Source organism: Chiloscyllium plagiosum, unplaced genomic scaffold (assembly GCF_037043375.1).
Source record: "Chiloscyllium plagiosum isolate Xiang-an unplaced genomic scaffold, Cpla_swu_hap1 HiC_scaffold_33, whole genome shotgun sequence".
NCBI classification, from domain to species: Eukaryota; Metazoa; Chordata; class Chondrichthyes; order Orectolobiformes; family Hemiscylliidae; genus Chiloscyllium; species Chiloscyllium plagiosum.
The window spans coordinates 3,420,201-3,551,096 of record NW_028270171.1 but is presented as its reverse complement, the minus strand read 5'-3'; the positions used below and the strand labels follow the sequence as shown (position 1 = coordinate 3,551,096).

The 130,896-nt window shown below is 47.8% G+C and overlaps 3 protein-coding genes across 5 annotated transcripts in view; all 3 read right to left on the bottom strand.

Annotated features, from left to right (window-relative positions):
• The window catches only part of eif3d (eukaryotic translation initiation factor 3, subunit D), a 23,245-nt gene extending 16,795 nt beyond the window's left edge, over window positions 1–6,450 (bottom strand). The window contains exons 1-3 of one of the 2 annotated variants that reach the window (XM_043679468.2): window positions 6,345–6,450; window positions 2,709–2,844; window positions 2,197–2,242 (exon numbers count right to left, since the gene is read on the bottom strand). In XM_043679468.2, the coding sequence (XP_043535403.1) occupies window positions 2,197–2,242; window positions 2,709–2,831 (169 nt within the window). In that variant the 5' untranslated portion in view covers window positions 2,832–2,844; window positions 6,345–6,450. Of the gene's footprint in view, window positions 1–2,196; window positions 2,243–2,708; window positions 2,845–5,802; window positions 5,928–6,344 lie in introns of those variants that run through there. The other variant, XM_043679467.2, reaches the window with a different exon arrangement.
• An 8,009-nt stretch (window positions 6,451–14,459) lies between these two features.
• On the bottom strand, window positions 14,460–63,480 carry sack1fb (scaffolding CK1 anchoring protein Fb). Its single transcript, XM_087978074.1, has 5 exons — window positions 62,882–63,480; window positions 21,724–21,891; window positions 20,181–20,302; window positions 16,238–16,923; window positions 14,460–14,754 (listed from the first exon to the last, which is right to left on the bottom strand). Exons 1-5 carry the CDS (start codon window positions 63,329–63,331, stop codon window positions 14,675–14,677), a joined length of 1,506 nt encoding a protein of 501 aa, XP_087834200.1. The 5' UTR covers window positions 63,332–63,480; the 3' UTR covers window positions 14,460–14,674.
• Window positions 63,481–69,903: 6,423 nt separating this feature from the next.
• Window positions 69,904–126,200, bottom strand: LOC122542100 (growth factor receptor-bound protein 2). 2 transcript variants are annotated; one of them, XM_043679466.2, is made up of 7 exons: window positions 125,810–126,200; window positions 125,473–125,593; window positions 92,015–92,106; window positions 88,750–88,869; window positions 85,106–85,274; window positions 77,670–78,134; window positions 69,904–70,172 (listed from the first exon to the last, which is right to left on the bottom strand). In XM_043679466.2, the coding sequence occupies exons 2-7, from the start codon at window positions 125,548–125,550 to the stop codon at window positions 69,993–69,995; spliced, it is 1,104 nt and encodes a 367-aa protein (XP_043535401.1). In that variant the 5' UTR covers window positions 125,551–125,593; window positions 125,810–126,200; the 3' UTR covers window positions 69,904–69,992. The 2 variants fall into 2 exon arrangements, with proteins under 2 accessions (XP_043535401.1, XP_087834340.1); XM_087978214.1 differs by lacking the exon at window positions 125,810–126,200 and having other exon boundaries at window positions 125,473–125,679.
• Between the last annotated feature and the right edge of the window lie 4,696 nt (window positions 126,201–130,896).

The following is a 130,896-nucleotide window of genomic DNA, read 5'->3' as shown; positions in this document are numbered from 1 at the left end:
CGGCATGGACAGGTTGGACCAAAGGGTCTGTTTCCATGCTGTACATCTCTATGACTCTATGATGATAACTGACCATTAATTTTAGTGACGCTGATCAAGGGATCAAGATTGATCGGGAATCACAGTGTGTGATGGCTCACGCACACAGACAAAGTCTGGCACCTGAATACAGCATGCACACATTGCAACATTTATCCACTCCTTTCTGGTGAAAATTATGACAGGAAAACTGGCTCAACCACAGGTAACAATGAAACAAAAAATAGTATTCAAACAAACAGGAAGGCATATAAAGTTTATGAAAAAACTTACAAGCCCGAGCCCAGGTACAGTTTCGAATTCAACAAAACAGGCCCAAGAGATTGATTAAAAGAGGAAAGGATAAGTATGAACACGGATTGTTAAGACTCTCTATGATAATGTAAAACAACAAATGGCTAGTAAAAAGATTCCTTACAGTCTGAAACGGGAATTAATAATGGAAAACACAGAAGTGGGAGAGCAATTAAACAACAACTGTAGCTTTGTATTCAGAAAAGGAGAAACTAATAACTTCCCAGAAATGAAACAAAGAACCCTGTGGTGGCTGGAAATCTGCAACAGGAACAAACTGCTGGAAAAACTCAGCAAGTCTGACAATGTCTGTGGAGAGAGAAAAACAGATGCGAGGGAAGCCAAGTTCTATTGGGAAGAAGGAATTGAAAGAAATTGTTGGTACATAATTTTGAAAAGGTAAGAGAGTTATAATGAATGGGAACTGAGAGCTGATCCATCCCTGAGGCCTGAGAATCTAATGAACTGAAGTAGCCTTGGAGATAGTAGATATGACAAATGGATACGTGTGAAGTCAGACTCTCAGAGTCGGGGAGAAAGTGAGGTCTGCAGATGCTGGAGATCAAAGTTGAAACTTTATTGCTGGAACAGCACAGCAGGTCAGGCAGCATCCAGGGAACAGGAGATTCGACGTTTCGGGCACAGGCCCTTCTTCAGGAAGAAGGGCCTGTGCCCGAAACGTCGAATCTCCTGTTCCCTGGATGCTGCCTGACCTGCTGTGCTGTTCCAGCAATAAAGTTCCAGACTCTCAGAGTCATACAGCAAGGAAACAGACCCTTCAGTCCAAGCCGACCATAACCCCAAACAAAACTAGTCCCACAGGTTATCCATCTCGGTGGGAAAAACAAAACGGCAGAGTTATTTAAACAGAGAGACTGGGAAATGTTAAGGTACAAAGGGACTGGAGTGTCATATCACAACAATCACTGAAAGCAAGCATGCAGGTGCAGCAAGACATCAGTATTAATAATATTTAGCCTTCAGTGCAGGAGGTTTGAGTACAGGAGCATGGATGCTCCTATAACTGTAATAGGTATTTATTAGACCACATCTGACATATTATGTGCAGTTTTAGTCTCTTACCCAAGGAAAGATATACTGGCCCATAGAGAACATTCAGCAAAGGTTCACCAAACTCATTCCTGGGATGGCAGGTTGGTCTTACGGGTAGAGATTGGATTGACTGGGCCCGTATTCACTGAGGTTTAAAAGAATGAAAGGGGATCTCATTGAAACGTATAAAGTTTTGACAGGGCTGGGTAGACTGAATACTGTGACGGTGTGGCACCTGGCTTTGGATGCGGTGGTCTAGAACAAGTTGTTCAGGCTCTCAGGATACAGAGCAGATCAGTTACACAGTGATGAGGAGAAGGGGTGAACCTGTGAAATTTGATCCCACAGGCAACTCTACAGACCAAGTCTCCAAATATATTCAAAACACAATCGACAGATTTCTGACATTAAACATGTCACAGTGTACTGGGAGAGAGTAGCAGCAGGGTTTGGAGATAGGCGATCTGGCTTGATGGGCCAAATGGCCTACTCTTGATCCTATTTTCTATTTTTCTCTACAGACAGCCTCTCCCTCAGGCTGACCAAAACACACAAGCAGGGAACTCCCCAGTGCAAGCGTGCAAGCACACCCACCGACAGAACAAACGCACACTGGGCAGTGACACTACAGTGAGCAGGTCAATCAGGCAAACGGGGATGGGGGGACTGAAAACACAGCCAGGATTCCTGCTCCAGCAACAAACTCCTACACAAAAAGGATGCAGGGTAAAGTCAGAACACCAGTCAGGTTCTGCCGTGATGCTCTCCACAGCTCAAATAGCATCGCCCATCAAGCACATTGCTACTTACTGGTATACCGCTTATCCTGGTACGTTGCTCCCGTCCAATCAGCAACCTGAAAATATAAATTGTTGCACATGCTTAGAGGAAAGAGAGGAAGTTCCAAGTGTAAACTACAACCAGACACACACACGTTTTACACATTCACCGAGAAGTGAGACTGGCTGAAGCGTATTTAAACATTTGAACACCTTGATCAGGGAAACACACAAAGCCCTGGTGTTAATCCACGAGTGGGTCATCTAGCTGCTCTACACTCTTTACAAAACACACCCCATCACAGTTCACCTCACACTCAGCAGCTATGTCCACGCCCCCATGGCAATTCCACCATCCCTTCCAAGCCACAGGCTGCCCATAGGCAAGGACACACAGAATGTGCTAGTTGGTGCGGCCTTTGTCAACACTAGCAGCGTTTGTCTGTTTAAGGCTGTGAAGCTGAGAGCTGGGCAGGGAGTAAGACACTGATCTCCACCTTCGCTCTCTGTTCACTTGACCCAGATCTCAGGGAGGAGTCTCACCTTTCCCAGCCGGTCACCCTTACTGAATGGCTGGTATGGCATGTCCTTGAACTGTTCTGGGACTGCGCACGGTCCCCATCCGAACGGATTATCCTGGATCACAGGGGTCAGGAATCGGGCCATCTTCTACCAAAAGCTGCAAAGAGAACCCCAAACAATAAATAAAAACATTTGAGGAGGTAGAGAGCTGTGGGAGCTGTAGCAGCTCACCACCACATTATAGAGTTACACAGCATTTGGCCTGTGAGCTTGTATGTTGTGGCATTTCAAGTTCTTATCTAAACAAGACTTGACCGTTGCGATGGTTCCCGTCTCTGGCACTCTTTCAGGCAGTGAGCTCCAGATACCCATCATCCTCTTGGTGAAAACATTTTTCCTTAAATCGCTTCTCAACATCCTGCTCCTTCCTTGATAACTGTGCCCCTGATTATTGACCCCATCAATGCCCTTCATAGTTTTGTACATCTCAGTCAGAATCCCCCTCAGCCTTCTGTGGTTAAAGGAAAACAGCCCCAGTCCCTTTAGTATCTCTCCATTGCTGAGCCACTCCAGCCCAGGCAGAATCCGGGTGAATCTCCTCTACACACCTGCTCACACAACCATATCCTTCCTCTCCTGGTGACCAGAATTGCACACAGTGCTCCAGCTGTGGCCTAACTCATGTCTTACACAGATTCATCAAAACCTCCAATGGCTTGACTAACAAAAGCAAATATCCCAATATGCCCTGTTAGCAACACGTGAATAAAGTGGTTTTCAAGGATCTGTGGATACATACACTGAGGTACCTCTGATCCTCTCACCATTTTTCATGTACTCAGTTGGCTTGTTAGTCTTCCCAAAGGACATTACCTCACACTTTTAAGGATTAAAACTCATTTGCCATTGTTCAGCCTGTATGACCAGCCCATCTTCACCTATCTCTGTCTCTACAAAGATCGCTACTTTGGTCCCTAAAGGGCCCCACTGTTTTCCTGGTTATCTGAATATTTACACAATATATTTGGACAGTCCTTTATTTAATCATCTGGCGTCTTTTTCACACTCCCTCTTCACTTCCCTAATTTCTTTTTAAATAATCCTCTGCACTTTCTATTCTGCTCTAGGGTTTCTGATGTTTTGAGTCCTTTGTATCTACCATTATTCCTTTTTGCCCTCATCTACTCCTGCATACTCCTCGATATCCAGGATTCTCTGGTTTTCACCTTTTCAGGAACGTGTTGGTCCTGCACTCCTTTTGGAATGATTTCCATTGTTGCAGTGTATATTCTCCTACAAGTTGATGCTCCCATCCCACTTTGGCCAGATACTGTCTTTTCATGTTAAAATCAGCCTCCCTCCAAATCAATACCTTTATTTCTGGTTCACCTTTATCCTTTTCACCTTGTTCTTGTTTTACTGAGTTGAGCTCACTATCACTGAAATTGTCTCCCAGTGACACTTCGAGGAGAAAGTGAGGTCTGCAGATGCTGGAGATCAAAGTTGAAACTTTATTGCTGGAACAGCACAGCAGGTCAGGCAGCATCCAGGGAACAGGAGATTCGATGTTTCGGGCACAGGCCCTTCTTCAGGAATGAGCAGAGAGTGTTCAGCAGGAGAAGATAAAAGGTAGGGAGGAGGGACTTGGAGGAGGGGCGTTGGAAATGTGATAGGTGGAAAGAGGTCAAGGTGAGGGTGATAGGTCGGAGTAGGATGGAGGCGGAGAGGTCAAGAAGAAGACTGCAGGTCAGGAAGGCGGTGCCGGGCTGGAGGGATTCGGCTGAGACAAGGTGGGGGGAGGGGGGATGAAGAAACTGGTGAAGTCCAAGTTCATCCCCTGTGGTTGGAGGGTTCCCAGTCGGAAGATAAGACGCTCCTCCTCCGACCGTCGCGTTGTTGTGGTTTGGCGGTGGATGAGTCCAATGACCTGCATATCCTCGGTGGAGTGGGAGGGGGAGTTGAAATGCTGTGCTACAGGGTGATTGGGTTGGTTCGTCCGGGTGGCCCAGAGGTGCTCTCTGAATCGCTCCGCAAGTAGGCGGCCTGTCTCCCCCTACTCCATCCCTGCACTGTCCCCTCTCATTAGACAATGCACATATTGACTTCAAAAAAAGCTTTCCTGGATAGATATATTAAATATTGCGTCCTCTCCAAGACATTCATAATTCATCTATCCGAGTTAAAACTGAGAAAGTTGACCATCCCTATTGCAATTACTTGATTATTTTTTATGTTTCTCTGAAATCTCCGTACCTATTAGCTTTTCTCTCTCCCCCTGATGTTGCAGGTCGAGGACCTTCTGCAGTGTAGCTGGGAACGGGCAATAAGCCCAGAGCGACTCAGTGACACCCATGTCCTGCGAGTGACTAAAAGGTGGAGGTCCCTCTCTCAAACGCAGTGTGCCTATTCTGACCAGCGTCACCCCAACGTACGACATCGAGTTGGGGCTCACTGGGCAAGACTCTCACCTGAAGGACGTGGGTTCAGGCCCCGGTCCAGACCCAGCGGGCGTTTCGGGTTGGGGGAAGGGGGCGAGGGTGGCGGGACGGGGCTGCTGACCCTGCTCACCGCCCCCGGGGTCTCTCAGGTGGAGGGTCAGTGAGCCCCCACGGTCACCCCCTGTGAGTCCACCTGTGCCCGGATCAGCAGCCCCTGGGTAAAGGGGGTGGGGGGGGGGTGAGGGGGGGGGGGGGGCGGGGGGGTGAGGGGGTGAGGGGGGGGGGGGTGAGGGGATGAGGGGGCGGGGGGGTGAGGGGGCGGGGGGGTGAGGGGGCGGGTGAGGGGGTGAGGGGGCGGGGGGGTGAGGGGGTGAGGGGGGGGGGGGTGAGGCTCATGACCCTCAAACTTGACACCAACAAACACCAGGAGAATCTGCAAACCGCAATCTGAGCTGTTCCAGCACTGAGACCGCTCAGGGCGCTACACAAATGCACCTCGCCAATCCCAGGCGCGGCACCGAGATGTTGCCCGCCCCGGGGCGCTACACAAACGCAGGACGCGGTGCAGGCCCGAGGCCTCAGGCCCCCGCCGGTATTTTCCTGACCCCCCCGGGCGGTCCATTCCCGGTCTGTCCGACTCTCGGGTCCCCTCCCCGGGGCTGCGCCGCCGCCATTACCCGAATCTCCGGCTCCGCCGCCGCCGATGGAACCGGATTCGAGAAACTTCGGGAAACGCCACCGAGAGCGGCCGCCACACTGCCGCAAACTGTCGTAAACCGGGACCGCCACACTGCCGCAAACTGTCGTAAACCGGGACCGCCACACTGCCGCAAACTGTCGTAAACCGGGACCGCCACACTGCCGCAAACCGTCGTAAACCGGGACCGCCACACTGCCGTAAAGCACCCCAAACCGGGACAGACCCACTGCCGTCACACCGCCGTAAGCTGTAACGACGGTATCGTCGTAAACCGCCGTAAAACGGAGCCATCACGCAGCCGTAAAGTCAGTGGAAGTGGGTGCCACGTAAATGTCACCTTTCCCACTCAGACTCAGAAATATAACATTTCAACAGCTGCTGGGGATCCCAATAATCAGTGAAAAGGGAGAAATAAACTCAGTGGGGACCCGCTGCACACCACCGTAAAGGGGTTTCGGGGTCATGCCACGACAATGTCGTGAATGTTGCCGTTAGATTAAATCATTCTTTGAAACAAACCTGCAGATGGGCCTAGGGCCGGGCCGTGTCCCCCTCCGCGGCCTGTGGTTCAGGTTGATCCAAACGGGACACAGGTTTGATGTGAATCGGGTGCCGCGGGTTGAATCCGCTTTACGGCAGCGATCGCCGGAAACAAGGAGCCGACGGGTGGCGGCAAGATGGTCCACACTGCCACCGAGCTTCGGCCTCCCCCGATGGAGCCACCATGAGGAGATGATGGGAACAGCAGCGCAGTCCCCGCCCCAGGGTCAGAGCTGGAGCCAGTGGAGAGAATGTGGGCCACTGCCAGAGAGGAGAGGGACAGGGAGAGGGACAGGGACAGGGACAGAGACAGAGAGAGGGTTGACCTTGTAGAGGTTTACAAAATCATGAGGGGGCATGGGTAGGGTAAATATACAAGACTTCCTCCCTCCCCTCCGGGTAAGGGGAGTCCTGAACTAGTGGCATATTTTTTAGGAGAGAGGATAAAGACATAAAAAGGACATGAGGGGGGCAACTCTTTTCAAGAGAGAGACTGGTTCTCGTGTGGAGTGCACTGCCAGAGGTGGTGGTAGATGTGGGTACAGTTACAACATTTAAAAGACATTTAGGTAAATGCACAAATAGAAAATGTTTGGAGGGATATGGGCCAAGCACAGGAAGGTGGGACAAGTTTAGTTTGTGACCACGGTCAACATTGACTGGTTGGACATTATATAAATGACAAAAAGCAGTGGACCCAGCACTGATCCTTGTGTCCTCTTGTGCCAGTGTCCAGCACAGAAACAGGCCATTCAGCCCTAACACTCTGTGCTGGGGTTCATGATCTACAAAAGATTAGATTAGATACGCTACAGTATGGAAACAGGCCCTTCGGCCCAACAAGTCCACACCGACCCTCTGAAGAGCAACCCATTCAGACCCATTCCCCTACCTTATATTTACTCCTGAATAATGCACCTAACACTATGGGCAATTTAGCACGGCCAATTCACTTGGCTTGCACATCTTTGAACTGTGGGAGGAGCACCCAGAGGAAACCCACGCAGACACTGGGAAAATGTGCAAACTCCACACAGACAGTCGCCCGCAGCTGGAATCGAACCGGGGCCCTGGCCACTCTCTCAACCCTCTTGCCCCTATCTCGAGCAGGCATCTGGTGGGGAAAGCCCAGAGCGGTGTAGGTCAAGCCCAGCACGGCCAGGAGCTGATGGACTTTGGTGTTGAACTGTTAACTGGAAATCTTTGTTCTTTCACTATTCAGTAAGGACTGAAATGTTCAACATTTTAACTTTTATTTCTTTATTTTTCTGCTTTGTACCAAAATTGTGGACCTTGGTACCTTAGTACCCAAGATGGCATCTGCAGTTAATTGTAACAAGGTCAGTCAAGTGGACCTCATAGAATATGGGTTCCCTGATTGGGGCTGTTAATCTGGTCCAAATCAGGGAGCCCCGGCTGACAGATATAAACCAGAGAGTGTAACTGTTTGTTGTAAACTGTTTTTGTAATTTGTTTAATAAAATAAAAAAAAATAAACCGGAGAGTGGCAGTGGTGTGAGGGTAAGGAGAGAAAAGAAAAAAATAAAAACAGGAGTGTCAGAGGTTTGGGTCACTCTGAGAGCTGGCTCTGAGGGAGCTGGATCAGTGTGTGTGTGCAAGGACTCTCCTCCTTGAAGGTGTCAGAGAGGAAGGGGACTGTCCCTGGACCAGCTGCCCCACATTGAGAGAGCTCTAGGAAAGGAGAAGGAAGATGGAGGCGGCAGAGGCAGAAGGAGGTGAGAGCTTTGAGTCTGGGGACTACTTTTGGAGCTGCAGCCTGGGCATCACCCAGGTCAAGGGAGTGTTGCTGCTGACCTGGGGCCCACTCCCACTGCTGGTCTCTGGGACCCCGCCCGGACCTGCCTCAGCTGCTACTGCTTGGGGCCTGCCTCACTGCTGCTGCCTGGGACTTGCCTTGGGGACCCACCCCAACAGGTCTGCCCCCCCACCGCTGCGACCAAGGGCCTGCCTCGGACTCGCCCGAGGCCTGCCTCCACCGCTGCTGTTGCCTGAGGTCGGTCTCCACCGTTGCCTGGGACTCGCCTTGGGCACCTCCCAGGACATCTGCTGCTGCCAGAGGCCCACTTCCACCGCTGCTGCCTGGGGCCTACCAACATCCAGCAGCAGAGTATGGTGAGCTCGAAGGTCACGGGGCCCAGCCGCACCTAGGCCGGGGTAGCCGCTGCCTTGGGCTCGGCTGCTCCAACCCCGGCTGCAACCGCGACCCCCTTCAGGCACCTGACTAAACGCCTGGGGGTAAAGGCCTATCCCCACCCCAACATGTCAATCAAGGCCTGCACCAAGGCCATGGCTAGTGTGGTCGGCCCACTGGCCATCGTCGCTGCGGCCCGGATGTACGGGAAGGCCGTCTTCTTCCTGAAGACCGAGCAGGCGGTCCACCTGGCCGTGGAGAGGGGGCTCGCTGTGGGCGGGACACATTTGCCCGTCGACCCTCTGGAGGTTATGGCCCAGAGGGTCATGATCTCCAATGTCCCGCCCTTCATTCCCAGCGAGCTCCTTCTCCCCCACCTCACCACCCTGGGGGAAATCCGGTCGGGTGTCCAGCCGCTCCTGCTCGGTCTGAAGGACCCCGCCCTCCGACACATCTACTCCTTCCGACGCCAGGTATTTATTTGCCTGGCCCGGGAGGAGGTCACCGAGGGCTCATTCAGCCTCCTCCACGAGGGCGCGGCCTACCGTGCCTTCTGAACGGTGGACGGCGTGCGGTGCCACCTGTGCCACGAGGTGGGGCACATAAGGAAAAAAGTGCCCCACCCAGAAGGCTGCCCAGCCCACGCCGATGGCTGATGGTTTTGCCGCCGCACCCACTCCCCCTCGTTACGGGGGTTCAGCTGGAGCACCACCCATCTCCTCTACCTGGGGGTCTACCTCGGCCCGGCTGAGGAATCCTGGCCGGCCAACTGGCAGGAGCTGGAGGCCAAAGTCTCGGCTCGCCTAGGCCGCTGGACAGGACTGCTCCGAGTGCGTCTTACAGGAGTCGAGTGCTGGTCATAAACCAGCTGGTGGCCGCCATGCTGTGGTACCGGCTGGTCACTTTGGTCCCTCCTCCTGGCTTTGTCGCTGACATCCAGAGAACGTTGGTCGATTTCTTCTGGGACAAAAAGATGCACTGGGTCGCCGCGCAGGTTCTGAGTCTCCCTATTGAGGAGGGCGGTCAGTCGCTGGTGTGCATCCGCACCCAGGTCGCGACGTTCCGCCTTCAGACCTTGCGGCAATACCTTTACGTCGAGCCTCCTCCTAGGTGGTGCGCCCTGGCGACGTATTTTTTCCGCCAGGTGCGTAACCTCAACTACGACACGCAGCTCCTGTTCGTCGACCGTGACGGTTTGGAGGTCGCCCTCAAGACGCTGCCTGTCTTTTACCAGGACCTGAGCACTGTCTGGAACATGGTCGAATCGCGTCACGCCTACCCTCCGGCTGGAGTAGCGGCTGTCGTCAGGGAGCCGTTGCTCAGGAATCCGCACCTCCGTACTCGCGGGTTCGAGTGGCTGTCGGAGGGGAGGGCCGCGGCGGCGAGGGTGACCAGGGTCGGGGACGTGCTGGGTGCCGGGGGCCTGGGCTGGACGCTGCCGCAGGACATAGCAGGCAGGGCAGCGGTAGACATCCAGTACGTGGCCACCACCATCCGACGCCTTAAAACGGCGGTGCTCGGACCCGACGTAGTGCACCAGTTGGAGGACGCTCAGGTGTGCGGTGGGATCCCGTCCGCGCTCACCCCAGCCCGGACGGAATTTCACATTGGCCCCAAGGTCCCGTACTTCCCGCGGGAGCCTGTGCCCCACAACCTGAGCCGCCTCCGGAATTTAAATTTTGTTCCCTTCCAGGGGGTAAAAATTCGGGCCCTGGATCGACTGCTGCTGCACACCGTCCACCTCTCCTCCCTCATCCACCGCCCGGACACGCCTTGGCGTGCCCATTTGCCACCGGGCGGTGGGGATCCCCAGTGGAGGGCTCTCTACGCGGGAGTCCTCCCCCTTTCTCTCGGGGATCTGGGGTGGAGGGTGTTGCACGCAGCAGTCCCCTGCAACCGCAGATTGCGGTGGTTCACGGACTCCCAGCCCAACTGCTTGTTCTGTGGTGCTGTGGAGTCCGTGGAGCACGTCCATATTGGGTGTGGGCGTTTGCACTCCCTTTTTGATTTTCTTAAAAACCTTCTCCTCTGCTTTTGGTTGCACTTCAGTCCCACGCTCCTGATCTTCGGGCACCCGGTACAGAGGCAGGAGGGCAGGTCTGAAGACCTCCTCGTGGGTCTGCTCCTGGGCCTGGGCCTGGCCAAACTGGCCATAAACAGGTCCAGGCAGCGGGCCGTGGAGGGGGTCGTTAGGGCCGACTGCCTGCCCCTCTTCCGCGGTTACGTTAGGGCCTGGGTGTCCTTGGAGAAGGAGCACGCGGTATCGACCAACACCCTGGAGTTGTTCAGGGAGAGGTGGGCGCCGCAGGGAGTGGAGTGCATTATTTCTCCCTCCAACTCTATTTTGATTTAGTCCCTACCCTCCCCTTCACTGTTTTGATCACACAGCATTGCCCTTTGATGTGAAGGGCAGTGCTTGTCACTGGCCACCCGGGTGTTTTCCTATCTTCCTGGTGGTGGAAATTGAGTAAAGATTCGTGCACTTTGTGTCTCTCACTGTGTCTCACACCTGCACACACACACCATGGGTGCTGGGGAAAAAATAAGCACTACCGCACTTAGGTGGTAGTGTGGGGGTTAAAAAAAGGAAAAAAATAAATAAACAGGAGTGTCCGAGGTTCAGGTCACTCTGAGAGCTGGCTCTGAGGGAGCTGGATCACTGTTAAGGACTCTCTACACGTAAGTAAAGGGTGACTTGGTGATGGGATAGCAGCCTCTGTGGAGTTATTTCAGCAACATTAAGTGATGATTTGTAAACTTTTCACATGTGAGTACGTGACAATAAAACCGATTCAAATTATCCTTTGATTCCTTTCCCCTTATGTTTATCCAGCTTCCCATTAAATATATCAACACGACACTGCCCGCTGCTCCCAGTTGGAGGGCAGAGGACTGCCCACTGCTCCCACTTTCTCGCAGTTCTCTGGATAAGGAGGCTTTCTGCTGAATTCTCTGTTAGATTTGTTCGCCACTTTCTTATATTAATGGCCCTTCTCCCTCACCCCAACAAGTACATATAACGTAGAACAGTACAGCACAGGAATAGGTACTTCGACCCACAATGTGTTGAACATGACACCAAATTAAACTCATCCCTTTTGCCTGCCCTTGGTCCATATCCCTCCATTCCTTGTATATCCATGTGCTTATCTTAAACACTGCTATCATACCTGCCTCCACCACCCATCCCTGGCAGTGTCTTTCACATTCCTACCACACTCTGTGTTTTAAAAAGTGCCCCTTACATCTCCTTTGAATTTACCCCGTCTAACCTCGAACGTATGGCCCTTAGTATTAGACATCTCTATGTTTGACCCATTTTCATAACCATAAAGACCTCGACTGGGTCACTCCTTGTCTTTTTCTGAGTGAAAGGGTCATCCTCACTTTTCTTCAGTTTCCTGCAGCTGACAAGAATTTCTCAACTCCACCTTCATCCTTCTGCATCTTTTTCTATTTCTCTTCTCGGGTCAAAATCCGAAGCAGAGAGATTGCTGTACTTATTTCTGATTAATTCCGTGGCTGGGTTCAATGAGTGTCACAGGTAACTGGGAAAAACATTAGGTGAAATCTTTCTAAAAAGCGATGCTGTAAAATGGAGATCTGAAAATGTACAAAATATTTTTATTTAAATAATTTCTCTTTCAATAATTTTTGTGTAAAATAAAGAAGCATAATCTTCACAGTTTATTGTAAAACATAATAAAATATGACTTAGTAACAGTACAGGTTCAGGTCAGCACACTTTGGTAACATTCCTCCATCCATCCCTGTCATCTGTAAGTTAATTTGAGTCACTCACGTTTCTCTGTGACTGGCTCCAACTGCTGAAGATAACATAGATTATGATCAAAATGTAGGAAGGATTCAGCTTTATTAAACAATGATTCCCTGAACTGGGATCATTTCTGATTTTTAAAACCTGGAATTGAGCTCCGTTTTAAAATAATCACTGAGACCCTGGTCAGTGGGTGCTCGCTCTGTCTGAGACCCTGGTCAGTGGGTGCTCGCTCTGTCTGAGACCCCGGCCAGTGGGTGCTCTCTCTGTCTGAGACCCCGGTCAGTGGGTGCTCGCTCTGTCTGAGACCCCGGCCAGTGGGTGCTCTCTCTGTCTGAGACCCCGGTCAGTGGGTGCTCGCTCTGTCTGAGATCCCGGCCAGTGGGTGCTCTCTCTGTCTGAGACCCCGGTCAGTGGGTGCTCGCTCAGTCTGAGACCCCGGTCAGTGGGTGTTTGCTCTGTCTGAGACCCCGGCCAGTGTGTGCTCGCTCTGTCTGAGACCCCGGCCAGTGTGTGCTCGCTCTGTCTGAGACGCCGGTCAGTGGTGGGTGCTCTGTCTGAGACCCCGGCCAGTGGGTGGGTGCTCTGTCTGAGACCCCGGTCAGTGGGTGCTCTCTCTGTCTGAGACCCCGGTCAGTGGGTGCTCGCTCTGTCTGAGACGCCGGTCAGTGGGTGCTCGCTCTGTCTGAGACCCCGGTCAGTGGTGGGTGCTCTGTCTGAGACCCCGGCCAGTGGGTGGGTGCTCTGTCTGAGACCCCGGTCAGTGGGTGCTCTCTCTGTCTGAGACCCCGGTCAGTGGGTGCTCTCTCTGTCTGAGACCCCGGTCAGTGGGTGCTCCCTCAGTCTGAGACCCCGGTCAGTGGGTGTTTGCTCTGTCTGAGACCCCGGCCAGTGTGTGCTCGCTCTGTCTGAGACCCCGGTCAGTGGGTGTTTGCTCTGTCTGAGACCCCGGCCAGTGTGTGCTCGCTCTGTCTGAGACGCCGGTCAGTGGGTGCTCGCTCTGTCTGAGACCCCGGTCAGTGGTGGGTGCTCTGTCTGAGACCCCGGTCAGTGGTGGGTGCTCTGTCTGAGACCCCGGTCAGTGGGTGTTCGCTCTGTCTGAGACCCCGGTCAGTGGTGGGTGCTCTGTCTGAGACCCCGGTCAGTGGTGGGTGCTCTGTCTGAGACCCCGGTCAGTGGGTGTTCGCTCTGTCTGAGACCCCGGTCAGTGGTGGGTGCTCTGTCTGAGACCCCGGTCAGTGGATGCTCTGTCTGAGATCCCGGCCAGTGGGTGTTCGCTCTGTCTGAGACCCCGGTCAGTGGGTGCTCGCTCTGTCTGAGACCCCGGTCAGTGGGTGTTCGCTCTGTCTGAGACGCCGGTCAGTGGGTGCTCGCTCTGTCTGAGACGCCGGTCAGTGGGTGCTCGCTCTGTCTGAGACCCCGGTCAGTGGGTGCTCGCTCTGTCTGAGACCCCAGTCAGTGGGTGCTCGCTCTGTCTGAGACGCCGGTCAGTGGGTGCTCGCTCTGTCTGAGACCCCGGTCAGTGGGTGCTCGCTCTGTCTGAGACCCCGGTCAGTGGGTGCTCGCTCTGTCTGAGACCCCGGTCAGTGGGTGCTGATGTTTCTGTAAACTTTCCACGTGTTTTGAGTATGTGTGTGACTCCAGACAGTGAGCAAGAGAGTTGGGTAAAAACAATGACAGCAGATGCTAGAAACCAGATTCTGGATTAGAGTGGTGCTGGAAAAGCACAGCAGTTCAGGCAGCATCCGAGGGGCAGGAAAATTGACGTTTCGGACAAAAGCCCTTCATCAGCTGTATTTCTGATGATGGGCTTTTGCCAAAAACGTTGATTTTCCTGCTCCTCAGATGCTGCCTGAACTGCTGTGCTTTTCCAGCACCACTAATCCAGCACTAGAGTTATCAATGACACTGGCCACGCTGGGTTATTTGCCCTGAATGATTTAATACTCAGGTTTATGCTTCCAGAGGGCTGGCTTCTCAATATCGCCTCCACCTGGAGTCTCTGGGTAGTGATTTAGGAGGTAGGGGGAGGGATTTGATGGAAAGTGGCAACTTAGACCCCTCCACCACCATTCCCTGCCCCGAAACCAGGAGCCAGTCCTGGGATCTTTCCAAACTGTGGGGCTCAGGGATCCTCAGTAAGAAGCACCTGGGGCAGTGTTGAGGGAGGGAGGGGGGGCCCAGCAGGTGAGGGCAAGATTCCAAACACCCAGCCTCCCACACAAGCCACCAGCCCCTCACCACGCTGTGAGAACTCTCCTGATCCTCACAGCCACCAGAAACAAAGCACAACTCGAAGGTCGCTCCCCAGCTGTCCCCAAAAACCCATTGTGCCTCCCCCGCCCCTTCCCATGCTCCCAGCCCCCTCGGGCCCACTCCTCATGACAGCACACACTGCTCCTTGCTCTTTGGGGTGTCCTTGTTGCGACCTCTCTCTGACATAGAGGGACTGGCCTTTCCTGCGAAAACACAAAGGCAGAGGGTGAGTAAGGGCTGCCGGGAGAGACGGGTCGACCTGGTCATGAAGGGCTAGAAAGAGGAGAGCGTGGGGGCGTTGGTGTGGGTCCTGCAATCTCCCGAGGGCTCTGGGACATTGCCCACACTCTTCCACCTTTTACTCATCAGGAACGTCACTTCCCCATCTGGAGATGAGGCTAATGGTGGATTCAGGACTCTGGGGAATAGTTCTGCTGTTGCAACAAGTCTCAAAAGGATGGGAGTTTGAATCCGACCTGGAGGGAAAATTCCAGAACTTTGAGCCCCAGGTCACCAGCAGTGGAACAATGGGAATGGGGAAAAGCCAGGGATCTGGGATGGGGTTGGTGGAGGTGATCGGGTTTTGCTCTCAGGCTCACCTTTCTGTCCTGGATCTCCTCACTTTCCCCTTTGGCACTTTATAACCTTGAGGACTCTTAGTTTGGGATTATAGGCAGACAGCATGGCCTGGGTGGGCTGAAGGGTTTACTTCTATGCTGTATGACTCAAGATTGAGTTCAACATCTTCAGGATCTGAACAACCCCTTCCCATCTCGTGTCTCGTTTGCATGGGTTTGTCCCCAGGAGAAATGACTTATTTTCTGCCGTTGACAAATAGCATTAACATCTATTCTGCATCTCGATCGCTCCTCTACTCCCATTAGCACTCCCTTTGTCTTTTGCTCTGAGTCCCCTCACCAATTGTTCCACTCGCTCCTCCTCCTCCTCCACCAATAGCGTTATTTTCGAGACCCCTTCCATTCTAATGAAGAGTTTTACTGAATATAAAGCATTAACCTGTTTGTCTTCCCTCAGACGCTGCCCCCTGCTGACTGCCTTCAGCGCTGTCCCTGTCCCAATCTCCAACACCCACAGGGTCTGGGTTTGATTCATGGCCTATGGAAGGGGATGAGCCACAAGGAGGGAGTTCAAAATCAAGGCGTTAAACCTCAAATGAAAACGGTCCAATCAGGAGAGGGGAAACCTGATTGCTGACTCCCATTGGATAGGAGAGGGTAAAAGGGGGTTAAGAGAATTGTGGGGAGGTGGTGGTCAAATAGTAAGGTCACTGCTGTCAGGCTCATGTTCTGAGGATGTGAGTTTGAATCCTACTGTAGCTTAATACAGTAGATTGTTGTAAGAACTCATCTGGTTCACTCATGTCCCTTAGGGAAGGAAATAGCCGTCCTAACCTGGTCTGGATTATAGGTGACTCCAAACCCACAAGGCGTTTGGACAGGTACATAGATAGGAAAGGTTTACAGGGATATGGGCCAAACGCAGGTGAATGGGACTAGTTCAGCTGAGGAATCCTGGTCAGCCTGGAGGAGTTGGCTAAAGGCTCTGTTTCTGTGCTGTTTGACTCTGAGGTCGACTCTTAACTGCCCTCTGGTCAACTAGGGATGGGAAGTGAATGGATGAATGAAGGATTGATTTTAAAAAGCCCACAGAGTGGGTGATAGGTACCTGCGCCCAGGTCTGTTGGGTTTTCAGTCTCCGTGAGCACTTTTCCACTTTTGTCTGAGTCTTTCTTAAACTTCAGTCTGAGATTTCTCCTGGAGGCTCTGGGCTCGGAGACTGGTTGGGAGTCACTCTCCGCTCCCTTTAACCTCCTGGTGCTATTTCGGACCCAGTTTGAGAAGCCAAAGCGGGTAGAGGCTTGGTGGCTGGCGTTGGGCATCTTGCTGGGTGGCACCAGGTCTTCGAGAGGCTCTGGTTCCTCCAGTCCCCGGACATCATTCTTCAGCAGCCAGTCCTCGACTGCCTGAACTGATTTGCTGTGATCCTCTCTCTTACTGTCCCTCATGGTTCCTCTCCTCTCTCGGAATCTCACGCTCCTCTCCCTCACCGTCACCTCGTCCGCGGGAGGCTGTTGGTTTTCCGAGGGGACCCGGTGCACTCCCTCCGTCACCAGGAGGTATTTGGGGTTATGGAACTTCCTCTTGAGGTCGTCGGAGCGCAGAGGGACTGGGCTGGCACTGACGCTGGGAGTCACACTTGTGAAAGCAGCCTTGATATCCAGCAACTCGTGGAGATCCACCAAATCTGAGTTGGCATAGAGCTGCCGGAATTCCATGTCGAAGTTTTCCAGGATCTGACCGGTGTATATGGCGACGGTGCTGCGGTTTAACCGGGAACTGCTCCACGTGAAGCTGGTGACAAATCACAAACCTAGCTTTACATCCTCACACCAGGAGGGTTTGAAGACAGTGTGTTTACCGAGCGTCTGGAGGGAGGAGGGGGTAGAGGAGCTGTGTCTGTAGCCAAAGGGTCCCCCCCCAACTCCCGGCTCTCAATCTATGTTCACACACCATCGGCCTTGTTCCTCAGTCAGGGCTGGTCACGAGCCAATTGGGGCATTGCTGTCCCAGTGCACCCTCACAGACACACACTGACAGACAGACAGAGAGAAACAGACACACGAGCAGGCAGAGAAACAGACAGACTGACAGAGAGATAGACAGGCAGACACATGCACACACACTGACCGACTGACAGAGTGAAACAGACAGGGAGACAGAGAGAGAAACAGACACACAGACAGGCACACACAGAGACAGACAGACTGACACATACACAGAGACACACTGAGAGAAAGACCCACATAAATACACACAGAGGCAGGCAGAGAGACAGACAGACATATAGAGGGACAGACTCACATAGACACACATACACACACAGAGGCAGGCAGAGAGACAGACAGGCAAACACAGACTCACACAGATATACTGACAGGCAAACAGACAGACAGAAACACATGTTCAGAGAGAGAAGCATGCACATATAAACAAGAAGACAGACTTACACACAGATACATACACACACCAAGGAGAGATAGGTAGACATAACACACATACAGACATACACACACAAGTAAAATGTACATACTTTCACTTAGAAAAACACACAGACTCTGTCTGTTTGTCTGTCTGTCTCTCTCCAACATACTCACTAAGCACTAAGGGGAGTGAGAGTGGAAATGATGGGACTGTGGGACTGGCCAGACTCGTTCAGTTGGACACAGGGGTCTGGACAATTGCCTCTTGTTCATAAAAGCGCAGGTGATACAGACTGGTCACTTTCACCCAGTGATGGGGAGATCTCAGAAAGATGATTCTGAGAAAAATCATAATCATAAAAGCAGGTTCATTAAGGAAGGCCGGCATACAGGTGCTGAGGGAAAGTAATGTTTAACTTGGTGGTATTTTTATAATATGGTAACAGAGAGAGTTGATGAGGGGATGTGGTACACATGGATTTGCAAAGCACTTGAAAAACTCGGCAGACGTGACAAATTTCTAGCTCTGAGAATAAAAATGGGACGTTAGTCATTAGTCAGGAACAGGGCTGCATGACAGGAGACAATGGGGAAAGGATGTTTCTGGGGCTGGAGGACGTTCCGGAATGTTGTCAGCCTTATACTGAAAACAAAACCTGCTGGAGATCTCAGCGGGTCAGGCAGCATCCATGGAGAGAGAGCAAGCTCACGTTTCAAGTCTCAATGACTCTTCATCAAACCTTGCTGTCTCTGTGTGGAATGTTGTCAGACTCACAGAGATCTCCAGCACTCTGTGTTCAATACAGATTCCAGCACCTGCAGTAACTTGCTGGCACTTGTCCTGATATATGGTTAATGGCCTCGATTTGGGCTGCGGTGGGGGGAACAGTTTCAAAGTTTTGTAGATGATATTACACTTGGGAGAATTGTAAGTTGTGAGGAGGTGTGGGACAGTGTGGAACTCTGAAAGGACATTGACATGTTGTGGAATGTCCAGAGAAGATTCAACACAGAGAGGTGTGAGGTGATATTACTGAGACAAAGAACATAGAGAGACAGGATGAATTAAAAAGAGACTTCCTGTTTTTGATTCTGATTTCCAGCATCCACTATTCTTTCGATGTTTATGAAATAATAAGGGACTGCTTTAAGAAGCAAAGATGGATCAGTCATCAAGGCAGCAGAACAGGCTGGGAGAGCAGTTCATAAAGGAGCCAGTATCCTCGGCTTTATAAGCAGGGACACTGAATACAAGAGCAAGGAGGTGTTGTTGAACTTGTACAAGACCCTGGTTAGACCTCAGCTGGAGGATTGTGGGTGCCACATTCTCAGGAAGGCGGAGAGAGAGGGAGGGAGGGAGTTCAGAAAAGGGGGCATGAGAATCTTTCTAGCGAGGAGATGGTTCGTTTCTGAAGAAAGGTGGGAAGAGGCTGGGACCGTTCTCCCTGGAAAGGAGGAGGATGAAGGAGATTGGAGAGAGGTTTTCCACATCACAAGCGGTCTGTTTTGGTTCATAAAAGGTCAGAGAACCAGAGCAACAGATTTTCAAAGAAGCGAATGGGATGTGAGAAACAGGAATATCAGACAGTGAGTGGAGACGGGTGCGGAGTGTACAGTTTGAGAGTTGGGGGGGGGTGGTGCGAGGCAACTCCACCCGAGGCTTTAGGAAGTGATCTGAGAGGGAATGGTGTGCAGGCTGTGAGGGTGTGAGGGCAGGAGATAACAATGAGCCAAATTCCGAGTGGGAGGAGCTCTCACAGACTGCTATAACTGGACAGAGGGAGTTACAGAGGTTTACAGGGGGAGTAACGGGGGGGGGGGTTACAGGGGAGTAACAGAGGGGGGGGTTACAGGGGAGTAACAGAGGGGGTTACGGGGGAGTTACAGGGGGGTTACAGGGGGGTTACAGGGCGAGTAACGGGGGGGGGGTTACAGGGGGAGTAACAGAGGGGGGGGTTACAGGGGGAGTAACAGAGGGGGGGGTTACAGGGGGAGTAACAGAGGGGATTACAGGGGAGTTACAGGGGTGGGTTACAGGGGGGTTACAGGGCGAGTAACGGGGGGGGTTACAGAGGGGTTACAGGGGGAGTAACAGAGGGGGGGGGTTACAGGGGAGTTACAGGGGGAGTAACAGAGGGGATTACAGGGGAGTTACGGGGGGGGGTTACAGGGGGGTTACAGGGGGAGTAACAGAGGGGATTACAGGGGAGTTACAGGGGGGGTTACAGGGGGGTTACAGGGGGAGTAACGGGGGGAGTTACAGGGGGAGTAACAGAGGGGGGGGTTACAGGGGGAGTAACAGAGGGGGTTACGGGGAGTTACGGGGGTGGTTACAGGGGGAGTAACAAAGGCAATTACAGGGGGTTACAGGGGGAATTATGGGGGGTTACGGGGGGAGTTACAAAGGGAATTACGGGGGGGTTACGGGGGAGTTACAGGGGGAGTTACGGGGGGATTATGGGGGGGTTACAGGCGGAGTTACGGGGGAGTTACGGGGGGGGTTACAGGGGGAGTTACAGGGGGGTAGGCATTGGGAACAGAAAGCCCACCTCCCATTAATAGAACCTGCTAACAGCAGTACCCTGCTCCACTAAAGCCGCAGTGTTGGGGAGAGCTGGCTGCAGTTACCTGTATGATCCTGAGAGCACTTTGTCTCCATCCACAATCATAAACCTCTGGCTTAAGGAACCCGGGACATATCCCGATGCCAGGTAGAGGCCTGTGCCAGTAATGGAGCGGACCCGCAGGTACTGCAGAGACACAAGAGGCTTAGAGACAGAAATATAGACCTCCCTCTCACTGTCTCCCTCTCTCTCTGTTTCTCTCACTCTCTATCTCACTCTGTCACTATATCGCTGTCTGTGTCTGTCTGTCTCTCTCTATCACTGTCTTGCTATCACCTTCTCTCCCTCAGATGAAAACGTTCCTGTGAATTGCGCAGTATCCCCCAATTCCCCCGGACTCTGGGCTACTTTTATACCCAGTGACCCACCATTCAGCCTCCCCCCCGTCACCACCCGCCTCTCCCCACAGTCTGATCCCCCCTAACCCTGCACCCCGCACCCCGATCTCCATACCACCACACCCCAACACCGACCCCAACACCCCGACCCCCCCGACCCCCACACCCCCGACACCCCCCCAACCCCCACACCCCCAACCCCACAGCCTGACCCCCACACCCCCGAACCCCACACCCCGACCCCCACACCTCGACCCCACACCCTGACCCCCACACCCCCGACCCCCACACCCCCGACACCACACCCCGATCCCCTCACCCCGATCCCCTCACCCCGACACCACACCCCGATCCCCTCACCCCGACATCCTCACCCTGACCCCCTCACCCTGACATCCTCACCTCGACGTCCTCACCCCGACCCCCTCACCCCGACCCCCACACCCTGACCCCCACACTCTGATCCCGACCCCCACACCCCGACCCCCACACTGTGACCCCGACCCCCATACCCTGACCCCCTCACCCTGGCCCCCACACCCTGACCCCCACACCCTGACCCCCACACCCCGATAGCCACACTGTGACGCCGACCCCCTCACCCCGACCCCCACACTTTGATCCCCACACCCTGACCCCCACACCCCAACCCTCACACCCTGACCCCATCCTCTTTAAGACGACTTCCTGCTCCAGATCAGGACTGAGCCCACTGATTTACCCTGAATGCTTCTTGTGGTGCAGTGGCAGTGTCCCTGTCTCTGAGTCAGAGACCCTCAGCATCATCATCTGGTGCCTGCCTGGTGTGGTCAGGGGAGGAAGAGGGAGGGGGAGAGGGAGGGAGGGAGGGGTGGGGGAGAGGGATGGAGGAGGAAGGAGAGGGATGAGAGGGAGAGAGAGGGATGGAGGGGGAAGGAAGGAGCGGGAGGGGAGGGGGAGAGAGGGATGGAGGGGGAAGGAAGGAGAGGGAGAGGGATGGGGTAGCAGAGAGAGGATAGAGAGAGGGGGGAAGGAGAGGCAAGGGGGAAGAGGGAGAGGGATAGGAAAACGAGGGAAGGGAGAGTGGGAGGGAGGGGGGAAGTGGGGGAGTAGGTGGAGTTGGGGTCTAGGGTGAGAGCAGGGGGTGACAGCTGCTTCAGCATGAGGGGCAGGGGATAGTGCAAACCCTCACATAGAGTCAGTCCCCTCACCCCTCAGTGGGTCACTCACACGAATCATCAAGTTGTTCAATTCTATTTTCTTGCACATTTCCAGGAAATACTTCACATTGTCCTGGTCCAGGATGATGTAAACAGGGACTCGCCGGCAGCTGGAAGCTTCTATCAGATCCTTAAATATATTCCGGTCCGTGAACTCATCCATGGCTACAGCAATCACCTGAATAAATCCAACTTTAATGAGATGCTTCCAAAACATTCACCATCCTTTTCCCAGCTTTGTTTTTAATTCAGTCACGGGATGAGGGTGTCACTGCCGAGACCAGCATTTATTACCCATCCCTAATGGCCCAGAGGGCAGCTAAGAATCAACATGGGGTCACGTGTAGGCCCAGACCAGGGTAAGAACCCGAAGTGTTGGCTTCTCCACCTCCTGCTGCTGCCTGGCTTGCTGAGTTCTCCCAGCCTGCTGCCTCCTGCTAGTCTACCAGGTAAGGATGGCAGATTTCTGTTCCTAAAGGATGTTAGTGATGCAAATGTTTCTTTTCCCAGACAATTAAGCTTTTAATTCTCAATTTTTTAATTGGATTAAAATTCCACCATCTGCAGTGGCAGGATTCAAACCCAAGTACCCAGACCAATAGTAGCTGAGCGATAAAGCCACCAGGCCACTACCTCCTCTGCTGTGTATTCTTACAGCCAAGTGACTGATGACTGGAAATTGGTTTCTGAGGGACAGAGACACTCAGAGACTGCAGGGCTGGGTGGGAGAATGAGGCTGACTCAATTTATCTAGCAGCTGGACTTGAAAGGCTGAATGCCCTCTTTCTGTCCAGTACTGACCCTGTATCTCTTCAGTTCGAATGGCAATTAAGTCCTCAACCTGATGTAACCAGTCCATTTGTTATCGCTGCATTAAAGGTTTTAACTGACACAATATTCCTGCGAGAGAGAGAGGAACGAAGGTGGAGGCAGAGGGAGAGGTGGAAGGAGGGAGATCAATGGAGAGAGATGGAGGGAGGAAGAGCTGAGGTGAGGGAGAGGCTGAGGCAATGGAGATGGAGAGGATGAGGGGGAGAGAGGGCAGAGATGTGGAAGGAGGGAGTGAGGTGGAGTGATGGAGATGGAGAGATGGAGGGAGAGACTGAGACAGAAGGAAGGGTGAGGTGGAGGGAGGGAAGGAGCCTCTTGCTTGGAATTAAAATGTCTTTAGGAATGAAAAGGATTGAAGGGAAGAAGCTCAATCAGCAACAGTGATAGTCATGATCCCAATTTAATTCCGGGACTGAAATCCCTCAGGGATATCCTGGTCCATTAACAGGAAGTTAAAAATCACACAATACCAGGTTATAGTCCAACAGGTTTACTTGGAAGCAGTAGCTTTCGGAGCGACCCTCCTTCATCAGGTGGTTGGAGCAGGATCATAAGACCCAGAATCTATAGCATGAGATCAGAGTGAGCAGAGTGCAGGTTTTGTCATTCACGATGCAGTGACTCCTCTGAGCAGCTGTTGGAAGTATTTTCCAATTGAGGTGTCGACTGACATTATTCTGGGATTTTGTGCCCGTTGTATTTCCTGTGGCATGAGGTAGGAACAGGCTGATCCAGTTTAAGTAATCACTTGTAATCCTTTCATTTGAATTACAGGGAAATAATCGCTTTGCAAATTTCAGCCTCCACACCACACCAGCCCCAGGAGGGTTATTTGTACAAACTCTATCACCTTTCCCAAGATCACAGCTGAAAGATAATAGTCACCTCAGGCTCTCGCTCCCCCCACCTCACTCCTCTAGCTAACCCTCTCCCTCCATCTCAACCCCCCCTCCACTTCAGTCTTACCCTACCTCTGCCTCAACACTCTATTCCTCCATCTCACACCCCCTCCATCTCACCCCCCTCCATCCCCTATCTCACTCCCTCCATCTCACCCCCCTCCATCCCACCCCCCCATCCCACCCCCTCCATCTCACACCCCCTCCATCTCACACCCCCATCCCACCCCCTCCATCTCACACCCCCTCCATCTCACACACCCCCATCTCACCCCCCCATCCCACTCCCTCCTCCATCCCACTCCCTCCTCCATCCCACTCCCTCCTCCATCTCACCCCCCTCCATCTCACCCCCCCTCCATCTCACCCCCCCTCCATCTCACCCCCTCCATCTCACCCCCCCTCCATCTCACCCCTCTCCATCTCACCCCTCTCCATCTCACCCCCCTCCATCTCACCCCCTCCACCTCACCCCCCCCCATCTCACCCACCCTCCATCTCACTCCCTCCTCCATCCCACTCCCTCCTCCATCCCACTCCCTCCATCCCACTCCCATCACCTGACCCTCTGCAGTGCCACAACAGGAGGATCCAGGAAAAGGTCTGGAGCCCTGGGTTTGAGTCCTGCTCTGGTAAATAGTGGAATCTGAATTAGATTAGATTAGATCACTTACAGTGTGGAAACAGGCCCTTCAGCCCAACAAGTCCACACTGACCCTCCGAAGAGTAACCCACCCAGACCCATTTCCCTCTGACTAATCCACCTAACACTACGGGCAATTTCCCATGGCCAATTCACCTGAATTGCACATCTTTGGACTGTGGGAGGAAACTGGAGCACCCGGAGGAAACCCACCCAGACACGGGGAGAATGTGCAAACTCCACACAGACAGTCGCTGGAATTGAACCTGGGACCCTGATGCTGTGAGGCTGCAGTGCTAACCACTGAGCCAGGAAATCTGCCATCCTTACCTGGTCTGGCCTACATGTGACTCCAGACCCACAGCAATGGGGATGACTCTTAACTGTTCTCTGGGCAATTAGGGATGGGTGATAAATGCTGGCCTAGCCTATGACACCCACATCCCATGAGTGAGTAAATAAGGTGTCTACAGGAGCTTTATAAAACACTGTAGTGTCTTTCCCCTCAGGTGGGGCACTTTAAGTCTAGGAGGCATGACTTTAGGTGAGAGGAGAGATATTTAAAAAATACACGAGGGACAAATTTTTTTACACAGAGAATGCTTTGTGTGTGAAATGTACTTCCTGAGGAAGTGGTGGATGTGGGTACAGTTACAACATTTAAAAGACATAAGTTCACGAATAGGAAAGGTTTGGAGGGATATGGGCAGGGGCAGGTAGGTGGGACTAGTTTAGTTTGGAATTATGTTTGGCACGGACTGGTTGGGCTGAAGGTTCTGGCTCCACACTGTGTAACTCTCTGACCGTTAGGCTGAAGGGTCTGTCTCCACACTGTGTAACTCTCTGACTGTTGTGACAGTGAGCTCCATAAGGAGACGCGAGAGCAATGTTGATGACATGGAGATAAAGCTGTTTGGAAATGTTAAAGGATTGAATTCCTGAGATTAGATACAGCTTGGGCAATGAAATACTGGACCAAATGGATTTGTGAAGTTGGGGGGTGGGGGGGAGGAAGGTGGTGGTAACAGAGAGAGTTATCAAGCAGCGGGGAACAAGGTAGTTTTCAGGAAGGTGGCTGAACTCCTGCAGCTTACAGAGGGTTAATGTGTGGCTGTGTGTCGATCAGATCAGAGGGCTGCAAGTTGTTGGAGATTGAAATGATAACAACATCCTTCCTCTTCCCTTACCTGGGCTGGAGGCCAGGCTGCTGCTATTTGTTTGACATGATTCTGATCCACTACGAGATAAACAAAAGCCAAAGTCAGCATCACTCTGGTTTGACTCCCTTCCTGGGCCTGTACAGAGAGCTGACTCTCACGACCAAACCCTCACCATCGGCACCAACCCAGCCTTTACTCAGAAAGAAATATTCTTCTTTTTAACAGCGGTGGGCTTGGGCGGCTTTCTGTCTTTAGCGATACTGTGCAGGAACAGCAGCAGGCCATTCAGCCCCTCGGGCCTGTGCTGCCATTCAATCAGATCATGCTGACTTTCGGTTTTCACTTCACCTCACTGTGACCCTTCTCTCTCCGAAAGGACAAAAATATGAACATTGCAGCCCGCAGTCACCCCCCCAGCCCTCTGGGATAGAGAATTTGAACAATTCACACCCTTTACCTGAGCAAATTGATATCTCCTCATCTCAATCCTGAGCTCCTATCCCAGGGAGTGTGCCCCATGATCAAGATTGTCCAGCTCCAGGACTAAGGTTCTGACTGAGTGACAGTATTCCCCTTCACTATCCGCTCGCGCTCTTAGTGGGGGGGCCTCTGGTGGGTTCAACTACTCAACTAAGAGAAGATGGCACTAGTCAGTGATGCTTACTGTGGTTGAATAGCCACCTGAGCTGATGCACCAAAGGGCAGCTCATGGCAGTGGAACTGAAGCTCAGCAGCACAGGAGTTGGGTCTTGGGAGAGCAGGGAGGGCTTCAAAAATATTCTGACTGTGAATATCCAGCTCAACATCCCGGGAGTTACCATTGACCAGAAACTGAACTGGACTCACCACATCAACTACAACAGCGGGTCAGAGGCTGGGAATCCTGCAGCGAGTAACTCCCCTCCTGACTCCCCAAAGCCTGTCCACCATCTACAGGAGTGTGTGGGAATACTCCCCACTTTCCCTGGATAGACTCACACAGCACAGAAACAGATCCTTCAGCCCAACCCATCCATGACAATCAGCTTTCCTGAACGGAACCAGTCCCACTTACCTGCCTTTGGCCCATATCCCTCCAAACCCTTCCTATCCACGGACCGGTCCAAACATTTTAATTGTTGAAATTGTATTCATCTCCACCACTTCCTCTGGCCGCTCATTCCATACACACACCACCCTCTGTGCGAAAAAGTTACCCCTTAGGTCCCTTTTAAATCTTTTCCCTCTCACCCTAAACCTATGCCCTCTAGGTTTGGACCCACCTGCCCTGGGGAAGAAACCTTGCCCTCTCACCCTATTTATAAGGTCATGATTTTATAAGGTCATCCTCCTAAGCTCCTGGCAAAGAAATGTTCCGGCCTATCCAGCCTCTCCTTCTAACTCAAACTCTCCTGTCTCGGTAACATCCTTGTCAATCTTTTTTGCACCCTTTCCAGTGTAATACTATCCTTCCTATAGTACGGTGATCAGAATTGTACCCAGTACTCCAGATGCGGCCTTACCAATGTCCTGACCAGCCATAAGAAGATGACCCCAACTGCTCAGTGTTCAGTTTGCCAAATGCCTTCTTTTCCATCCTGTGACACCACTTTCAAGGGACTATGTACCTGCACCCTTAGACCTCTCCGTTCAACAACACTCCCCAGGGCCCGACCATTAACTGTGTAAGGAGAAAGTAAGGACTGCAGATGCTGGAGATCAGAGATAAAACGTGTGGCACTGGAAAAGCACAGTAGCTCAGGCAGCATCCGAGCAGCAGGAGAATCGATGTTTTGAGGATAAGCCCTTCATCAGGAATGTGATAATTAACTGTGTAAGTCCTGCCCCGGTTTGTCTTATCAAAATGCAGCACCTCACATTTATCTGAATTAATCTCCATCAGCGACTCCTCAGCCCACTGGCCCAGTTGATCAAGATTCTATTGTACTCTTAGATAGCCTTCTTCTCTGTCCACTGTGCCACCAGTTTTGGTGTCAAACTTACTAACCATGTCTCCTACATTCGGATCCAAACCGCTTATATAAATGAGGAACAACACTGGACCCAGCACCGAACCATGTGGCTCCCCACTGGTCACAAGCCTCCATTCTGAACAACAACCCTCTACCTCTGGGTGGCACAGTGGTTAGCACTGCTGCCTCACAGCACTAGGGTCCCAGGTTCAATTCCCCCGTTGGGTAACTGTATGTGTGGAATTTACACACTCTCCCCGTGTCTGTGTGGGTTTCCTCCGGGTGCTCCAGTTTCCTCCCACAGTCCAAAGATGTGCAGGTCAGGTGAATTGGCCATGCTAAATTGCCCAGAGTGTTAGGTGCATTAGTCAGAGGTAAATGTAGGAGAAGGGATCTGGGTGGGTTACTCTTCGGAGGGTCAGTGTGGACTTGTTGGACCAAAGGGCCTGTTTCCCTACTGTAGGGAATCTAATCTAATCTAACCACTACCCTCTGTCTCCTACTGTCAAGTCAATTCTGTATCCAATTAGCGAGCTCTCCCTGGATCCCATGTGATCTAATCTTACTAACCAGTCTGCCATGCAGAACCTAGTCAAAGGTTTAGCGAAACTTCATGTAGACAATGTCCACTGACCTGTCCTCATCAATCCTCTTGGTCACCTCTTCAAAAACCTCCATCAAGTTAGTGAGACATGATTTCCCACACACAAAGCCATGTTGACTCACCCTAATCAGTCCTTGCCTTTCCAAATACATGGAGATCCTATCTCTCAGAATTCCCTCCAACAACTTACTCACCACAGCCGTCAGGCTCACCGGTCTGTAGTCCCCTGGCTTCTCCTTACTGCCTTCCTTAAATAATAGCACAACATTAACCACCCTCCAGTCCTCTGGCACCTCACCTGTTGCTGTCGATGGTAGAAATATCTCTGCTAGGAGCCCTGCAATTTCTTCCCCAACTTCCCACAATATCCTGGGATACACCTGATCAGGTCCTGGGGTTTTAGTTACCTTTATGCATTTTAAGACCACCAATACCTTCTCTTCTGTAATGTGAGTCCTTTTCAAGACATCACTAATTATTTCCCCAAGTTCCCTAGCTTCCATCTCTTTCTCTGCTGTAAACACTGACGTGAAATATTTGTTCAGGATCACTCCCATCTCTTGTGGGTGCACACACAGATGACTTCATTGATCCTTAAGGGGTCCTATTCTCTCCCTAGTTACTCTTTAGCCTGTAATTTACTTGTAGAATCTCTTTGGATTCTCCTCTGCCTTATCTGCCAAAGTTATTGCATGTCCCCTATTTGCCCTCCTGATTTCCCTCCTCAGTGTACTCCTACAGCCCATATATTCCTCAAGGGATTCACTTGATCCCAGCTGTCTCTTCTTGACATATGCCTCTTTTTTCTTAACCAGAGCCTCAGTATCTCTCGTCATCCAGTGTACCCTACTCCTGCCAACCTTACCCTTCACAGTAACAGGAACCCTGACCCACTCCAATTTGCCTATTAGACCAAAGATCCACGTCAGGTGCCATATCACTTGTCCTTCCCTCCTCCCTAGAACATGGTGACACCAAGTACAGGTATGTAAGAATCCTACTCATTGACTACAGTTCAGCCTTCAATACTATTATCCCCTTGAGACTGAATTCTAAACTTAGTGATCTCAGACTAAGCCCCACTCTCTGCAACTGGATCCTCAGTTTCCTGATCCACAGGCCACAATCAAAGACGACTGGGGACAATATTTCATCATCAACACTGGAGCCCCCTAAGAGTGCGTACTCAGCCCCCCTACTGTACTTACTGTATACCCATGACTGTGTCGCCAAATACCAGACCACTGCCATTTACAAGCTCGCTGATGACATCACTTTATTCGGTCGAATCTCACATGGCAACAAAACAGACTACAGACAGGAGGTGGAAGACCTGGAAAAATGGTGCACTGAGAACAACCTAGCTCCCAATGCCAGCAAAACCAAGGAACTCATTATTGACTTTCAGCAGAATGTTACTCATGCCCCCCCTACACATTAACAGCACAGAGGTGGAACGAGTGGAGAGCATCAAGCTCCTGGAAGTGGTCATCCACAACAAGCTTTCTTGGACTGTTCATGTGGACGCACTGGTTACAAAGGCCCAACAACGTTTCCTATTCCTCAGGCAGCTGAGGAAATTTGGCATGACAGCAAATAGCCTTGCCAACTTTTATAGGTGCGCCACTGAGAGCATTCTGTCTGGATGTCTCACTACCTGGTATGGTAACTGTACCATTCAAGATCGGAGATGGTTACAGAGAATGGTGTTAGGGCTGAGTTCAATCACAAAGGCCAACCTCCCATCTACAGAATCCATCTACCAGGCCCACTGTCAAGGACAGGCCACCAGCATTTTCAAAGATCCATCCCATCCAAGCAATGCTTTTTTACAACCTCTACCATCGAGAAGGTACGGAAGCCTGAACACACGCACCAGCCGGTTTCGAAACAGTTACTACCCTACTGTTGTTAGAATACTGAATGAACTCACGAACTCTTAGTATTCGCCTGTATCTGTGTTTTTGTTTTTGCCGCTGTTTACCTATAATTTACTATCTATGCTACTTAACTCTGTGATCTGCCTGTAGTGCTCGCAAGACAAAGCTTTTCACCGTGCCTCGGTACACGGGGCAATAAATTCAATTCGCTGTTCCTTCAGTGTCGCTGGGTCAGAATCCTGGGATTTCCTGCCCCCCCCCAAGGGCATTGTGGGTCTACCGACAGCACATGGACTGCAGTGGTTCAAGAAGGCAGCTTCTTGAGGTGGGGAATAAGTGGTGACCCAGCCAATGATACCCACATCTCTGAACAACCTACAGCACACAGACTGCAATGATTCAAGAAGGCAACTCCCCCAACCACCACCCCCACCCCACTCCCACATCTCAAGGGGTTACTAGTGACGGGCGATAGATACGGGGCCCAGCCAGTGATGCTCATGTCCTGTGAGTGAATTCTTTGAGAAATACAAGCTGAGTAGGAATGGGAATAGTTTGCTGAGTGGCTTGAAATCAGAACAAACAGGATTTAGAGAAAAGACTGTAATTGTTTATTTACCAGGGACCATGTAGTGAGGGCCAGTTTCTGCCATCTCACAGTTAACGCCATGACTAATGAAGGTGGCTCTGATGACTGGTGTATGACACCAGATGGGAATCAAAGTTAAGTGATGGCAGGAAGTGGGGAGTAAGGTTGGGAAAGAGCAAGTATGAAAGGCCCACCAGACCTAGCCAAAGTCCTTCTCTTCCTCCAGAACCTCCTGGCCAACACCCCAACCCCGACTCGCCAGAGGAGGGAGGAGGGGGTGAGAAATCACATCTAAGTTTAGATGGAACTGTAAGAAAAAAATTCCCCCCCTAAGATTCCCAGGGAAACTCCGGAGATTCCGGTTCCCTCTGACACCTCACAGAATCATTCCACCCACACGCCCACCAACCCAATCATCTCCCCCACCGGACATACCCAATGGCTGGTTACTACGGCAACTTTTAGTGAACAGTTTCACATCCTTCTGTAAACGCTTTGTCTAAAGTGTGAACAATCCACATTTGCACAACTTCAGAAAACTGCCCAGCCCTCTTCATATCAGAAAATGCTTTCCGAGAGAAAAACATGGTTTCTTTTTACGCCAATCACACTGAGTCAGAGTGGGGTCTCAATAGCCCCCATCCCTAATTGCTCCTTGTGGTGGGCCAGCTGGAACACATTGAGTCCCTTACCTTGGGAAAGACAGATGTTGGAGGCAGTCCAGAGAAGGTTCATGCACTTAACCCTGTTAAACCACTGCATAACCCTCTGAAACCACTGTGTAACCCTCTGAAACCACTGCATAACCCTCTGAAACCAGTGTGTAACCCACTGAAACCACTGCGTAACCCTCTGAAACCACTGTGTAACCCTCTTAAACCACTGCGTAACCCTCTGAAACCACTGTGTAACCCTCTGAAACCACTGCATAACCCTCTGAAACCACTGTGTAACCCTCTGAAACCACTGCGTAACCCTCTGAAACCACTGTGTAATCCTCTTAAACCACTGCGTAACCCTCTGAAACCACTGTGTAACACTCTTAAACCACTGCGTAACCCTCTGAAACCACTGTGTAACCCTCTGAAACCACTGCGTAACCCTCTGAAACCACTGCGTAACCCTCTGAAACCACTGCGTAACCCTCTGAAATCACTGCGTAACTCTCTGAAACCACTGCGTAACCCTCTGAAACCACTGCGTAACCCTCTGAAACCACTGTGTAACCCTCTGAAACCACTGCGTAACTCTCTGAAACCACTGTGTAACCCTCTGAAACCACTGCGTAACCCTCTGAAACCACTGTGTAACCCTCTGAAACCACTGTGTAACCCTCTGAAACCACTGCGTAACCCTCTGAAACCACTGTGTAACCCTCTGAAACCACTGCGTAAAACTCTGAAACCACTGTGTAACCCTCTGAAACCACTGTGTAACCCTCTGAAACCACTGCATAACCCTCTGAAACCACTGTGTAACCCTCTGAAACCACTGTGCAGCCCTCTGAAACCACTGTGTAACCCTCTGAAACCACTGCGTAACCCTCTGAAACCACTGTGTAACCCTCTGAAACCACTGTGTAACCCTCTGAAACCACTACATAACCCTCTGAAACCACTGTGTAACCCTCTGAAACCACTGCGTAAACATTTGAAACCACTGTGTAACCCTCTGAAATCACTGCGTAACCCTCTGAAAACACTGTGTAACCCTCTGAAACCACTGCGTAACCCTCTGAAACCACCGTGTACCCCTCTGAAACCACTGTGTAACCCTCTGAAACCACTGCGTAACCCACTTAACCTACTGTGTAACCCTCTGAAATCACGGCGTAACTCTCTGAAACCACTGTGTAACCCTCTGAAACCACTGAGTAACCATCTGAAATCACTGCGTAACCCTCTGAAACCACTGTGTAACCCTCGGAAACCACTGTGTAACACTGTTAAACCACTGTGTAACCCTGTTAAACCACTGTGTAACCCCCTGAAACCACTGTGTAACCCTCTGAAACCACTGCGTAACCATCTGAAACCACTGCGTAACCCTCTGAAACCACTGTGTAATCCTCTGAAACCACTGCGTAACCCTCTGAAACCACTGTGTAACCCTCTGAAACCACTGCGTAACCCTCTGAAACAACTGTGTAACCCCCTTAAACCACTGCGTAACTCTAGAAACCACTGCGTAATCCTCTTAAACCACTGCGTAACTCTCTGAAACCACTGTGTAACCCTCTGAAACCACTGCGTAATCCTCTGAAACCACTGCGTAACCCTCTGAAACAACAGTGTAACCCTCTGAAACCACTGCGTAACCCTCTGAAACCACTGTGTAACCCTCTGAAACCACTGTGTAACCCTCTGAAACCACTGTGTATCCCTATTAAACCACTGCGTAACCCTCTGAAACCACTGTGTAACCCTCTGAAACCACTGCGTAACCCTGTTAAACCACTGTGTAACCCTCTGAAACCACTGTGCATCCCTGTTAAACCACTGCGTAACCCTCTGAAACCACTGCGTAACCCTCTGAAACTATTGTGTAACCCTCTGAAACCACTGCGTAACCATCTGAAACCACTGTGTAACCCTCTGAAACCACTGTGTAACCATCTGAAACCACTGCGTAACCCTCTGAAACCACTGCGTAACCCTGTTAAACCACTGCGTAACCCTCTGAAACCACTGTGTAACCCTCTGAAACCACTGCGTAACCCTCTGAAACCACTGTGTAACCCACTGAAACCACTGCGTAACCCTCTGAAACCACTGTGTAACCCTCTGAAACCACTGCGTAACCCTCTGAAACCACTGCGTAACCCTCTGAAACCACTGCGTAACCCTCTGAAATCACTGCGTAACTCTCTGAAACCACTGCGTAACCCTCTGAAACCACTGCGTAACCCTCTTAAACCACTGTGTAACCCTCTGAAACCACTGCGTAACTCTCTGAAACCACTGTGTAACCCTCTGAAACCACTGTGTAACCCTCTGAAACCACTGCGTAACCCTGTTAAACCACTGTGTAACCCTCTGAAACCACTGTGCATCCCTGTTAAACCACTGCGTAACCCTCTGAAACCACTGCGTAACCCTCTGAAACTATTGTGTAACCCTCTGAAACCACTGCGTAACCATCTGAAACCACTGTGTAACCCTCTGAAACCACTGTGTAACCATCTGAAACCACTGCGTAACCCTCTGAAACCACTGCGTAACCCTGTTAAACCACTGCGTAACCCTCTGAAACCACTGCGTAACTCTCTGACACCACTGCGTAACCCTCTGAAATCACTGTGTAACCCTCTGAAACCACTGTGTAACCCTCTGAAACCACTGCGTAACCCTCTGAAACCACTGTGTAACCCACTGAAACCACTGCGTAACCCTCTGAAACCACTGTGTAACCCTCTGAAACCACTGCGTAACCCTCTGAAACCACTGCGTAACCCTCTGAAACCACTGCGTAACCCTCTGAAATCACTGCGTAACTCTCTGAAACCACTGCGTAACCCTCTGAAACCACTGCGTAACCCTCTGAAACCACTGTGTAACCCTCTGAAACCACTGCGTAACTCTCTGAAACCACTGTGTAACCCTCTGAAACCACTGCGTAACCCTCTGAAACCACTGCGTAACCCTCTGAAACCACTGTGTAACCCTCTGAAACCACTGCGTAACCCTCTGAAACCACTAAGTAACCCTCTGAAACCACTGCGTAAAACTCGGAAACCACTGTGTAACCCTCTGAAACCACTGCATAACCCTCTGAAACCACTGTGTAACCCTCTGAAACCACTGTGTAACCCTCTGAAACCACTGCGTAACCCTCTGAAACCACTGTGTAACCCTCTGAAACCACTGTGTAACCCTCTGAAACCACTACATAACCCTCTGAAACCACTGTGTAACCCTCTGAAACCACTGCGTAAACATTTGAAACCACTGTGTAACCCTCTGAAATCACTGCGTAACCCTCTGAAAACACTGTGTAACCCTCTGAAACCACTGCGTAACCCTCTGAAACCACCGTGTACCCCTCTGAAACCACTGTGTAACCCTCTGAAACCACTGCGTAACCCACTTAACCTACTGTGTAACCCTCTGAAATCACGGCGTAACTCTCTGAAACCACTGTGTAACCCTCTGAAACCACTGAGTAACCATCTGAAATCACTGCGTAACCCTCTGAAACCACTGTGTAACCCTCGGAAACCACTGTGTAACACTGTTAAACCACTGTGTAACCCTGTTAAACCACTGTGTAACCCCCTGAAACCACTGTGTAACCCTCTGAAACCACTGCGTAACCATGTGAAACCACTGCGTAACCCTCTGAAACCACTGTGTAATCCTCTGAAACCACTGCGTAACCCTCTGAAACCACTGTGTAACCCTCTGAAACCACTGCGTAACCCTCTGAAACAACTGTGTAACCCCCTTAAACCACTGCGTAACTCTAGAAACCACTGCGTAATCCTCTTAAACCACTGCGTAACTCTCTGAAACCACTGTGTAACCCTCTGAAACCACTGCGTAATCCTCTGAAACCACTGCGTAACCCTCTGAAACCACAGGGGAACCCTCTGAAACCACTGCGTAACCCTCTGAAATCACTGTGTAACCCTCTGAAACCACTGTGTAACCCTCTGAAACCACTGTGTATCCCTATTAAACCACTGCGTAACCCTCTGAAACCACTGTGTAACCCTCTGAAACCACTGCGTAACCCTGTTAAACCACTGTGTAACCCTCTGAAACCACTGTGCATCCCTGTTAAATCACTGTGTAACCCTCTGAAACCACTGCGTAACCCTCTGAAACCACTGCGTAACCCTCTGAAACCACTGTGTAACCCTCTGAAACCACTGTGTAACCCTCTGAAACCACTGCGTAACCCTCTGGAACCAGTGTGTAACCCTCTGAAACCACTGCGTAACCCACTTAACCTACTGTGTAACCCTCTGAAATCACGGCGTAACTCTCTGAAACCACTGTGTAACCCTCTGAAACCACTGAGTAACCATCTGAAATCACTGCGTAACCCTCTGAAACCACTGTGTAACCCTCGGAAACCACTGTGTAACACTGTTAAACCACTGTGTAACCCTGTTAAACCACTGTGTAACCCCCTGAAACCACTGTGTAACCCTCTGAAACCACTGCGTAACCATGTGAAATCACTGCGTAACCCTCTGAAACCACTGTGTAACCCTCGGAAACCACTGTGTAACACTGTTAAACCACTGTGTAACCCTGTTAAACCACTGTGTAACCCCCTGAAACCACTGTGTAACCCTCTGAAACCACTGCGTAACCATGTGAAACCACTGCGTAACCCTCTGAAACCACTGTGTAATCCTCTGAAACCACTGCGTAACCCTCTGAAACCACTGTGTAACCCTCTGAAACCACTGCGTAACCCTCTGAAACAACTGTGTAACCCCCTTAAACCACTGCGTAACTCTAGAAACCACTGCGTAATCCTCTTAAACCACTGCGTAACTCTCTGAAACCACTGTGTAACCCTCTGAAACCACTGCGTAATCCTCTGAAACCACTGCGTAACCCTCTGAAACCACAGGGGAACCCTCTGAAACCACTGCGTAACCCTCTGAAATCACTGTGTAACCCTCTGAAACCACTGTGTAACCCTCTGAAACCACTGTGTATCCCTATTAAACCACTGCGTAACCCTCTGAAACCACTGTGTAACCCTCTGAAACCACTGCGTAACCCTGTTAAACCACTGTGTAACCCTCTGAAACCACTGTGCATCCCTGTTAAATCACTGTGTAACCCTCTGAAACCACTGCGTAACCCTCTGAAACCACTGCGTAACCCTCTGAAACCACTGTGTAACCCACTGAAACCACTGCGTAACCCTCTGAAACCACTGTGTAACCCTCTTAAACCACTGCGTAACCCTCTGAAACCACTGTGTAACACTCTTAAACCACTGCGTAACCCTCTGAAACCACTGTGTAACCCTCTGAAACCACTGCGTAACCCTCTGAAACCACTGCGTAACCCTCTGAAATCACTGCGTAACTCTCTGAAACCACTGCGTAACCCTCTGAAACCACTGCGTAACCCTCTGAAACCACTGTGTAACCCTCTGAAACCACTGCGTAACTCTCTGAAACCACTGCGTAATCCTCTGAAACCACTGCGTAACCCTCTGAAACCACTGTGTAACCCTCTGAAACCACTGTGTAACCCTCTGAAACCACTGCGTAACCCTCTGAAACCACTGTGTAACCCTCTGAAACCACTGCGTAAAACTCTGAAACCACTGTGTAACCCTCTGAAACCACTGTGTAACCCTCTGAAACCACTGCATAACCCTCTGAAACCACTGTGCAGCCCTCTGACACCACTGTGTAACCCTCTGAAACCACTGCGTAACCCTCTGAAACCACTGTGTAACCCTCTGAAACCACTGTGTAACCCTCTGAAACCACTACATAACCCTCTGAAACCACTGTGTAACCCTCTGAAACCACTTCGTAAACATTTGAAACCACTGTGTAACCCTCTGAAATCACTGCGTAACCCTCTGAAAACACTGTGTAACCCTCTGAAACCACTGCGTAACCCTCTGAAACCACCGTGTACCCCTCTGAAACCACTGTGTAACCCTCTGAAACCACTGCGTAACCCTCTTAACCTACTGTGTAACCCTCTGAAATCACTGCGTAACTCTCTGAAACCACTGTGTAACCCTCTGAAACCACTGAGTAACCATCTGAAATCACTGCGTAACCCTCTGAAATCACTGCGTAACTCTCTGAAACCACTGCGTAACCCTCTGAAACCACTGCGTAACCCTCTGAAACCACTGTGTAACCCTCTGAAACCACTGCGTAACTCTCTGAAACCACTGTGTAACCCTCTGAAACCACTGTGTAACCCTCTGAAACCACTGCGTAACCCTGTTAAACCACTGTGTAACCCTCTGAAACCACTGTGCATCCCTGTTAAACCACTGCGTAACCCTCTGAAACCACTGCGTAACCCTCTGAAACTATTGTGTAACCCTCTGAAACCACTGCGTAACCATCTGAAACCACTGTGTAACCCTCTGAAACCACTGTGTAACCATCTGAAACCACTGCGTAACCCTCTGAAACCACTGCGTAACCCTGTTAAACCACTGCGTAACCCTCTGAAACCACTGCGTAACTCTCTGACACCACTGCGTAACCCTCTGAAATCACTGTGTAACCCTCTGAAACCACTGTGTAACCCTCTGAAACCACTGCGTAACCCTCTGAAACCACTGTGTAACCCACTGAAACCACTGCGTAACCCTCTGAAACCACTGTGTAACCCTCTGAAACCACTGCGTAACCCTCTGAAACCACTGCGTAACCCTCTGAAACCACTGCGTAACCCTCTGAAATCACTGCGTAACTCTCTGAAACCACTGCGTAACCCTCTGAAACCACTGCGTAACCCTCTGAAACCACTGTGTAACCCTCTGAAACCACTGCGTAACTCTCTGAAACCACTGTGTAACCCTCTGAAACCACTGCGTAACCCTCTGAAACCACTGCGTAACCCTCTGAAACCACTGTGTAACCCTCTGAAACCACTGCGTAACCCTCTGAAACCACTGTGTAACCCTCTGAAACCACTGCGTAAAACTCGGAAACCACTGTGTAACCCTCTGAAACCACTGCATAACCCTCTGAAACCACTGTGTAACCCTCTGAAACCACTGTGTAACCCTCTGAAACCACTGCGTAACCCTCTGAAACCACTGTGTAACCCTCTGAAACCACTGTGTAACCCTCTGAAACCACTACATAACCCTCTGAAACCACTGTGTAACCCTCTGAAACCACTGCGTAAACATTTGAAACCACTGTGTAACCCTCTGAAATCACTGCGTAACCCTCTGAAAACACTGTGTAACCCTCTGAAACCACTGCGTAACCCTCTGAAACCACCGTGTACCCCTCTGAAACCACTGTGTAACCCTCTGAAACCACTGCGTAACCCACTTAACCTACTGTGTAACCCTCTGAAATCACGGCGTAACTCTCTGAAACCACTGTGTAACCCTCTGAAACCACTGAGTAACCATCTGAAATCACTGCGTAACCCTCTGAAACCACTGTGTAACCCTCGGAAACCACTGTGTAACACTGTTAAACCACTGTGTAACCCTGTTAAACCACTGTGTAACCCCCTGAAACCACTGTGTAACCCTCTGAAACCACTGCGTAACCATGTGAAACCACTGCGTAACCCTCTGAAACCACTGTGTAATCCTCTGAAACCACTGCGTAACCCTCTGAAACCACTGTGTAACCCTCTGAAACCACTGCGTAACCCTCTGAAACAACTGTGTAACCCCCTTAAACCACTGCGTAACTCTAGAAACCACTGCGTAATCCTCTTAAACCACTGCGTAACTCTCTGAAACCACTGTGTAACCCTCTGAAACCACTGCGTAATCCTCTGAAACCACTGCGTAACCCTCTGAAACCACAGGGGAACCCTCTGAAACCACTGCGTAACCCTCTGAAATCACTGTGTAACCCTCTGAAACCACTGTGTAACCCTCTGAAACCACTGTGTATCCCTATTAAACCACTGCGTAACCCTCTGAAACCACTGTGTAACCCTCTGAAACCACTGCGTAACCCTGTTAAACCACTGTGTAACCCTCTGAAACCACTGTGCATCCCTGTTAAATCACTGTGTAACCCTCTGAAACCACTGCGTAACCCTCTGAAACCACTGCGTAACCCTCTGAAACCACTGTGTAACCCTCTGAAACCACTGTGTAACCCTCTGAAACCACTGCGTAACCCTCTGGAACCAGTGTGTAACCCTCTGAAACCACTGCGTAACCCACTTAACCTACTGTGTAACCCTCTGAAATCACGGCGTAACTCTCTGAAACCACTGTGTAACCCTCTGAAACCACTGAGTAACCATCTGAAATCACTGCGTAACCCTCTGAAACCACTGTGTAACCCTCGGAAACCACTGTGTAACACTGTTAAACCACTGTGTAACCCTGTTAAACCACTGTGTAACCCCCTGAAACCACTGTGTAACCCTCTGAAACCACTGCGTAACCATGTGAAATCACTGCGTAACCCTCTGAAACCACTGTGTAACCCTCGGAAACCACTGTGTAACACTGTTAAACCACTGTGTAACCCTGTTAAACCACTGTGTAACCCCCTGAAACCACTGTGTAACCCTCTGAAACCACTGCGTAACCATGTGAAACCACTGCGTAACCCTCTGAAACCACTGTGTAATCCTCTGAAACCACTGCGTAACCCTCTGAAACCACTGTGTAACCCTCTGAAACCACTGCGTAACCCTCTGAAACAACTGTGTAACCCCCTTAAACCACTGCGTAACTCTAGAAACCACTGCGTAATCCTCTTAAACCACTGCGTAACTCTCTGAAACCACTGTGTAACCCTCTGAAACCACTGCGTAATCCTCTGAAACCACTGCGTAACCCTCTGAAACCACAGGGGAACCCTCTGAAACCACTGCGTAACCCTCTGAAATCACTGTGTAACCCTCTGAAACCACTGTGTAACCCTCTGAAACCACTGTGTATCCCTATTAAACCACTGCGTAACCCTCTGAAACCACTGTGTAACCCTCTGAAACCACTGCGTAACCCTGTTAAACCACTGTGTAACCCTCTGAAACCACTGTGCATCCCTGTTAAATCACTGTGTAACCCTCTGAAACCACTGCGTAACCCTCTGAAACCACTGCGTAACCCTCTGAAACCACTGTGTAACCCACTGAAACCACTGCGTAACCCTCTGAAACCACTGTGTAACCCTCTTAAACCACTGCGTAACCCTCTGAAACCACTGTGTAACACTCTTAAACCACTGCGTAACCCTCTGAAACCACTGTGTAACCCTCTGAAACCACTGCGTAACCCTCTGAAACCACTGCGTAACCCTCTGAAATCACTGCGTAACTCTCTGAAACCACTGCGTAACCCTCTGAAACCACTGCGTAACCCTCTGAAACCACTGTGTAACCCTCTGAAACCACTGCGTAACTCTCTGAAACCACTGCGTAATCCTCTGAAACCACTGCGTAACCCTCTGAAACCACTGTGTAACCCTCTGAAACCACTGTGTAACCCTCTGAAACCACTGCGTAACCCTCTGAAACCACTGTGTAACCCTCTGAAACCACTGCGTAAAACTCTGAAACCACTGTGTAACCCTCTGAAACCACTGTGTAACCCTCTGAAACCACTGCATAACCCTCTGAAACCACTGTGCAGCCCTCTGACACCACTGTGTAACCCTCTGAAACCACTGCGTAACCCTCTGAAACCACTGTGTAACCCTCTGAAACCACTGTGTAACCCTCTGAAACCACTACATAACCCTCTGAAACCACTGTGTAACCCTCTGAAACCACTTCGTAAACATTTGAAACCACTGTGTAACCCTCTGAAATCACTGCGTAACCCTCTGAAAACACTGTGTAACCCTCTGAAACCACTGCGTAACCCTCTGAAACCACCGTGTACCCCTCTGAAACCACTGTGTAACCCTCTGAAACCACTGCGTAACCCTCTTAACCTACTGTGTAACCCTCTGAAATCACTGCGTAACTCTCTGAAACCACTGTGTAACCCTCTGAAACCACTGAGTAACCATCTGAAATCACTGCGTAACCCTCTGAAACCACTGTGTAACCCTCGGAAACCACTGTGTAACACTGTTAAACCACTGTGTAACCCTGTTAAACCACTGTGTAACCCCCTGAAATCACTGTGTAACGCTCTGAAACCACTGCGTAACCATCTGAAACCACTGCGTAACCCTCTGAAACCACTGTGTAATCCTCTGAAACCACTGCGTAACCCTCTGAAACCACTGTGTAACCCTCTGAAACCACTGCGTAACCCTCTGAAACCACTGTGTAACCCCCTTAAACCACTGCGTAACTCTAGAAACTACTGCGTAATCCTCTTAAACCACTGCGTAACTCTCTGAAACCACTGTGTAACCCTCTGAAACCACTGCGTAATCCTCTGAAACCACTGCGTAACCCTCTGAAACCACAGTGTAACCCTCTGAAACCACTGCGTAACCCTCTGAAACCACTGTGTAACCCTCTGAAACCACTGTGTAACCCTCTGAAACCACTGTGTATCCCTATTAAACCACTGCGTAACCCTCTGAAACCACTGTGTAACCCTGTTAAACCACTGTGTAACCCTCTGAAACCACTGTGCATCCCTGTTAAACCACTGCGTAACCCTCTGAAACCACTGCGTAACCCTCTGAAACTACTGTGTAACCCTCTGAAACCACTGCGTAACCATCTGAAACCACTGTGTAATCCTCTGAAACCACTGTGTAACCATCTGAAACCACTGCGTAACCCTCTGAAACCACTGCGTAACCCTGTTAAACCACTGCGTAACCCTCTGAAACCACTGCGTAACCCTCTGAAACCACTGCGTAACCCTCTTAAACTACTGTGTAACCCTCTGAAATCACTGTGTAACCCTCTGAAACCACTGCGTAACCCTCTGAAACCACTGTGTAATCCTCTGAAACCACTGTGTAACCCTCTGAAACCACTGTGTAACCCTCTGAAAACACTGTGTAACCCTCTGAAACCACTGCGTAACCCTCTGAAACCACTGTGTAATCCTCTGAAACCACTGCGTAACCCTCTGAAACAACTGTGTAACCCTCTGAAACCACTGTGTAACCCTCTGAAACCACTGCGTAACCCTCTGAAATAACTGCGTAACCCTCTGAAACCACTGCGTAACCCTCTGAAACCACTGCGTAACCCTCTGAAACCACTGTGTAACCCTCTGAAACCACTGTGTAACCATCTGAAACCACTGCGTAACCCTCTGAAACCACTGTGTAACCCTCTGAAACCACTGCGTAACCCTCTGAAACCACTGTGTAACCCTCTGAAACCACTGTGTAACCCTCTGAAACCACTGCGTAACCCTCTGAAACCACTGTGTAACCCTCTGAAACCACTGTGTAATCCTCTGAAACCACTGCGTAACCCAATGAAATCACTGCGTAACCCTCTGAAACCACTGCGTAACCCTCTGAAACCACTGTGTAACCGTCTGAAACCACTGCGTAACCCTCTGAAACCACTGTGTAACCACCTGAAACCACTGCGTAACCCTCTGAAACCACTGCGTAACCCTCTGAAACCACTGTGTAACCACCTGAAACCACTGTGTAATCCTTTGAAACCACTGTGTAACCATCTGAAACCACTGCGTAACCCTCTGAAACCACTGTGTAACCCTCTGAAACCACTGCGTAACCCTCTTAAACTACTGTGTAACCCTCTGAAATCACTGCGTAACCCTCTGCAACTACTGTGTAACCCTCTGAAATCACTGCGTAACCCTCTGAAACTACTGTGTAACCCTCTGAAACCACTGTGTAACCCTCTGATACCACTGTGTAACCCTCTGAAACTACTGTGTAACCCTCTGAAACCACTGTGTAACCCTCTGAAACCACTGCGTAACCCTCTGAAACCACTGTGTAATCCTCTGAAACCACTGTGTAACCCTCTGAAACCACTGTGTAACCCTCTGAAAACACTGTGTAACCCTCTGAAACCACTGCGTAACCCTCTGAAACCACTGTGTAATCCTCTGAAACCACTGCGTAACCCTCTGAAACAACTGTGTAACCCTCTGAAACCACTGTGTAACCCTCTGAAACCACTGCGTAACCCTCTGAAATAACTGCGTAACCCTCTGAAACCACTGCGTAACCCTCTGAAACCACTGCGTAACCCTCTGAAACCACTGTGTAACCCTCTGAATCCACTGTGTAACCATCTGAAACCACTGCGTAACCCTCTGAAACCACTGTGTAACCCTCTGAAACCACTGCGTAACCCTCTGAAACCACTGTGTAACCCTCTGAAATCACTGTGTAACCCTCTGAAACCACTGCGTAACCCTCTGAAACCACTGTGTAACCCTCTGAAACCACTGTGTAATCCTCTGAAACCACTGCGTAACCCAATGAAATCACTGCGTAACCCTCTGAAACCACTGCGTAACCCTCTGAAACCACTGTGTAACCGTCTGAAACCACTGCGTAACCCTCTGAAACCACTGTGTAACCATCTGAAACCACTGCGTAACCCTCTGAAACCACTGCGTAACCCTCTGAAACCACTGTGTAACCACCTGAAACCACTGTGTAATCCTTTGAAACCACTGTGTAACCATCTGAAACCACTGCGTAACCCTCTGAAACCACTGTGTAACCCTCTGAAACCACTGCGTAACCCTCTTGAACTACTGTGTAACCCTCTGAAATCACTGCGTAACCCTCTGAAACTACTGTGTAACCCTCTGAAATCACTGCGTAACCCTCTGAAACTACTGTGTAACCCTCTGAAACCACTGTGTAACCCTCTGATACCACTGTGTAACCCTCTGAAACCACTGCGTAACTCTCTGAAACCACTGTGTAACCCTCTGAAACCACTGCGTAACCCTCTGAAACCACTGTGTAACCCTCTGAAACCACTGTGTAACCCTCTGAAACCACTGCGTAACCCTCTGAAACCACTGTGTAACCCTCTGAAACCACTGCGTAAAACTCTGAAACCACTGTGTAACCCTCTGAAACCACTGTGTAACCCTCTGAAACCACTGCATAACCCTCTGAAACCACTGTGTAACCCTCTGAAACCACTGTGCAGCCCTCTGAAACCACTGTGTAACCCTCTGAAACCACTGCGTAACCCTCTGAAACCACTGTGTAACCCTCTGAAACCACTGTGTAACCCTCTGAAACCACTACATAACCCTCTGAAACCACTGTGTAACCCTCTGAAACCACTGCGTAAACATTTGAAACCACTGTGTAACCCTCTGAAATCACTGCGTAACCCTCTGAAAACACTGTGTAACCCTCTGAAACCACTGCGTAACCCTCTGAAACCACCGTGTACCCCTCTGAAACCACTGTGTAACCCTCTGAAACCACTGCGTAACCCACTTAACCTACTGTGTAACCCTCTGAAATCACGGCGTAACTCTCTGAAACCACTGTGTAACCCTCTGAAACCACTGAGTAACCATCTGAAATCACTGCGTAACCCTCTGAAACCACTGTGTAACCCTCGGAAACCACTGTGTAACACTGTTAAACCACTGTGTAACCCTGTTAAACCACTGTGTAACCCCCTGAAACCACTGTGTAACCCTCTGAAACCACTGCGTAACCATCTGAAACCACTGCGTAACCCTCTGAAACCACTGTGTAATCCTCTGAAACCACTGCGTAACCCTCTGAAACCACTGTGTAACCCTCTGAAACCACTGCGTAACCCTCTGAAACAACTGTGTAACCCCCTTAAACCACTGCGTAACTCTAGAAACCACTGCGTAATCCTCTTAAACCACTGCGTAACTCTCTGAAACCACTGTGTAACCCTCTGAAACCACTGCGTAATCCTCTGAAACCACTGCGTAACCCTCTGAAACAACAGTGTAACCCTCTGAAACCACTGCGTAACCCTCTGAAACCACTGTGTAACCCTCTGAAACCACTGTGTAACCCTCTGAAACCACTGTGTATCCCTATTAAACCACTGCGTAACCCTCTGAAACCACTGTGTAACCCTCTGAAACCACTGCGTAACCCTGTTAAACCACTGTGTAACCCTCTGAAACCACTGTGCATCCCTGTTAAACCACTGCGTAACCCTCTGAAACCACTGCGTAACCCTCTGAAACTATTGTGTAACCCTCTGAAACCACTGCGTAACCATCTGAAACCACTGTGTAACCCTCTGAAACCACTGTGTAACCATCTGAAACCACTGCGTAACCCTCTGAAACCACTGCGTAACCCTGTTAAACCACTGCGTAACCCTCTGAAACCACTGTGTAACCCTCTGAAACCACTGCGTAACCCTCTGAAACCACTGTGTAACCCACTGAAACCACTGCGTAACCCTCTGAAACCACTGTGTAACCCTCTGAAACCACTGCGTAACCCTCTGAAACCACTGCGTAACCCTCTGAAACCACTGCGTAACCCTCTGAAATCACTGCGTAACTCTCTGAAACCACTGCGTAACCCTCTGAAACCACTGCGTAACCCTCTTAAACCACTGTGTAACCCTCTGAAACCACTGCGTAACTCTCTGAAACCACTGTGTAACCCTCTGAAACCACTGTGTAACCCTCTGAAACCACTGCGTAACCCTGTTAAACCACTGTGTAACCCTCTGAAACCACTGTGCATCCCTGTTAAACCACTGCGTAACCCTCTGAAACCACTGCGTAACCCTCTGAAACTATTGTGTAACCCTCTGAAACCACTGCGTAACCATCTGAAACCACTGTGTAACCCTCTGAAACCACTGTGTAACCATCTGAAACCACTGCGTAACCCTCTGAAACCACTGCGTAACCCTGTTAAACCACTGCGTAACCCTCTGAAACCACTGCGTAACTCTCTGACACCACTGCGTAACCCTCTGAAATCACTGTGTAACCCTCTGAAACCACTGTGTAACCCTCTGAAACCACTGCGTAACCCTCTGAAACCACTGTGTAACCCACTGAAACCACTGCGTAACCCTCTGAAACCACTGTGTAACCCTCTGAAACCACTGCGTAACCCTCTGAAACCACTGCGTAACCCTCTGAAACCACTGCGTAACCCTCTGAAATCACTGCGTAACTCTCTGAAACCACTGCGTAACCCTCTGAAACCACTGCGTAACCCTCTGAAACCACTGTGTAACCCTCTGAAACCACTGCGTAACTCTCTGAAACCACTGTGTAACCCTCTGAAACCACTGCGTAACCCTCTGAAACCACTGCGTAACCCTCTGAAACCACTGTGTAACCCTCTGAAACCACTGCGTAACCCTCTGAAACCACTAAGTAACCCTCTGAAACCACTGCGTAAAACTCGGAAACCACTGTGTAACCCTCTGAAACCACTGCATAACCCTCTGAAACCACTGTGTAACCCTCTGAAACCACTGTGTAACCCTCTGAAACCACTGCGTAACCCTCTGAAACCACTGTGTAACCCTCTGAAACCACTGTGTAACCCTCTGAAACCACTACATAACCCTCTGAAACCACTGTGTAACCCTCTGAAACCACTGCGTAAACATTTGAAACCACTGTGTAACCCTCTGAAATCACTGCGTAACCCTCTGAAAACACTGTGTAACCCTCTGAAACCACTGCGTAACCCTCTGAAACCACCGTGTACCCCTCTGAAACCACTGTGTAACCCTCTGAAACCACTGCGTAACCCACTTAACCTACTGTGTAACCCTCTGAAATCACGGCGTAACTCTCTGAAACCACTGTGTAACCCTCTGAAACCACTGAGTAACCATCTGAAATCACTGCGTAACCCTCTGAAACCACTGTGTAACCCTCGGAAACCACTGTGTAACACTGTTAAACCACTGTGTAACCCTGTTAAACCACTGTGTAACCCCCTGAAACCACTGTGTAACCCTCTGAAACCACTGCGTAACCATGTGAAACCACTGCGTAACCCTCTGAAACCACTGTGTAATCCTCTGAAACCACTGCGTAACCCTCTGAAACCACTGTGTAACCCTCTGAAACCACTGCGTAACCCTCTGAAACAACTGTGTAACCCCCTTAAACCACTGCGTAACTCTAGAAACCACTGCGTAATCCTCTTAAACCACTGCGTAACTCTCTGAAACCACTGTGTAACCCTCTGAAACCACTGCGTAATCCTCTGAAACCACTGCGTAACCCTCTGAAACCACAGGGGAACCCTCTGAAACCACTGCGTAACCCTCTGAAATCACTGTGTAACCCTCTGAAACCACTGTGTAACCCTCTGAAACCACTGTGTATCCCTATTAAACCACTGCGTAACCCTCTGAAACCACTGTGTAACCCTCTGAAACCACTGCGTAACCCTGTTAAACCACTGTGTAACCCTCTGAAACCACTGTGCATCCCTGTTAAATCACTGTGTAACCCTCTGAAACCACTGCGTAACCCTCTGAAACCACTGCGTAACCCTCTGAAACCACTGTGTAACCCTCTGAAACCACTGTGTAACCCTCTGAAACCACTGCGTAACCCTCTGGAACCAGTGTGTAACCCTCTGAAACCACTGCGTAACCCACTTAACCTACTGTGTAACCCTCTGAAATCACGGCGTAACTCTCTGAAACCACTGTGTAACCCTCTGAAACCACTGAGTAACCATCTGAAATCACTGCGTAACCCTCTGAAACCACTGTGTAACCCTCGGAAACCACTGTGTAACACTGTTAAACCACTGTGTAACCCTGTTAAACCACTGTGTAACCCCCTGAAACCACTGTGTAACCCTCTGAAACCACTGCGTAACCATGTGAAATCACTGCGTAACCCTCTGAAACCACTGTGTAACCCTCGGAAACCACTGTGTAACACTGTTAAACCACTGTGTAACCCTGTTAAACCACTGTGTAACCCCCTGAAACCACTGTGTAACCCTCTGAAACCACTGCGTAACCATGTGAAACCACTGCGTAACCCTCTGAAACCACTGTGTAATCCTCTGAAACCACTGCGTAACCCTCTGAAACCACTGTGTAACCCTCTGAAACCACTGCGTAACCCTCTGAAACAACTGTGTAACCCCCTTAAACCACTGCGTAACTCTAGAAACCACTGCGTAATCCTCTTAAACCACTGCGTAACTCTCTGAAACCACTGTGTAACCCTCTGAAACCACTGCGTAATCCTCTGAAACCACTGCGTAACCCTCTGAAACCACAGGGGAACCCTCTGAAACCACTGCGTAACCCTCTGAAATCACTGTGTAACCCTCTGAAACCACTGTGTAACCCTCTGAAACCACTGTGTATCCCTATTAAACCACTGCGTAACCCTCTGAAACCACTGTGTAACCCTCTGAAACCACTGCGTAACCCTGTTAAACCACTGTGTAACCCTCTGAAACCACTGTGCATCCCTGTTAAATCACTGTGTAACCCTCTGAAACCACTGCGTAACCCTCTGAAACCACTGCGTAACCCTCTGAAACCACTGTGTAACCCACTGAAACCACTGCGTAACCCTCTGAAACCACTGTGTAACCCTCTTAAACCACTGCGTAACCCTCTGAAACCACTGTGTAACACTCTTAAACCACTGCGTAACCCTCTGAAACCACTGTGTAACCCTCTGAAACCACTGCGTAACCCTCTGAAACCACTGCGTAACCCTCTGAAATCACTGCGTAACTCTCTGAAACCACTGCGTAACCCTCTGAAACCACTGCGTAACCCTCTGAAACCACTGTGTAACCCTCTGAAACCACTGCGTAACTCTCTGAAACCACTGCGTAATCCTCTGAAACCACTGCGTAACCCTCTGAAACCACTGTGTAACCCTCTGAAACCACTGTGTAACCCTCTGAAACCACTGCGTAACCCTCTGAAACCACTGTGTAACCCTCTGAAACCACTGCGTAAAACTCTGAAACCACTGTGTAACCCTCTGAAACCACTGTGTAACCCTCTGAAACCACTGCATAACCCTCTGAAACCACTGTGCAGCCCTCTGACACCACTGTGTAACCCTCTGAAACCACTGCGTAACCCTCTGAAACCACTGTGTAACCCTCTGAAACCACTGTGTAACCCTCTGAAACCACTACATAACCCTCTGAAACCACTGTGTAACCCTCTGAAACCACTTCGTAAACATTTGAAACCACTGTGTAACCCTCTGAAATCACTGCGTAACCCTCTGAAAACACTGTGTAACCCTCTGAAACCACTGCGTAACCCTCTGAAACCACCGTGTACCCCTCTGAAACCACTGTGTAACCCTCTGAAACCACTGCGTAACCCTCTTAACCTACTGTGTAACCCTCTGAAATCACTGCGTAACTCTCTGAAACCACTGTGTAACCCTCTGAAACCACTGAGTAACCATCTGAAATCACTGCGTAACCCTCTGAAATCACTGCGTAACTCTCTGAAACCACTGCGTAACCCTCTGAAACCACTGCGTAACCCTCTGAAACCACTGTGTAACCCTCTGAAACCACTGCGTAACTCTCTGAAACCACTGTGTAACCCTCTGAAACCACTGTGTAACCCTCTGAAACCACTGCGTAACCCTGTTAAACCACTGTGTAACCCTCTGAAACCACTGTGCATCCCTGTTAAACCACTGCGTAACCCTCTGAAACCACTGCGTAACCCTCTGAAACTATTGTGTAACCCTCTGAAACCACTGCGTAACCATCTGAAACCACTGTGTAACCCTCTGAAACCACTGTGTAACCATCTGAAACCACTGCGTAACCCTCTGAAACCACTGCGTAACCCTGTTAAACCACTGCGTAACCCTCTGAAACCACTGCGTAACTCTCTGACACCACTGCGTAACCCTCTGAAATCACTGTGTAACCCTCTGAAACCACTGTGTAACCCTCTGAAACCACTGCGTAACCCTCTGAAACCACTGTGTAACCCACTGAAACCACTGCGTAACCCTCTGAAACCACTGTGTAACCCTCTGAAACCACTGCGTAACCCTCTGAAACCACTGCGTAACCCTCTGAAACCACTGCGTAACCCTCTGAAATCACTGCGTAACTCTCTGAAACCACTGCGTAACCCTCTGAAACCACTGCGTAACCCTCTGAAACCACTGTGTAACCCTCTGAAACCACTGCGTAACTCTCTGAAACCACTGTGTAACCCTCTGAAACCACTGCGTAACCCTCTGAAACCACTGCGTAACCCTCTGAAACCACTGTGTAACCCTCTGAAACCACTGCGTAACCCTCTGAAACCACTGTGTAACCCTCTGAAACCACTGCGTAAAACTCGGAAACCACTGTGTAACCCTCTGAAACCACTGCATAACCCTCTGAAACCACTGTGTAACCCTCTGAAACCACTGTGTAACCCTCTGAAACCACTGCGTAACCCTCTGAAACCACTGTGTAACCCTCTGAAACCACTGTGTAACCCTCTGAAACCACTACATAACCCTCTGAAACCACTGTGTAACCCTCTGAAACCACTGCGTAAACATTTGAAACCACTGTGTAACCCTCTGAAATCACTGCGTAACCCTCTGAAAACACTGTGTAACCCTCTGAAACCACTGCGTAACCCTCTGAAACCACCGTGTACCCCTCTGAAACCACTGTGTAACCCTCTGAAACCACTGCGTAACCCACTTAACCTACTGTGTAACCCTCTGAAATCACGGCGTAACTCTCTGAAACCACTGTGTAACCCTCTGAAACCACTGAGTAACCATCTGAAATCACTGCGTAACCCTCTGAAACCACTGTGTAACCCTCGGAAACCACTGTGTAACACTGTTAAACCACTGTGTAACCCTGTTAAACCACTGTGTAACCCCCTGAAACCACTGTGTAACCCTCTGAAACCACTGCGTAACCATGTGAAACCACTGCGTAACCCTCTGAAACCACTGTGTAATCCTCTGAAACCACTGCGTAACCCTCTGAAACCACTGTGTAACCCTCTGAAACCACTGCGTAACCCTCTGAAACAACTGTGTAACCCCCTTAAACCACTGCGTAACTCTAGAAACCACTGCGTAATCCTCTTAAACCACTGCGTAACTCTCTGAAACCACTGTGTAACCCTCTGAAACCACTGCGTAATCCTCTGAAACCACTGCGTAACCCTCTGAAACCACAGGGGAACCCTCTGAAACCACTGCGTAACCCTCTGAAATCACTGTGTAACCCTCTGAAACCACTGTGTAACCCTCTGAAACCACTGTGTATCCCTATTAAACCACTGCGTAACCCTCTGAAACCACTGTGTAACCCTCTGAAACCACTGCGTAACCCTGTTAAACCACTGTGTAACCCTCTGAAACCACTGTGCATCCCTGTTAAATCACTGTGTAACCCTCTGAAACCACTGCGTAACCCTCTGAAACCACTGCGTAACCCTCTGAAACCACTGTGTAACCCTCTGAAACCACTGTGTAACCCTCTGAAACCACTGCGTAACCCTCTGGAACCAGTGTGTAACCCTCTGAAACCACTGCGTAACCCACTTAACCTACTGTGTAACCCTCTGAAATCACGGCGTAACTCTCTGAAACCACTGTGTAACCCTCTGAAACCACTGAGTAACCATCTGAAATCACTGCGTAACCCTCTGAAACCACTGTGTAACCCTCGGAAACCACTGTGTAACACTGTTAAACCACTGTGTAACCCTGTTAAACCACTGTGTAACCCCCTGAAACCACTGTGTAACCCTCTGAAACCACTGCGTAACCATGTGAAATCACTGCGTAACCCTCTGAAACCACTGTGTAACCCTCGGAAACCACTGTGTAACACTGTTAAACCACTGTGTAACCCTGTTAAACCACTGTGTAACCCCCTGAAACCACTGTGTAACCCTCTGAAACCACTGCGTAACCATGTGAAACCACTGCGTAACCCTCTGAAACCACTGTGTAATCCTCTGAAACCACTGCGTAACCCTCTGAAACCACTGTGTAACCCTCTGAAACCACTGCGTAACCCTCTGAAACAACTGTGTAACCCCCTTAAACCACTGCGTAACTCTAGAAACCACTGCGTAATCCTCTTAAACCACTGCGTAACTCTCTGAAACCACTGTGTAACCCTCTGAAACCACTGCGTAATCCTCTGAAACCACTGCGTAACCCTCTGAAACCACAGGGGAACCCTCTGAAACCACTGCGTAACCCTCTGAAATCACTGTGTAACCCTCTGAAACCACTGTGTAACCCTCTGAAACCACTGTGTATCCCTATTAAACCACTGCGTAACCCTCTGAAACCACTGTGTAACCCTCTGAAACCACTGCGTAACCCTGTTAAACCACTGTGTAACCCTCTGAAACCACTGTGCATCCCTGTTAAATCACTGTGTAACCCTCTGAAACCACTGCGTAACCCTCTGAAACCACTGCGTAACCCTCTGAAACCACTGTGTAACCCACTGAAACCACTGCGTAACCCTCTGAAACCACTGTGTAACCCTCTTAAACCACTGCGTAACCCTCTGAAACCACTGTGTAACACTCTTAAACCACTGCGTAACCCTCTGAAACCACTGTGTAACCCTCTGAAACCACTGCGTAACCCTCTGAAACCACTGCGTAACCCTCTGAAATCACTGCGTAACTCTCTGAAACCACTGCGTAACCCTCTGAAACCACTGCGTAACCCTCTGAAACCACTGTGTAACCCTCTGAAACCACTGCGTAACTCTCTGAAACCACTGCGTAATCCTCTGAAACCACTGCGTAACCCTCTGAAACCACTGTGTAACCCTCTGAAACCACTGTGTAACCCTCTGAAACCACTGCGTAACCCTCTGAAACCACTGTGTAACCCTCTGAAACCACTGCGTAAAACTCTGAAACCACTGTGTAACCCTCTGAAACCACTGTGTAACCCTCTGAAACCACTGCATAACCCTCTGAAACCACTGTGCAGCCCTCTGACACCACTGTGTAACCCTCTGAAACCACTGCGTAACCCTCTGAAACCACTGTGTAACCCTCTGAAACCACTGTGTAACCCTCTGAAACCACTACATAACCCTCTGAAACCACTGTGTAACCCTCTGAAACCACTTCGTAAACATTTGAAACCACTGTGTAACCCTCTGAAATCACTGCGTAACCCTCTGAAAACACTGTGTAACCCTCTGAAACCACTGCGTAACCCTCTGAAACCACCGTGTACCCCTCTGAAACCACTGTGTAACCCTCTGAAACCACTGCGTAACCCTCTTAACCTACTGTGTAACCCTCTGAAATCACTGCGTAACTCTCTGAAACCACTGTGTAACCCTCTGAAACCACTGAGTAACCATCTGAAATCACTGCGTAACCCTCTGAAACCACTGTGTAACCCTCGGAAACCACTGTGTAACACTGTTAAACCACTGTGTAACCCTGTTAAACCACTGTGTAACCCCCTGAAATCACTGTGTAACGCTCTGAAACCACTGCGTAACCATCTGAAACCACTGCGTAACCCTCTGAAACCACTGTGTAATCCTCTGAAACCACTGCGTAACCCTCTGAAACCACTGTGTAACCCTCTGAAACCACTGCGTAACCCTCTGAAACCACTGTGTAACCCCCTTAAACCACTGCGTAACTCTAGAAACTACTGCGTAATCCTCTTAAACCACTGCGTAACTCTCTGAAACCACTGTGTAACCCTCTGAAACCACTGCGTAATCCTCTGAAACCACTGCGTAACCCTCTGAAACCACAGTGTAACCCTCTGAAACCACTGCGTAACCCTCTGAAACCACTGTGTAACCCTCTGAAACCACTGTGTAACCCTCTGAAACCACTGTGTATCCCTATTAAACCACTGCGTAACCCTCTGAAACCACTGTGTAACCCTGTTAAACCACTGTGTAACCCTCTGAAACCACTGTGCATCCCTGTTAAACCACTGCGTAACCCTCTGAAACCACTGCGTAACCCTCTGAAACTACTGTGTAACCCTCTGAAACCACTGCGTAACCATCTGAAACCACTGTGTAATCCTCTGAAACCACTGTGTAACCATCTGAAACCACTGCGTAACCCTCTGAAACCACTGCGTAACCCTGTTAAACCACTGCGTAACCCTCTGAAACCACTGCGTAACCCTCTGAAACCACTGCGTAACCCTCTTAAACTACTGTGTAACCCTCTGAAATCACTGTGTAACCCTCTGAAACCACTGCGTAACCCTCTGAAACCACTGTGTAATCCTCTGAAACCACTGTGTAACCCTCTGAAACCACTGTGTAACCCTCTGAAAACACTGTGTAACCCTCTGAAACCACTGCGTAACCCTCTGAAACCACTGTGTAATCCTCTGAAACCACTGCGTAACCCTCTGAAACAACTGTGTAACCCTCTGAAACCACTGTGTAACCCTCTGAAACCACTGCGTAACCCTCTGAAATAACTGCGTAACCCTCTGAAACCACTGCGTAACCCTCTGAAACCACTGCGTAACCCTCTGAAACCACTGTGTAACCCTCTGAAACCACTGTGTAACCATCTGAAACCACTGCGTAACCCTCTGAAACCACTGTGTAACCCTCTGAAACCACTGCGTAACCCTCTGAAACCACTGTGTAACCCTCTGAAACCACTGTGTAACCCTCTGAAACCACTGCGTAACCCTCTGAAACCACTGTGTAACCCTCTGAAACCACTGTGTAATCCTCTGAAACCACTGCGTAACCCAATGAAATCACTGCGTAACCCTCTGAAACCACTGCGTAACCCTCTGAAACCACTGTGTAACCGTCTGAAACCACTGCGTAACCCTCTGAAACCACTGTGTAACCACCTGAAACCACTGCGTAACCCTCTGAAACCACTGCGTAACCCTCTGAAACCACTGTGTAACCACCTGAAACCACTGTGTAATCCTTTGAAACCACTGTGTAACCATCTGAAACCACTGCGTAACCCTCTGAAACCACTGTGTAACCCTCTGAAACCACTGCGTAACCCTCTTAAACTACTGTGTAACCCTCTGAAATCACTGCGTAACCCTCTGCAACTACTGTGTAACCCTCTGAAATCACTGCGTAACCCTCTGAAACTACTGTGTAACCCTCTGAAACCACTGTGTAACCCTCTGATACCACTGTGTAACCCTCTGAAACTACTGTGTAACCCTCTGAAACCACTGTGTAACCCTCTGAAACCACTGCGTAACCCTCTGAAACCACTGTGTAATCCTCTGAAACCACTGTGTAACCCTCTGAAACCACTGTGTAACCCTCTGAAAACACTGTGTAACCCTCTGAAACCACTGCGTAACCCTCTGAAACCACTGTGTAATCCTCTGAAACCACTGCGTAACCCTCTGAAACAACTGTGTAACCCTCTGAAACCACTGTGTAACCCTCTGAAACCACTGCGTAACCCTCTGAAATAACTGCGTAACCCTCTGAAACCACTGCGTAACCCTCTGAAACCACTGCGTAACCCTCTGAAACCACTGTGTAACCCTCTGAATCCACTGTGTAACCATCTGAAACCACTGCGTAACCCTCTGAAACCACTGTGTAACCCTCTGAAACCACTGCGTAACCCTCTGAAACCACTGTGTAACCCTCTGAAATCACTGTGTAACCCTCTGAAACCACTGCGTAACCCTCTGAAACCACTGTGTAACCCTCTGAAACCACTGTGTAATCCTCTGAAACCACTGCGTAACCCAATGAAATCACTGCGTAACCCTCTGAAACCACTGCGTAACCCTCTGAAACCACTGTGTAACCGTCTGAAACCACTGCGTAACCCTCTGAAACCACTGTGTAACCATCTGAAACCACTGCGTAACCCTCTGAAACCACTGCGTAACCCTCTGAAACCACTGTGTAACCACCTGAAACCACTGTGTAATCCTTTGAAACCACTGTGTAACCATCTGAAACCACTGCGTAACCCTCTGAAACCACTGTGTAACCCTCTGAAACCACTGCGTAACCCTCTTGAACTACTGTGTAACCCTCTGAAATCACTGCGTAACCCTCTGAAACTACTGTGTAACCCTCTGAAATCACTGCGTAACCCTCTGAAACTACTGTGTAACCCTCTGAAACCACTGTGTAACCCTCTGATACCACTGTGTAACCCTCTGAAACTACTGTGTAACCCTCTGAAACCACTGTGTAACCCTCTGAAACCACTGTGTAACCCTCTGAAACCACTGTGTAACCCTCTGATACCACTGTGTAACCCTCTGAAACCACTGCGTAACCCTCTGAAACCACTGTGTAACCCTCTGAAACCACTGTGTAACCCTCTGAAACCACTGCGTAACCCTCTGAAACCACTGCGTAACCCTATGAAACCACTGCGTAACCCTCTGAAACCACTGCGTAACCCTCTGAAACCACTGCGTAACCCTCTGAAACCAATGCGTAACCCTCTGAAACCACTGCGTAACCCTCTGAAACCACTGCGTAACCCTCTGAAACCACTGCGTAACCCTCTGAAACCACTGTGTAACCCTCTGAAACCACTGTGTAACCCTCTGAAACCACTGCGTAACCCTCTGAAACCACTGTGTAACCCTCTAAAACCACGGTGTAATCCTCTGAAACCATTGTGTAACCCTCTGAAACCACTGCGTAACCCTCTGAAACCACTGCGTAACCCTCTGAAACCACTGCGTAACCCTCTGAAACCACTGTGTAACCCTCTGAAACCACTGTGTAACCCTCTGAAACCACTGCGTAACCCTCTGAAACCACGGTAGTAATCCTCTGAAACCACTGTGTAACCCTCTGAAATCACTGCGTAACCCTCTGAAACCACTGCGTAACCCTCTGAAACCACTGCGTAACCCTCTGAAACCACTGTGTAACCCTCTGAAACCACTGCATAATCCGCTGAAACCACTGTGTAACCCTCTGAAACCACTGTGTAACCCTCTGAAACCACTGTGTAACCCTCTGAAACCACTGTGTAACCCTCTGAAACCACTGCATAACCCTCTGAAACCACTGTGTAATCCTCTGAAACCACTGTGTAACCCTGTTCAACCAATGCGTAACCCTCTGAAATCACTGCGTAACCCTCTGAAACCACTGGGTAACCCTCTGAAATCACTGCGTAACCCTCTGAAACCACTGTGTAACTCTCTGAAACCACTGCATAACCCTCTGAAACCACTGTGTAACCCTCAGAAACCACTGTGTAATCCACTGAAACCACTGTGTAACTCTCTGAAACCACTGCGTAACCCTCTGAAACCACTGCGTAATCCTCTGAAACCACTGCGTAACCCTCTGAAACCACTGCGTAACCCTCTGAAACCACTGCGTAATCCTCTGAAACCACTGTGTAACCCTCTGAAACCACTGTGTAACCCTCTGAAACCACTGCGTAACCCTCTGGAACCAGTGCGTAACCCTCTGAAACCACTGCGTAACCCTCTGAAACCACTGTGTAACCCTCTGAAACCACTGCGTAACCCTCTGAAACCACTGCGTAACCATCTGAAACCACTGCGTAACTCTCTGAAACCACTGCGTAACCCTCTGAAAACACTGTGTAATCCTCTGAAACCACTGGGTAACCCTCTGAAACCACTGTGTAACCCTCTGAAACCACTGTGTAATCATCAGAAATCACTGCGTAACCCTCTGAAACCACTGTGTAACCCTCTGAAACCACTGTGTAACCCTCTGAAACCACTGTGTAACCATTGAAATCGCTGTGTAACCATCTGAAATCACTACGTAACCCTCTGAAACCACTGTGTAACCCTCTGAAACCACGGTGTAATCCTCTGAAACCACTGTGTAACCATCTGAAATCACTACGTAACCCTCTGAAACCACTGTGTTACCCTCTGAAACCACTGTGTAACCCTCTGAACCCACTGTGTAACCCTCTGAAATCACTGCGTAACCCTCTGAAACCACTGTGTAACCCTCTGAAATCACTGCGTAACCCTCTGAGGTCACTGCGTAACCCTCTGAAACCACTGTGTAACCCTCTGAAACCACTGCGTAACCCTCTGAAACCACTGTGTAACCCTGATAAACCACTGCGTAACCCTCTGAAACCACTGTGTAACCCTCTGAAACCACTGCGTAACCCTCTGAAACCACTGCGTAACCCTCTGAAGCCACGGTGTAATCCTCTGAAACCACTGTGTAACCCTCTGAAATCACTGCGTAACCCCCTGAAACCACTGTGTAACCCTCTTAAACCACTGCGTAACCCTCTGAAACCACTGTGTAACCCTCTGCAACGACTGTGTAACCCTCTGAAACCACTGCGTAACCCTCTGAAGCCACGGTGTAATCCTCTGAAACTACTGTGTAACCCTGTTAAACCACTGTGTAACCCTCTGAAATCACTGCGTAACCCCCTGAAACCACTGTGTACCCCTCTTAAACCACTGCGTAACCCTCTGAAACCACTGTGTAACCCTCTGAAATGACTTTGTAACCCTCTGAAACCACTGCGTAACCCTCTGAAACCACTGTGTAACCCTCTGAAACCACTGTGTAACCCTCTGAAACTACTGTGTAACCCTCTGAAACCACTGTGTAACCCTGTTAAACCACTACGTAACCCTCTGAAACCACTGCGTAACCCTCTGAAACCACTGTGTAACTCTCTGAAACCACTGTGTAACCCTCTCAAACCACTGTGTAACCCTCTGAAATCCCTGCGTAACCCTCTGAAACCACTGTGTAACCCTCTGAAACCACTGCGTAACCCTCTGAAACCACTGCAAACCCTCTGAAACCACTGCGTAATCCTCTGAAACCACTGTGTAACCCTCTGAAACCACTGTGTAACCCTCTGAAACCACTGCGTAACCCTCTGAATCCACTGTGTAACCCTGTTAAACCACTGTGTAAACCTCTGAAACCACTGTGTAACCCTCTGAAACCACTGCGTAACCCTCTGGAACCAGTGCGTAACCCTCTGAAACCACTGCGTAACCCTCTGAAACCACTGTGTAACCCTGTTAAACCACTGCGTAACCCTCTGAAACCACTGTGTAACCCTGTTAAACCACTGCGTAACCCTCTGAAACCACTGCATAACCCTCTTAAACCACTGCGTAACACTCTGAAACCACTGTGTAATCCTCTGAAACCACTGTGTAACCCTCTGAAACCACTGTGTAACCATCTGAAACCACTGCGTAACCCTCTGAAACCACTGTTTAACCCTCTGAAACCACTGTGCAACCCTCTGAAACCACTGTGTTACCCTCTGAAACCACTGCGTAACCCTCTGAAACCACTACGTAACCCTCTGAAACCACTGTGTAACCCTCTGAAACCACTGTGCAACCCTCTGAAACCACTGTGTTACCCTCTGAAACCACTGCGTAACCCTCTGAAATCACTGTGTAACCCTCTGAAAACACTGTGTAACCCTCTGAAACCACTGTGTAACCCTCTGAAACCACTGTGTAACCCTCTGAAACCACTGTGTAACTCTCTGAAACCACTGTGTAACCATCTGAAATCACTGCGTAACCCTCTGAAACCACTGTGTAACCCTCTGAAACCACTGTGTAACCCTCTGAAACCACTGTGTAACCCTCTGAAACCACTGTGTAATCATCAGAAATCACTGCGTAACCCTTGAAACCACTGTGTAACCCTCTGAAACCACTGTGTAACCCTCTGAAACCACAGTGTAACCATCTGAAATTACTCTGTAACCATCTGAAATCACTACGTAACCCTCTGAAATCACTGCGTAACCCTCTGAAACCACTGTGTAACCCTCTGAAACCACTGTGTAACCATCTGAAATCACTACGTAACCCTCTGAAACCACTGTGTAACCCTCTTAAACTACTGTGTAACCCTCTGAAATCACTGCGTAACTCTCTGAAACCACTGTGTAACCCTCTGAAACCACTGTGTAACGTGCTGAAACCACTGTGTAACCCTCTGAAACCACTGTGTAACCCTCTGAAACCACTGTTTAACCCTCTGAAACCACTGTGCAACCCTCTGAAACCACTGTGTTACCCTCTGAAACCACTGCGTAACCCTCTGAAACCACTACGTAACCCTCTGAAACCACTGTGTAACCCTCTGAAACCACTGTGCAACCCTCTGAAACCACTGTGTTACCCTCTGAAACCACTGCGTAACCCTCTGAAATCACTGTGTAACCCTCTGAAAACACTGTGTAACCCTCTGAAACCACTGTGTAACCCTCTGAAACCACTGTGTAACCCTCTGAAACCACTGTGTAACTCTCTGAAACCACTGTGTAACCATCTGAAATCACTGCGTAACCCTCTGAAACCACTGTGTAACCCTCTGAAACCACTGTGTAACCCTCTGAAACCACTGTGTAACCCTCTGAAACCACTGTGTAATCATCAGAAATCACTGCGTAACCCTTGAAACCACTGTGTAACCCTCTGAAACCACTGTGTAACCCTCTGAAACCACAGTGTAACCATCTGAAATTACTGTGTAACCATCTGAAATCACTACGTAACCCTCTGAAATCACTGCGTAACCCTCTGAAACCACTGTGTAACCCTCTGAAACCACTGTGTAACCATCTGAAATCACTACGTAACCCTCTGAAACCACTGTGTAACCCTCTTAAACTACTGTGTAACGTGCTGAAACCACTGCGTAACCCTCTTAAACTACTGTGTAACCCTCTGAAATCACTGCGTAACCCTCTGAAACTACTGTGTAACCCTCTGAAACCACTGTGTAACGTGCTGAAACCACTGCGTAACCCTCTTAAACTACTGTGTAACCCTCTGAAATCACTGCGTAACCCTCTGAAACTACTGTGTAACCCTCTGAAACCACTGTGTAACCATCTGAAATCACTGCGTAACTCTCTGAAACCACTGTGTAACCCTCTGAAACCACTGTGTAACCATCTGAAATCACTGCGTAACTCTCTGAAACCATTGTGTAACCCTCTGAAACCACTGAGTAACCCTGTTAAACCACCGTGTAACCCTCTGAAACCACTGTGTAACCCTGTTAAACCACTGCGTAACCCTCTGAAACCACTGTGTAACCCCCCTGAAACCACTGTGTAACCCTCTGAAACCACTGTGTAACCCTCTGAAACTACTGTGTAACCCTCTGAAACCACTGCGTAACCCTCTGAAACCACTGCGTAACCCTCTGAAACTACTGCGTAACCCTCTGAAACCACTGTGTAACCTTCTGAAACCACTGTGTAACCCTCTGAAACCACTGCGTAACCCTCTGAAACCACCGTGTAACCCTCTGAAACCACTGTGTAACCCTCTGAAACCACTGTGTAACCCTCTGAAACCACTGTGTAACCCTCTGAAACCACTGTGTAACCCTCTGAAACCACTGTGTAGCCCTCTGAAACCACCGTGTAACCCTCTGAAACCACTGTGTAACCCTCTGAAACCACTGCGTAACCCTCTGAAACCAATGTGTAACTCACAGTGTAAATCTTGTCAGGTCTCATCAGAGTGCAGTTGGGAGTTAGTCACATTGCCCAGAATGATAGGTACTAATGAACCTTAACAGGATCCGATAAACCTCAGTCAGGTGCTCCAGCACCAGCAGTACCTTTAGTTCCCAGTGTTACTGGCTTCTTCCCCTGAAGAGGAGGCCATGGTCTTGTGGTATTATCACTGGACTGATAATCCAGACACCTGAGCTATGTTCGGGGGATTAGGGTTTGAATCCAGCCACTACAGATGGAATTTGAATTCAATAAAAATCTGGAACTATGAATCTAATGATGATCAGGAATCCATTGTTGATTGTTGGAAAACCCCATCTGGGTCACTAATGTCCTGAAGGGAAGCAAACTGCCACCCGCACCTGGTCTGGTCTCCATATGACTCCAGACCCATAGCAATGGAGTTGACTCTTAACTTCCTTCTGGGCAATTAGGGATGGGCAATAAATCCTCGCCTGGCCAGCGATGCCCTTATCCCGTGAATGAATTTAAAATTAGTGACATGTAGACCAAAACTGGCCAATTTTCCTTCTGAGGACACTCCAATGGTGTTGTGGTCCCACTAACTGATCGCAGGTTTTAAAACCTGATCCACATTTCACCTTGTGTCTCCATAAGATTTGATCTCATAACCTAGGCTCTTAGATTGATGTCAGTCCAACACCACAGTCAGTGGAAGGGCAGAGTGAGCAAACTGGATTAAGCACCCGACTGAAAGGATGGGATTTAATGGGTTTCTTTCAAGGTAGAGAGGGGGCGTGGCAAAGTGACGTTTAGAGAGAGGGAGATCTGGAGATGAGTGAAGGGGGCTGTGCAGAGTCTGTTGCAAAACTGAAGGAAACCAGGATTCAAGGTGCCACAGGCAACCTGACACCTGGGTAGATCATACAAAACACCGCGAATCGAGAAACCAAGCTGAAATAAAGGGGCTGCAACTTCAAACCGAAACAAACAAAACATTGGGCAGGGGGAGGGGTTGGTGTGGGGTAGGACACAGGCTCATCTCAGATTCAAGGAGCAAGAATTCAGAATTATACTCTCTCCCTGCAGATTACAGTACACTTACACTGTCGGAGGGTCAGTGCTGGGGGAGTGTCGCACTGTCGGAGGGTCAGTGCTGGGGGAGTGCTGCACTGTCGGAGGGTCAGTGCTGGGGGAGTGTCGCACTGTCGGAGGGTCAGTGCTGGGGGAGTGCTGCACTGTCGGAGGGTCAGTGCTGGGGGAGCGCCGCACTGTCGGAGGGTCAGTGCTGGGGGAGTGCCGCACTGTCGGAGGGTCAGTGCTGGGGGAGCGCCGCACTGTCGGAGGGTCAGTGCAGAAGGAGTGCTGCACTGTCGGAGGGTCAGTGCTGGGGGAGCGCCGCACTGTCGGAGAACCCTCACTAGTGTCCTGTCTGAGACACATCCCTGCACCAACTTGATCAAGGCAGATTCTCCAGTCATTATCACAAATTACTTGTGGGATCTTGCTGTGTCCAGTTGCCATGTGTACTCTGTTCCAACAGAGACTAAACTTGGAAACACTGTGATGGTGGGGAGTTCTATAGAAAGAGTTTGTGACCATCACTCACCTTCCTGGCCTCTTGGATCATCTTACGCACAATCTCCTTGATGTTGGGATCATGGTTTCTCGGGGGGTGCATATGGATATTGACCCTGGTGACCCCTCGGTAAGTGACAGGTTCTGACCAGCCCAGGTCCAGGTCAGGTATCGGTGTGTCACTTTGCTCGGGCCAATATGTCGACTTGCTGTCACTCACTGCTTTCCTGTCTTTGGTGCTGTCCTTCCCCTCAGCCTCATACCTGTGGTGGCTCCTGCGAATGTGCTCAGTCTCCTTTGAGGAAATAAACTCTTTGACTCCTTCTTTCTCCAGGAGCTTGTGAAAATTAACTTCACCAGATTTCAGCAGCACGTCCAGGGCCAGTCGCTGGTTTTCACAGTAATAAAACTCTGGATTTTTGTCAGTAATTCGAACATTAACGTGACTATCTGCCAAACACTCCAGCTGTGAGCTGCCCATGTTCAGTGACTGATCCTTTCTCTCTCTCTCTCTCTCTCTCTTCCTCTCTCTTGCTGATTTACCGGACGGATATCAAGCAAAGTCCAACAGGTAAGGCAACTTTCTCTCTCAGGTGTATCCTCCCCTAAAGACAACAACTGACAAGCAACCTGAACTAACCATAAAGTAGAGTCGCTCAGTGCAGCCTATTCTGCTTTGCGGGAGGCGGGGTTTGTTAATAAAGGAGGGTTGTCTTTCGATCAGGTGAGTACAAGAGTGAGTCACATTCCCAGAAGCTATGGGCTGTTTTGAAGGGCTGGGAAAACTTGTTTCATGTTGTGAAGGCCGACAGATTTAACACAGAGATGAGGAGGAATTAGGAGCAAATTACTGTAGGTGTTGGAGTTGGAATTGTAACCAGCAAAAGCTGGAGATCACAGCGGGTCAGACAGCATCCCATGGAGAGAAAGTGAGTCTAGATGACGTTCACATCAGCTCTGATGAAGAGCCATCGAGACTGGAAACATTCGCTTGTTCTCTCTCCCCCATGGATGCTCTATGAGCTGCTGTGATCTCCAGAATTTGTTGTTTTCAATGAGGAGGAATCACTTCATGAATCTCTGTGTAGAATTGGATGCGAGCATAAGAGGTACAGTTAGTAAGTTTGCAGATGACACCAAAATTGGAGGTTAGATTAGATTAGATTAGATTAGATTACTTACAGTGTGGAAACAGGCCCTTCGGCCCAACAAGTCCACACCGACCTGCCGAAGCGCAACTCACCCATACCCAGACATTTACTCCTTACCTAACACTACGGGCAATTTAGCATGGCCAATTCACCTGACCTGCACATCTTTGGACTGTGGGAGGAAACCGGAGCACCCGGAGGAAACCCACGCAGACACAGGGAGAATGTGCAAACTCCACACAGTAGGTCGCCTGAGTCGGGAATTGAACCCGGGTCTCTGGCGCTGTGAGGCAGCAGTGCTAACCACTGTAGTGGACAGCGAAGTGTAGTGTAGGTGTAGTGGACAGTGAAGAGGGTTACCTCAGATTACAACAGGATCTGGACCAGATGGGCCAATGGGCTGAGAAGTGGCAGATGGAGTTTAATTCAGATAAATGAGAGGTGCTGCATTTTGGGAAAGCAAATCTTAGCAGGACTTGTACACTTAATGGTAAGGTCCTAGGGAGTGTTGCTGAACAAAGAGACCTTGGAGTGCAGGTTTATAGCTCCTTGAAAGTGGAGTTGCAGGTAGATAGGATAGTGAAGAAGGCATTTGGTATGCTTTCCTTTATTGGTCAGAGTATTGAGTACAGGAGTTGGGAGGTCATGTTGCGGCTGTACAGGACATTGGTTCGACTACTGCTGGTATATTGCATGCAATTCTGGTCTCCTTCCTATCGGAAAGATGTTGTGAAACTTGAAAGGGTTCAGAAAAGATTTACAAGGATGTTGCCAGGGTTGGAGGATCTGAGCTATAGGGAGAGGCTGAACAGGCTGGGGCTGTTTTCCCTGGAGCGTCGGAGGCTGAGGGGTGACCTTATAAAGGTTTACAAAATTATGAGGGGCATGGATAGAATAAATAGACAAAGTCTTTTCCCTGGGGTTGGAGAGTCCAGAACTAGAGGGCATAAGTTTAGGGTGAGAGGGGAAAGATATAAAAGAGACCTAAGGGGCAACTTGTTCACGCAGAGGGTGGGACGTGTATGGAATGAGCTGCCAGAGGATGTGGGGGAGGCTGGTACAATTGCAACATTTAAGAGGCATTTGGATGGGTATATGAATAGGAAGGGTTTGGAGGGATATGGGCCAGGTGCTGGCAGGTGGGACTAGATTGGGTTGGGATATCTGGTTGGCATGGATGTGTTGGACCGAAGGGTCTGTTTCCATGCTGTACATCTCTATGACTCTATGACTCTATAATTCACTCCCCCCCAGAGTGCGGTGGTTGCTGGGACTTTGAGTAAAACCAGGAAGGAGGAGATGGAGAGAGTTTTGATTAGTAAAGGGTTGAAGGGTGATGGGAGAGTGGGCAGGAATGGGTTGACAGGTGATGGGACAGCGGGTAGTAAAGGGTTGAAGGGTGATGTGAGAGCGGGCAGGAATAAGTTGAAGGGTGATGGGAGAGTGGGTAGTAAAGGGTTGAAGGGTGATGCGAGAGCGGGCAGGAATAAGTTGAAGGGTGATGGGAGAGCGGTAGTAAAGGGTTGAAGGGTGATGGGAGAGTGGGTAGTAAAGGGTTGAAGGGTGATGGGAGAGCGGGCAGTAAAGGGTTGAAGGGTGATGGGAGAGCGGGCAGGAATAAGTTGAAGGGTGATGGGAGAGCGGGTAGTAAAGGGTTGAAGGGTGATGGGAGAGTGGGCAGTAAAGGGTTGAAGGGTGATGGGAGAGTGGGCAGTAAAGGGTTGAAGGGTGATGGGAGAGCGGGCAGGAATAAGTTGAAGGTTGATGGGAGAGTGGGCAGTAAAGGGTTGAAGGGTGATGGGAGAGTGGGCAGTAAAGGGTTGAAGGGTGATGGGAGAGTGGGCAGTAAAGGGTTGAAGGGTGATGGGAGAGTGGGCAGTAAAGGGTTGAAGGGTGATGGGAGAGCGGGCAGGAATAAGTTGAAGGTTGATGGGAGAGTGGGCAGTAAAGGGTTGAAGGGTGATGGGAGAGTGGGCAGTAAAGGGTTGAAGGGTGATGGGAGAGTGGGCAGTAAAGGGTTGAAGGGTGATGGGAGAGCGGGCAGGAATAAGTTGAAGGTTGATGGGAGAGTGGGCAGTAAATGGTTGAAGGGTGATGCGAGAGCGGGCAGTAAAGTGTTGAAGGGTGAGGGGAGAGCGGGCAGTAAAGGGTTGAAGGGTGAGGGGAGAGTGGGTAGTAAAGGGTTGAAGGGTGATGGGAGAGTGGGTAGTAAAGGGTTGAAGGGTGATGGGAGAGTGGGTAGTAAAGGGTTGAAGGGTGAGGGGAGAGTGGGTAGTAAAGGGTTGAAGGGTGATGGGAGAGTGGGTAGTAAAGGGTTGAAGGGTGATGCGAGAGCGGGCAGTAAAGGGTTGAAGGGTGAGGGGAGAGCGGGCAGTAAAGGGTTGAAGGGTGAGGGGAGAGTGGGTAGTAAAGGGTTGAAGGGTGATGGGAGAGTGGGTAGTAAAGGGTTGAAGGGTGAGGGGAGAGCGGGTAGTAAAGGGTTGAAGGGTGAGGGGAGAGTGGGTAGGAATGGGTTGTAGTGTGATGGGAGAGCGGGTAGTAAAGGGTTGAAGGGTGAGGGGAGAGCGGGCAGGAATGGGTTGAAGGGTGATGGGAGAGCGGGTAGTAAAGGGTTGAAGGGTGAGGGGAGAGTGGGCAGGAATGAGTTGAAGGGTGATTGGAGAGCGGGTAGTAAAGGGTTGAAGGGTGATGGGAGAGCGGGCAGGAATGGGTTGTAGGGTGATGGGAGAGCGGGCAGGAATGAGTTGAAGGGTGATTGGAGAGCGGGCAGTAAAGGGTTGAAGGGTGATGGGAGAGCGGGTAGTAAAGGGTTGAAGGGTGATGGGAGAGCGGGTAGTAAAGGGTTGAAGGGTGATGGGAGAGTGGGCAGGAATGAGTTGAAGGGTGATGGGAGAGCGGGTAGTAAAGGGTTGAAGGGTGATGGGAGAGCGGGCAGGAATGAGTTGAAGGGTGATGGGAGAGTGGGTAGTAAAGGGTTGAAGGGTGATGGGAGAGCGGGCAGTAAAGGGTTGAAGGGTGATGGGAGAGTGGGTAGTAAAGGGTTGAAGGGTGATGGGAGAGTGGGCAGGAATGAGTTGAAGGGTGATTGGAGAGCGGGTAGTAAAGGGTTGAAGGGTGATGGGAGAGCGGGTAGTAAAGGGTTGAAGGGTGATGGGAGAGTGGGCAGGAATGAATTGAAGGGTGATGGGAGAGTGGGCAGGAATGAGTTGAAGGGTGATGGGAGAGTGGGCAGGAATGAGTTGAAGGGTGATGGGAGAGGGGGTAGTAAAGGGTTGAAGGGTGAGGGGAGAGCGGGCAGTAAAGGGTTGAAGTGTGAGGGGAGAGTGGGCAGTAAAGGGTTGAAGGGTGATGGGAGAGTGGGTAGTAAAGGGTTGAAGGGTGATGGGAGAGCGGGTAGTAAAGGGTTGAAGGGTGATGGGAGGGGTAGTAAAGGGTTGAAGGGTGATGGGAGAGCGGGTAGTAAAGGGTTGAAGGGTGATGGGAGAGCGGGCAGGAATGAGTTGAAGGGTGAGGGGAGAGTGGGCAGTAAAGGGTTGAAGGGTGATGGGAGAGTGGGTAGTAAAGGGTTGAAGGGTGATGGGAGAGCGGGTAGTAAAGGGTTGAAGGGTGATGGGAGAGCGGGCAGGAATGAGTTGAAGGGTGAGGGGAGAGTGGGCAGTAAAGGGTTGAAGGGTGATGGGAGAGTGGGTAGTAAAGGGTTGAAGGGTGATGGGAGAGCGGGCAGGACAGTGGAGCAGAAGTTGAGCTGGGATTGGCCATGATCGTACTGAATGGAAGGTCAGAATGGCCTCCTCTTGTTCCTAGTTCTTATATTCTAATCAGCTTCTGCCACTTGCTGTACTTTCACAGAAGGCGCTTAAACATTTCTTGAATTGAGCGCAGAGATTTGACAAAATGACGATGACTATAAATTCCAGACAGATTTGTAGCTGGAGATTTGCAATAGGTAAGGCAGGCTGAGATTACAAGAGGTGTTTGATAAATGTACGTTCTTGCTCCAGTCCAGGGGACTAGTTGTGAGTGTCAGTTCTGGGAGAGGTTTCATTTTTGTCTTCTCTCAGTGACGATGCTGAGAATGTACCACCAACAGTTTTACCAGAGGGCTGGGAAATTGTCTATTGTTTGCCCAATTTACCAAACGATGGGGCAAAGGAAGATCCCATTGTTTCTCCATCAAAACCTGGAGCTACTGAGCTACAGATTCAGTTCAGTCGCAAGGAACTTTGGGAAAAAGCCTTTACTGCGAAATCAGTGACCATTTCACATTCGTTTATGGTGTTTCTGTGTTTCAACAAAAACAACTTGCGATTGTGTAGCATTTAAAGGAGAATGAGAACAGCCCAAGCTGCAAATTCTTGGGAGTGCGATCAAACAGAAGGTATATCTCACCAGTGTTCAGAGTCAGAGAGTCATTCAGCATGGAAACAGACCCTTCAGTCCAACTGACCAGATACCCTGAAGTAATCTAGTCCCATTTGCAAGAGGACTGGAGCAGGATTCGAACTGACTGTCTCTGAGCAAACACATGTCCACTTAGCTACTGGCTTAACCCAGGGGAAAGGTCCAACTGAATCACAGAGATACTTACAAGGCTCCTCAATTGCACAGCCAGATTGTTCTCTCAATATGACTCCTAAACTCTTACACTGTTTCCTGATTCACAGATAACCAACTGTGAGCTTGGTCAGATTTCAAACCAAACATCTCCCTCCCTTAGGACGGAAGGGATTTCAGCAAGATCACACAAAACTGGTTGGCTTATGGTCAGCAAGAAGACTGGGCCAAGAGTACTCTAAAGGGTGACCCTACGACAGTGCGGCACTCCCTCAGCACTGACCCTCCGACAGTGCGGTACTCCCTCTGCACTGACCCTCTGACAGTGCAGCACTCCCTCTGCACTGACGGTCCTACAATGTGGCACTCCCTCAGCACTGACCCTCCGACAGTGCGGCACTCCCTCAGCACTGACCTTCAGGCAGTGCGGCACTCCCTGAGTACTGACCCTCTGACAGTGTGGCACTCCCTTAGTACTGACCCTCCGACAGTGTGGCACTCCCTCAGTATTGACCCTCCGACAGTGCGGCACTCCCTCAGCACTGACCTTCCGACAGTGCGGCACTCCCTCAGCACTGACCTTCCGACAGTGCAGCACTCCCTCAGCACTGATCCTCCGATAGTGCGGCACTCCCTCAGCACTGATCCTCCGATAGTGCGGCACTCCCTCAGCACTGACCCTCTGACAGTGTGGCACTCCCTCAGCACTGACCCTCTGACAGTGCGGCACTCACTCAGCACTGACCCTCCGACAGTGCGGCACTCCCTCAGCACTGAGCCTCTGACAGTGCGGCACTCCCTCAGTACTGACCCTTTGACCATGCGGCACTCCCTCAGCACTGCACTGTTGAGTGCCAGACAAGATTATCAGCTTAAGACTTTGCGGAGGAATCTAAACCCATGATTTTTTGACTGACAGGCAAGTGTTTATCCTACTGAACCCTAACTGATAGCTGACAATGGATTTTTAGGGAGATTTTGTTTTCTGGAGACGGGAGTGAGTACTCTGACTGACATTGCTCACTGTGGGATACTCTCGCTGCAATCCTTGCTGACTTCTCCTTCGAGACTGCTGTTTGTTATCATCTGACCTGGAGACTCCAACGCGAGGGCACTTTGCATGTGTTTTGAATGCCGGGCACAGTAAACCCAGGAAGTTTGGGTGGATCGGCCCTTGTTCGGAATTTCCCGCCCACGCCGGCAGTGAAGTGGAGGGAAATGCCATTGAGGTCGGCCATTTTCAATTGTAGAGAAGGTTCAATGGGCCAAATGGCTTACTTCTGTACCTGAATCAAAACGTGGTTGGATACTGAGACTAGGGGACTGTGTACAAATGACAATGTCAATGTTAAATCAAGAACATATTTTATTGACCACGACGGTGAGGAGCGGGAAAGACAAACAACAACTTTCCGGAGGCTGAGGGGAGGAGGGGTGTCACCGGTTAATTGGCGCCACGTAGTTACTTGGGAATAAACCAATCCTTCCCCATAGACAACCCTTCCACCATGAGGGGTCTGTGTTGTCCAAGACCTCGATAATGTCTCCAGTCTTAAACTCCAGCTCATCGTCCGCCTCTGCTGAGAAATCAAACATTGCCTGGACCCTCCTGAGTTTCTGCAAACAAACAGGAAACTTCAAATGAGAAACTGTTTCGGTGACAGGATGATGGTCATCGCGCGGTATATTCTTCACTGCCCACTGCCAATGGCTCCCTTCTCCAGCCACTCTGCGATTTTGAAGACTTCCTCCCAAGTTTTACTCCCCTTGCTTTCAAACCCCTCTGAGGACCCACCCGTCCCCAACCTTCCTCCTCTCCCACACATTCCCTGTGTCCATCAAATTAGTCATAAAGTCATAGAGATATACAGCACAGAAATAGACCCTTCAGTCCAATTCATCCATGCTGACCAATATCCTCAACTAGCTCCTTGAAAGTAGAGTCGCAGGTAGCTAGGATAATGAAGAAGGCGTTTGGTATGCTTTCCTTTATTGGTCAGAGTATTGAGTACAGGAGTTGGGAGGTCATGTTGCAGCTGTATATGACATTGGTTAGGCCACTGTTGGAATATTGTGTGCAATTCTGGTCTCCTTCCTATCGGAAAGATGTTGTGAAACTTGAAAGGGTTCAGAAAAGATTTACAAGGATGTTGCCAGGGTTGGAGGATTTGAGCTATAGGGAGAGGCTGAACAGGCTGGGGCTGTTTTTCCTGGAGTGTTGGAGGCTGAGGGGTGACCTTATAGAGGTTTACAAAATTATGAGGGGCATGGATAGGGTAAATAGACAAAGTCTTTTCCCTGAGGTCGGGGAGTCCAGAATTAGAGGGCATAGGTTTAGGGTGAGAGGGTAAAGATATAAAAGGGACCCAAGGGGCAACGATTTCACGCAGAGGGTGGTGCATGTATGGAATGAGCTGCCAGAGGATGTGGTGGAGGCTGGTACAATCTAAATGGGTATATGAATAGGAAGGGTTCAGAGGGATATGGGCCAAGTGCTGGCAAATGGGACTAGATTAGGTTGGGATATCAGCTCGTCATGGACGAGTTAGACCGAAGGGTCTGTTTCCGTGCTGTACATCTCTATGATTCTATAATCTAGTCTCATTTGCCAACACTTGGTCCATATCCCTCTATACCCTTCCTATTCATATACCGACCCAAATGCCTCTTAAATGATGTAATTGTACCAGCCTCCACCACATCCTCTGGCAGCTCATTCCATACACGTACCACCCTCTGCATGAAAAAGTTGCCCCTTAGGTCTCTTTTATATCTTTCCCCTCTCACCCTAAACCTGTGCCCTCTAATTTTGGGCTCCTTCACCCCGGGGAAAAGACCTTGTCTATTTACCCTATCCCTGCCCCTCATGATTTCTGGCACATTCCCAGTTTTGATCATTCCAGCACTGGGGAGAAAGCCTTCATCTGCTCCGAACCGAAGCTCAGGAACTCCCTCGTGAAACCTCCTTCTCTGTCCTCCTCTTGGTTTCCTCCTTCATCCCAGTATCTGCCTCTTTGACTAAGCTTTTGGTCATTTCTCTGAATACCTCCCATTGGGAGTCACTATTACATGTTCTTTGAACTGCATAACACTCCTGTGACTGGTTGACTGTGTATTTCTTACCACCCAATTGTCAGAACTTGCAGTGAGCCTGTGTGGACCCATTGCATGGATTGACAAGTCTCTGCTGTATCTATTAGACTGACACAGCAGCCAGAGGGTAATGAGAAAACATTCTTTAATACAGGTGGGATCTGGATACACTGCCTGAATATAGTCATCCAGCACAGAAACAGGCCCTTCGGCCCAACCAGTCCGTGCTGACCATAATCCCAAACTAAACTAGTCCCACCTGCCTGCTCCTGGCCCATATCCCTCCAAACCCTTCCTATTCATGTATTTATCCAAATGTCTTTTAAACTTTGTAACTGTACCCACACCCACCACTTCCTCAGGAAGTTCATTCCACACACAAACCAACCTCTGTGTAAAAAAGGGAAATCCAACTGGAACTTTCACAAAGGGGAATGGGATAAAGAGCTGAAAAGGGAAAGTTTGAGGGCTGTAGGGAAAGGACAGGGGGAATGTGGCAAGTGAGATCAATCCAGTAAAGAGCCAATGGGCTGAATGGCCTCTTCCGGTGCTATATGTTCCCCCGAGCATAGATGTCAGTTTGTCTCATTACAACTGACCCCAGGGTCTTTATTGACAGTTTAATTTGCCATTCCTCAAGTCTAGGTGAAATACATTGGAAAGTTTCACTCTGTTAAAGGGTGTCATATGAATGTTAGTTGTTGTTGTAAGTGAAGGCAGGTGGTCCATGAGATATGGTGGAACAGGCCAGAGGGGCTGAATGGCTAGCACCTATTTCTCTGTCCCTCAGAACATGCAGAGCTATGAACTGAACTGGCCGAGGGACTCTCTGGGCCTGTGACAATACCGGCATTCTCTGAAAACCCTTGGATTCACAGAGCCTGAGAGAAATAAACACAGGGCGAGGCCATTCAGCCCATTGGTGGCGGTACTGGCTCTTTAATAGAATGATCTCACTTGCCGCATTCCCCCTGCTTTTTCCCCACAGCCCTCAAACTTTCCCTTTTCAGCTCTTTATCCCATTCCCCTTTGTGAAAGTTCCTGTTGGATCTGCCTTTTCAAACAGCGCGTTCCAGAACCCTAAAGAATGTTTTCTTGTTACCCTCTGGCTGTTGTGTCAATTGAATAGACACAGTAGAGACTTGTTAATGTGTACAATGGGTCGATGCAGATTTACTACATTATTGGCAGGTTCTGACAGGGAACAGAGTAAATGTTGGAATTACACAATTGGCCAGTCACTGTTCGAAAGGAAGAAAACTCAGGTCTCTGTCTGGACCATCGCTTTGAATTGGCAACAGAACTCACAGGGATAGGGAGAACACATAGGTACCTGAGGGAGGGAGGGAGGGAGGGTAGGAAGACAGAGAGAAAGAGAGAGAGAGAGAGAAATGAAACACAAAATGTAGTGAGTGACAGGATCACAAAAAATATTGAGACAGAACAAAGGAAGATACGGTAGAAACGAGGGAGTGACTCCAAGAAAGAGAGAAAGAGGATGAGACAGAAAGACATGCAAATGAGAGATTGAGAGAATGTGCAAGATATTAAAGGATTGGACACTCTGGAGGCAGGAAACATATTTCCGCTGATGGGTGAGTGCCGAACCAGAGGACACAGCTTAAAAATACGGGGTAGACCATTTAGGACAGAGATGAGGAGAAACTTCTTCACCCAGAGAGTGGTGGCTGTGTGGAATGCTCTGCCCCAGAGGGCAGTGGAGGCCCAGTCTCTGGATTCATTTAAGAAAGAGTTGGATAGAGCTCTCAAGGATAGTGGAATCAAGGGCTATGGAGATAAGGCAGGAACAGGATACTGATTAAGGATGATCAGCCATGACCATATTGAATGGTGGTGCAGGCTCGAAGGGCAGAATGGCCTACTCCTGCACCTATTGTCTATTAACAGGAAAAGATGGGGTAGGTAGAGATAAACTCTTTCCACTGGTTGGGGAATTCTAGAACTAGGGGCAGAGCCTGGGCATTAGGGCCAGACAGTTCAGGAGAGATGTTAGGAAGCACTTTTACACACAAAAGTGTGGGAGAGAGTTGCAACTATCTTCTATAAACAGCAGTTTGTGTTAGATCAGACATTAATTTTAAATCTGAGACAGACACAGTTTTGTTAAGCAAAGGTTATGAAGGTATGAAGGTAGGAGCAACAGAGTTGTGGTGATCGGAGATTTTAATTTTCCCAACATTGACTGGGATTCACTTAGTGTTAGAGGTCTAGATGGAGCAGAATTTGTAAGGCGCATCCAGGAGGGTTTTCTAGAGCAGTATGGAAATAGTCCAACTCAGGAATGAGCCGTACCGGACCTGGTGTTGGGGAATGAGCCCAGCCAGGTGGTTGAAGTTTCAGTAGGGGATTGCTTTGAGAATAGTGATCACAATTCCACAAGTTTTGGAATACTCATGGGTAAAGATCCTAAAGGATGAGTGCTAAATTAGGGGAAGGCCACCTATACCAAAATTCGGCAGGAGCTGGGGAATGTGGATTGGGAGCAGCTGTTTGAAGGGAAATCCACATTTGATATTTGGGAGGCTTTTAAAGGAAGGTTGATTAGAGTTCAGGAGAGACATGTCCCTGTGAAACTGAGGGATCGAAATGGCAGGTGAAATTGTAAGACTAGCTAACAGGAAGGTTTAGGCGACTGAAGATAGACAAAGCTTTGGAATCAGGAATATAGCACCAATCTGAAATGAAGAATTAAGAGGGCTAAAAGGGGGTCATGAGATACCTTTTAGCAAACAGAGTTAAGGAAAATCCCAAAGCCTTTTTTTCATATATAAGGAACAAGAAGGTAACTAGGGAAAGGGTTGGCCCACTCAAGGACAAAGGGAGAAAGTTATGCATGGAGTCAGAGAAAATGGGTGAGATTCTTATCAAGTATTTTGCATTGGTATTCACTGAGGAGAGGGACATGGCAGATGTTGAGGTTAGGGATAGATGTTTGAGTACTCTAGGTCAAGTTGGCATAAGGAGAGAGGAAGTGTTGTGCATTCTAAAAGGCATTATGGTGGACAAGGCTCCAGGTCCAGAGTGGGATCTATCCCAGGTTACTGAGGGAAGTAAGAGAGGAAATAGTTGGGGCCTTAACAGATATCTTTGCAACATCTTTGAATATGGGAGAGGTCCCAGAGGGCTGATGAATTGCTAATGTTGTCCCCTTGTTTAAGAAGGGTAGCACGGATACTCCAGGTAATTATAGACTGATGAGCCTGATGTCACTGGTAGGGAAGCTGCTTGAGAAGATACTGAGGGATAGGATCTATTCCTATTTGGAAAAAAATGGGCTTATCAGTAATGGGCAGCATGGTTTTGTGCAGGGAAGGTTATATCTTACCAACTTAATAAAATTCTTTGAGGAACTGACAAAGTTAATTGATGGGGGAAGGGCTGCAGGGCTGTCGATGTCATATACATGGACTTTAGTAAGGCATTTGATAAGATCCTCCATGGTAGGGTGATGAAGAAGTTGCATGAGGTCCAGGGTGTACTAGCTAGATGGATAAAGAACTGGCTGGGCAGCAGGAGACAGAGGGTAGTAGTGGAAGGGAGTTTCTCAAAATGGAGAATTGTAACCAGTGGTGTTCCACAGGGATCCGTGCAGGGACCACTGTTGTTTGTGATAAACATAAATGATCTGGAGGAAGGTATCAGTTGCCTGATTAGGAAGTTTGCAGAAGACACTAAGATTGGTGGAGTAGCAGATAGTGAAAGGGACTGTCAGAGAATACAGCAGAATATAGATAGATTGGAGAGATGAACAGAGAAATAGCAGATAGAGTTCAATCTGGGCAAATGCGAGGAAATGCCATTTTGGAAGATCCAATTCAAGAGCGAACTATACAGTCAATGGAAAATCCCTTGGGAAAATTGACATACAGAGAGATCTGGGTGTTTAAGTCCATTGTTCCCTGAAGGTGGCAACGCAGGTCAGTAAAGTGATGAAGAAGGATTACGGCATGCTTTCCCTCATCAGACGAGGTATTGAGTTGGCAGGCCTTGTTACAGTTGTATAGGACTTTGGTTCGGCCACATTTGGAATACTGCGTACAGTTCTGGTCACCACATTAACAAAAGGATGTGGCTGCTTTGGAGAGGGTGCAGAAGAGGTTCAGAAGATGTTGCCTGGTATGGAGGGCACTCGCTATGAAGAGAGGTTGAGTAGATTAGGATTATTTTCATTAGCAGGATGGAAGTTGAGGGGGGGACCTGATTGAGGTCTACAAAATCATGAGAGGTATAGACAGGGTGGATAGCAAGAAGCTTTTTCCCAGAGTGGGGGAACTCAATTACTCGGAATTGTGAGTTCAAAGTGAGAGGGGAAAGGTTTAGGGAGATATGCGTGGACAGTTCTTTAGTGCAGAGGGTGACGGGGACCTGGAACATGTTGCCAGTGGAGGTGATAGGGGTGGGCATGATAGCGTCATTTAAGATGCATCTAGTCAGATACATGATTGGCAGGGGGCAGAGGGGTACAGATCCTTACAAAATAGGTGACAGGTTTAGATAGAGAATCTGGATTGGTGCAGACTTGGAGGGCTGAAGGGCCTGTTCCTGAGCTATAATTTTCTTTGTACTAAGGTTAGGGCATTGAGTACAGGAGTTGGGATGTCATGCTACAGGTGGACAGGACATTGGTAAGGCCGCATCTGGAGTACTAGGTACAATTCTGGTCACCGTACTATAGGAAGGATGGTATTAAACTGGAAAGGGTGCAAAAAAGATTTACAAAGGTGTTACTGAGACTGGAGAGTTTGAGTTATAAGGAAAGGCTGGAAAGGCTGGGACATCTTTCCCTGGAACATAGGAGGCTGAGGGGGTGATCTTTTGAGGTTTATAAAATCATGAGGAGATAGTTAGGGTTAATAGCCAGAATCGTTTCCCCAAGGTGGGGGAGTCCAAAACTAGAGGGCATAGTTTAAGATGAAAGGAAAAAGATTTAAAAGAGACCTGAGGCATAATTTTTTCAGAGGGTGGAGCGCGCATGGAATGAGCTGCCAGAGAATGTGTTCAAGGTGGGTGGAATTACAACATTTAAAAGATATTTGGACTGGCACCTAGTTAGGAATGGATTAGAGGGATATGGGCCAAATACAGGCAAATGGGACTAGTTCAGTTCAGGAAACCTGGTCAGCATGGACATGTTGGGCTGAAGGGCCTGTTTCCATGCTGTATGACTCTATATATGGACCAAAAGCAGGTATATGGAGTTAGGCCACAGAGTAGCCATGATCTCACTGAAGGATGGAATGGGCTCAAGGGGCTGAATGGCCTCCACCTGTTCCTATATTCCCGAACAGAGAGAGAAAGAACAAGGAGTGATCATGTAACAGAGCAAGAGAGAGATCCTTGGAGAAAGTGTGGGATCTCAGAGTGGGATTGGAAGTGGAAGGCTTTGATTGAGAATCTTCAAGAAGACCAGGATCTGTCCTGAGGTTTTGCAAAATTATTTTCCCAGGATGTGTACGTTGCTAGCCTGGCCGGTATGTATTGCCCATCCCCAATTGCCCCTGAACCGGGCAGTTTGCGAGAGTAGTTTCAGAGGGAAGTCAAGTGTCAATCCCATTGCTGTGGGTCTGGAGTCACGTGTAGGCCATACCTGGTCAGGATGGCAGTTTCCTTCCCTAAAGGATATTCATGAACCAGATGGGGTTTAATGACGATGAAGGATAGATTCATGATCATCATCACAGAGATGAACCTTCAATTCCATAATTAATAAATAATTTCTTAAGTTGCTGTAATAGGATGGAACCTGTGTACCCACAGTATTAGCCCAGGGTGCAGAATTACCAGCCCAGTGACATTACCACACACCACTGTCTCCCAGAAAGTCTCTGTTTCAGTTTAACATTAGCCTGGCCTTTGCAGAGACACAACAGCTCACATCCTATTGCTGTTCACATGGTCTTTACCATTTCCATCTCTGTACACGCGCTTCTAAAGCTACAGACCCTCATCAAGCCAGGGACTCGATCCCAATGCCTCTGACAAACCTATGCTCAGACTTACCAGTGCTGGTGGGTTCTCATTGGCTTTCCTGGTGGCAGGTAATTCCTGGAAAGGGGGCTGTGGGCTGGGAGACTGCCTGAACCTGGGTGACACGTCATTGAATGATGGCTGGGAGTTGAGACCCTTTCTGAACACTGACGAGGGCTCAGAGAAATGTGCGCTGGGCCCTGGCGGGATAGCTGGCCGTGGATCTGGTACTCGGGAATCTGGCATTCGGAAATCCGGAATTCGGGAATCTGGCATTCTGGAGTCTTGAATTCGGGGATTAGACATTCGGAAATCTGGCATTCGGGGATCTGGGAGTCTGGGATTAGACACTCGGGGATCTGGGAATCTGGGATTTGACGATGGGGAATCTGGGAATCTGGGATTAGATGATCGGGGATCTGGGAATCTGGGATTAGATGCTCGAGAGCTCATCATTCGTGGATCTGCCATTCGCGAGTCAGGATGGGTAAAACCTCCCTGCAAAAGAAATAATCGTTTAAGTCCTTTACATGTTAGATTATTTACATACACAAATATTATGTAAATTATTGAAACGCTTGTACATCTGCACATTTTGGTCAATTTCTGGAAACACTCGTTGTTAGAAGTACTTGCCTGAATTTTTGAGGAGTTACCTCAAAACTGGTGCGAGAATAACAGGATAGTTGTTATGGGGGACTTTAACTGTCCAAACATTAACTAGGAATACTACAGTTCATGTCCTTTAGATGGGTCAGTTTTTGTCCAGTGTGTGCAGGAGGGTTTCCTGACACAGACAAGCCACAGAAAATGGGGGAGACACGAAATGAATATTTTGCATCAGTATTTACTGTGGAAAAGGATATGGAAAATATAGACTGTAGGGAAATAGATGGTGACATCTTGCAAAATGTCCAGATTACAGAGGAGGAAGTGCTGGATGTCTTGAAACGGTTAAAGGTGGATAAATCCCCAGGACCTGATCAGGTGTACCCGAGAACTCTGTGGGAAGCTAGAGAAGTGATTGCTGGGCCTCTTGCTGAGATATTTGTATCATCGATAGTCACAGGTGAGGTGCCGGAAGACTGGAGGTTGGAAAACGTGATGCCACTGTTTAAGAAGGGTGGTAAGGACAAGCCAGGGAACTATAGACCGGTGAGCCTGACCTCGGTGGTGGGCAAGTTGTTGAAGGGAATCCTGAGGGACAGGATGTACATGTGTTTGGAAAGGCAAGGACTGATTCGGGATAGTCAACATGGCTTTGTGCGTGGAAAATCATGTCTCACAAACTTGATTGAGTTTTTTGAAGAAGTAACAAAGAAGATTGATGAGGGCAGAGCAGTAGATGTGATCGATATAGACTTCAATAAGGCGTTCAACAAGGTTCCCCATGGGAGACTGGTTAGCAAGGTTAGATCTCATGGAATACAGGGAGAACTAGCCATTTGGATACAGAACTGGCTCAAAGATAGAAGACAGAAGATGGTGGTGGAGGGTTGTTTTTCAGACTGGAGGCCTGTGACCAGTGGAGTGCCACAAGGATCGGTGCTGGGCCCTCTACTTTTTGTCAATTACATAAATGATTTGGATGGGAGCATAAGAGGTACAGTTAGTAAGTTTGCAGATGACACCAAAATTGGAGGTGTAGTGGACAGCAAAGAGGGTTACCTCAGATTACAACAGGATCTGGACCAGATGGGCCAATGGGCTGAGAAGTGGCAGATGGAGTTTAATTCAGATAAATATGAGGTGCTGCATTTTGGGAAAGCAAATCTTAGCAGGACTTATACACTTAATGGCAAGATCCTAGGGAGTGTTGCTGAACAAAGAGACCTTGGAGTGCAGGTTCATAGCTCCTTGAAAGTGGAGTCGCAGGTAGATAGGATAGTGAAGGAGGCGTTTGGTATGCTTTCCTTTATTGGTCAGAGTATTGAGTACAGGAGTTGGGAGGTCATGTTGCAGCTGTACAGGACATTGGTTCGACTACTGCTGGTATATTGCATGCAATTCTGGTCTCCTTCCTATCGGAAAGATGTTGTGAAACTTGAAAGGGTTCAGAAAAGACTTACAAGGATGTTGCCAGGGTTGGAGGATGTGAGCTACAGGGAGCAGCTGAACAGGCTGGGGCTGTTTTCCCTGGAGCGTCGGAGGCTGAGGGGTGACCTTATAGAGGTTTACAAAATTATGAGGGGCATGGATAGGGTAAATAGACAAAGTATTTTCCCTGGGGTCGGGGAGTCCAGAACTGGAGGGCATAAGTTTAGGGTGAGAGGGGAAAGATATAAAAGAGACCTAAGGGACAACTTGTTCACACAGAGGGTGGTACGTGTATGGAATGAGCTGCCAGAGGATGTGGTGGAGCCTGGTACAATTGCAACATTTAAGAGGCATTTGGATGGGTATATGAATAGGAAGGGTTTGGAGGGATATGGGCCGGGTGTTGGCAGGTGGGACTAGATTGGGTTGGGATATCTGGTTGGCATGGACAGGTTGGACCGAAGGGTCTGTTTCCATGCTGTACATCTCTATGACTCTAAGTGTGAGGTGATTCACTTTGGTCAGAGTAACCGGAATGCAAAGTACTGGGCTAATGGTCAGATTCTTGGTAGTGTAGATGAGCAGAGAGATCTCGGTGTCCAGGTACACAGATCCTTGAAAGTTGACACCCACGGTGACAGGGTTGTTAAGAAGGCATACAGTGTTTTAGCTTTTATTAATAGAGGGATTGAGTTCCGGAACCAGGAGGTTATGCTACAGCTGTACAAAACTATGGTGTGGCCGCACTTGGAGTATTGCGTACAGTTCTGGTCACCACATTATAGGAAGGATGTGGAAGCATTGGAAAGGGTTCAGAGGAGATTTACTAGCATGTTGCCTGGTATGGAGGGAAGGTCTTACAAGGAAAGGCTGAAGGACTTGAGGCTATTTTCGATGGAGAGAAGAAGGTTGAGAGGTGACTTAATAGAGACATATAAGATAATCAGAGGGTTAGATAGGGTGGACAGGGAGAGCCTTTTTCCAAGTCTGGTGACGGCGAGCACAACGGGGCATAGCTTTAAATTGAGGGGTGATAGATATATGTCAGATGTCAGAGGTAGTTTCTTTACTCAGAGAATAGTAACGGCATGGAATGCTTTTCCTGCAACGGTAGTAGATTTGCCAACTTTAAGTACACTTAAGTCGTCATTGGATAAGCATATGGATGTACATGAAATAGTGTAGGTGGGATGGGCTTCAGATTGGTGTGACAGGTCGGCGCAACATCGAGGGCCGAAGGGCCTGTACTGCGCTGTAATGTTCTATGTTCTATATGAATATTTTTTGTCAGTATTCATACAGGAAAAAGATAATGTTATTGAGAAGAACACTGAGATACAGGCGACTAGACTGAGTCGAGAGGGTGTGGTGCTGGAAAAGCACAGCAGGTCAGGCAGCATCTGAGTAGCAGGAGAATCAACGTTTCAGGCAGGAGCCCTTCATCAGGAATGAGGCTGGGAGCCTCGGGGGTGGAGAGATAAATGGGAGGGGGGTGGGGCTGCAGAGAAGGTAGCTGAGAGCGCAATAGGTGGATGGAAGTGGGGTTAAAGGAGATAGGTCGGAGAGGAGGGTAGAGGGGATAGGTGGGAAGGAAGATTGACAGGTGGGACAGGTCATGGGGACGGTGCTGAGCTGGCGAGTCTGCTTGAGAACATGGCAAAGAGGAGGTGTTAGCAATTCTGGAAATAGATAAGTTCCAGGGCCCGATGGGATTTATCCTAGGATTCTCTGGGAAGCCTGGGAGGAGATTGCAGAGCCTTTGGCTTTGATCTTTATGTCATCATTGTCGACAGGAATAGTGTCAAAAGACTGGAGGATAGCAAATGTTGTCCCCTTGTTCAAGAAGGGGTGTAGTGACAATCCTGGTAATTATAGACCAGTGAGAGCCTTACTTCAGTTGTGGGTAAAGTGTTGGAAAGGATGATAAGAGATAGGATTTATAATCATCTAGAGAGGAATAAATTGTGAAGGGTAGGTCGTGCCTCACAAACCTCATTGAATTCTTTGAGAAGCTGACCAAACAGGTGGATGAGGGTAAAGCGGTTGATGTGGTGTCTATGGATTTCAGTAAGGCGTTTGATAAGGTTCCCCACGGGAGGCTATTGCACAAAATATGGAGGCACGGGACTGAGGGTAATTTAGCAGTTTGGATCAGAAAGTGGCTAGCTGAAAGAAGACAGAGGGTGGTGGTTGCTGGGAAATGTTTATCCTGGAGTTCAGTTACTAGTGGGATACCGCAAGGATCTGTTTTGGGGCCACTGCTGTTTGTCGTTTTTATAAATGACCTGGATGAGGACATAGAAGGATGAGTTAGTAAATTTGTGGATGACACTAAGGTCGGTAGAGTTGTGGATAGTGTGAAACGATGTTGCAGGTTACAGAGGGACACTGATAAGCTGCAGAGCTGGGCTGAGAGGTGGCAAATGGAATTTAATGTGGAAAAGTGTGAGGTGATTCACTTTGGAAGGAGCAACAGGAATGCAGAGTACAGGGTTAATGGTAAGATTCTTGGTAATGTAGATGAGCAGAGACATCTCGGTGTCCATGTACATAGATCCCTGAAAGTTGCCACCCGGGTTGATAGGGTTGTTAAGAAGGCATATGACGTATTAGCTTTTATTGATAGAGGGATTGAGTTTTGGAACGATGAGGTCATGTTGCAGCTGTACAAAACTCTGGTGCAGCCGCGCTTGGAGTACTGTGTACAGTCCTGGTCATTGCATTATAGGAACGATGAGGAAGTTTTGGAAAGGGTTCAGAGGAGATTTACCAGGATGTTGCCTGATATGGAAGGAAGGTCTTCTGAGGAAAGGCTGAGGGACCTGAGGCTGTTTTCATTAGAGTGAAGAAGGTTGAGAGGTATCTTAATTGAGACATATAATATAATCAGAGGGTTAGATAGGGTGGACAGTGAGAGCCTTTTTCCTCGGATGGTGATGGCTAGCATGAGGAGCATAGCTTTAAATTGAGGTGTGATAGATATAGGACAGATGTCAGAGGAAGGTTCTTTACTCAGTGGAACGTACTGCCTGCAACAGTAGTAGATTTGCCAACTTTAAGGGCATTTAAATGGTCATTGGGTAAACATATGGATGAAAATGGAATAGTGTAGGTTAGATGGGCTTCAGATTGGTTCCACAGGTCGGTACAACATCGAGGGCCGAAGAGCCTGTAATGTTCTATGTTCTAACATTTGAAGTGGGAATTTTGCATGTAAACAGTCATTGGTTACAGTAGTGTGACGATGCTGCTCCTTTAACAATGTCATTTTGTTTTGGGTTTTGTTTACAAGAAGTCATAAAGGCAGAGGTGCCGAAATGTCTGGGCAAGAGCCTAGTTCAACAATGGCAGGGGAGTAGCCAGTTCTCCCAGGTCAGGTTAATTCTAGTTTGGTTTAGTTGTAGCAGTTAGAAGCTGCTGTGGTGCAGAGAAAGATTCCAAGCTTAAGCAGATGATTCTTGATTAGCTGTCTCTCTCTGAAATCTCTCCTGCCTGTAAGAGCCTGTGTTTGAATTAACCTCTTGCCAAGGGGTATGTTTATGGGATGTTGAGGGAATTGGAACTGCTCCTTAGTTAAGTCGCTACATTAAGTCGGTTGGGTTTTCAAATAGTTGTTATTCTAAATTCTGTTTTCCTTGCTCATGTTTCAACAATAGTGTTTAAATAAATTGTTTTGCTTAAAGCCGAGTGGTTTTACCAGCTGCATCACACCTAGAATATCCACTTCACATCTGCCTTTAAAATAAGACAACGTTAAGGTTTGGGCTACCTTCTGAAAATATTTTGAGGGAGTGTTGCTTGGTCCATAACACTGTAGTTGCAGGCTCTGACCAGGCACTGAGGAATAAGTTTCTGAAATTTCTTTCCCAATTCATATAATGAACTTCGATAGAAAAACTGTCGTCGTCCAGAAACACCTCTGGTATCTCCACCCGTATCCACAGCCCCTAGAGATCCCTCTAGAGATTCTGATCTTTTGCAAATTGACAACCTTTATCATTTCACCAGTGATGGTGGGTTTAGCTACCCAAACCTTAAAGTTTGGAATTCATTCTCCAAACCACCATCTCTTCATTCCTTGAAGATGCTTCTTTGGTCCCCTGAGAGTTTGCGTCAATTTAATTATGCTCTGGGGAAATGCCTTAGAGCTTTTGAACTATGTTTGAATTGTAAAATCAGTACCAATATTTTTGTCTCCCTCAGTGGGGGATTCAAGAGACTATTGGACGAGTATTTGGATAAAAAGAATGTGCAAGAGTGGGAGTATGGGGAAGAAGGCAGGAGATTAGTATGAGGTAAAGTTGCCCCTTTGACCAGCACATGGAGATACAATGGGCCTGAATAGCTCCATTGACACTGTTACAATTCTGTAATTTGGGATTATAGGGATTGCTCCTTACAAACATTCAAGAGAAAACTTATATTTAATCCAATGGTTTCCTTTACCATAAATTTTTTTATTTATCCACAGGATTAGGGAGTCACTGGCTTGGCCAATATTTATTGCCATTTTCCAATCGCTGAGGGCAGTTAAACATCAAACCCATTGCTGTGGGTCTGGAGTCACATGTAGGCCAGATCAGGTAAGAATGGCAGTTTCCTTCCCTAAAGGGCATTAGTGACCCAAATGGGTTTTCCCAATAATCGACAATGGTTTTACGGTCATCACTGGATTCTTAATTCCAGATCTTTATTGCCTTAAAACTTCACCACCTGCGGTAGTGAGAGTCAAACCCAGGTTCTCAGAACATTACCATGGTCTCTGGATTAACAGACCAGCGACACTAACACCAGGCCATCATCTCCCCTCTAGGGGCAGCCAAGGGGCTAGAAGTGTCAGCAGTAAGTGAGTGACTATAATAGAAATATCTATTTGGAATGAGATGCAGTGGGTTTTACTCACTCTCCCTTTATTTCACAAACAGTTCCCACTCCCTCAGCATTGACCTTCAGACAGTGCGGCACTCCCTCAGCACTGACCCTAAGACAGTGTGGCTCTCCCTCAGCACCAACCCTCCGAAAGTGTTGCACTCCCTCAGCACTGACCCTCCAGCAGTGCGGCACTCCCTCAGCACTGACCCTCTGACAGTGCAGCACTCCCTCAGCACTGACCCTCCAACAATGTGGCACTCCCTCAGCACTGACCCTCCAACAATGTGGCACTCCCTCAGCACTGACCCTCCGACAGTGCGGCACTCCCTCAGCACTGACCCTCCGACAGTGCGGCACTCCCTCAGCACGGACCATCTGACACTCTGACACTACGGCACTCCCTCAGCACTGACACTCCTCAGCACCGACCCTCATAAGTACAGTGCTCCCTCAGTACTATGCTGGGATGTGCGTACAGTATAGAATCTGAGCTGAAATCTGTGTGATGGGAATGTGGTGAATGGACTGCTCCCTGCAACTTGACCCACTGCTTTACTCACCTTTGTTTCTTTTTTGGACTCGCGCAGGTAGATCTGTGTGGTTTTGGAGATTGAGCTGACTTTGTAATATTCCACCAGTTTGTTCAGTGAGTCAAATTTCTCCGACCACAAGAAATAGTGTCCCTTACCATCGCGCAATACTTTAAAATGCTGTACGTCCTCCTCATGCCTGAGAGAAAAAAAAAATCCGTTTTCCAATTCAGAATCCATTCAGAAAGTGAATTCTAATTTCTTACTCAGTCGCAGATGTGGGCATTGCTGACAAAGCCAGGTCTATTAGCTCGACCCTAACCGCTCTTGCATGGCTCAGTTATTACAAATTGTTTATTGATTTTTGATTTAATTAATTATTGTCACATATGAATAAGTACAGTGAAAGGTTTTGTGTGCAGAACAGACAGATCATACTTTACAAAGATCATAGTGTAATAGAACAGAGTGAGGAATACAATGTGACAGCTGCAGAGAAAGAGCAAGATCAACATTAAATTTAAAATTTGAAAGATCCATTCAGAAGTCTGTTAACAGTCTGAAGGTCGCTGAGTTGACTGCGTTGCTCTGGATTTAATGTCACATATGAACACATGAGCAGAATCTATTCAGATTTTTCATTAGTAACAGTTGAAGGGTTATGGGGAGCGGGCAGGAAAGTGAAGTTGTGGTCAAGATAAGATCAGCCAAATTGCATAGTATGGGAGAGAAGGCCGAATGGCCTCCTCCTGCTCCTATTTCTCACGTTCTTGTCAACACAATGTTGGCCAGACCTGGTAAGGACAGTAGATTTCCTTCCCTAAAGGACATTTATGAACCTGAGGGTTGTTTTTTTAAACAACAATTGACAACAGATTCCTGGTCACCATCGGTGAGATGACTTTTATACCCCTGACTTACCATAGAGTCATAGAGATGTCCAGCATGGAAACAGACCCTTCGGTCCAACCCGTCCATGCCGACCAGATATCCCAACCCAATCTAGTCCCACCTGCCAGCACCCCCCCAAACATATCTCTCCAAACCCTTCCTATTCATATACCCATCCAAATGCCTCTTAAATGTTGCAATTGTACCAGCCTCCACCACTTCCTCTGGCAGCTCAGTCCATACACGTACCACCCTCTGTTTGAAAAGGTTGCCCCTTCGGTCCCTTTTATATCTTTCCCCTCTCACCCGAAACCTATGCCCTCTAGTTCTGGACTCCAGACCCCAGGGAAAAGACTTTTTATATGCCCCTCATAATTTTGTAAACCTCTATAAGGTCACCCCTTAGCCTCCGCGCTCCAGGGAAAACAGCCCCAGCCTGTTCAACCTCTCCCTGTAGCTCACATCCTCCAACCCTGGCAACATCCTTGTAAATCTTTTCTGAACCCTTTCACGTTTCACAACATCTTTCTAATAAGGAGGAGACCAGAATTACATGCAATATTCCAACAGTGGCCTAACCAATGTCCTGTACAGCTGCAACATGACCTCCCAACTCCCACTCAATACTCTGACCAATAAAGGAAAGCATACCAAATGCCACCTTCACTATCCTATCTACCTGCGACTCCACTTTCAAGGAGCTATGAACCTGCACTCCAAGGTCTCTTTGTTCAGCAACACTCCCTAGGACCTTACCATTAAGTGTATAAGTCCTGCTAAGATTTGCTTTCCCAAAATGCAGCACCTCGCATTTATCTGAATTAAACTCCATCTGCCACTTCTCAGCCCATTGGCCCATCTGGTCCAGATCAATCTGAGGTAACCCTCTTTGCTGTCCACTACACCTCCAATTTTGGTGTCATCTGCAAACTTACTGACTGTACCTCTTATGCTCGCATCCAAATCAATTATGTAATTGACAAAACGTAGAGGGCCCAGCACCGATCCTTGTGGCACTCCACTGGTCACAGGCCTCCAGTCTGAAAAACAACCCTCCACCACCATCTTCTGTCTTCTACCTTTGAGCCAGTTCTGTATCCAAATGGCTAGTTCTCCCTGTATTCCATGAGATCTAACCATGCTAAATCAGTCTCCCATGGGGAACCTTGTCGAACGCCTTACTGAAGTCCATATAGATCACATCTACTGCTCTGCCCTCATCAATCTTCTTTGTTACTTCTTCAAAAAACTCAATCAAGTTTGTGAGACATGATTTCCCACGCACAAAGCCATGTTGACTATCCCGAATCAATCCTTGCCTTTCCAAATACATGTACATCCTGTCCCTCAGGATTCCCTCCAACAACTTGCCCACCACTGAGGTCAGGCTCACCGGTCTATAGTTCCTGGCTTGTCTTTACCGCCCTTCTTAAACAGTGGCACCACGTTTTCCAACCTCCAGTCTTCCAGCACCTCATCTGTGCCTATTGATGATACAAATACAAAAATACTAATTGACTTTAAGTTCCACCAGTTGTCACTGTGGGACTTAAACCATGTTCCTGCAGCGTTGCTCTGCGCCTCGAGATGACCATTCCAGTGACAGTATCACTCCCATCGCCATTAGCCTACATTCTGACTGATTGGAGCCCTGAAGGTCAAGGGTCTGGTGTCCAGTGGGCAGAGTTAAGGAACAGGAGCCGTTAGCACTTGCACCATGACCCTGGGCTGAACAACCTTGTGTCATATTGCTGGTCCCTTCTTCCTGTTTATGTAGGATTCCAGAGGGTGGTATAGTACAGAAGCAGGCCATTCAGCCCATCCAGTCAATGCTGGTGTTTATGCCCAACTCAAGCTTCCTCCCAACTCTTCTCATCTCAATTGATCATCCTAAGCCTCTATTCCCTTCTCCCTCATGGTCCTGGTCTCACTTCACCTCAAGTGCATCAGCATTAGCCACTCCACCCTATCCACAGATTCACTATCTTTTAGTAGTGTCTCCTCATTTTAGTCTGAAATGGTCTACCCCATACCCTGAGACTGTGTTAACTGGTTTTGAACCCCACCCCTCACCCCCACCCACCCACAGAAACATCCTCCTTGTACCTGGCAGTTCAGCCCTGTTAGAATTTTACATATTTCAATCAGAACCCTGCTTCGTTATTCTAACTCTAGTGAATACAGGCCCAGTTGAACTAAAGGAACCGTGAATGCTGGAGATCTGAAACAAAAGCAGGAATTGCTGGAGGAACTCAGCAGGTCTGGCTGCATTACCTGAACTCAAAAAGTTAACTCTGTTTCTCTCTCCACAGGTTTTGCCAGACATGCAGAGTTTCTCTAGCAATCTCTGTTCTTGTCCCAGTGAAACAAATCTCTCCTCATTAGACAGTTCTGCCATCCCAGGTATCAGGAGACAGTGAGGACTGCAGATGCTGGAGAGTCAGATTTGAGAGTGTGGTGCTGGAAACGCCACAGCAGGTCAGGCAGCATCTGAGAAGCAGGAGAGTCAACGTTTCAGGCGTAAACCCTTCATCAGGAATTTGATACCTTCCCAGCTATCAGCCAAGTGAACTGCTGTGACACCCTAAGGCAAATACATCTTTAAGACAAGAAAGAGTTGAATTCTAAAGTAATTTTGCTTAAACGTTTGAGACAAGCCCATAATCTGGTTATAATTATCTGTGAAACAGTGTTCATTCCTGCAATGTAATTTAGAATTGATTCTTACAATAAACACTCATTCGCATAGCAGAGTTATATTGTCATAAGTAATGCTCACTTACCTGACTGAGATGGAAAACTCATTCTTGGAACTCTGGCTGGCCCTGATGAGGAAGAATCCCACGTCCTGCGCTAACAGGATGGACTCTGCCTCATTGCGAGCGATCCCACCATGGAACCAGCTGTTTGAGACAACAGTGTGACAGTTCACAATCCGTCAGCATTCCAGAACAACAAACCCTAGACACCAATGAAACCCACTCCATCAGATTTCTCCCACTCTGCTGCTCCCTGTGGTGTCTATTTCCTGTGGTGTACACAGGGGCAGATACTTTCTGTGGTATACACAGGGGCTGATACTCCCTGTGGTGTACACAGGGGCAGATACTCCCTGTGGTGTACACAGAGGCAGATACTCCCTGTGGTGTACAAAGGGGTGGATACTCCCTATGGTGTACACAGGGGCTGATACTCCCTATGGTGTACACGGGGGCAGATACTCCCTGTGGTGTACACAGGGGCAGATACTCCCTGTGGTGTACACAGGGACTGATACTCCCTATGGTGTACACAGGGGCAGATACTCCCTGTGGTGTACACAGAGGCAGATACTCCCTGTGGTGTACACAGAGGCAGATACTCCCTGTGGTGTACAAAGGGGTGGATACTCCCTGTGGTGTACACAGGGGCTGATACTCCCTGTGGTGTACACAGGGGCAGATACTCCCTATCGTGTACACAGGGGCAGATACTCCCTGTGGTGTACGCAGAGGCAGATACACCCTGTGGTGCACAAAGGGGTGGATACTCCCTATGGTGTACACAGAGGCAGATACTCCCTGTGGTGTACAAAGGGGCGGATACTCCCTATGGTGTACACAGGGGCAGATACTCCCTGTGGTGAACACAGGGGCAGATACTCCCTGTGGTGTACAAAGGGGTGGATACACCCTACAGTGTACACAGAGGTAGATACTCCCTGTGGTGTACACAGAGTCAGATACTCTCTGTGGTGTACAAAGGGGCGGATACTCCCTATGGTGTCCACAGGGGCTGATACTCCCTATGGTGTAAACAGGGGCAAATACTCCCTGCGGTGTACACAGGGGCAGGTACTCCCTGTGGTGTACACATGGGCAGATACTCCCTGTGGTATACAAAGGGGCAGATACTCCCTGTGGAGTACACAGGGGCAGATACTCCCTGTGGTGTACACAGAGGCGGATATTCCCAGTGGTATACAAAGGGGCAGATACTCCCTGTGGTGTACACAGGGCAGATACTCCCTGTGGTGTACACAGGGGCAGATACTACCTGTGGTGTACACAGGGCAGATACTCCTGTGGTATACAAAAGGGCAGATACTAACTGTGGTGTACACAGGGTCAGATACTCCCTGTGGTGTGCATAGGGTCAGATACTCCCTGTGCTATTCTTTATAATACACACAGGGTCTACTACTCTCCATTACATACACAGTGGTTGCTATTCTCTATAATATACACAGGGGCTGCTATTCTCAATAATATACACAGAGACTGCTATTCTCTACAATATACATAGGGGCTGCTATTCTCTACAATATACATAGGGGCTGCTAGTCTCTAAAATATATACGGTGACTGCTATTCTCTATAATATACACAGGGACTGCTATTCTCGATAATATCCACAGAGGCTGCTGTCCTCTATAATATACACAGGCTGCTATTCTCTATAATATACACAGGGACTGCTATTCTCGATAATATCCACAGGGACTGCTATTCTCTATAATATCCACAGGGACTGCTATTCTCGATAATATCCACAGAGGCTGCTGTCCTCTATAATATACACAGGCTGCTATTCTCTATAATATACACAGGGACTGCTATTCTCGATAATATCCACAGGGACTGCTATTCTCTATAATATCCACAGGGACTGCTATTCTCGATAATATCCACAGAGGCTGCTATCCTCTATAATATACACAAGGGCTGCTATTCTCTATAATATACACAGGGTCTGCTATTCTCTATAATTTACACAGGGGCTGCTATCCTCTATAATATACGGGGGCTGCTATTCTATATAATATACACAGGGGCTGCTATTCTCTATAATATACACAGGGGGTGCTATTCTCTATAATATACACAGGGTCTGCTATTCTCTATAATTTACACAGGGACTGCTATTCTCTATAATTTACACAGGGACTGCTATTCTCTATAATATACGGGGGCTGCTATTCTATATAATATACACAGGGGCTGCTATTCTCTATAATATACACAGGGGCTGCTATTCTCTATAATATACACAGGGACTGCTATTCTCTATAATACACACAGGGACTGCTATTCTCTATAATATACACAGGGACTGCTATTCTCTATAATACACACAGGGGCTGCTATTCTCTATAATACACACAGGGACTGGTATTCTCGATAATATTCACAGGAACTGCTATTCTCTATAATACACACAGGGACTGCTATTCTCTATAATATACACAGAGGCTGCTATTCTCTATAATATACACAGAGGCTGCTATCGATAATATTCACAGAAGCTGCTATTCTCGATGATAAGAAAGTGAGGTCTGCAGATGCTGGAAATCAGAGCTGAAAATGTGTTGCTGGAAAAGCGCAGCAGGTCAGGCAGCATCCAGGGAACAGGAGAATCGACGTTTCGGGCATAAGCCTGAAGAAGGGCTTATGCCCGAAACGTCGATTCTCCTGTTCCCTGGATGCTGCCTGACCTGCTGCGCTTTTCCAGCAACACATTTTCAGCGCTATTCTCTATGATACACAGGGACTGCTATTCTCTATAATGTGCACAGGGACTGCTATTCTCTATAATATGCACAGGGGCTGCTATTCTCTATAATATCCACAGTGACTGCTGTTCTCGATAATATCCACAGAAGCTGCTATTCTCTATGATACATAAGGGCTGCTATTCTCTATAATATCCACAGGGACTGCTGTTCTCGATAATATCCACAGAAGCTGCTATTCTCTATGATACATAAGGGCTGCTATTCTCTATAATGTGCACAGGGGCTGCTATTCTCTATAATATCCACAGTGATAGATATTTGCTATAATATCCACAGGGACTGCTGTTCTCTATAATATTCACATGGGCTGCTATTCTCTACTTTGTGACCTGAAGTTGGTATTCTCTATAACTTATCCAGAAACTGCTATTAATTGGGACTTGCACAGTCTGCTTTCATTCTATTTGAAACTGAGATTATTGAGTTGGTTTTGGAATATGCGGTTCACTGCACACCATGGTAGTGTCAGTCTGCCTTATATTGCTGGCACCTACCTGGGTACATTGATGTCAATGTAGTTCTTTGGCACAAAGCCCTCATGCCCATGTAGTTCGGCCTTGTACCAGTCATCTTCAGTGCTCAGTACCTGGGAAGAGTGAAATATGCAGGGTTCAGAACAAGTGAAGGATGAGAGTGAAACGTGGATTACTTCTCGGGTTCTGAAGGGACTGGATAATGCTACCGGTGACAAGCCGATTCTCTCTCCCTGCCAAAACCTGAAATGGGTCAATTCAAACTCCATCTGTGCTGCAGAAATAACTTTTCTGGAGGTGAGTGACTAACCTAAGGAAATAATATTATTAAAAGTATATAAAACCTAATATCCTGGGAGGAAGAATTTCGAGCAAATATGGGTTTAATAATTGATGCTCTCGAAGATTGAGAGCTGAGGTCTTGTTACGCCTGAGCGGCGCAATTTATTTATTCATTTATCTATTAATGTGTAATGAGTGTAGTTGTGAGTTCTTTTGTAGAGTAGTATAGTAGCTGGTTTATTGTTTATTGTTGTTATAATGTTATATTTTCATATTTTTGTAATTTTATAATTTTGTAAAGAAATTTTTTTCAATAAAAACATTTTTAAAAAGGTATATAAAGAATATCCAGGCAAATGGTGCAGTAACAAACATCAATTCATTCATACGGGCGGCACGGTGGCACAGCAGTTAGCACTGCTGCCTCACAGCGCCAGAGACCCGGGTTCAATTCCCACCTCAGGCGACTGACTGTGTGGAGTTTGCATGTTCTCCCCGTGTCTGCGTGGGTTTCCTCCCGGTGCTCCGGTTTCCTCCCACAGTCCAAAGATGTGCAGGGTCAGGTGAATTGGCCATGCTAAATTGCCCGTAGTGTTAGGTAAGGGGTAAATGTATGGGTGGGTTTCGCTTCGGCGGATCGGTGTGGACTTGTTGGGCCGAAGGGCCTGTTTCCACACTGTAATCTAATCTAATCTAATCAAACATGAGTAAGAGGCATCTTCTTCAGAGACAAAGAACACTTTTCGGATCCAATATCGGAATGAGTTAAGACGTGAGGTTTTGGTGAATGCAGCTCAGGAGGAAGAGGCTGATGGATCTTGAGGTTGGGAGTGGGTGAGGGGGGAGAGATCCCCTCATGTCTGAATCTGTCATAGATTGATTTATAGAAATTGATCACCAGGGTTTTGTTAATAACTTCCTTATCATTGGATCATGGGGCCAGCAGAATGGGAGAGGGTGAAGCAAATGAACCTTTATTTTTAACTTGGGTTTTTAAAAATTCAGTCACAGGACGTGGGCATCATTGGCTGGGCCAGCATTTATTATCCATGGATGTAGGTTTGCCCGCTCAGCTGGAAATGAACCTTCCAGCTCAGCGAGTAAACCTACATCCAGAACCTCAGTCTGAGTTACAAATCTTCTCAAAACGTGCTAATTTATTATCAATCTGGATTAGCCCCTTGCGAAGATGTTGGTGAGCTGCAGTACAGCCAGACGGTCCACTTAGTTTCATTTCTTTGGGGTAAGCCTGTAGCAGCCAGCGGTAAGACACAGTCAGTGATGGCTGGGGCACTTAGTATTTCAGGTCCAAAGCTGTTCTGGTATGAATTTCTGTTCCTCCAGTAATTGCCGGTAAAGACCTGGTAAATGTGAGCAGACTCCATTATTGGGGGGTGCCAAATGATATTTCCTTCTGGGGATTTGTGTAGAGTGTCTGTAGTGACTGGAATGAGGGCCAAGTGGATTTTGTTGAGTATGAGTTCCCTGATTGGGGCTGTTATCCTGGGGCCAATCAGGGAGCCCTGGCTGACAGATATAAACAGGAGGGTCAGATAGTCTCCTCACTTGAAGGAATAGCTCTAAGCTATCTGGTCAGAGTCCATGTAGCATGTGCATATAAATAAAGGGTGACTTGGTGATAGGATACCGGCCTCTGTGGAGTTATTTCAATGTCCCTGGTCAGTTCCCTCAACATGAGGTTGAGTGTAAACTAGGAATCTGGACTAAAAGCAAAAATTGCTGGAGAAACTATTGTTACTAACATTTACACAACAAGTGATCAGGTAACGGGTGGGGTTTTTGGCTGGGGTAGGGGAGGGAGTCCAACACCAATGAGGAGAACCCCAACTGCATCATGGGACTGCACCCCAGAAACTTCTGATTGGCTCCATCCTAAAAGAGTCACTACCACAAGAACACACAATTTTAAGGTCATTGGCAAGAGAACTAGATCTGACATAGAATAGCATTGCAGAGTGGTTACACCACCATAGATAGAGGCCATTGAGCCCATCGAGTCAGTGCTGCATTCCAGTCAGTCCCATTCCTTCCCTCGCTCCATCTCTGTCATGCTGAAAGTTTATTTTCCTCAAGTGGCCATCAAAATTCTTTTTAAAATTATTTATTACAATCACTACCAATGTTCCTCTCAGGTATAAGTATATACAGACAATTGAGGGTCTCTCTCTCTCTATCTCACACACACAGTGCACAATTAAAACTAAATGAGAGGGAACATTGGTTATTGCCACTTCCACCTCCCTCACAGACAGGAGGTTCCAGATCATTCCGACTCATTGAAATGCAGAATGGTTAGAGCACTTGAGGAGGCCATTCAGCCCGAGTCACAGCAACTCTCCAAAGAGCATCCCATCCAGACCCACTCCCCTACCCTAGAACTCTGCATTTTCCACGGCCAACCCAACATAACCTGCACATCTTTGGACTGTGGGAAGAAACCAGAGCACCCATAGGAACCCCACGCAGACACGGGGAAAATGTGCAAACTCCACACAGACAGTCGCCTAAGGTTGGAATCGAACCTGGAGCTGTGAGGCAGCAGTGCTAACCACTGAGCCACCATGCTTGCCCAGTTCATACAAGCTCTCTGCCAGAACAATCAATCTCCCTGCACTCCCCCACCATTTCTTCATGGACCTGGATTCTTTTTCCCTCTTTATCCAAGTTCCTTTTGAAAGTCTCAGTGTAACTTGCCCTCACAACAGAACATCTCAGACCCAAAACTACTCACTGGAGAGAAATGTTTCTGTTCCAGTCACCTTTGAGGGAAAAAAAAGCAAGATCATAGTGAGTTACTGTGACCTGGAACACACTGCCTGAAAGGAGAATGGAAGAATATTCAGTTGGAACTTTAAAGAAAAGAGTTTTCGGGGGAAGGGGAGGATGCAGGGCTTTGGGTATGGGGTTGCAAAGAGTCAGTAGAGGCACCACAGGCTGAATGGCCTCACTTGCAATATGATTCTTCAAAGGCTTGAATGTGCAGCTTCTTGCAGAGTTTTATCTCTGAACAGGCAGCTCTAGCCCGAGAATTTTCTCAGAATCGTCTGGTGCAGGATTATCGACAGTGCACCTGTGTAGCCCTAGACCACAGCCAGTGCTAAGCTGCCTTCACCCAAACCCCTGCACTTGTCTCCCTCACAGTCTCTGCTTCCTGACACCATCTGATAGAGCACACACACGCTGGTATCACACTCTCCCTTATCATCAGCTCGATCTTTGACAAGCAGAGCTGCTGCTATTGCATCCAGACAGTGTGTGTATGTCCGTGTGAGTGTGTGTCTGTCTGTATGAGTGTGTGTATGTGTGTGTCTGTATGAGTGTGTGTATGCACGTGTCTGTGTGAGTGTCTGTCTGTGTATGTGCTTGAGAATGTGGCGTGCTATATTACCTCTCAATCGTCACAATCTTCCTTTTCCCTCCCTCATGGGAGAACCTGGGGCAGAAAGTCTATCCCACCCCACTCCACCCCTGAGATGGTAACAGGCCGCAATGAAGAACTGAGCCAACTCTCAGTTAAACTCAACAGGGGTCAAAGATTCTCTGAAGGATGTGAAAGACTATTTGTCAATTCAAGAAGAATGTTCCTGATGACCTGCGAGTCCAGAACCAGGGGGGTCACAGTCTGAGGATACGGGGGGAGGCCATTGGGACTGAAATGAGGAGAAATGTCTTCCCCCAGAGAGTGGGGAGCCTGTGGAATTCTCTGCCACAGAAAGCAGTTGAGGCCAAAACATTGAATGTTTTCAAGAAGGAGTTAGATATAGATCTTAGGTCTAAAGGGGTCAAAGGGTACGGAGAGAAAGCAGGAACAGGGGACAGAGTTGGATGATCAGCCATGATCGTACTGAATTGTGGAGCAGGCTTGAAGGGCTGAATGGCCTCCTCCTGCTTGTATTTTCTATGTTTTTATGTTTCAATCATCAACTTCCAGGCTTACTTTAGTCACTGTCAACCCACAGATTAGCTGCATTCTTGGATTCAGTTTCATAATGTTCCTGGTGGAATCCACCACTAAAGAGAGTCAATGGGCCGAAGGGCCTTTGTCTATGCTGTTGACATCTATAACAAGTAGGTGGAATTGACAGACAGTGGGTGGCAATGGGAGTGGGAACCCTGGCTGAATTCTCCCTCTGTAGCTGTGTGATAGTGAAATACCCAGAGCCACACTATTAGAGACCAGAAACTTTATAGTAATCTACAGAGGGGATAGTGACTTCACACACTGAACACTTTTTAGTAGAATTTATTCATGGGATGGTGAGGCCAGCATTTATCATATTGCTGTGGGTTTGGAGTCACATGTAGATCAGACCAGGTAAGGAAGGCAGATTTCCTTCCCCTGTGAACTGCATGGGATTTGAACAAAACCAATGACATTAGGTTACTTTTCTTAAAATTTAAGATTTTGATTAAATTCAAATTTAACCATTGGTCACGGTGGGATTTGAACCCATGCTCTCAAGAGCATTAGCCTGGTGTTCTGCATTGTTAGCCCAGTGACATAACCACTACACAGCCACCACCCTCCCTGCCAATGGGAAGGCAATATATACTGGGACAATTCAAGAGGCAGTCAGTTCAGACAGTCAGATAGCCCAAACACACAACTCTCTCCAGGTCAGACTCTCTCTTGTCACTCCTCAGCTTGACTACTCCATTCCTCAGGGGTGGGTTTAGATGTGTCAAATCAGCCTGCCCATCCCAGCTCAGAAAACCAGCAGCATACCCTACAGCAGGATACCAACCTTTTAACACATTCAACTGTAACGCAACCAGGCCTCACAGTCTCATATCAAACTGTTAAAAGAACCCATGTAAAATATGCCTGATAGCGCTGAACAGCTGCTTATCTAGACATTGCTCAGTCACACACTTCTATTTGACATTTCACTGGAAATGGACCAGAAATATACCACAGCTTAATCAAAGGGACCTCTAATGTCCAGTTAATTATTTTTCTCCCTACGGAATTTATCTAGATTTCCACAGTGTGAAAACATGTCCACACCGACCATCTAAAGAGTAACCCAACCCATTCCCTTATTACTCTACATTTCCCCATGAGTAATGGGTAAGTGAAGTTGAGTCAATGAAAAGATCAGCCAAGGTGTTATTGAATGGTGGACCAGGCTCGATGGGCCAAATGGCCTACTCTTGTTCCTGTTTCTTGAGTTAAATCTGACTCTGTACAGTCCCCATCAAATTTAAGGGACGATAGTGGGGCAGCAGGTACATCACTCAGCTCGTCGTCTTGACAACGCAAGCTAATGGGGTCAAATTCCTCCATGGAAATTTAAATTCAATTGAGAAACAAATTGGGAATAATCTCATTAAGAGTGACCACAAAACTACCATCAATTTTTATAATAGTTCATCTGGGTCACTAATGTGCTTGAGAAAAGGAAATCTGCCATCCTGACCCAATCTGGCCTACATGTGACTCCAGACTCAAAGCAATGGGGTTAACTCTTACCTGCCCTCTGAAACGGCCCAAGCAAGACACTTGGTTCAAGGTGAACTCAGAAATAGGCAACAAATACTGGCCTGGTCCACGGGATCAACACAAAGAAGGAAAAATCCACTGCATGTCAGGGACAGCATGGGTTTAGATACTGAGTAAAGCTCTCTCTACACTGTCCCTGTCAAACTCACCCAGGAGAGGGACAGCACGGGGTTAGATAGTAATGCACTGACGGGATAGATTGGGCGCTTTGTTTAATACATTGCAATTTGAAAGTTGATAGCCTAACACTGCTTCACTCCCTCAGTCAGTACTCTGAGGAAGTCCCGCACTGTCGGACGGTCAGTGCTGAGGGAGTGCCGCACTGTCGCAGGGTCAGTGCTGAGGGAGTGCCGCACTGTCAGAGGGTCAGTGCTGAGGGAGTGCCGCACTGTCGCAGGGTCAGCAGTGCCATGGGTCAGTGCTGAGTGAGTGCTGCACTGTCAGAGGGTCAGTGCTGAGGGAGTGCCGCACTGTCGCAGGGTCAGCACTGCCATGGGTCAGTGCTGAGTGAGTGCTGCACTGTCAGAGGGTCAGTGCTGAGGGAGTGCTGCACTGTCAGAGGGTCAGTGCTGAGGGAGTGCTGCACTGTCAGAGGGTCAATGCTGAGAGAGTGCTGCACTGTCAGAGGGTCAGTGCTGAGGGAGTGCCGCACTGTCGGAGGGTCAGTGCTGAGGGAGTGCCGCACTGTCGGAGGGTCAGTGCTGAGGGAGTGCTGCACTGTCGGAGGGTCAGTGCTGAGGGAGTGCTGCACTGTCGGAGGGTCAATGCTGAGGTAGTGCCACATTGTTGGAGTTGCTGTCTTTTAACTGATGCTCTGTTTTCTCAGATAGGTGTAGAAGTGACACAATATTACTGGAGAGCAGGGGTATTAGTTCTCACTGGTTCTGGATGTGTTTGTATCGTTTGACAAATGTAGCTAAAGAGACATGCTCTCTTCATCACCATGTGGTGTATTTTCTTATTGGGTAAAGTGAAGCTGGGATACCCAGGTCTGACTGGAACTGCAGAACAAGAAATGGTGCTGGATGTAGTTTTGCTCGCTGAGCTGGAAGGTTTGTTTTCAGACGTTTCATCACCAGACAAGGTAACATCATCAGTGAGCCTCCGATGAATCACTGGTGGTATGGCCCACTTTTTATTTACGTGTTTAGGTTTCCTTGGGTTGGTAAAGTCATTTCCTGTAATGATGTCATTTCAGTGGTGACGCCATTTCCTGTTCTTTTTCTCAGGCAGTGATAAATGGGATTCAAGTCAATGTGTTTGTTGGTAGAGTTCCAATTGGAATGCCATGCTTCTAGGAATTCTCATCTGGGTCTGGGACTGGGATTGGGACAACACATCTATTCTAGGACAAGCCAAACAGAAACACGCACGAGAATTCCTAGAAGCATGGCACTCCAAGAGGGACTCTATCAACAAACACATTGACTTGGATCCCATTTACCACCCCCTGAGAAAAAGAACAAGAAATTACATCCAGAACTTCAACCTGAGTTACAAATCTTCTCAAAACTTGTTAGGAAATGGTGCATTTAGAATTAAGCAACAACTTCATTGGTTTTATATTTATATGAATAGATATAATATACTCATAATGGATGTGGTTTGCTCGCTGAGCTGAAAGGTTCATTTCCAGACGTTTCGTTACCTTACTAGGTAACATCTTCAGTGGACCTCAGGTGAAGCAATGCTGAAAATTCCTATTTTCTATTCATACTTCGCCTGAGGTCCACTTAAGATGTTACCTATTAGGGTAATGAAACGTTTGGAAGTGAACCTTCCACATCATCGAGCAAACCTACAACCAAAACCTCAAACTGAGCTACAAATCTTCTCAAAACTCACTAATACTCATATTATACAATTAATCAGTAGAATTGGGGTTTGTGTTGTGTGCACTGGAATAAAAGTGACTAGAAATGTTTAATACCTGGACTCTTCCCAACCAATAGTTAACCCGTGGGATTTTGCTGTGTGCCTTTTCAATATCTTAAATGTCAATGGTGTCCACACTTCAAAAAAAAAAATCTGTATCAGGTATAGTGGTGCTTTGGGGCTTCCTGATAGTGCTGTAGGCTGTCTTGATAGGATTGCCAGTCCAGGGACAGATAATCATTGTTTGGATTAGGACACAGGTCAGCCCCGATCGCATTGTAAGGGCAGGACAGGATGAGGGTCCTGCCTGCTTTTCCTGCATTATTCTTTCTTGCTTGCACTACTTAAAACTTTTCAAAGCCTGATTAGATTGTCCCGGCTTCAGCTCTTCAGAGACAGAATACTGTAATCTGACATCGACATTTTGAGGCAGCTAACACTCTGTACTACAGGCACTCCCCCCTCTCTCTCTGAACAGTCTGTGGCCCTCTTGTATGAGAAACTTGGATTCTCTCAGACTAAAATGCAAAACTGAGAATGCGTTGCAGCTTCTGTTAAATGCACCAATCTCCACAGTGCAAACCAATATCACTCCATCGCCTCTGAAAGTAATCATTTTACTCCTCAGCATGTAACCACAAGAGCAGCAAAACGCCTGGTAAATGCTGACACACCCTGATCATGCTGCTGGCCGATGGGCAGAAGATTGCAGTAAACTTTGAGCACAGCAAGCTCCCACAAGCAACAAAGGACCGAAAGAATAAAAGTGAAATCCTGCAGATGCAGAAAATCTGAAATTTAAAAAAAACGGAAAGCCCTGCAGAAACTCAGCAGGCCTGGCAGAATTGGAGAAACAAGATCCACTGCTTGAGTCTGTTATGATTCTTCTTTTGAATCGGTTTAGTTCTGACGGAGGGTCAGTGCTGAGTGCGCGGCGCACTGTCAGAGGGTCAGTGCTGAGGGCACGCCGCACTGTTGGAGGGTCAGTGCTGAGTGCGCGCCGCACTGTCGGAGGGTCAGTGCTGAGGGCACGCCGCACTGTCAGAGGGTCAGTGCTGAGGGCACGCCGCACTGTCGGAAGGTCAGTGCTGAGGGCACGCCGCACTGTCGGAGGGTCAGTGCTGAGTGCGCACCGCACTGTCAGAGGGTCAGTGCTGAGGGCACGCCGCACTGTCGGAGGGTCAGTGCTGAGGGCACGCCGCACTGTCGGAGGGTCAGTGCTGAGGGCACGCCGCACTGTCAGAGGGTCAGTGCTGAGTGCGCACCGCACTGTCAGAGGGTCAGTGCTGAGTGCGCACCGCACTGTCAGAGGGTCAGTGCTGAGTGCACGCCGCACTGTCAGAGGGTCAGTGCTGAGGGCGTGCCACACTGTCGGAGGGTCAGTGCTGAGTGCGCGCCGCACTGTCAGAGGGTCAGTGCTGAGGGCGCGCCACACTGTCGGAGGGTCACGCACTGCTGCCTGTGTGAAAATGTTCCCCCTCAGGTCCCTTTCAAATCTTTCCCCTCTCACCTTAAACCTATGCCCTCTAGTTTTGGACTCCCCCACCCGAGGAAAAAGAACTTGTCTATTTAACCTATCCATGCCCCTCATGATTTTATAAACCTCTATCAGACTCTGATGCTCCAGGGAAAACACCCCCAGCCTGTTCAGCCTCTCCCTATAGCTCAAACCCTCCAACCCTGGCAACATCCTTGTAAATCTTTTCTGAACCCTCTCAAGTTTAGCAACATCCTTCCTATAGAAGGGTGACCAGAACTGTACACAGTATTCTAAAAGTGGCTTCACCAAAGCCCTGTGCAGCCACATCATGACTTCTCAACTCCTATACATGTTCTGGATTAGTGGTGCTGGAAGAGCACAGCAGTTCAGGCAGCATCCGAGGACAGGCAAAATCCGAGGACAGGCAAAATCGACGTTTCAGGCAAAAGCCCTTCATCAGGAATAAAAGCTTTTATTCCTGATGAAGGGCTTTTGCCCGAAACGTCGATTTTGCCTGTCCTCGGATTTTGCCTGTCCTCGGATGCTGCCTGAACTGCTGTGCTCTTCCAGCACCACTAATCCAGAATCTGGTTTCCAGCATCTGCAGTCATTGTTTTTACCTCCTATACATGTTGGCCAGGTCAGATAAGGATGGTAGAGTTCCTTCTTTAAAGAAAGTGAACCAGATCCTTTTTCAACAACAACAACTTTCTAAATTCCAAAATTTGCTATTTTCAAATTGAACCATCTACCTTGGTCAGAGATGAACTCACAGACCCCAAAATATTATGGTAAAACATCTTTAACATTGTGACATATTCCAAGCCTCTTAATTGGAGCATTATCAAAATTGGCGCTGGAAATTAGGACTACTCCCACATCATGAACAAATATTTTAAAAAGTTCAGCTAGCCCTTGTATCCGGAGTTAATAAGCAATGCATGGCATTGCTGAGAAATATCAGTATGTCTCATTCTGAGTGTGAACAGACTGTCACAATGTGGCTGCTGTATTCCTGAGCAAATTTACAAAGAATGTTCAGTGCTTTCTCTGTGTTTTTGGCGTGAATCTTGCATCTATCTTTGGTCGCCGTACAATATTTTATCCAAAAGTGACTTCCAACTGCACAAAAACAGGCAGCGAATTGGCTGATTTGCACCATTGAGGGGCCTTCCATCTAGTTTATGAATATCAAGGAAGAGGAATAGGCCACTCGGCCCTTCAATCCTGCTGCCCCATTCAATAAGATCGTGCCTGGCCTAGTTTTAACCTCATTCTACATTCCTGCGTAACCCCGATAATCTTTCATCCCCTTGGTCATCAAAGAGCTATCTCCCTCAGCCTTCAAAATATTTAGAGTTTGTATCCCCTGCCATATGAGGAAGGAAATTCCAAAGACTCACAACTCTCTGAGAGAAATAAATGTTTCCTCCTGTCTGTGTTAAATGGACGCTCCCTTATTTTTAAACATTGAGCCCTAGTCCTAGATTCTCCACAAGAGGAAACATCCTTTCCACATCCACACAGTCAATTCCTCTCAGGATCTGAGATTAAGTCACCTCTAACTCTTCTAAAAACCAGAGGAAATAGGGCCAAGCCTGTCTCACCTTTCCTCATCAGGCAATCCATTTATTCCAGAGATTAACCTAATAAAGCTTCTCTGAATTGCTTCCAACACATTAACTTGCAGCTTCACAGCGCAGTACTGGAAACAGGGATTCTTATTTTGGGGTAACTTGTGGAAACTTGAGAACAGTTTCAATTGCATCGATCGATAATATACTTTCCTTCCTGGTTTGGGTTCAGGATGAGGAGCTCAGGAAGGAGAAGTTAATGGATGTGAAATGGCCACTCTCAGAAGGAGCAGACAGCTAAAGAGTAATTACTTTACACAGAGAGTTATTGGAGTCTATCAAAGTGCAACGAGTGGTTGAGCCAGAAGTAACGTCCTTGAAGGGAAAATGGGATATGCATTTAAAGCAGGGAAAGATACAGACAGGAGAGAGCAAGGATTAGATTGGAATTGACACAGGCTTATGAGAGAACGTGGGGCAGTAGGATTAGTTTGGGATTAATACAGGGCTAAAGGTAAACAGCAGGGCAGCGGGATTAGTTTGGAAATTGAAATGGGCTGTAGGGAGAGCAGGGCAGTTGGATTAGTTTATGATTGATACAGGTCTAAGGGGAGAGATTGGAGCAGTGGGATAAGATTGGGGTTGATACAGGGCTATGGGAGAGTCTGGAGCAGTGGGATAAGATTGGGGTTGATACAGGGCTATGGGAGAGTCTGGAGCAGTGGGATTAGATTGGGATTGATAAAGGGCTATGAAGAAAGAGTGGAATTTGCAGTTGATCTCAAGGGGTAAGCAGTAATGCAATAAACTGAGTGGCCTCTGCTGTATTGATGGGATTGTTACAAACAGGGGATTGAGACGGCTAATCAATGGCAAGTATTTTAATCCGTAATTTGGCAATAAATGTGTTCGTGATTAGGTCCTAGTCACTGAATCTGGACATTCAGAACTTCTCCCAACTAATACAGACCTTTCAGGACCTGGCTGATAATGATCTGTGTCCAGAGCAGGTCCTAAAAGCTGTATTTTGCAATGTGACTCAGGAAACCGAATCTATGAAAGACCAGTCGTAATAAATGCTAAATCAAAGAAATCCTAGTAACAACTTGCTGATGTAAGACAGTTTTCATGAGGTCAATCTCATGCTGCTAATACTGGACACAATATTTAACTTGACATCTAAACTTTCACATTACAAACCAACTCATTTTTAGGACTCTCTCGGACTCCTGACTGCACAATAGATTTACCATTTGTTCTGGCTGTCCTTTCTCTTTCCCCCTCTATCACACACACCCTGCATATTACAACAACAATTCACATTTCTATAGTACCTGCAATGAGGTGCAAGATCCCAAGGGCCAAATCAAAAAGAATTAACACCAACCCACAAGAGGTGAGCAATAGCTTGGGCACTTATATAGTCACAGAGTCATAGAGATGTACAGCACGGAAACAGACCCTTCAGTCCAACACATCCATGCCAACCAGATATCCCAATCCAATCTAGTCCCACCTGCCAGCACCCAGCCCATATCCGTCCAAACCCTTCCTATTCATATACCCATCCAAATGCCTCTTAAATGTTGCAATTGTACCAGCCTCCACCACATCCTCTGGCAGCTCATTCCATACACGTACCACCCTCTGCGTGAAAAAGTTGCCCCTTAGGTCTCTTTTATATCTTTCCCCTCTCACCCTAATACTATGCCCTCTAGTTCTAGACTCCCCAACCCCAGGGAAAAGACTTTGTCTATTTACCCTATCCATGCCCCTCATAATTTTATAAACTTCTATAAGGTCATCCCTCAGCCTCCGACGCTCCAGGGAAAACAGCCCCAGCCTGTTCAGCCTCTCCCTATAGCTCAAACCCTCCAACCCTGGCAACATCCTTTCAAGTTTCACAACATCTTTCCGATAGGAAGGAGACCAGAATTGCACGCAATATTCCAACAGTGGCTTGTACTGCAGTGGTAGTGTCCCTACCTCTGGATCAGGAGGCTCATATTCAAGCCCCACCTGCCCCATAGGTGTGCAATAACATTTCTGAACAGGCTGATTAGGAAAAAGTAAAGAAGCCTGGGCAAAGAAATAGGTTTTAAGGAGGATAGGGAAAGAGGGAGGTGTTGGGAGAGAAGTCCAGAACTTAAGAGCTCAAGAAGCTGCCGGCACAACTGGAATCATGGGATCACTACAGTGTGGAAGCAGGAAATCATGCCCACAACAACACTCCAAGGAGCATCCCACCCAGATCCACCCCATTCCTGCATTTCCCATGGCCAATCCATCTCACCTCCACATCTTTGGACTGTGGGAGGAAACTGCAGCACCCAGAGGAAACCCACACAGACACAGAGAGAATGTGCAAACTCCACACAGACAGTCGCCTGAGGCTGGAATCGAACCTGTGTCCCTGGTGCTGTGAGGCAGCAGTGCTAACCACTGAGCCACTGTGCCACCTTGTGAGCCATTGTGCACAGCCCCACAATGACACAGTGATTAACACCAAGGCTATTCCAGGCCAGAATTAGGGAAATGCACAGCTCATGGAGGATCATGGTACCAGAGAGGCAAAAGGTAGGGCGTGGCAAGGCCATGGTGAGATTGGAAGACAAGAATCAGCCTTTTAATAATGAGACACTGGAAACAGACAAGTGCAGAGATCACGGGCAAGTGGGAAATGGTGTGGATTATGAACAAACAGCTGAACTTTAGATACACTGACGTCTGACAAGGATGGAAGATGGAAGACCTGTCAGGTGGGCATTGGAGTAGACGAGATAGGAAAAAGGGCCGGTATGCAAGTTGTGGCAAGGACAGAGTGGGGAAATGTTACAGAGGTGGATGTAGGCGATCTTAAGGCTTGTTCATTGACCTGAATACACTCTAAATCTGGTTTATCATCGAAAACCCTGAGAAATGACATTTAAGAGCAATCTCAAACTGAAAGCTCATGCGTTTTGGTTTTCTGAGCATGGACAGCCTCTTTGGTCTAATGCAGAACAGTGGGAGACAGTGAGAGGATTCTCAGGTGGAGGAGCAGTGTGTTCATCAGCACTGTTGGGTGCGGGGGCATTAGTGGGGGAGTCAGGGAATGGAGGATAGGCCCTGACTTGAGTCTGATACAGCAGGATCCCATAATGGCAGCGAGGAGGTGCTCTCCAGTCATTGGAGGTGAGGATCCCATGATATGCCAGCCCAGAATTTTGAGATGGAGCCCCAGTTTCCGTCAACTAGGACCGGGTGGGGTTCAAACCTGCAACATATATCAAAGGCATTAGAGCAGGAACAGGTCCTTCGGCCCATCGATCCTGCTCGGCCATTCTACAAGATCTGGTTGGGGCTTTAACTCCATGTTCCCGCCTGATAACATGGGGTTAACCATCAACTCTCTCCTCAATCCAAACTCTGTCTGACTCAGCCTCGGATATATTCAATGATCCAGCCTTTGCTGGTCTCTGTAAAAGAGTATCCCAAAGCCTAACGACGTTCTCAAGAGAAGAAATTCCTCCTCATCTCCATCCTAAAGGTGATATTCCTTTTTAAATGATGTTTCTGATTTCAGATCTTCCCCACAAGGGGGGAACATCCTCTCAGACTCCATCCTGTCCAGTCCCTTCTGAATGTTATCGGTTTGATCAGATCACCTCTCCTTTATCTAAATTCCAATAGATGCAGTGGAATAAAAGCAAAATCCTGTGAATGCTGGAAATCTGAAACAAAGACAGAGAATGCTGGAGAAACTCAACAGGTCTGGCAGGAGAGAGGGACAGAGTTAATGTTTCAAGAATTCTGGGCTTGAAATGTTAACTGTGCCTCTCTCTCTTTCCACAGATGCTACGACACCTGCTGAGTTTCTCCAACATTCTCTGTCATTGTTTCAGATTTCCAGCATCTGCAATTCCTAGACTTGTTTGAGCTCAGCTGTGATGCCCACTATGGTCAAATAGTTACTGGCTCTTGCTCTCCAGAAACCCATGAAGGACAACTCCCACTTGTACACCCAGCAACGTTCACTGCCTTGAGAAAGTACAGGGAGATAACAGTTGAATATCATGTTAAGAAGAAACAATTAATAAAATCTCACAGATACAATAGTCTCAAGTGATAGTGGTGATTGTAAAACAGGGTGTGATTTGTACACGGATGTGAAACGTAGTCCACAATTGTGAACTGTTTGGTAATGCTAAGTGGAGGAAGTTGGATAAAAGTTAGCTATTAGATTCCTGCACATGCTTCTTTCTTTTTAGCAAGAATTTTGAAAGTTCTGGTCTGTCACGCAAGCAGTCACTAAAATAATAGGTCACAGGCGCTGATTCAATGTTGCTGCTGCCAATTCTGAAATTCTAAAATTAAATAGGGATCAACTTCCTTCTTTCTGTAAAATTACCAGATCTTCCTCTTACAGTATGATTGTGTGTACAGCACAGAAAGCAATTGTTCAGTCCATCGGCTCTATGCTGGGGTACAGTAACTTCCTCCAAATCACTCTCTTTCACCCTATTGACATATTTCTCTCTCTTTCTCTCTGCATTTATCCAGTATCCCCTGAAATGTGTCTCTGCTTTTCATGAGTCGACCTAGAGGTTCAGGGACAAAGCTGTGTAGACGGGGTGGTTAAGAAGGCATTTAGCACGCTTGCTTAATTGTTCAGGCCTTTGAGTAGAGGAGTTGGGATGTTATGTTGTGGTTGTACAGAATTTTGGTGAGGTTTCTTGTGCATTTCTGGTTACTCTGTTTTTGGAACCTTATTACTAAATTGCAGAGGGTTCAGAAAAGAGTTATCAAGACGTTACCGGGACTGGAAGGTTTATGTTGTAAGAGGAGGCTGGGACTCTTTTCATTGGAGCGTAGGAGATTGAGGGATAACCTTATAAAGATTTACAAAATCATGAGGGACATTGATAAGCTGAATAGTAATGATCTTTCCCTGGGGTTGGGGAATTCAAAACTAGAGGGCATAGTTTTAAGGTGAGAGGCGAAAGATTTAAATTAGACCTGAGAGGCAACCTTTTCACACAGAGGGTGGGTCGTGTATGCAACGGCCTTCCAGAGGAAGTGGTAGATGTAGGTACAGTTACAACATTTAAAAGACATTTGGACATGTACGTGAACAGGAAAGGTTTAGAGAGACATGGTCAGAAATCAGACAACAGGTTTAGTCCAACAGGTTTACTTGGAGCGCTGCTTCTTCATCACACCTCACCTGATAAAGGAGCAGTGCTGTGAAAGCTTGTGATTTCGAGTAAACTTGTTGGACTATAACTTGGTGTTGTCTGACTTCTGACCTTGTCCACCCCAATCCAACACCAGCAGCTCCACATCATGGACCAAATGCAGGCAAGTGGGACTAGTTTAGTTTGGGAAACTTAGTTGACATAGTCAAGTGGATCAAAGGGTCTGTCTGCAAGCTGTATGGCACTCCCTGGGTAAAGAGTTGATTCTGAATTCAGTACTGGATTTATTGGTGACTATTTTACATTTAAGAAACCCTAGATTTAGATTCTGCCTCAGGGGTATGTGAAATGGATATCTCAGGTTACAATACAATAATTGAGCCATATATCTTTAATATCATTTACAGCACTTGCATAGCTGTAATTTAACAATAATTTTGAAGCCCGTTGGAGTGTGCAATTTGAAAGTGTGCAAGTGGAGGTGCTAGTGAGAAAGGGCTAAACTTGGTGTAATGGAGCCTCTAAGGCGATGCTAGTCTTATTCAAACAGAATTTTACATTGCGTGTGATTGGGGTAAGTCCAAGGCTACAATCTTACATCTGAAAACAAAGCAGGCCATGTAGAGACAGATTTGTCTCATGTTTTCACAGTTTCCCAATATACCTATCGAAGTAGATAAAGAATGGCAGACACTAAAAGAACTGGGAAGTTGATTTGCAGACGTTTCGTCCCCTGTCTAGGTGACATCTTAAGGGCTTTGGAGCCTCCTGTGAGGTGCTGCTGTACTGTGTCTTGATGTGATTCCATTCTTGCAGCTTCAGGTTGCCGGTTCCAGTTGGTTGTTGTAGTGGCCGGTATATTGGATCTAGGTCAGTGTGTTTGTTGGTGGCGTCCGTGGACGAGTGCCATGCTTCTAGGAATTCTCTGGCTGTCCTCTGTTTAGCCTGTCCTGTGATCGTAGTGTTGTCCCAGTTGAATTCCAGAAGACACAGTACAGCAACGCTTCACAGGAGGCTCCAAAGCCCTAGGCAGGGGACAAAACGTCTGCAATCAACTTCCCAGCTCAGTGAACATACCCATAACCACGGCAACCAGCACCCGAGCTACAAATCTTTACACAAACCTTGAGAACTAAATGAATTAATTCATAATTTGCAACAAATATAGATTCCCTTAAAGGATAAAAACCTCATGGGAAAGTGATCAACTATGATTAACAACAGAAGATAAAGGTATTAGGAAAAACATAGACAGCAGCAGGAATAGTCCATTCAGCCCATCGAGCTTGCTGCACCATTCAATATGATCATGGCTGATCCTCTATCTCAATGCCGTGCTCCCGCACTCTCCCTCTATCCTGTTTTTTTACAGAAATCTAGCTATTTCTTTCTCAAACATATTCAGTGACCTGATGTTCACAGCCTGCTGTGGGTGAGAATTCTACAGGCTCACCACCCTCAGAGTGAGACATTTCTCCACATCTCAGTCTGAAACAGCCTATTCTGCATCCTGAGAGTGCACCCCCACCCCCCACCCTAGTTACACAAGGGAAACATCATCGCTACCTCCAGTCTGCCCAGCCCTGACAGAATTTGATCCGTTTCAATCAGATTCCCTCATTCCTCAAAACTCCAGTGAATACAGGCCCAGTTGACCCAATACGACAAACATGCCATCTCAGGAATCAGCCTGGTGAGATTTCACTGCACTCTCTCTGTGGCAAGTATATTCTTTCTCAGGAAAGGAGACCAAAACTGCACACAATACTGCAGGCATGGTCTCTCCAAGGGCCCTGTACAGCTGCAGTAAAACATCTCTGCTCCCGTACTCACACCCTCCTGTAATGTGCGTTCCTGTCTGCCTGTTGCCCCTGCATGCTCACTGTCAGTGACTGGTGCACACGGACACCAGGTCCCTTCGTACATCAACATTTTCTAATCCATCATCATTTAAATAACGCATTCTTTCTGTTTTTACATACTGAAGTGGATAACGTTACACATTTGTACGTTACAGAACTTTCATAGAATCCCTATAGTGGAAACAGGCCATTCGGCTCATCAGGTCCATACCAATCCTCCTAAGAGCATTCCACCCACAACCCTACCACCCTGCATTTCCCATGGCTAACCTAGCCTGCACATTTCTGGACACTATGATATCTAACCCATGTATTTGCCCACTCACTCAACTTGAAGCCACTTCACATTCTCCTCATTTCTCACAATTTCACTGAGGTTTTGTATTGTCAACAAATTTGGAAATATTACATTTGATTCCCTCATCCAGATTGTTGATCTATAGCTGGGGCACAAGTGCTGCTTCATCCAGTATCTCACTTGTCACCGTCTTCAACTCTAAAAATGACCTCTTATTCCTACTCTCCGCATCCTGTTTACTAAACGATTCACAAGGCTACCATCCCCAATCCCATGTGCTTTAACTTTGCACCAAAACCTCTTATGTGAGCCTCTATCAAAAAGCTTTATGAAAATCTAAATACATCCTATCCATTGCTTCTCCCTCATCTATTCTACTGGAGACATTTTCAAAAAACCTCCAGTGGGTTTATAATCTTGATTTCATAAATCCACGCTGACCTTGTGCAATCCTGTTGGTATTTTCTAAGTATCCTGTTACCACATCCTTTACACTCACTCCTCGGTATAGACAAACTTGCTACCCACGTGCCCCTGTACTTGCGAGGCCAGCCCAAGACTGAATTCTTTTCTTATTTTCTAGGTAAGTCCCAAAGATTCAAATGGTACAGATGGAACTTCTATTATAGAACTCTGTGTTTTTGCATTATCCACTAGAGGTCTGAACCCCCCCCCCATTGCCCACAGATATCAAGGACTTGGTGTATTATAGATGTTAGGCTGACCAGTCTGTATTTCCTGATATTCCGCCTCACATTTTTCAAAAAGGCGGGCATGTCACCCTCCAATCTCCTTGGTTTGTTCGAGAATAGGCAGAATTTTAGAAGATGCCAACAGTGTAACCACTATGTCCATGTTCTAGATTACTTACAGTGTGGAAACAGGCCCTTCGGCCCAGCAAGTCCACACCGACCCGCCAAAGCGCACCCAACCTGACCCATTCCCCTGGACCTAACACTGCGGGCAATTTAGCGTGGCCAATTCACCTAATGTGCACACTTTTTTGGACTGTGGGAGGAAACCCACGCAGACACAGAGAGAATGTGCAAACTCCACACAGTCAGTCGCCTGAGGCAGGAATTGAATCCGGGTCTCTGGCGCTGTGAGGCAGCAGTGCTAACCATGTTTACCACCTTAAGTATCCTGGGATATAGATTATCAGCTCCTGGAGATTTATCAGTTTGTAGTCCCATTAATTTCTCCAGCACTATGTTTTTGGTAATACTAATCTCCTTCATTTCCTCCTTCTCAATAGACCCATGTTTCTCTTGCATTTCTGGGAAATGCTTTCAATCTCCAACTGTGAAGGTGGAACTAAACTAATTGTTTAATTGCTCCATTATTGATTCTCCAACTTCAGAGTTTAAGGGACCTACATTTGGCTTCACTAATTATTTTTGACTTACTTACTGAAGCTCTCCCAGTCCCAGTTCGAATAAAGGGGGAAGCCTCAAGGCCTACCAAGAAAAGTAGTCAAGCCTGAGGATGGGGAAGGTATTTACAATCCAGCAATGAAGAAAGGATGCATAGAACTGGTAAGAACCTAGTAAGAGACAAATTGCAAAAGTTTCTACAGCCACGCATTAAATAACAGCAAATGTAAATGTGGGTCTGTTACAGGAAGAGACAGGGAAAATGATAACACAGGATAAAAAAAAACCACAGGCATTCAATTAAATACTTTGTATCAGTCTTAAATTATTTTTTATTTATTCGTGGGATGAGGGTGTCGCTGGCTAGGCCAGCATTTATTGCCCACGGCTAATTGCCCAGAGGACAGTTAAGAGTCAACCACATTGCTATGGGTCTGGAGTCACATGTAGGCCAGACCAGGTAAGGATGGCAGTTTCCTTCCCGAAAGGAAATCCAGGTGGGATTTTCTGACAATTGACAATGGATTCACGGTCATCATTATATTTTTAAATACAGATTTTTATTAAATTCAAATTCCAGCAACTGCCATGGCAGGATTCAAACCCAGGTCCCCAGGGTATTACCTGGGTTTCTGGATTAACAGGCTGTTAAAAAAAAACAGTAAGTAGTGTAGAACCGAAGGTCTCATGGAAATGTACAACTTAGATATAACTATTTGTGAGAAATATTGTTAGTGAAATTAAAGGAACTGAAAAGGCCCTGCTGTAGATCTGCATCACAGAATTTTAAAAGACGTGGCTCCAGAGAAAGTGGATGCGTTGGTTTTGATCTTTCTGAACTCCCTAGATTCTAGAACATTCCAGGGTTTAGGTTCGCTAAATTAAGTCTAGAAATGAGCAGTTCGTTTTATGATAAGAGACTGAGCAGTTTAGGCCTTTACTGTCTGGAATTCAGAAGTGTGAGAGGAGATCTAATTGAAGTGCGCAAGATGCTAAAGGAGATTGACAAAGGAGAGTCAGAGAGAATGTTTCTAAAAAAAAAGGGTCATAGTTTTAGGATAAGGGATGGCAGATTTAAAACAGAACTGATAAGAACTTACTTCTCTCAAAGGTTGAAAATGTGTTGCTGGAAAAGCGCAGCAGGTCAGGCAGCATCCAGGGAACAGGAGAATCGACGTTTCGGGCAGAAGTCCTTCTTCAGGAATCCTGAAGAAGGGCTTAGGCCCGAAACGTCGATTCTCCTGTTCCCTGGATGCTGCCTGACCTGCTGCGCTTTTCCAGCAACACATTTCCAGCTCTGATCTCCAGCATCTGCAGTCCTTACTTTCTCCTCTCAAAGGTTAACAATCACACAACACCAGGTTATAGTCCAACAGGCTTAATTGCAAGCACTAGCTTTCGGAGCGCTGCTTCTTCAACAGGTGTTTGTGGAGTATAAGATTGTAAGACACAGGATTTATATCAAAAGTTTACAGTGCGGGGTAACTGAAATTATATATTGGAAAAGACCTGGATTGTTCGTTAAGTCTCTCATCTTTTAGAATGACCATATTGGTTTCAGTTCTTTCATATGTAAATTGAAAACTATTTTTAAAAGTAACATTCTCAAGTGAACTTTAACAATTGGTGTCATGTTGGCCCAGATAATATATTGAAGGTCTCCAAATCATTCTCTCAAAGGGTTATGAATCTCTGAAATTCACTCTCCCACAGTGCGCTGCATGTCAGGACATAGAGTAAATATAAGGAGGAGATAGAGAGAGTTTTAAACAGTAATGGGTTGAAGGGTTACAGAGAGCAGCAGAAAGTGAAGTTGAAGCTGAAATAAGATTAGCCACGGTCATATTAAATGGAGCAGTCTCGAGGGACCGAATGGCCTACACTTGGTTCTTATGTTCTGTAGAAGAAACAAATCTAATGTCATCATTTAAAACAGGAGGCAGCGGAAACCAGGAAACTGTTGGCCAATTCTCTAGCATCAATAATGGGGGAAATACTAGAATCAATTTGTCTAGGACAAGGTAACAGGTCACTTAGAAAATCATAATGTTATTCAGAGGATTTATGTAAGACAAATTGAGTTTTGATTAATCTGTTTGAACTATTGATGTTGTAACTAGCAGCATAATTAAACAGTAATCAGTTGTTGTAGAGTATTTACATTTTCAAAAAGTATTTGACCGGATGTTGCACAAGTGGCGATTACACTGAATCGTGGCTTATATTAGATTAGATTATAGATCACATTAGAATCCCTACAGTGTGGAAACAGGCCCTTCAGCCCAAAGCAATCGAAGAAAACCCACGCAGACACGGGGAGAATGTACAAACTCCACACAGACAGTCACCCGATGCTGGAATCAAACCCGGGACCCTGGTGCTGTGAGGCAGCAGTGCTAACCACTGAGCCACCATGCCACCCTGGTTCATATATAGAAAAAAAAGAGTAGCAATAACTAGGCTGCTTTCCAGATTGGCCAGTTAGCTGCAGTGTGAGAGTCAGGAGAATGGCAACAGTGCAGCCTCCTAGTCTGACTGAGCTAGGTATTTCCCTAGCCTTCCTCGTTCAGGGATGTCACCATAAACCTCTGAAGCAGGTGGTGGGACTTCAACCCAGGCCACCTGGTCCAGAGGGAGGATCACTACCACTGCACCACAAGAGCCATTTTTGCCTGAGGTAAACTTGGGGACTACTCCAGAGAGTGAAACGCAATAGCAAAATGGCCAAGGAATATGGATCAGGAAGAAACATCAGCAGCAAATGAGCCAAGGTTCCATTGGGCAGTGTGCACAAAGAATGGAGCCTGAGTAACGAGATGATTCGAGTCTGTATCTCAGGTATTTACAATTGATAATCTATATCACTGACTCCCCATGAGGGGGTGGGAGCAATCTATCCAAATCTGATGACATGAAAAGGTTAGCTGGGAAAGTAGATTGGTCAATGGGTACAAACAGCTGACGTGATCTTGGAGGGGAACTGCAAAGTTATTCACTCAGGACATAAAAGCAAAATATTTTCAAATGGAAAGCAACGTTGGTATTAGATTAGATTACATTACAGTGTGGAAACAGGCCCTTCGGCCCAACAAGTCCACACCGACCCGCCGAAGCGAAACCCACCCATATCCCTACATTTACCCCTTACCTAACACTACGGGCAATTTAGCATGGCCAATTCACCTGACCCTGCACATCTTTGGACTGTGGGAGGAAACCGGAGCACCCGGAGGAAACCCACGCAGACACAGGGAGAACGTGCAAACTCCACACAGTCAGTCGCCTGAGGCAGGAATTGAACCCGGGTCTCAGGCGCTGTGAGGCAGCAGTGCTAACCACTGTGCCACCGTGCCGCCCACATTCAGAGGGTTCTGAGTGTTCTTGTACATAAATATGCAGGTATGGCAAGATATTAAGAAAGCAAGCATTCCTTGCAAAGAGACAGAAATATAGGAGTGAAAAATTAATGCCGCAATTGTACAGGGCCTTGGTGAGACCATACCTGGAGACCATGTATAGTTTGAGCAATTAAACTGAGGCCTATTTACCTGCTGGGATGGAAAGATCCCTTGACACAGTTTCAAAGAGCAGCCTGAAATTTCTCCCTGGTCTTTAAAACAACATTTAACCCTCAAATCACCAAGAAACAGATTATCTGATCATTGTCACTTTGCTGTTTGTGGGAATATAAACTGGTTGCTACGGTTCCGACATTACAACAGTGACTATACTTCAACAAGAATTTAGTTTGTTACCAAGCATTTGGAACCATCGTTGCCCATAAGGGGAGAGGCAGAAACCCTCAGGAGTATTTAGATGCGCACTTACACTGCCAAGACTTACAAAACTATGATGTGGAGGTGTTGGTGTTAGATTCGGGGTGGACAAGGTCAGAAGTCACATGACACCAGGTTATAGTTCAAAGGATTTATTTAAAATCACAAGCTTTCGTAGCACCGTGTGAAGTGAAGTGAAGTGAAGTCACACTACATCAGGTTATTTTTCTGATGTGCTTCTCGCTGATATTCTCTACTGCAACCCCTTGCTCTCCTATTGCAGACAGTTCACCAACCGAAGGAGCAGCGCTCTGAAACCTTGTGATTTCAAACAAACCTGTTAGACTATAACCTGGAGTCATGTGACTTCTGACCTTACAAGACTATGGCCAAACTGGAAAATGGGATTACAATGGTTCACTGATTATTCTTACCAGAGCAGACTTGGTGGGCTGAAGGGCCTTTGTCTGTATTGTAGAACTCTATAACTCTATGACTGAGCACTCTGGAGACTTCTGATTCTACTGAAAAGTGCTACACAAATGCAAATTTTCCTTATTTCCTGACATAGGGCACACTAACCTTCTAGGGAGAGTAACAGAGATTCACTGGACTGACTCTGAGGACAAAGGATGTTCCACGAGGAGAAATTAAGTAGAATGGAGCAGTTACGGTCCAAAGAAGATTTACCAGACTAAAATGTGGAATGGGAAATTGTCTTAAGAGGAAAGATTGGGCAGGCTTGTATTTGCTGGGGTTTAGAAAGTTAAGAGGATACTTGATTGAAAGAGAGAGAGCCTAAAGGGCTCTAGATTTAGATGTTTCATCTTTTGGGAGAATCTACAAGTTGGGGTCACCGTTTGAAATTCAGATTTGCCCATTCAAAACAGCGTGCTGGGGTGGCACGGTGGCTCAGTGGTTAACACTGCTACCTCACAGTGCCAGGGACCCGCATTCAATCTCACCCTTGGGCGATTGTCTGTGTGGAGTTTGCGTGTGTTTGCGTGGGTTTGCTCTGGTTTCCTCCTGCACTCCAAAGAAGTGCAGTTAGGTGGACTGGCCATGGGAAATGCAGGTTGAGCCTTCCTAACCCCAGTGGGTACAGGCCTGTCCAATTTTTCCTCATAAGACAATTCCCCGTACTGTTTTGAAAACCAGGGAGAAATTTCAGGCTCTTCTTTGAAAGAGTATCATGGGATCTTTCCATCCCAGCAGGGAAATACGGTGAGCTTGGGTGGGATGCTCTCCAGAGGGTCGGTGTGGTTTTGATGGGCTGAGTGGCCTGCTTCCGCACTGTAGGGATTCTATGAAACCCAGAGAAAATTTTTCTTTCAGAGAGTTGAGTGTATTTGGAACTCTCTTTTTCAAAAGGTGGAGTTTTTAAATCTTCTTTAAGGCAGAAGGGGCTTGATTTGTGGTAAACCCAACGGGTTGTAAGGTGGTAGGAATGGTGGGAGAATGGATTTGAGGATCTGATCAGATCAGTCAAGATCTGATTGAATAATGTAACAGGCTTGAGGGGTTATTCCTCATGCTTCCGTTTGTACATTGCCTGAAATATAGTGACCATTGACATACACAAAATTATTGTGGCAAATGCCAGGATGGATGCTGGGATGGTATCTCCCTTGGATTAGGTGTCTAAATCTAGGAGACAGAGCCTTAGAATAATAGGCTGGTTACTTAGGATTCAGATGAGGTGAAATGGTTGAGGATCTTTCCAAGTGATCTAACACACAGCCCCGTGGGTGCTCAGTCTCTGAAGATGTTTGATATGGAGATCGATGGATTGTTGGATGGTAAGTGATTCGAGAGATATGTGGATATAGTGGGAAAGTGAAACTGAGGTCAAAAGTCAGTCACAATTTTGTTGAATGGTCAGGCAGGCTTGAAGGGGGCTAACAGCCTTCTCATCCTTCAATGAGAGTCACTGTTGAATGTCATAGAGCTTTTACAGAACAGAAGGAGGCTCTTTGGCCCATCTCATCTGTGCCAGTCATCAAACCTCCATCTATTCTAACCCCAGTTCCCAGTGTCCGACCCACTGGTGAAACAGAGATAAAGACACTTCAAGCGCAAATGCCAAGGCAAAGGGTAATGTTACAGACTTTTCTTCACGGCAACTCCTCTCTGTTTGATGTTGTGTAACTTGAATATGGTTGGACAAAGAATACACAAAGGAATTTCCAAAGGATAGGTTTGGCAGTACAGACCTGATGGGCCAATGGGACTCTTCTGTACTGTATGACACTATGAAAATTCACTTAATTGGGTTATTCCAAACATTTAATGCAAAAATGTAAAGGAACAGAGTAATCAGAAATATATATTGAGTTGACGTAGAAAATGGATAAACACCTCAAAACTAGAAAGCTGAACGAACTCTTTCCAAAAGAGACAACTCAGAAGAGCAATGAACAGAAGCCGATCTGTAAGGTCAGGTACTTACACTGAAAACGCAGTGTGACGCTGTCCTGTCATAACTTAATGCATATCTGAATCTCTCACACAGAAAGAAACTAAATGAATGTGCGGGAAGGCACATCTTACTGTCACCGAGATAGAGGATTCTGAAGAAGGTTCAAATATTGAGATGACAGAAATCGATCCATAAAGTGCTGGTTGGGAGATGAGTATTTGCCTTGACATGAGAAGAAATCTCTGCCTTTCTAAAGAATGCAATTTATAACTGTTTAGTTTGCTTATTTTCAGTTGATATCCTCAGACGTTGCTGCAGATTAGACAGCACTCTCCGAATTAGAAAGTCCTGGTTACAAGCCCCACTCCAGCACAACTTGGGTCAAAAATCCAACAAGACACTCTCAGTGCAGTACTGAGGGAGGGCCGCACTGTCAGAGGGTCAGTACTGAGGGAGTGCCGCACTGTCAGAGTCAGTACTGAGGGAGTGCCACACTATCGAAGGGTCAGTACTGAGGGAGTGCCGCACTGTCAGTGTCAGTACTGAGGGAGTGCCACACTGTCGAAGGGTCAGTACTGAGGAAGTGCCACACTGTCAGAGTCAGTACTGACGGAGTGCCGCACTGTCGGAGGTAAGTGCTGAGGGAGTGCCGCACTGTCGGAGGGTCAATGCTGGGGGAGTGCCGCACTGTCAGAGGGTCAGTGCTAGGGGTGTGCCGCACTGTCAGAGTCAGTACTGAGGGAGAGCCGCACTGTCGGAGGTAAGTGCTGAGGGAGTGCCACACTGTCGGAGGGTCAATGCTGGGGGAGTGCCGCACTGTCAGAGGGTCAGTGCTGAGGAAGTGCCGCACTGTCAGAGTCAGTACTGAGGGAGAGCCGCACTGTCGGAGGTAAGTGCTGAGGGAGTGCCGCACTGTCGGAGGGTCAATGCTGGGGGAGTGCCGCACTGTCAGAAGGTCAGTGCTGAGGAAGTGCCGCACTGTCAGAGTCAGTACTGAGGGAGAGCCGCACTGTCGGAGGGTCAATGTTGATGGAGCACGTATCAGAAAATGCCATAACACTGTTCAATGAGGAACTGGGAATTCTCCCCATTTGCCTCTCCTGGGGCCAATTTTCTAGCCTAATCAACATCACTGAAGCAGTTTCACTTGTTTTCCATCACTTGTTTTGTGACAGAGTGTCACGAAAATCATACAACAATCATTTAAAACCTGTTACTGGAGAAATTTGAAACATGCTTCTTTCATTGGTCATGGGTATCACTGACAAGGCCAGCATTCATCATGTTCCCTGACCTTTCCTGATCTGACTGTAACCGAAGCAGCTACAACACTGTGAGCCTGGAGTCTCAGGTAGACAAGATTGAAATGCCTTACGGGCATCAATGAACCAGATGGGTTTTTAATCACAACTCCAGCCACCATTACACTGGCTTTTAATTCCAGATTTTTACTGAGTTCAAATTGCTGCTGTGGTTGGATTTGAAAGCATGTCTCCAGAATATTAGCCAGGCTTACTCAACCAGTGATATTGTCACTACATCACCATCGCTCAAAGGACGTTTATTTTGGAAAGTCCTAATGAAACAATAAAAAAGTTGATTTGTTCAGTCTCAAGTTTCTGCCAGGCTGGTTTGACTTAACCACAACGTTTCCCACTCTCCGCTCTCAGACACTGAGAATCTTTCAGAGCATGTAAGTCACAGTGACTTTTTCAGCAAAATGTGCTGCAGATTGCAAGCTAGGAAGAAAATTCTCACAGTAACAAGAGGGCAAGCGGGTAAGAGTTATAACTAGCACAAAACAGGATCGTTGTTGGAGGTTAGTCATCGTAGCTCCAGGACATCTCTGCAAGAGTTCCATCAGGGTACTGTCCGAGGCCCAACCATCTTCAGCCACTTCATCAACGACTTTCCCTCCATCATAAGGTCAGACGGGGGGATGTCTGCCGATGATTGCACAATGTTCAACACCACTCGTGACTCCTCAGATAACGAAGCAGTTCATGTTTAAATGCAACAAGATCTGTACAGTGACAATGAGGGCAAGTTTGTGACAATACCCCTTGCTCTGGCATTGATTGCCATTCACTTTTGAAATGTCTTTATCTCTGTTTCAGCTGGCAATGGGCCAGTTCTAACAAGATATGGACTGCTTCACTACCTGAGGTATCGCACATGATCTGAAACAGAGTCACTGAACCTGAAACATTAACTCTGTTTTCTCTCCACAGATGTTGCCAGATATGCTGAATTTCTCTGCAAGTGTCTGTCTTTCTGCTAGACCTGGACAATATCCAGGCTTAGGCCGACAAGTAGCAACCAACATTCATGCCACACAAATGACAGGCAATGACCATCCACAATAAGGGACGATCTAACCACCGCCCCTTGACATTCAATTCATTACTGAATCTCCCACGATCAATAGCCTGGGGGTTACTATTGACCAGAAATGAAACTGGACTAGCCATATAAATACAGTGACTACAAGAGCAGGTTAGAGGCTGGGAATCCTGCAGCGAGTAACTCACCTCCTGACTTCCCAAAGTCTATCCACCAGCTACAAGACGTTAGTGAGGATGGAATACTCCCCACTTGCCTGGATGGGTGCAGCTCCAAAAACACTCAAGACGTTTCACACCATCCAGGACAAAGCAGCCCGCTTGATTTGCACCACATCCAAAAACATCCACTCCCTCTACCACTGACACTCAGTAGCAGCAGTGTGTACAAGGTGCACTGCAGAAATTCACCAAGCCTCCTTAGACAGCACCTTACAAACCCATGACCACTTCCATCAATTTAAAATAAAAGTTGTTTTAATCACCAGTGTGACATGGGCATTGTTGGCTTGGCTAACATTTACTGCCTGTTCCGAGTTGCCCTTGAGAAGGTGGGAGTGAGCTGCCTTCTTCAACAGCTGCAGTCCATGTGCTGTGGGTAGACTTACAATGCTGTTCCGGAGAAAGTTTGAGGAATTTGACACAGCGACACTGAAGAAATGGCGATATACGTCCAAGTCTAGATGGTGTGTGGCTTGGAGGGGAACTTTCAGGGGGTGGTGTTCCTGTATCTGCTGCTCTTGTCCTTCTAAAGGGAAGCAGTCATGGGTTTGGAAGGTGCTGTCTATGGATCTTTAGTGATCTTCTGCAATGCATCTTATAGATAGTACTCACTGCTGCTACTGAGGGTCGGTGGTGGAGCGAGTGGATATTTGTGGATGTATGCCAATCAAGCGGGCTGCTTTGTCTTGGATGGTGTTAAGATTCTTGAGTGTGAATGGAGCTGCTCCCATCCAGGGCAATTGGGGAGTATTCCATCATATTCCTGACCTGTGCCTTGTAGATGGTGGACAGGCTTTGGGGAATCAGGAGGTGAGTTATGCATTGCAGGGCAGCAGATACATGGGAACACCACCTCCCTGCGAGTTCCTCTCCAAGCCACTCACCATCCTGACCTGGAAATATATCGCTGTTCCTTCACTGTCGCTGGGTCAAAATCCTGGTATTCCCTCCCTAAGGGCATTGAGGCTCAATCCACAGCACATGGACTGCAGCGGTTCAAGAAGGTAGCTCACCCCCACCCTCTCAAGGGCAACTGGTGATGGACAGTAAATGCTGGTCCAGCCAGAGATGCCCATGCCCCTGAAGTGAATAAAAAAAAAGCAGGGTATCATCTGACAGACAGTACCTATGACAGTACAGCTTGCTCTCAGTCCTGTACAAGTGTGTCGGTCTAGATTTTTATGCACAAGTCACTGAAGTGGGAACCCATAACCTACTGATTCAGAGAACAATACTCTATCCACTGCACGACTGCTGATGGAAGAAGGACAGTTGTTGAGGGGTAGCCCCGAACTCTCAGTACATACTAGCTCAGCATCTAGCCGAGACCCTTCACCGCATGGCTGATCACTGTGTGTATCACTGACATTTACTGGTTACATTTACTCTTAAGTGACAAAGCAGAACTTCACTAACTGAAAGGAGAAAGATGTTAATGAGTGAGAGACACTTCCATTGGGCCTATCGTGTGGCTATTGGCATTCTGTTCAACATCTTAAATCAGGTGCCAGATGCTGGTTTTAAATCCTCGGTCAACTTATTCCTTTCTTATCTGTGTCGGAAATTCAAAGACTTAGTTAAAACATTCTGCATTTCTTCAGACTTCACCTATTAAGATCCGTCCCGTGTCCTTAATAAGCTTTAATCCTTAAGTGAATAATGCAGTTTTCATTAAGTAAAATGTACCATTTATAACATACTATTTTGGAGGTGTATGAAGTGTTCTTGATTACTTGTCATTTTTTAAAAATGATACTAATTGGAACTCTTCACTTTTCCAATAAACTTTTCGAGGAACACTGGGGTGCTCTGCTCTCATGTAGTGAAGAGAAATTGACTGACTCTGTACTCTGTGGCTCTGAACTTTAGCCGACAGCTTCTCCTGCTGCCGAACGTATCTTGTCGATATCTCCTTACCCCGGCTTCCCAGCTGGTTTTGAGGCTAGCAACGGGTCTCTTGTTTAAGCTCTTGCTAACATTGTCGTCACTTCCAAACTTGCCCATTCCAACTGCCCTCTAGCTGACCTCTCATCTCCCACGCTCTATAATCTTCAGTTCATTCAAAACTCGCCTTCCTGTGTCCGAACTCAGGCTGGATGACCCATCACCCTTGCGCTCTCTGATCTACATCAGTTCCCAATCTGTTAATGCCTTGACTTTAAAATCCACATCGTTCTTTTCAAGTCCCTCGATGGTCTCACCTGTCGAACCTCTATAATCTCCAATCCCTCAACTTCTGAGAACCTTGCATTCCAGATTCACGTCCTTGACTTTAATTCCTCCAACATTGGCATCTGTGCCATCAGCAAACTAGGGCTCTAAGGACTGGAATCCTTTCCCTAAACTGCAGTGTCTCTCAATCTGATCGAATAATCATGTATCCTACTGTTTCTTATGTGGCTTGTTGTCAAAGTCTCACCTGATGATACTCTGGTGGAATGCCTTGGCATGTTCTTCGAAATTAAGGGTGCTACTTAAAGGCACGTTGTTAAATCACACTTCCTCAGCAGAATGCTTTGGCTCCTCTAATTTGGAATGAGGAGAAATAACACATGTTGTAAACTGCAATCTTGCTGCTTTCCAAACTTTGACACAAGTCCCAGCACCAATTGTGCTCAATACGTGGGACGTGTTCAAGAGGGATGCATGAAATTGTTCATCACTGAAATTACCCTCGTCAAACGGTCTTGATCCCAAATGCAGGAATGCCGAAAAAGGGATTTGGAGGGCCCTAAATTACCTGCAAGGGGGGCACATTCCTTTAGGAAATTATCCATTGTCTACAAAAACACTCACAGGTTTCTTTCTCCATTAGAGAGACAGCATTCTCTGTCAGAGAGAGACGATTGTTCATAGTTTGAAGGGGCCCCATCTGCAAACGTAGGGCAAGGGAAAGTGTCAGGCCTCCATTAACATGTCAGTTCAGGGCTGGTGGTGTTGTTCTGAACCACAGCGAAGCTGTCGAAACAACCGAGCTCAGCAAACTCCAGTAAACACTGCAAGGCACGCAGCAACACTGTCCAAGGCCGCCAGAGTCTGTGGGAGGTGGTGATCTAGTTGAATTATATGGAGCAATGGTGGTCCCAGCTCCAATTCCTCTTTGGGGGATTCTTCTGCTTGATTCCTCTTTCTGCCCCTAATCACCACCAGACAATGATGCTGGAAGCCCTGTCACTACCCATACAGGACTGAGCCTGGCCTCCCGAGTCAGGCAGGCTCTCCCTGCGCTGGGGTTGCAATATGGAGCAGCAAAGGATAAGACAGTCAAAATCAGGAACTGCTGGAGAAACTTAGCAGATGCTGCCTGACTAGCTGGGTTTCTCCAGCACTTTCTGCTTTTTATTCGCTTCAGGTCTCCAGCGTCTGCAGTTCTTGTTTTCATTTATAGCACTGGGTAAGATCGCACAGAAATGTTACAGTGCAGCAGCAGCAGGCCATTCAGCCCAACATGTCTGCATTGTCTCTCTCTCTCTGAGTATTTTAACTCAGAGTCAATCTCCTGCCTTTGCCCTGTAACCCAGCACACTGTTTCAGTTCAAATAATCACCCTGTGTCTTCTTGAATGCCTCAACTGAACCTGCCACACTCAGAGGCAACACATTTCGAACCCAGCCACTCGCTGCGTGAGAAAGGTCCTTCTCACCTTGTGCCTGCTTCCTTCGCAAATCAGTTTAAAGTAGTGCTGTCTGGCCTCGAGCCATCCACAAATGGGAACAGATTCTTCCCATTCACCCAGTCCAGACTCACCCACTCTGGAACCATTCTCATTAACCCCCTCTGCACTCTCTCCTATGTATTTACATCCTTCCTATAGTATGGCACCCTGAACTGAACATAACACTGCAGATCTAACCCTTTATAAGTTCAGCACAGCCTCCCTGCTCAATGTCCCTATTAATGAAGCCTACTTGTGTGCCTCATTAACAGCTCTCTCTACTTGTCCTCATCCGGGAAAAGAACCAGAGAGGACTGCAGGAAGGGCGGGGTGTACGAAACTGGAAAAGGTGTAGCTGGGGAAGGGAGATGAGAAAAAACATGGAGGGAGAAAGAATAAAAAAGGGGAACAGTCCTCTTGAACTGAGAATCGTTATTTTCAAGAACATCGCCTTTAGTGAAACTGAGGCAAGGTTAAACATTCAGTCAGCAAAGTTTCATTTGTAATTAATACGATTAAATGAAAGGAAAGGTAACATGCCATTTATGAGTTAAGGACTTGTGTGTGTATGAGAGAAAGTTGATTTTGAGTATGCCTGTGAGGGGAGCAGCACAAGCTGGGAGCCGTGCTCAGAGAGAGAGAGAGAGAGAGAGACAGAGAAAGACCGAGACATTCCCGGTGCTTCCCTGACGGGATATCAATAGTCACCCTGTGGCTAGTTTTAGCATGTGCCTGTGGCATCAGGCAGTAGGATCATTATTTTGCTAAGATTCCTTTGAGTTATCTACAACTTATAGATTTTCATTTCTGCTTCTTTGGAATAGGATGATCATTTTAACTGGCAATTAACACAAAGAGGCAGCTGAACAAGTCAACAAAATGACTATAGAATCCGTACAGAATGGAAAGAGGCCATTTGGCCCATCAAGTTTGCACCAACTCTCCAAACAGCAACCCACCCAAGCCTAGCCCCCCACCCTATCCCCATAGCCCTGCAACTACCGTGGCTAATCCACCCAATCTGTACATCTTTGGAGCCTCAGAACTCTGCACCATGTGCCCTAGGAGCCTTTCCAAACTACCCATTTGTTCTCAGGGAGTGTCACCAGAGATTTTGAATCAAGCTGTGCATCAGTCAACCTTCCCACCCAGCAACCCCTCTCTCTCTCTGGTCTCGAGATCCACATTGTTGGGTTGTCAGTGCACAGCAGTGAGAAAGGAGATGAGTTTTCACCACCAAATCCCCACAACACCCCAGCTCCATGTGTTAAAATGGTGCCCTCTCTAACCCTGGGATGGGGGCTTTCACAGATCCTCAAATCGTACCCCTTTCAATGGAAACAGCGGGAGGAGATGGGGGGGGTGGGGGGAATACATTGCCACAAATGAGCAATGTTGGTGGCATTGTTTCTGTCAGATCAAAGATCCCCAACTCAGAGACTCGCTCGCTTTTTCATTTTGATGAATGATCGAGTTTACAGAAAACCCCAATTCTAGGTTCTCCTCAGGATTTGCCCTGCGGCCAGGCGGCCGGTTTGAGAAGCTTGATTTTCTCGCCAGCTCTGTGACCACGGGCAGGATGTCAGAAAAGTTACTTCCACCAACAAAGACAAAAGTTACCTTCAGGATGTCGTCTTTCTTGAAACTCAGCTCATCCTCTCCAGCTCCGTTGAACTCGTACTTGGCCACAGCCTCCATTCCCTGAATGGGAGTCCCACTGGTCAGAGATTGACCGGAAAACCTTCAAATGAGAAAACGGGAAGGAATCTCCTGTGACTGAGCAGCTCCGGGAGTGGCATCTGAATGCGTGCAGCTGGAGACAATGGGTTGCCGGGGGGGGGGGGGGGGGGGGGGGGGGAGGCGTTGGTAGGGAAGTGGTCGAGCTGGGGGAGGAGAGAGGGTGGGAGGGAGCTGGGGTAGAGGCGCAGAGGACGTGCAGAGACAAGACACAAATTACCTTTTCTCAACAGCGTTCAATCTTTGGTTGATGGAAGGTCTCAAACAGGTTTTCCTTTTGCATTTGTAAATGCTCACTCAATAAGTTAGCAGGCAGACGGAGAAGTGTCTAGCACAGCCCAACACCCCTCTTGACTGCAATTCGTCAGATGATAGTTAAAGTTGAAGCCAATTTCTTCTTGCACTCCAGGAAAACCACAATCTAAAATGCTTAAAGCAGAGGGTTAGCCAAAGGGATTCTCACACAGCTCCACTCCCTGCAGACACTCACACAGTAATGCAATTTTCAAAGCAGGACGCACACAGGACTGGCCTGTACTGGGTCAAAATGGGGACTCTCCCCTTGTCAACGTGTGGAATTCCAGTCCGACTGTCAGAATCCGTTGCTCAGAAATCTGCTTATTTTTTGATGGCAGGTTTCTTTTTGCATTCAAAGTTCTGAGTGCAGCTAAGCTGCTTCCTGTGGTGCTCAACACTGATGTGAGGTTTCACTTGTAAAGGAGGCTGTGGGCCAAAACTGCACGACAAAGAATCTATTTCAATTGCAAACTAATCGCTTCACTCAAATAAAAATCACACTTTGAAGAAGAGTGCAGGAAAACTGGGGCTGAAAGGGTTCAATTAAACACTTAGTACATTGCTGGGTCACTAATGCCCTTTAGGGAAGGAAATCTGCCATCCTTACCTGGTCTGATCCACATGTGACTCCAAACCCACTGTGATATGGTTGAATCTTAACTGCCCTCTAAATTGGCCCTAGCATGCCAAGCAAGGGGCAGTTAGGGATAGGGTACAAATGCCTATTTTGTCAGCTACACCCATTTCTCAAGGAAGACTAAGACAAAAAAATTACAAGGGCATGTGAACTAAGTTTAGGTTCAATTCCACTGAGTTTAGAAGAGTGAACAGCAATCTAATTGAAGTATCTAAAATTATAAAAAGACTAGACGGAGGCAAAAAGTTATTTCCCGTGTTTGGTGACAAGTCCAGAAATAGGTAATCATTTCAGTATTGGAGCTAATTAGAGCCAGGATGTAGCTGGAAATAGTGTGTGGAATTCAGGCTCCACTGTTCCAGAAATTGTCACCAAAGTCCCAATGAGGGAGGAGGTGTGGGCAACAACCCACTCTCCCGTCCTGGCACCCTCCCCTGCCACCGCAGGAATTGCAAAACCTGCGCCCACACCTCCTCCCTCACCTCCATCCAAGGCCCCAAAGGAGACTTCCACATCCATCAAAGTTTTACCTGCACATCCACTAATATCATTTATTGTATCCGTTGCTCCTGATGCGGTCTCCTCTACATTGGGGAGACTGGACGCCTCCTAGCAGAGCGCTTTAGGGAACATTTCCGGGACACCCGCACCAATCAACCCCACCGCCCTGTGGCCCAACATTCCAACTCCCCCTTCCACTCTGCCGAGGACATGCAGGCCCTGGGCCTCCTCCACCGCCGCTCCCTCACCACCCCACACCTGGAGGAAGAACGCCTCATCTTCCGCCTCGGACCACTTCAACCCCATGGCATCAGTGTGGATTTCACCAGTTTCCTCATTTCCCCTTCCCCCACCTCACCCCAGATCTAACCTTCCAGCTCAGCACCGTCCCCATGACCTGTCCTACCTGCCTATTTTCCTTTCCACTCCACCCTCCTCTCTGACCTATCACCTTCATCCCCACCCTCATTCACCTATTGTACTTTTTGCTACCTTCCCCCACCCTCCTCTCTGACCTATCACCTCCATCCTCACCCCCATTCACCTAATGTACTCTATGCTACTTTCCCCCCATCCCCACCCCCCTCTCATTTATCTCTATACTCTGCAGACACCCTGCCTCTATTCCTGATGAAAGGCTTTTGCCCTAAACGTCAATTTTTCTGCTCCTCGGATGCTGCCTGACCTGCTGTGCTTTTCCAGCACCACTCTAATCTAGACTCTGTCACTAGTCTACAGACCAATCAACATCTTGTTGCTAACAAGAGCTGCATCAGTATATACCCTTGGTTCCAGATAGTCTACAATCTGAACTTTAATTATTGGGGGTTCAAACAGATGTTTACAATGCCTGCCACGGAGATCAGGTTTAAACTGACTTTTAAAGCAGTTTATTTTATAATTTCAATAGTCCATTGCCAAGGTTCACACAATTGCAACAACTCGTCTGAGGGGTCTCATGATTATCCAGCTGAGGTGTGTGAGAGTTTCACAGAAAAGACCACGTAAGAGAGAGAGAGAGAGAGAGAGAGAGAAAGGGTAGCAACTCAGCAACCACTCAATGAAGGCTCTAGAGAATAACTCCTTTCCCCATCATTTCAAGCAGTGAAAGATGTGTGACCTGGAGATCTAAAGAAAGAACTGTAATCCAGAGGAAGTAAGGATTAGAAAATGGTTTAAAAAGCTGTGTTTGTTCTCTGCAAGACTTAAAGATAATTATAGATTTTTAGCAATAAACTTGATTATAGGGTCTGTCAGCATCAAAGAACTGTATAATTTGCCTTGGTACTATTTACCTATCATTACTGCAGTATCTCACTGATTGAGCCGAGTGCGCAGAAAGTCAGCTTCCTCTCTGAAGATTGAAAACAAGAACGAGAAAAGTGCAGACAGAAATGTGTTCTACCTGATTAGAAACTAGTAAGTTGATCTCTAGATTGGGAAACAGGAAAATGTGCATTTCCATAGCTCCTGTCCCAACCTCATTACATCACAAAGTGCTTTAAGGTCATCAAGTGTTTTTTGAAGGTACTCAGCAAGATCACACAAATAGCAGTCTGTTTTAGTTGAAGGATAAATATTATCCTCAGGGCACTGGGGAAGATCTTAGAATTAGATTTAATGTCATGTGTACTCAAATACAGAAGTACAGGAGCACAGTGAAAAGTTTACAATGTCTGCCCCACATGGTGCCACCTTAGGCACACAGTACCTCGGGACAGAGCTTAGATATAAAATATAAAAATAAAGGGAAAAAGAAAAAAAAAGTTACATTACTTACAGTTGTTCATTGTATAAGTTAGAAAAAATGAGAATAAAGTTAAAAAGATAAGCATTACAGTCTTTGTATAAATGTCTGCAATCGATCAGCACAAAGAGCTTCTGCACGTGGTCTGACCAGGCTCACAAGCTGCTGACCACGATTACCGGTCCCCAGTCCAACAACCGTCTCCCCACTACTCTGGTCTTCCAGCCCGCTGGCCATTCCCACTCTGCTCCGGGCCTCCAGCCCACTCTGATCCGTTTCTCAGGAGCTCCAATAATGTCACCACCATTCCAATTTAAGTCTTTTTTAAAAGAACACTACAAAGAAAACTTAATAAAAGGGAGAAGAACAATGAGAAAAGAAAGAAAAAAGTGAATGGAATGGACAAGCACCAGGCTGAGGAGTCCGGACATTGCCTACTCCATCGCTGTCATCTTGGTGACCTCATTATTCAATAGTGCCATGGGATGTTTGATATCTACCTGGGAAAGCAGGCAGGATCCTGGATCTGACATCTCTGATGGGGGTGAAATCTAGATTTGGGCACTACATCCTCTATCTTTTGGGGAACAAGGTAAACCTGCAATGACAAAAGAATGTGCTCAACAAACTCAGCAGATCTGGCAGCATCTGTGGCGAGAGAAGCAAAGTTAACATTTCAAGTCTGATATGAGTCATCTTCAGAACTGGCAAACATGCTAACTCCTGAGTCACAGCTGAAGACTGAGGACTCCAAAAGTGTTTCACAGCCAACCATACAATATTAAAAAGTTGTCATAGAGTCATAGAGCTGTACAGCACAGAAACAGTTCCTTTGGTCCAACTTGTCCATGCCGACCAGATATCCTAAATAAATCTAGTCCCACTAACCAGCATTTGGTCCATATTCCCCTAAACCCTTACTATTCACATACCCATCCAGATGCCATTTAAATGTTGTTATTTTATGTAAGCATTTTAAACAAATGTTAAACGTCCTACAAACCTTCATGGCCCAATATCTACTTCAGCAGGTTCAAAAGGGTGAAAGGCCTACTCCTGCTCCTGGTTCAAATGTTCTCTCGATGATGGGGTGATAGTCTTTGATTGGAGTGAAATGAGGATGGATTTGTAAAAATTGTTCAAAGTCAGCACTACCTCTGAGTGCAGAGTTTCCCAAGCACTGTCCCACAGTCACCCCTTTGCAAGTCTTGAAAATTGTCATGACCTCTCAATGAGAAATGAGAGATTGTCAGAGCAGCAAAAAGGCAAATGTAACTTGGTCCAAACTCCACAGCATCTATTCCTTCCTTGGATCTCATAACATTAAAAATCATACTCTGTGACCCCATTTGGGGTCCAAACCTCCATTTTAGAATTGGCTGTTCTGGGGTAAAGAGAGAAGAGTAAATGACAATAGGTAATTTGCAATATATGGTCTCAGAGATGGGAGCAATGGAAGAGGTTATGATTAGATATTGTGTGAAGGTGCCAGTGTTGGAAGAGGTGGACAAGGTCAGAAGTCACATGACACCAGGTTGCAGTCTAACAGGTTTATTTGAAATCACAAGCTTTCGGAGTGATGCTTCTGTTTGCAGGATGTGCGTTAAGTTAGGGGAGAAGTTGTTCAATGTGAGAATGAGCTCAGCTCCAGCAGAGGAGAGCAGGTTGATGGGAGTCGTGTCTTTGTTCAAGGGAGGAGCAGAGAATCGTCTGACCATCCTGCTGGGGGAGAGCGGCATTGAGAGATTGGACCTTCACGGTGAAGAGAGTAAGGACCAAGAAAAAGTGACAGAGCCATAGGCAAAACTGGGAAGAGAAAAAAGAGAGGGAAAGACATTGGTTCAGAACAGGAAGAAAATAGATCAATGGGAGCCAGAGAATAAGCTGAAACCAGAGTCAACCAGGGCTGTCCTGAGTCTTGAAGAAGGGTGACACCTCAAACGTTGACTTCTCCACCTCCTGATGCTGTTTGGGGTACTGTGCTCTTCCAACCTCCTGCCTGGAATTTTGGATTCCAGCATCTGCAGACAAAGATACATGTATCTTTGGGAGTAGATTTAATGAGAGACAGGCTTGAATCATGGAGGGAGCTGCATCAGTAGAACCAATACGCAGTGTTGCCAGT

What these genes read in the sequence shown, in the direction of transcription:
- sack1fb (XM_087978074.1), bottom strand. Translation starts at nt 63,331, where the DNA reads ATGGGCAGCTCACAGCTGGAGTGTTTGGCAGATAGTCACGTTAATGTT. An exon ending in TGAACAACTTGATGATTCGT is followed by an intron (nt 20,303 to 21,723) that starts GTGAGTGACCCA and finishes GTGTCTCTGCAG; the next exon opens with TACCTGCGGGTCCGCTCCAT. An exon ending in GTGCTCTCAGGATCATACAG is followed by an intron (nt 16,924 to 20,180) that starts GTAACTGCAGCC and finishes ATTTGTCACCAG; the next exon opens with CTTCACGTGGAGCAGTTCCC.
- LOC122542100 (XM_043679466.2), bottom strand. Translation starts at nt 125,550, where the DNA reads ATGGAGGCTGTGGCCAAGTACGAGTTCAACGGAGCTGGAGAGGATGAG. An exon ending in GAGTTTTCCATCTCAGTCAG is followed by an intron (nt 85,275 to 88,749) that starts GTAAGTGAGCAT and finishes TTTTTCTCTCAG; the next exon opens with GCATGAGGAGGACGTACAGC. An exon ending in AGTCCAAAAAAGAAACAAAG is followed by an intron (nt 78,135 to 85,105) that starts GTGAGTAAAGCA and finishes TTTCTTTTGCAG; the next exon opens with GGAGGTTTTACCCATCCTGA.